The sequence below is a fragment of the Megascapheus bottae genome, chromosome 24 (assembly GCF_031878675.1).
Source record: "Megascapheus bottae isolate mThoBot1 chromosome 24, mThoBot2.hap1, whole genome shotgun sequence".
Taxonomy (NCBI): domain Eukaryota; kingdom Metazoa; phylum Chordata; class Mammalia; order Rodentia; family Geomyidae; genus Megascapheus; species Megascapheus bottae.
The window spans coordinates 27,597,229-27,741,407 of record NC_143532.1 but is presented as its reverse complement, the minus strand read 5'-3'; the positions used below and the strand labels follow the sequence as shown (position 1 = coordinate 27,741,407).

Below are 144,179 nucleotides of genomic sequence, written 5' to 3'. Positions count from 1 at the left end.
CATGACCCATTACCAGACCCTGTTACTCAACCCCGCGGGGATCAGCTTTTGAGCACCCACAGCCTTAAATCCGGCTACTCTGCTGCCGGATCCGGATTTGGAAGCGCCTCTGCATGACTGAGCAGATCCTGGCCCAGGCACACAGCCTCAGGCCAGACTTAATGGAGCTACCACATGTGGAGCACACCTGGTTCACATTCGAGATGCAAAGAGGTATGCGGGCTTGCGCGGCAGTCACCACTGACACTGAGATAGTGTGGGCGGGGCACTCCCCCCAGGGAACATCTGCACAAAGAGCGGAACTAGTGGCACTAACAAAAGCCTTACAGATGGGAAAGGGAAAGAGGCTGAATATCTATACAGACAGCCCGTATGCTTTTGCCACCGTGCATGTCCACAGTGCCATCTACCAAGAAAGGGGGCTGCTGACAGCAGAGGGAAAGGCCATTAAAAACAAGCAAGAGATTTTAAGTCTCATCCAGGCCCTATGGGAACCAGCAAAAATCGCCATCATGCATTGTCCCGGTCATCAAAATGGAGTTGATGCAGTGACTAAAGGGAACAATCTGGCCGATAAGGCTGCCAAGGAAGTGGCCCTCCAACCTAGAACAGAAGTATTGACTTTAATAGACCCAGGGCCACGAACACTGCCTTCTGTGCCTCAATATTCCCAAGAAGACTTGGAATGGATAGCAAAAGTTCCCATGGCCCACAAAACCCCTGGATAGGGATGGAAACAAAGACTGGTGGAAAACTTGTGAAGGGAAACTTATCCTGCCACAAGAACTGGGTAAGGGAATTCTTTTTTTTTTTTTTTTTGCCAGTCCTGGGCTTGAGCTCAGGGCCTGAGCACTGTCCTTGGACTTTCTCAAGGCTAGAGCTCTACCACTTGAGCCTCAGCACCACTTCTGGCTTTTTTCTAGGTATATGGTACCGAGGAATCGAACCCGGGTCTTCGTGCATGCTAGGCAAGCACTTTAACCACTAGGCCAAACTCCCGGCCCGGGTAAGGGAATTCTTAAGAGGCTTCATCAAGCTTCTCATATGGGAACCCGAAGAATGCAGGACTTGCTCCGACGCTCCAAAGTGAAAATTAGGCAAGGAAGTCAACTTATTGAGGACATTGTTAAAAATTGTAAGGCCTGTCAGCTCACCAATGCCCCCAATCAACCGGTTGCAAAAGGAGCTCGCTTCCGTGGTGATAGGCCAGGCATGTATTGGGAAGTAGTTTTACAGAAATCAAACCTGGAAAATTGGGATATAAATATTTGCTAGTTTTTGTAGATACCTTTTCAGGATGGGTTGAAGCCTATCCCACAAAGTATGAGACTGCAAATGTCGTGGCTAAGAAGATCCTGGAAGAAATCCTACCCAGGTATGGCTTCCCATCCACCATTGGGTCAGACAATGGACTGGCTTTTGTCTCAAAAGTAAGTCACTGCACTGGGGACGGAGTGGAAATTGCATTGTCGTCTTGAGACTTGGGCATAACACTACTTTGTCTTTTCTCCTACATAGCTGATAACACTGGTGACGGAAGAATTGAGTCCTGCCTTATTCTTCCGGGTCAAGGAAGATACCAGGTACACATGGAGGAGCTTGACCACATCCCTGTTTGAAGGCAGGCTGTTTCAATCTGGGCTGAAACCACCCTCAGTCGCAGGGGATAATAGCCCCTCCAAACAGGTGAGCAGGTGAAGCCTTCCACTGTGGGCCTGACTAAAAACATTGCCCTGGGCCTCCAAGAGGCCATAACCTACATTTCATTTTCATTTCCTTGTTAAGCCCTATATAAGCCTACCCACAAATCCAGTCCCTAGCACAATCACCAATTCTGCAGGAAAGTCTGTGCCCCTGGCTGCTCCTTGCTTGTTGACAATCGAGTCCCTGTCCCCTCCCTTATCTTTCCTGCCACTGAATGATTCCTCATTTTTCCTGTTAAGTCAATCTAACTCTGTGATTATATGCAGACACATTAATTTAGAGACACATTAAAAAATCTGATTCAAAAGTTGTTCTTTGATGTGAAGAGAAAGATACGTCATGACCCATTGTCCTGGCCCCTAATTTGGCCTTCAGAAGCCCTTCTAGCTGGAAACTGCCGTGAACAACTTGCAAAAGCTGACATACGGCGCTAGGTGGCAGCACACTCACCCATGTAGTGCTCACAGAAATCCATTAGTAATCCAGGCTGTTTGGCTTTGCTTACTCACTATTCACAGCCCAGCACAAACCAGCTCTCCTACCAACTCGCTACTCTCAAATTAGATCTCAATCTCCCTCCTTTGTCCTTCTCTCAGTATACATTAAACATCCATGAAGCCTCAAGGTTCTGTCCTCCCTAGCAATTTTGAACTTAGCAAACAGGATATTGATAAAAATCCTATGTTAATAAACATTATTTTAGTTGTAAGTAACTGAAGCCCTGTAAAGACTAGCTTAAGCCAAATATAAAGATAGGGAATAAAGCATTTAGGCACTATTTATATAGTGCATTTGTGGATACAACTGTGCCCACAAAATGTTTTGGGCAGGCCAGGCACAGTGGCTCATGCCTGTAATCCTAGCTACTCAGGAGGCTGAGATCCGAGGATCGTGGTTCAAAGCCAGTGGAGGCACTAAGACTGAGACTCTTATCTTCAATTAATCACTTGAAAATGGAAAGTGGGGCTATTTCTCCAGGGGTAGGGTGGTAGCCTTGAGCTGAAGAGCATAGGGATAGCATCCAGGCCCAAAGTTCAAGCTCCATGACCCACAAAAAATAAATAAATAAATAAATAAATAAATAAATAAATAAAGTTTATAATTCATCTCTGTTCTTTCTCTCAAGCACAATCTCCCAAGTACTGAAAGAAATAAAGATTTCTTTTTGGTGGGTCATGGGGCTTGAACTCGGCCTGGGCACTGTCCCTGAGCTCTTCAGCTCAAGGCTACCACCCTACCCCTGGACCTGGTGAATGTCCCTGAGCTCTTTAGCTCAAGGCTACTGCCCTACCCTTAAGCCAAGTCCCGCTTTCCATTGTTGATAGGTTAATTGGAGATAAGAATCTCTGGTTCTTTTGTGCCTGGGCTGGCTTTGAATCTTGATCCTCAGATCTCAGCCTCTTGAGTAGCTAGGATTATAGGCGTGAGCCTGAAGATCTTTCTTTACAGTTCTCCCAGAAGTCCTTAATTTACCTCCATCCCAAACTTATCACCAAACAAGTTCCATGAGGGAGGCCTGGGCTATAACACACTCAATAGACCATGTCTTATGAAATGGTCTCATGAAAATGGTGGTACTGGTTTAAAACAGATTAAGATACCTTAACCCAAAGAACCAGGGTAACTAGGCAGCTAGTTCTTTTTCTCCTTCTACTCACTAAGAATCTCTTGCCTAAAAGCATTTTCAGCTTTGTTTCTCTGTAAAACAAAAGTTCTGTTTATTCAATCTGAGTCATTCTATCACATACTCTTAACATTCTGTTCTTTTCCTTGAAACCTCTGATTACATAGTTCAAGATTGCATAGTAATATGTGTGATTATTAACCCAGTGTGTAACTTTCCATTAGATTATACTCTTCAAAGGATCAAGGCTTGGTGTCCCCAAAGCCTAGTAGAGTTAGTAGCACATAGTAGGGACACAATAAATACATTGAATTCAACCACTTGATAATCATCTCTATTAGTCTCCAAGGACAAAAAGTCTAATTGGGCATTGTTCTTTCCCAGTTTCTCAACTATTACAATCCATCTGCAACTCTTTCTCCAAGAATAGTGAAATCTAGGGAACAAAGGTATAGAAGGGTCAGGTTGTTGGTCCAACTTCAGAAAAATAAGAAGGCATTATTAAACCAGCTGCTGGTGGATTGTGCGTATTATCCTTGCTCCTCAGAAAGCAGAGATCTGGGGACTGTAGTTCAAAGTCAGCCCAGGCAGGAAAGTCTCTGAGACTCCTCTCCAATTGACCACCAATAAGCCAGAAGTGGAGCTGTGGCCCTCATGCTAGAGCACTAGTGTTGAGTAAAAGAAGCTCAAGACAGTGCACAGGCTCTAGGACCCATGCACATACGCTGAACAAAACAACAAAAGGCATTATTAGCAAGATGAAGGACAATACGTAGGTATGTCTTCTGAAGCACATTGCAAAATAAGGAAATATAACATACCTGATATATTCTGGAGAGATTTAATGGCCTCAGTACAGAACCTTTTCAGAGCAGGAAATCACTACACAGAAACTATATAGTAGACAGGAACTTGTGCTGTATAAGGGAAAAGCTCAAGGAGAGCATGAACTCTGAGTTCAAGTCTTAGTACTGGCATGCACAGTTGCGCATGTGTGTGCGCACACGCTAGCACACGCACAGCCTGTCTTTTAGCTAATCCAATGCCTTTTTGGAAACACAGAATACAAAAAGGATATATCAGCTGGACGCTGGAAAACCAGAAGTGGTGCTATGGCTCAAGGGGGTAGGTCAGTAGCCTTGAGCAGAAGCGCTCAGGGACAGCTCCCAGGTCCAAAGTTCAAGTCTCATGACCGACCAAAAAAGAAAAAACAAAAACAAAATTGTGGGGCAAAGAAATTAGCTGAAATGAGTATAAAGAAATTCTGATTTTTATCAATTGATATATATATATATATCATTGGTATATATTCTCTCTATATGTATATATGTGTGTGAATCTGGATAAAATCATGTGTTGCTATACATGGATGTAATCCCTTAAGAATCCAAGAAAATTTGTAAAAGCACACAAAAGGGCAAAATAAATTACTTTCAAACAGGATACTTTATATAACCATGTCTGTGTAGAATAAAAATGTGCTCAGCTTCACATGCCATTTGCTGCCAGGAGCTGAGTGTTACTAAGAAAGGGAAGAGAGGAGAATTAAGAGAAATAAGATGCCATGCCAAGACATAGGCACAGATAATTCAACATTTAGGTTTTGAAATTGTCACTGGAGAAGAGCTGGTGGCTTCCCTAAGCTTCCCAGCTTTCACACAATCCCACAGATTCTTGACATCCACATAGTAAAAAGAATTTTAGGATGTCTCACGAAAAAAAAAAAAAGAGTCTCACAAGGTAAAGGATTTATCAAAGATTTATTTTAGGCCAGGTAGTAGTGGTTCACACCTAGCTAGTTAGAAAACAGATCTGAGGATCAAGGTTCAAAGCTACACCAGGCACCAGTGGCTCATGCTTGTAATGCTAGTTACTAAAGAGGCTGAGGACCATGGTTTGAAGCCACACTGGACAAGAAAGTCTGCAACACTCTTGTCTCCACTTAGTCACCAAAAAACCAGAAGTGGTGCTGTGGCTCAAAGTGGTACCTTATTAGCCTTGAACAAAAAAGCTCAAGGACAGGCCTTGAGTTCAAGCCCCACGTCTGGTTAAAAAAAAAAAAAGCAAGCAGGGAGAGGGGGACTGGAGTTTAGCCTAGTACTAGAGTGCTTGCCTAGCATGCATGAAGACCTGGGTTCGATTCCTTGGTACCACATACATAGAAAAAAGCCAGAAGTGAAGTGGTGCTGAGGCTCAAATGGTAGAGCTGTCGCCTTGAGAAAGTCCAAGGACAGTGCTCAGGTCCTGAGCTCAAGCCCAGGACTGGAAAAAAAAAAAATCAAAGCTAGCCTTGGAAAGCCAGCCTGGCCTGTGAGCTTCTTAGTTCCAATTAAGCACCAAAAAGCCAGAAGTGAAGATGTGACTCAAATGGTAGAATGCTAATGGTAGAATGAGCCAATGTGCCTAACCCTGAAGCACAGATTTAGATATTCCCAAGAGCCCCAGTTCTGGAAGGGTGGTGGTGGTGGTGGAGGAGGAGGGCGAGGAAGAGAAGAACAACAAAACTGCCTGTATCCTAACTGCTCTGGAGAATGAGATTGTAGTTGGAAGCGCTTTAGCAATATATCACAGGACAGTGCCCAGGTCTTGAGTTCCAGCTCCGCAACTAACAACAACAACAAACAGGACAGAACAGAAAAGAGAGAAAAGGGAAGGGAAGTGAGGAGGGAAGAAGAGAGGAGAGAAGAAGAGACAAAAGGAAAAGGATGCTCAGAATACAGCCACTTTTGTTTACCAGGCTTTTCTTAATTACATTTCAGACCTAGGATTTATAAAGCAAAATACTATTCCAAAGGACAATTTACACTTCATTATAGAGAAGGTTCAATCGAGGCCTGCTGATTCCTCTCAGGTTTCATTTGTAGAGCAGCTGAGCTAAGAGGCTATATGAGATGTATGAATTAGTGCGTGTGCCACTCTTGAAGCACTTTGGCTGCTTAGGGTAGCAGCAAAATCATGAATCAGAGTGCAAAGTTCCAGAACAATGTTTGTGAATCAAATGTCATAGTAGACTGTATTTAATGGCATCGGTCATCTATGTCCTTAACCTCTGGCCAGACTTAAAACAAACCCCACCCCAGGGTGCAAGTGGGAGGAATGCAGAAGCTGCTGATTCCTGGAACAACTGATGACCTGGAGGAAAGGGTCATTGTCGATTGCTCTGGCTTCATTTAACCTTGTTGGCATTTATGTTTCCCTTATTCTTTACTAAGGATGATGAATCTCAGTAAAAGTAAAGATTTATCTAGATCTTGCATGCATGTCCATGTAGTAAGCATATAGAAAGAATTTTGTGTCTCAGCAAAGGCTATCATCTCCCATTTACAGATAATGCAAGGGAGACATGGAGAGGTTTTGTAATAATCCTAAGTCACATGTTTTGATACTAAGAATTGTATTATAGGTTGGGGGAGGTGGCTCATGCTGAAATCTTAGATACTCAGGAGGTTGATATCCGAGGATCATGGTTTGAAGCCAGTCTAGGCAGGAAAGCCTGTTAGCCTCCTATCTCCAATCAACAAAAAAAATAGAAAAGAAAGAAAGAAAGAAAGAAAGAAAGAAAGAAAGAAAGAAAGAAAGAAAGAAAGAGTGAGAGAGAGGGAGGGAGGGAGGGAGGGAGGGAGGAAGGAAGAAAGGAAGGAAGGAAGGAAGGAAGGAAGAAAGAAAGGAAGGAAGGAAGGAAGGAAGGAAGGAAGGAAGAAAGAAAGAAAGAAAGAAAGAAAGAAAGAAAGAAAGAAAGAAAGAAAGAAAAGAAAGAAAGAAAGAAGTGGAGCTGTGGCTCGAGTGGTAAAGCATCAAGAACAAAAGTTTAGAGACAGGGCCTAAGCCCTGAGTTCAAGCCCTAGTACTAGCACAAAAAAAACAAAAAACCAAGAAAGTTAGTATTAGAACCAAGGTGATTTGGCTTCATACTCTTGATCTCTACGATATGCTGCCCATTAAGACACAATTCGAGGGGATTCCTAAGAGATGCTTTTGTTACACCCTGTCAATTAACTAAAAGTCCCCCAATGTTGTAACTGTACTTTTTAAGCTATTTTTCCCCTAGACCTGGGGCTTGAACTTGGGGCCTGAACACTGTCCTTGGGCTTTCTCAAGTCTAGAGCTCTACCACTTGAGCCACAGCACCACTTCTAGCTTTTTCTATGTATATGGTACTGAGGAATTGAACCCGTCTTCAGCAATGCGGCAAGCACTCTACAATCAGTCGAAATTCCAGGGCCCCCTCCTCCATTTGAGCTATTCTCACTTTACAACCACTTTGGGCTCCAGGAAAGAGAAGATTCACCAATAGTATCTTGTGTGAAGGCCAAGTTTCTCTTGCAAGAGTCCATGTTCTCTTCTTATCATCTTAAAGGAAACAACTAAAACTCTGGACATAACAGCCAGGCAACTTGCGCTGCTGTCCCAAAGTTAAAGTGATAATTTCAGAACACCTTCAGAGACCCCTCCAGAGTCAACAAGGCACATCTTTCTTTTTTTTTTTCATTTTTCCAGTTCTGGAGCTTGAACTGAGGGTCTGAGCACTGTCCTTGGGCTTTCTCAAGGCTAGTGCTCTACATTTGAGCCACAGCACCACTTCTAGCTTTTTTCTATGTTTGTGGTACTGAGGAATCAAACTCAGGTCTTTGTGCATGCTAAGCAAGCACTCTACCGCTAGGCCAAACTCCTGGCTCCATGCATACCTCTCATTCCCTACCCCCACTTCTCCCTATTTAACCAATGTCTATACCTCAGAAGAAAGATGCAGTTGCACTGAATGTGCCTTCCCATAGCTGTCCTCTGGCCTTCACCATGTCTCTTGACTTTGGGGGTGAGTGGCTGGATCTAGCATGAGACATTAGGCCTAGGGTCTAAAAACTTGGTTTCAGTGTTAGATCATGCAGAGTCAACATCCCTTTGTTAACTATAACTACAAAAGCCAAAGCCAAGAAAGGTCACTAGAGGCCAGGAGTGTGGACTGATAGTAGTGTGCTTGCCTAGCATGCACAAAGCCCTAGGGCCAATTCCTCCATACCTCATCTATAGAAAAAGCTGGAAGTGGTGCTGTGGCTCAAGTGGTAGAGCACTAGCCTTGAGAAACCTCAAAAACAATGCCCAGGCTCTAAGTTCAAGCCCCATGACAGGCAAGAAAAGGAAAAGCCATTAGCAATGCTTTGGCAGAACAGTCAGCTTTCTGATCAGAGATGAGACTGGAATTCAAGTCCTTTATACACTCTCAATTTTAATGCTTTTATACAAACAGAATAGCAACTTCACGGATAATCCATGAAAATTGCTATTTTAATAGGTTTACTTTCATAATAATAGTTAACTCCTATTTAATTCTTCTTCCTCCTCTTCCTTCTATTCCTCCTTCTTCTTCTGCTTCCTTTTTGAGACAATGTCTCATTCTGTGACCTGGATTGTCCTTGAATTCATGATCCTTCTATCTGTCTCTAAGTGCTGGGATTGATTACAGGGATTTGTCACCAGTCTTAACTCTAACGTCAATGTTAATAAAATGGCTTAAAATGCTGTCTCAGCAGAACAGAAGTCAGGGTTCAGAGTTTATTGACCATGAAGCAAAGTTAGCTAGATTTACAAAGGGGAAAAAAAATAGCCAGGTACCAGGTGCTAGTGGCTTCTGCCTATAATTCTAGCTACTCAGGAGGCCAAGATCTGAGGATTACAATTCAAAGCCAGTCCAGGCAGACAAGTCTTTGAGACTCTTAACTGCAATTAACCAGCCAAAAAGCTGGAAGTGAAAGTCTGGGTCAGTAGTAAAATAGACTTAACTAAAAAAGCCAAGAGAAGGCACTGAATTCAAGCCTACATACTAGCACCCTCTCCCCCACCCTGACACACACATACTAAAAAAAATAGAGAAGCTAGGTGCTGGTGGCCCATGCCTATAATCTTAGCTACTCAAGAGGCTGAGTAGCTAGTCTCACAGGAAAGTCTATGAGACTCTTATTTCCATTAACAACCAAGAAAAGCAATAAGTAGAGCTGTGGTTCAAAGTGGTAGAGTGCTAGCCTTGTGCAAAAGAGCTCAGGGACAGTCCCCAGGCCCTGAATTCAAGACGCACTACAGGAAAAAAAAATATAGGAAGAGTTTCATTTTGTCTCTAAAAAAGAAAAGAGTTGGAGGCAATGGCTCACACCTACAGAGGCAGAGGTCACAAGGAATACCATTTCACAGGCCCCCAAAGAGCACTAGAACCCATTTCAACCAAACTGTGAACATAGTAGGGTATGCCAGTCTGTTATCCTACTTACACATAGGACAATAAATAGGAGGACTGAGACTCAAACAGAAAGCAAACAAGATCCTACCTAATAATAATAATAATAATAATAATAATAATAACCTAAATAATCTTAGCTACTCAGGAAGCCCAGATCTGAGGATCCCGGTTCAAAGCAAGCCTGGGCACTAAAGTCTGTGAGACTCTTATCTCCAATTAACCACCAGAAAACTGGAAGTGGCAATGTGGCTCAGGTGGTAGAGGGCTAGCCTTAAGCTGAATAGCTCAGGGACCATGCCCAGGCCAAAGTTCAAGCCCCAGAGTGGACAAAATGAAATAACCTAATTGGAAAAGTCTAGACTTATGGCTTAAGCAGTAGAGTACCTGGGGAACAACTGTAAAATCTGAGTTCAAAATTTAGTACTGGTACAATTTTTTTTTAAGTTACAGAACAAATCATATAACTAGACTATCTTAAGTGTTCTTATAATTTGGGTGAAAATCCTCACTGAAGCCCTGTAGTGAATATCTGTTGTTTGTAGTTCCTTAAGTCTTGAAGGCAAACTTAGATTGGCCAAGTCTCCTGGCTCTCTTTTCTTCCATAATTCTGGAAAGACAACAGTAGTACTTTATTTTTCCTGTCTGTTATGGGGCTTGAACTCAGGGCCTGTGTGCTGTCTCTGAGCTTTTTTGCTCAAGGCTAGTGCACTATCACTTTGAGTCATAGCTCCACTTCTGGTTTGGGGTGTTTAATTGGAGATAAGAGTCTCACAGCCTTTCCTGCCTGGGCTGGCTTCATAACTGCCACCCTCAGACCTCAGTCTCTTTAGTAGCTAGGACTACAGGCATGAGGCACCAGTGCCTGGCTGGTACTTTAAGCTCCTGAATCCTCCCCCACAATAAAGGAGGAGAAGGAGGAGGGAGAGGGGGGAGGAGGAGAGGGAAGGAAAGAAGGAGGGAGGAAAAGAAGGAAGAAGACATGATTGGAAGGAGGGAGTGAAGGGAAGGGGAAGGGGGGGAAAGAGAGAAGGGGGAGGGGGATAAGGAGGAGGGAAAGAAGGGGAGGGGGAGAAGGGGGAAGGGAGAAGGGGAGGGGAGAAGGGGGAGGAGGGAGGGGAAGGGAGGAAGGAGGGAAGGGAGGAGGGAGGGGAAGGGAAGGGGAGGAGGGAGGGGAAGGGAGGGGGGAAGGGAAGGGGGGAAGGGAAGAGGGGAAGGGAAGGAGGCAAGATGAGGCCAGGCCAGGCCAGGCCTACTAGATGATGAAATTCAAAGCCTGCAGATGATAGGGTGTCTACATGAACTGTAACAAATAAGAACATGGGAACACCCACCAACACCAAAGGATTTTCATGACATCCAAACTTACGGAAGAACACAGAGGGAAGAAATGGGGGGTAACATGCAGGTATTCACACAAAAAAACTGTGGGCCAAGTAGAAATTCTCTACCTTTCCAACCCTGGATGAGACTAGAAGGAACTGGAGCAGTCTACATGAATATGTATGTATGTATATATATATATATATATATATAGAGAGAGAGAGAGAGAGAGAGAGAGAGAGAGAGGGAGGGAGAGAAAGAGAAAGAGAGAGAGAGAGAGAGAGAGAGGGAGAGGGAGAGGGAGAGGGAGAGAGGCAGAGAGAGAGGGAGAGAGGGAGAGAGGGAGGGAGAGAGAGTGTGTGTGAGAGAGATTGAGATTTGTTGCACAAGAAGGGTTTCATGCTGGGTGCAGTGGCTCACTCCCTGATCCTAGCTACTCAGGAGGCTGAGATCTGAGGACCAAGGTTCAAAGCCAGCCCAGTACAAAATGACCTGAGACTATTATCTCTAAATAACTTCTAGAAAAAGGGAAGTGGGGCTTGGCTCAAGAGTAGGGTGGTAACTTTGAGCTGAAAAGCAGAGGGACAACGCCCAGCCTCTGGGGAAGGGTGGTAGCCTTGAGCTAAAGAGCTCAGAGACAGCACCCAGGCGAGTTCAAGCCCCATGACCAGCCCCCGCCCCCCCAAAAGGGGTTTCATTGTAAAATTCCCACGTGTCTGCCAGATGTATCCAGGTCAACTTCCTGCCACTTCTGTCACATTCTCCCTTTTTCTCCTCCTTTTGTTCATGTATGTGTGTGTGTGTGTGTGTGTGTGTGTGTGTGTGTGTGTGTGTGTGTGTATGTGTGTGTGTGTGTTGCCCTGAGGTCCAGTAGAGACTGGAGGACCCATCACCCATTAACATTAGTCAAGGTAGCAGGAGAAAGAGGTAAAAAAAAAAAACAATCATAGCAATTATAACATTCAGTCTAACTTTCTCTTCACGAGATGAATTCAAGGTAGCTGGTTGGATGCTTGGAGATCTCCCATGTTTCACCACGGTAGTCTTTGTCCAGGGCAAAGGGGTCAGCTGGTATGGTGTGGAAGTAATGGACCCAAGAATGTCAAAGTCTATTTCTCTGGGAGTCTGAAAGTCCAGGATCCTCACAAGCTATCTTCACCTAGGAGTGATGAACCCAGTAGCTCTTTCCTGCTACCTTTGCAGTGGTTGGAGTGCTGGGAATCACAGCATAAGTTCACTTGAGTGCCAGGGTACTGGGAACCAGATGATGAACATGTCCTCACATCAACTTGCAAGGCCTGTAAGGACTGGATTGAATCATGGTTAACAGTGCCAGCTGAGATAACACATGGCTTGGGGGGCCAACAATTGTTATCAGACTCGGGAAGACAGCATTCTTTGGTTTGGAGGGGCATATAGTGTGCCTTCCCAGTTCTGCACCCAAGAAAGCCCTCACAACTGGGAAGCAAGCTTAACAATCCCTCTGGTGGGCACAAAGAATAGTTCCACATCACTGTACCAATGCTGACCCAGCTTGCATCATGGCTAACTCAATTACATACCAATTCTACTTGTAATCCCCATTCTTAAGATATGCTCATACCATCTACTACATACAGGAGCTCTAGGATTTGTCTTTCTCCCTTTTTATAGAATAATCATTTAAGACAATTCTTTCCAGATCCTTTCTTTTCCATAAGAAACCATTTTTTTCAACTTCTCTCCTAAAACCTTTACTAACATTTCTTCATTTTTTTGTTGGACTATAGCCCTCATTTACATTTGCACCTCTCACCTCTAGGCTGTTCAGAACTGGATGGAAAATTCCCTTCATCCCTCCAGAGTCACCATAATGGCTGCAAAAACCTAGGAGACTGAACTTAGCACAGATAGAATGTCCCACCACCAAGGGTTTAGTTCCAGTCCTCTCAGGAAGCAGCTGCGGGTGGTGGTGGAGTCAGGCAGGACAGTCTATGTAGCAGCAGCCTCATTTCTCAGCAGCTCTAATGGAATGTCACACCTCCTGTGGGTCACCTGGGAATTTCTGAACAGACTGGTTAAAGAGGCTTAATCTAAGCCCTGACTTTGGTGAATTCTTCCAATGATTTCCTTGTTGCTTTACCTGAGCACACTCATTTTTGCAGGCTGGCACCCCATTGGTTTTTATGACAGTATAGGGTTGAGATCCCAAAGTAATACCAGGGTGACAACGTTTAGTAACAAGATTTCCTTTAAACAAGGCTAGGATTCTATAGACAGGTATAGAAGACTTGAACCTGTAAACATTTTCCGCAAGTGTAGTTTCCGCTCTTGCACATCTGTTAATACTCTTTCCCATGCCTCTAACTTACCCTGTCTTACTTTCCAAAAATGACTCTGATCCCTTCACCTCAAGGGGGTTGATGGGCGAAGATCCATCTTCTGTAACTTCTTCAAGCTGACTCGGGGATATTGTCTCTATACCTAGCCAGGGACCCTAAAAGCTTAGCCTATTTTACCAAGAGGTTGCGAAGATTACATATCAGGAGCAATATTTTACTCCAGATTGGAGATCATATAAAATTTTTAACAACTACACAAACCTTTTCTTTGGCTACAGTAGTGTAGCTTACTTAGCATCTATTTGCAAAGGCATTTTCCTGATTGTCTGAGGAACTTAATCTCTGTGACTCTAACTATGCTTTAGTTGCCAGTGTAGACCTAGACAGATCAATAGGGACACAGCCTCAGGTCCACAAACTTCTTTCCTGAATTTGTGGCTGGTGTCAATTCAAAATTCGCTCAGTTAGGTCTTTGAGCAAATATGAGGAGTCAGGATTGTAAACTACCCATTATTACAGATTATTGACAAGTTCCTGCCCAGTAGACATGGACATTAGTAAGGCAAGCTTACAAACTATTCTATGATCTCTTGGCTCTGATTAATTTTGAATGGCCAAGCATAAGTAACTGTAAGATCTGACACCATCTCTGCCATCCAAGCAGTGGCTTACTGCATCTGGATGCTTGAAGTGTCTCTTTACACAGGGATAAATGTCCTATTGGCATTTCACTCGGTTGGTTGCTGGACTTGAACTCAGGGCCTGAGCGCTGTCCCTCAGCTCTCCAGCTCAAGGCTAGCACTGTGCCACTTTGAGCTCCAAAGCAACTCTGCTTCACTAGCACTCTGCTGCTAGATTAGACACCACAATCTCACAGGGACCTTGCTTTGCCCAGGCTGGCTCAGAACTGCGGTTTTCAGATCAATGAGTCCTACAAAAGGCCATTTTACTCCAATTAGAAGCAACAAGGTGGTCACCTCAGAAATAGTCTCTAACCATGATCTTACCTGGAACTTGATAAGGGCCAAAGTTACATCTGAATAAGGATTGCTGTCCTTCTCCATGGGCCTGTGGGAAATTGCTATAAAGTAACTTACAAGAGCAAGCTGAAATAGCAATTAAGCAATCATTTTGGTAGTCCTAATTTTCCTTTTTTTTCTTTCTTGAAACAAGCATTTAGGACAACTTCACTTTCAAATTTTGCTCAGAAATCCATTTCTAATTTTCTTTAAAACTTTTACTGATATTTGCTTAAACACTTAACACTTTAGCCTCTATTTGCATTTGAAGAACCCTTATGGGCTCAAGATACTCCCTCTGCCTCCAGGCCTCCTTTTTAGAAGAGGCATTTTTTTTTTTCTCTGCAGTTTAGGTTACTGCCTAGAACTCCAACAACAGTTTAAACTCAAATAAGGTTTTTTTTTTTCCTTAATGCACCAAAAGTACAGACTTAGTTTGCTTCTTTTTCTAAAATACATCCAATTGTGAAGTAGCATGAAACCAAATTATAAGGAGGTAAACGTTTAAACATTCCTTTTAAAACCCCTTTCCCCAATTTAATACATTTTAGAGGGCAGTTTAAGAAATACTAATCACATCACCTACATTTTACCATCAGATTTCCAAGGAAAAAGGACGAAGATGGTCCACTCAGTCCATCTGACTAGGTTTAGATGAACAGCCTTTGTGCCAGCTTTTTTTTTTTTTTTTTTTTTACCATGCGTGGACCCTCCCTAGGGCCTGTGCCACCATGGGAACCCAGAGCTGCATCTTTGCCAGTTCACCTCTCACCCCCAAAGATGGTCATACAGGACTATCCTAAGCTTTTCTGGCCTTTTCTCTTGGCATTTGATTACCTAAACAGTTTTAAAAGACAGGCAAAGTTTCTGACACTGATAAACAAAATCACATTTAAAATTTGATACTTATCTCCAAACTTAACTCATGGAAATAAATTCCAAATTCCCTAGTGTTTCTGGGCTAAACAAGATAGAATGCTTACAATGTAAACAGCTCTGTGCATTACAATACCAGATTTTTTTTTAATGCAGGTTTCAGAATCTTTAGAAAAATCCAATTAACCAGTTCCTCTTTAAAATAATGCAATAATCCTTTGAGACATTGGAAAACATTCAAACCTAATAATTTTCTTGAAGTTTAGACTTAGATTTACCCAATTGCTTTTGCGTTTCAAGTATGAGCTCATCCATTGTTTTACAGAGCATGCTGACAATTTAAACTTGAACATGTTCACTCACACCCATTCACACACACTTTCATACTCAAAGATCTTAAAGTGTGCAAAATTAATATCGGGGGTACATTTTCCAAAAGTTTGTGTCAAGAGAGCTTTGCCAATTTTACTCTTGCATGTTAGAACCAGGTTCAAAATAAAACTTTTTACAAGGCAACTTAATTACATAGGAATTTGGTCAGGGTGTCCAGTATGTGGGCAAAAAATGATTTCCTGTACCCTCTGGATGGTGGCCAAGTTGAAAGTTCCACCGATGGGCCACTCGACATTGAATGTGGGCCACTCAGAGGAGCCAATGTGCAAGGGTCAGATCTAAGGGAGAAGAGGTGCTGCCTCCCATGTTAGAAGGATAAAATAAGAAAACAGGTAGACAAAGAATGAATAGACAACAAACAACAAGCAACAAATTCAGACAGACAACTGAAAGTTCCCGGGACTGATTATCAGACGGTGCTCCCTCCCTTGTTTGAGAGGGAAGCTGCCCAAACACACTCCACCTGATATGGGGAGGAATCAAGGAGATTCCTTCCTCCCCTTCTTGGAGAGTGTTATCAAACTAGACAGACACCTCCTCAGTGCCCTCCAATGGCTTAGGGTCCAAAAGACCTTTGCCCAGAGTGGGGATTGGGACGTCTCCTTTTCCCTCCAGGACCACTATCCAGACATGTCTGTCCCAGTGAAAGCCTGCCAGATACAGATACTATGATTGATCGCTGCAGAACAAAAGTAGAATGACAATGACACAGACAAAAAGCAGACAAGTGAGTGCTCTCACCGGTCAGAAGGCAACAAACCTTCTGGGTTCTCGAGGGTCCCAGTGGGGTTCCTGAGGGATCCCAGATGAGCCCCCAAATATAATGCCCAGGTCTTGAGACCACCACCAAAAAGACCACCAAGAGTCAGACACCCTGAAATGCAAAAGCAAGGCTTTATTCAGGTGGGCTACAACTCAGGCTTTGTCTTGCACAGTGACACAGCGAAGCTTAGGAGGAAGCCCTGAGTTGAAAAATTTACAGGGCTTTTAAAGGCAAAGACCACAGATTTACAGCAACACAGCAACCAGGTATTTGGATGAGATAAGGTGGGGGTCAGGGACATTTCAGGGCGATGGGAGCTAATGGGAGGTTCCCACGCCAGTTGAGTCCTATTCAGCTGTCCGAAGGTAGTTTTATAGCTTGGAAAACAAATGCTATCTTGGATTTTACGTGAATTCTAATTTTAACACAAACAGGTCAGTTCCTGGAACTTATGGATACCACAATCCTGTTTCTTTAATTTATGGGCGCTTTTGGGTATAAACAAGATGGTTGCTGCCTCAAAATGAGGGGCTGTGGGAGTAACCTGCTTGCTATCTGCCCTTAATCACATACATTCAGTGTATGTGACTGCAAGCAATCAGGAGGCAAAGGGCGCCTGGCCCCACCCACCTGGAGCAAGTGGGGCATGTTTCAGGACACCATTGGCTGACGATCCTCCCTATTTAATGATGTGGCTGCAACCGCTCAATCTGTATTTAGCGAGCACGTTTTGTGGAATACAGTTAGACCTGCACTGAGAGTCTTGGTCTCCAAAGTCTGTTTATTACTCGTGGGCTCCGCCACCATCTTACACCCGGCACATGGACGTCCGAGAAGGACGCCAACAGTGGGCAGCTTTTTTTTTTTCGTTTCTTCAGAACAAACATATAAAATGGGTAATATGCCTTTGAAATGTTACTTTTGTTCCTTATTTACTTTTTTTCGGATTAATACAGGTGACTTTGTTCTTGAATAGAGTTTTACTTTGTGTCTATAAAAATAAGTGTCAATATTTCTAAATTGTTTTTCAAATAAAGCCATTATTTACCTTCATATAGAAGTTACTGAATTATAAGCTTAAAATCAGTGGCACAAATTACATCCATAGAGGGTGATGTAACCACAACTCCATGTAGGTAGGTAAAGATTAGAATACAATATGGTAAAAGCCATATATAAGAGGTAGACATCTCAATCACAGTTCTATAGAAAAGATACAGTAGTTTTCATCTGTACCCTGCTTTTAACAGAAGGGGAAGGAGAGGGCTCTTGTAGGCAATGATTTTATTGCCTGAGTTCTAACTGCTGCAAGGACATTCCTAGTCATTTGAAACATTTTCTTAAGGTACCTGACAATATCTCATTTAAAAAAATCTGAATAGGGAAATATAAACTTCTATTTCCATACTAGCCTAATTTCTATTATTTATACTTGTCCCATTTGAGTGTAAACTGTTAGAAGTCAATATTTAGAGCATTATTGCTTATTAAGAACTGCAAAATACAATTTGTAGATGGATCTTTTTTTCTTTTGTTTGTTGATTGTAGGCTTGAACTCATGGTCTGGGTGCTGTCTCCGATTATTTTCACTCAAGGCTTATGCTCTACAACTTTTAGTCACAGCATCATTGCTTAGGTTTCTAATAATAAAGCCTTGTAGTACTAAAAATCTGTGTAGCTTAAGAATTCATCTGTGTAGCTTAAGAATTCTATTTCACTCATGATAAAGTTAGGTAACTCATATGTGAATAAGTCTACAGATTTGTGGTATAAAGTAGACTAGTGTGTGTTTTACTGTGCATATGGCTTATTTATATATCTTTTCAATCCTTCTGTATGAGTAAAGTCATTAGAGATTTTATGAGAGTTTGGTTAAAAACTAATAAATTTGTCTATCCAGTGCTAAATCTTAAAGTGGGGCTCTATCTCATAAGATATACCTGATATTTATGAAGGCAATTCAAAACAACTGACAAGTAGAAAACAGCCCAGTGAAAAGGAAATTTATCTCCAAAGATTTTAGGATTGGGATGTCATAACGAGCCTCTCAGATTATACATTTTTATATTTCTCTATATAGTAAAGTTTTATTTTGGATTAGATATTCTGAAGATTATTGCAGATCTTTGTTTCTGGTAATTCTGAAAACTCAAAAAAAGAGATGCTTGGCCGGGAGTTTGGCCTAGTGATAGAGTGCTTGCCTAGCATGCACCAAGACCTGAGTTTGATTCCTAGGTATAACATACATAGAAAAAAGCTGGAAGTGGTGCTGTGGCTCTAGTGGTAGAGCACTAGACTTGAGAAAGCCCAAGGACAGTGTTCAGGCCTTGAGTTCAAGCCCTAGAACTGGGGGGAAAAAAGGTGCCTGGCAGCATGATGGCTCATGCCTGTAATCCTACTCAGGAGGCTGAGATCTGAAGATGTCGATTCAAAGCCAGCCCAGGCACTAAAGACCATGAGACTCTTATTTCCAATTAATTTTCCCTGAGATTTTTATGCTCAGGACTCGTGCTCTGCCATCTGAGCCACAGGTAAACTTCTGGAATTTATTGGTTAATTGGAGATAAGTAAGCCAGACCCAAAGAGATAGGTTTCATGGTTTCCCTGATTTGTGGTAACTAGAATGTATCTATAAATCTACAAGTAAACACACTGGATGCCTATATACATATGTGCAAACATGTACACACACACACAGGAACATGATAAATCATGCAAGACTCTTAAGAATTCACAGTGAGACCCAAGGAGGATGTTTGTAGAGGAACATAAAGGGCACAATATCTATGTGCATCTGACCATATAAAATATTGTTGAAATAAACTAGGAAATGAAAACAAGGTTCTTTGCTATTTTTGTTAGCATGCACAAAGCCCTGGGTTCAATTCCTCAGTACTACATATACAGAAGCAACTGGAAATGGCACTGTGGTCAAGTGGCAGAGCACTAGCCTTGAGCAAAAGTGTCCCAGACAAGCTGGATGTGCGTGGTGGCTCTCAACTATAATCCTAGCTACCCATGAGGCTGAGATATGAGGATCAAGGTTCAAAACCAGCTGGGCACAAAAGGACCTGAGACTCTTATCTCCAATTAACCTCTAGAAAATGGGAAGTGGGGCTTGGCCCAAGGGTAGGGTGGTAGCCTTTAGCTGAAGAGCTCAGGGACAATGGCCAGGCCCAGGGTTAGGGAGGTAGCCTTGACCTGAAGAGCTCAGGGACAGTGCCCAGGCCCAGAGTTCAAGCCCCCTGACCCACAAAAAAACTTTTTTAAAAGATCTGAAACTACAGCCGGGTGTGTGCAGTGGCTCATGCCCGTAATCTTTGATGCTGGGGCTGGCTTTGAACCGTGATCCTATCTCATCCTCCAGATTAGCTAGGAATACAGGAATGAGTCTGCTCTGAACCCCACCCATAAGTTTTTTTTTTGCATTTTTTATTGTAATTAGTAAAAGGGTTACATGATATTTGCCAGATAGAAGGTGCATTAATTCACATACATTGATACCCTTTCACATGTCTTGGCCCACCCATAAGTTTTATAGTTCATTTTCAACATAGTTTCCAGTGACTACCATTGCCCTGATGTTTACTTCTGTACCCGTTCTGGGGCTTGACCTCAGGATTTGGATGATATTCCTGAATTTTTTTTTAACTCGACACCAGTGCTCTACCACTGAGCCCCAGATCCACTTCTGGCTCTTTTGGTGGTTAATTGGAAATAAGTCTCATGGACTTCCTCCCCTCCCTGGCTTTGAACCTCAATTCTCAGATCTCAGCCCCCTGAGTAGCTAGGATTACAGACATGAGCCACCATGACCTTTAAAGTAAAGGAACATGACTGGACTTTTTGTCAGATAGGCAAAATATTCATGGAACAAATTAAATAGCCAATGAAAGAAAATGTGAGCCATGATTTTCCATCCGAACTTAATATTAAGACCATAGAAACAACACATTTATCTTCAACATATAAAATTCAGGAAATCTTTCTCATAATTGTGGTTACTTTGAGGTAGCAGTGGTTCCTAATGAGAGAGAACATATAAATGGTTTCTGCAGTGACATCTCATGTCTCGAATGGTAGTTACAGAGCACTCAAAAAGCTGAAAGTAAAGCTGTGGCTCAGGTGGTGAGTACTAGGCTTGAAGAAAAAAGCTCAGGGTCAGTATTCAGGAGAAGTCAAGCCCCAGGATCAGCATTAAAAAATTGATTCCAGCTGGGAGTGGTAGCTCATGGCTATAATCCTAGCTTCTCAGGAGGCTGAGATTTTAGGATTAAGGTCTGTGGTCCCAGCTACAGGGAAAGCACATGGCTGGGCAGTTATCTGGAGTGACATGGGGAAGCTCAGACTGGCCTGGCATTTAGAGAGACTTTACCTTGGGGCTGGGAGTTTGGCCTAGTGGTAGAGTGCTTGCCTAGCATGTGTGAAGACCCAGATTCGATTCTTTGGTATCATATACATATCAAAAGCCTGAAACGTTGCTGTGGCTCAAGTGGTAAAGCTCTAGTCTTGAAAAAGCTCAAGGACAGTGTTCAGGCCCTAAGTTCAAGCCTCAGGATTGGCCAAAAAAAAGAAAAAAAAATGACTACCTTGAAAATAACCAGTGTGAGCCAGGTGCCAGTGGCTCACACCTGTAATCCTACTCAGGAGGCTGAGATCTGAGGACCACAGTTCAAAGTTAGCCTGGACACAAAAAGTCCATGAGGCTCATCTCCAAATAACCACCAGAAAACTGGAAGTGACACTGTGGCCCACTGGTAGGGTGGTATCCTTGAGCTCAGTGACAGCACCCAGGCCCAGAGTTCAAGCCCCATGACCAACCAAAAAAAAAAAAAAAAAAGAAGGCCTGTAGTTTGGCCTAGTGGTAAGAGTGCTTGCCTAGTATGCACGAAGACCCAGGTTCAATTCCTTGGTACCACATATATGGAAAAGGGCTGGAAATGGTGCTATGGCTCCAGTGGCAGAGCGCTAGCCTTGAGAAAGTCCAAAGACAGTGCTCAGGCCCTGAGTTCAAGGCCCAGGACTGGCAAGAAAAACAAAAAAATGAAAGAGAATCAATGCAAAAAGGAGCTAAAGGTATAGAGGTATAGAACATCTGCTGTGTAAGTGAAAGGCCCCGAGTTCAATCTTGAGTACTGCCAACAAAGGAGCAAAAGAAAAATTTTAAAGTGGGGACTGTGTGTGTGGCTCAGTGGTAAAAGCATTTGCTTGATACCTTTGGTTCAGTTCCCAACATCATAAACCAAAACAAAGTCGGGTCCAATGGCTCATACCTGTAATCCTAGCTACTCAGGAGGCTGAGGATGTGAGGATTGAGGTTCAAAGCCAGTCCAGGCACAAGAGTTTGTGAGACTCATCTACAATTAACCCCCAGAAAACCAGAAGTGGCACTGTGACTAGAGGACTTGCCTAGCACGTACAAAGACCAGGTTCAATTCCTCAGTACCACATACATAGAAAAGCCAGAAGTGGTGCTGTGACTCACGTGTAGAGCACTAACTTTGAGGAAAGCCCAAGGATGGTGCTCAGACCTAGAGTTCAGTCCCCAGGACTAGCAAAAACAAGCAAACAAAAACAACCTATATCAGTAGTCTTGAGCTGAAGAGCTCAGGGACAGCGCCCAGGCCAAGAGTCCAAGCCCCATGACTGACAAATAATAAAAACCAAAACAAAAAGCAAACATATTCTAAAGCTGAAACCTAAAATAACCGATGTCAATCTTGCTAGAAGAGTTTCATAGTAGATTGAAACATATAGAACAATCACCAGATTTGAAGATAGATCATTTGAAACAAACCTGAAGAGAAAGGGAAAAAAACAAAAAAGTAAAATGTATTCTAAAGAGGCCTAGACCTACCCTCCACCTTCAGACTGAGAGAGCAGTCCTGAGCTTCAGTGGGTCTGAGCTTTTAAAGGCAAACATCACACACAGGTGGTAGTTACCTTATGACATCACCTTACAATACCCATAGTCAATAATCACAAGGATAAAACCACACGCAGGTGGTCCGTAACCACTTACAGGCAGTCAAGCAGGTTAAGCATTGCTTACAAAAACAATTTGGCAACTAAGCCTACCAGGTTATTACACCAGAGAGCCTAGAGATGGTCCATGAGCACTGGCTCTGTTACTGAAATCAGAAAAACATTCAAGCATTAATTCCACCAGGGGTATAGATTGTCAGTTGGCCTATGTTGTCCTGTTGGTAAATGGAAACAGCTGTGCAGATAAGGAATCAACAAGTAGTCACATAGACAAGCTTCAGGTGGGACTCAGACCCACCCCAAATCAGCACTTACCTGTCCTAGTTCAGTGCTGGTTCAGTTCAGGTTCAATTCAGGTTCATGTTGTACACAGAACATAAAACACTCACCGATGTATTTCAGTTGGTGCCAACCTGATTCATTTGGTCCATATCAGATAGGGCAACACCTCACCACCACCTGAACCCGTCCAAGGCTGGCACACACCGTCCTGTTTCAGCCAGTACACAGAACACAAGATGCCCACCAGTCTGTTTCAACCGGTGCAAGGACACTAGATATTCAACAGTCTGCAATCAGTACACAAAACAAAAAACATTCATCTGTCAGTATACAAAAACATTCACCTCCAGAGTATTTTAGACTCTTAACTTTGACCACAGGAAGTATCCAGCCAGGAAAAAGGTACCATCCTTCTCCAGGGATGAGAGGAATGTCTCTCAGTGGCCACCTCCTTTTGAAAGGTTGAGGTCATCCAAAATCAAGACCTGAGGCCTTGATCGCACTGGGGCCTCCATATGTAATATCCCAGACATTATGAGAGGACACTGAACCCACCCCCCCCCACCCCAGCAATAGAGTCACCAGCACTCAATGAACTGAGCTAGGAGTAAGTTTAACAGCAGCATAGCGGATACTCTCCACCTTTGGGCTGATAGAGGACAGCCCCGACCTTTAGTGGGGCTGAGTTTTTAAAAATAAACACCAGAGCCAGGTGGTAAGTGGTAAAGTGCTTGCCTAGCACGCACGAAGACCCAGGTTTAATTCCTCTGTACCACATACATACAAAAGTCAGAAATGGTGCTGTGGCTCAAGTGGTAGAGCTCTAGCCTTGAGAAAGCCCAAGGACAGTGCTCAGACCTTGAGTTCAAGCCCCAGGTCTGGCAAAAAAAAAAAAAAAAGTAAAAAAAAAATACCACACACAGGTGGTAATGACTCTAGGATATCACCTTTCTAAGCCCATAGTCAATAACTACAAGGAAGAAACCACACACATGGTCCTTTACATAAAACTGTAACAGTGAATACAGAGCTTTCTTAAGTTCTATAAATCATTCTAGTAAATGAAACCTGAGGGGATCAGGTTATGGGAGCTTTGGAATATAACAGAGTATCTAGAGAATTAATAGAGTAAGAAAACTCGAAGAATTGAGAATTACAAAACAAAGATTTATGGTATTGCACAATTGATTTTTTTCTCCTAAGTTATTAAGTCCCCAAACTATTTTGTAAGCTTCCCAGGATGAAAAGTTCTATGGCTTTATGAAGAAAAAACTTTGGGGAACTCGATGAGTAAACCATTTGGAAATATCATTTAAAATCATTGCTTAATATTTTCATCTGTATTTTAGGGAACTCAGTAAAGTCACTGGGTTTAATGCTAAGAATTCTTTTTTTTTTTTTTTTTTGCCAGTCCTGGGCTTGAGCTCAGGGCCTGAGCACTGTCTTTGGACTTTCTCAAGGCTAGAGCTCTACCACTTGAGCCTCAGCACCACTTCCGGCTTTTTTCTATGTATGTGGTACCAAGGAATCGAACCCAGGTCTTCATGCATGCTAGGCAAGCACTTTAACCACTAGGCCAAACTCCCGGCCCTAATGCTAAGAATTCTTTTTCTGTTAGCCCCTGCTGTTGAAATAATTCCCAAGTAATCTCTATGGTAAAAGTAAAAGTTCAGGAGCCCATATAGTCCTGCAAGATGAGGAAGGTGGAACAAACCTACTTTGTATGAAGTTTTATTTGCTCATTAAGCTTATCCAGCTTCTCCTTCTCCTTTGCCCTGTTCTCTATCTTTTTCATTTTTCAGTATTGCCTAGATTTAGTTGAGTTGGTGGCTGCAGACCCAAATATGCCTGCTTGTTTAAAATATTACCAGTGCGATACTGAGTGGTAAATACCACTTCTGTGAACTATCTTTGTTCACTTCCAAATATTAAATTACATAAATATTGAATGTGGCTGTCTGTCATTGCAACTTTATCATCAACCCACTTTATGTCATGATACATATATCCTGACTATCAGCTCACCTCCGCAAATATTTGCTTGTTACAGGGGCAATGATTTGCTTTGAAGAGATTTAGAGACAGGGAGAGAGAAGGAGAGAGAGAGATAGAGAGCAACTAAGTATATACCTTTTTACACTCCTGTAAATGATTTAGTCTTCTCTGAAACTAGGCTATAAATATCCTAAAATTTATTCTTTTTGTCAGTCATGGGACTCGAACTCTAGGTCTGGGTGTTGTCCCTCAGTTCTTCAGCTCAAGGCTACTGCCCTACCCCTTGAGCCACAGCGCCACTTCCAGTTTTCTAATAGTTAATGGGAGATAAGAATCTCATCAATTTGGACTTTAGTGCCTGGGCTGGCTTTGAACCAAGATCCTCAGATCTCAGCCTCCTGAGTAGCTAGGATTGCAGCCGTGAGCCACGGGCACGTGGCAGGCTAAGCATTTTCACAAAAACAATTAGGCAGCGAGGCTTGCCAGGTTATTACAGAACTAAGAATCATGGCTTGGCAGATTTTGGGAAGGGATCTGCTCATGTGCAAGGTTGCCATCCTGTAGTTTTAAGTATATGTAGGTGCTGAACATTTATGCATGGAACTTTAAGTAGGAGTTTGTTGTGCAAAGGTTAGACTAAGAATGCATATGATTGTACCATATAGGTACTTCAGTCTGGTTGTTAGAACTAGCCTGTAATTTTTCTTCCCCTACGGAGGTCATGAAAAGGGGCTATGGGAAGTATGGGGCAGGGAATGGGTGAATGCTAGGCTAGGGTGAGGTTTCCACATTTGGTTTCCACATTTTTTTTTCCCTGTAGCTAACTGGCTTCAACTTTCCCTTAGAGACAAGATCCCTAAAATTTTGAGTTCAAGAGTACTCTTTCTTTGTAGATACTCCACCAAGATGGGGCTGTAGGCCTCACCTATTGAGGATCCAATCTCTCATCCTATGCCATCTCTGACAACCAGGAGTGCTCAGGAATCGGATGCCTGAACTATTGTCCTGAATAACTGATGTCATTTAGGAATACTTCAGCACTTCTGGCACAGACTGAAGTCCCTGTCGGAGGAAGAGTTGATCCTTGTGAGTATGACCTGGTATACTCCTTATTGATGAAATTGTTATGATGAAATCACTAAGAAATTGCAACAGATATGGGAAGTGGCCGCAGTCATTTTAGGAGCTGATCTATAAAAGAACCCACCATTCACACGCCATATACTGTTAACTTTGTCTCCTGGATCAGACCCTTTCTTGAGGTATTACTATAAAGGCAATATTCATCCTTCTGGTAGACACATATGCCTGTTAATCTAAGGCCCGTCTATTTTGTAAAGTCAAGCCTGCCAACAAACTTACTTGGGTGAGTGTATGGAGGCCCATTGTATAGTTCCTTGAGAGCCTTGTCAAGCTGTACTAATGTTTATGTGGCACCTCCCATGGTTACTCTGGCCAGCCCTATGTCCCAGTCACTGAGGGCACTGGCATAAGGCCTATCCTGTTTGGGAATTGTCTTTGTATAGATCTGGGCATCAGGTGTTTTGATTAACAAAGTCCACATCAAAGAGAAGTAGGCTAAGACACCTCATCCCTTCCTATTGCAGGGTAAGGTAGGCTGAGTAACCACAGAATAGCCCCAATGTGAGATCCAAAGAGATTAGATACCCAGAAGGAATTTCTTCTGGTTGCACTCTTTTCTAAACTTTCGACCTCCAGAATTCAAAAAGGCAAGCCATTAGAGCAGAAGAGCTTGCCAAACAGCATTTCATAAAGGCTGAGTTGAAGTTTGTGTCTGGGAGTATTTCTTATCCAGATGGTGGCAAGGAAGTTTTTTTTTTTCTTGGCACAATTTAGCTAAAGTTCTCTTTAAGGTTGAGTTGGCTCTTTCTACCTTTTCTGATACTTGAGGTATCTAGGCAGAAAGGCAGTGTACTATCCCAGCCATTTTGGGGGAACCCCACATCCCCGCAGCAATAGTCACCAGCACTCAGTGAACTGAGCTAGGAGTCAGTTTAATAGCAGCACAGTGACTATTCTCCATGTTCAGGCTGATAAAGAGCAGCCCGGAGCTTCAGTGGGGCTGAGCTTTTAAAGGTAAACACCACACACAGATGGAAGTCACCATATGATGTCACCTTATAATGCCCATAGTCAATAACCACAAGGATGAAACCACATGCTGGTGGTCAAGCAGGTTAAGCATTTTTACAAAAAAAAAAATTAGTAGCTAAGCCTGCCAGGTTATTACATTTTGTAAGATTTTCTGCTCAAGGCTGGCACTCTACCCCTTGAGCTATAGCACCACTTCTAGCTTTTTGCTGGTAATTGGAGATGTATGTCTTGAATTTGTCTACCTGGGCTGGCTTTGAACCAGAATCCTCAGATATCAGCCTTTTGGTTAATTAAAATTATAAGCATGAACCATTAACATGGAGCTCTAAAATTTAAAAAGAATGTTACTACTTTGATCACTTTCTCTGTAATAACCTGGCAAGCTTAGCTGCCAAATTCTCGTTTGTTATTGACTGTGGGCATCCTAAGGTGACGTCATACAATGACGACCACCTGTGTTTAGTTATGATCACCTGTGTGTGGTGTTTACCTTTAAAAGCTCAGCCACACGGAGGAGGTATTCACCTTTTTGGGAGCTGTAAACAGTGTCCTTGGCCTACTCAGTTCAAATCGGAAGGTGCTGTGGCTAGGGTATTGGCTGGCTGCCTTTCTCACTGGGAGCTGGAGCTGTCAGGTCTCCAATGCCATGCTTCCTCTTCTGATTTCAAGAGGAACAGGGACTGACAGGTGCTACCAAAAGGAGTCCTTTGTGAGAGGCCTTGGATTTTTTTTTTATCTTTGTGGTAGGGAGACTTTCCTGGCTTGCCACCCTTTTCCCTGGATGTCAGGTCTTCTAAGCACATCCCTAATCAAAACTGTCAGAACTCTGGTTTGTTTTTCTTCTTTATCCTGCCTTCTCTCCTCCTCCAGATCTCAATTGTTACACACCATAAAAGCAGCATTCAGGAATTTTAATAGTCCTCAGATCCAGTTGAATCTTTTTTTAAGCTTTTGCCTAATGTCTTGTGCTGGATTGAAGGATAAAATAGCAGGTCCCTAGCAAATACTTTATCTGCTTCTCTTCTTTCATTCAGCTGTGAGGATTCTTCATCTATAGAGATGAGGCAATTTGTAAGGATAAAATTTCCTGAATTTTTCCTCCAGGAAAAAGTAATCAAAGGTTACTGTGAGGTTTGGGATCCAGTTGCAAATCTGTCTCAGTCTTCTAAATTTACCTACATTATCGGACATGAGCCACTGAGTGGAGCCCCTGGCCTCACTACCTCTCAGTGCAGCAATATAGTTGCCAGAATGTGTGAGTAGGAGGCCCTAGTCTAATGGGAATGGGAATGTCTAAAAAGTATAGGAGGGGAGGTTGGAGGTTTCTGAAGTGGAAAGGTTGGAGTTCCTCCCGAGAGACCAGTGATCCTCCTATACGAGGATCATCAGTTCTTTTTCTGACCTAAAAGTCCCCTTATAGAGGGAGAGATCTTGGTGCAGTGTTCTAAAGGCCTGTACTTAATAGCTCCCAGGTACTCATTTTTTTCCTCCTCCCCACTCCCCCATACCTAGACTCGATCTCAAGCCTTCCCACCTTTGCTTAGCTTTGCCCCTGCAGACTAGCCCTCCTTGAGCCACGACACCACTTCCAGCTTTTTCTGTGATTTAATTGGGGATAATGGTTTTACAGGCTTTCCTGCCCAGTCTGGCTTTGAATTGTGATCCTCAGATCTCAGCCTCCTGAGTAGTTAGTGTAAGGGAAATGGAAGAGAATGGAAAAGGAATAGGCTGGACTTGATCCTCAACAGTGAGGACTGTTTATTGAGGATCAGTGAGGGGCACAGATCTTCCCAGGGGATTGGAGGTTGTGCTAGGTACTGGATTTTTTTTTTTTTTTTTTTTTTTGCCAGTCATGGATGTTAGGGTCCATGATCAAAGGAACAAGCTACTGGGTTCATCACTCCTAGGTGAAGACAGCGTGTGAGGATCCTGGACTTTCAGACTCCCAGAGAACTCACTGAGGTCCCTAGCTGAAGTTGTCCTCCAGAACAGAAGAGGACTAGATATATTGTTCCTAGAGGTTTGAGTGTCACCCTGGGAGGAGAATGTTCCTGTTGATTGGCCCATGTGTAATTATTGAAATGATGTCTTTAGTAAAAAAAAAAAAAAGGATCAGAGTTATAAACCTGATGATCCTACACATCTGTTATAACCCCATTTGTACTGAGGTAAATAGTCAAAGATTTGACTAGGCTAAAAGAAAAAAAAGGGGGGAATGAAGAGCGTAGAAAATATCTATATATTTTCTATAAACCTATGATTAGCCATTTGTATTTTTATGCTTGTACAAGGTCGGACTTGTGAGGGCCAGCGAACTAGGCACAAGCCTGTTAGCCTGTCCGCGCCTGGCCCCTTGTCGGGTTTTCTCCACTGATCACATATTGGGTTTGTCCCTTCACCCATTAGCCAATCAGTTCAAAGCATGACAGCTCAGTAAACCTACCAATGACTAGTCACGACCCTCCTCCCGTTTTGTATTGCGCCAATCATTTAATGAAATCGCAGTGTCAGTGTTTACTGGGACCTGCCCCCTACCAAAGAATGTATTAAAGGTGCTGTAATTTTGTGCTTGTGGCCTCTGATCTGCACTCGACTATCAGTGCGCAGAGACTGTGCTCGAGCTCGTCAATAAACGACTCATTGCAATTTGCATTGATCTTCAATCTCTGGTGATCCTTCCGGGGAGCTTCAAGTTTCTGGGCATTACAATGGAGATTGAACTTTGGGCTTGGGCACTGTCCTTGGTTATTTTTGCTCAAGGCTAGTGCTCTGCCACTTGAGGCACAACACCACTTCCAGCTTTTTCTGTGTATGTGGTACCAAGGAATTGAACCCAGGGCTTTGTGCATGCAAGGTGAACACTCTACCGCTAGGCTGCACTCCCAGCCCTGGACTTGGGGGTAGACATATAGGGCCTAACAGGAAGCAAAAATAAAAAGTGGGTTATGGTCTCCTGGGGGCCCAGGGCAATGTTCTTGGCCAGGCCCCCAATGGAATGCCCTCCTGGGGCTATTATCCCCTGGGGACCAAGGTTAGCATGACCTGCCTGAAGACAAGCATGTGAGCATGCACCTGGTGCTTTGCTTGACCTTAGGGAATAAGACAGGATTCAATCCTTCAGCTAGGATTACAGACACGAGCCGCCTCACCTGGCTCTGCTTTCAATTCTTGTTTACTGTTCAGAAATTTGCTGGATCATAGGTAATTATGTGCTTATTGTAATTTATTTTCATTAATCATTACTTTAAAAGTATTGTCCCGTGTGTGTGTGTGTGTATGTACGCTCACACGCGCACATGCATAAGCAAGCCAGCCTTGAGACTTGAACTGAGGGCCTGGGTGCTGTCCTTTAGTTTCTTTTGGGATGTGTGTGTGTGTGTGTGTGTGTGTGTGTGTGTGTGCCAGTCCTAGGGCATAAATTCAGGGCCTCAGCTTTTATCCTCAAAGCTAGTGCTCTATCTCGTGAGAGGAGCCTGAGTTTCACTTTTGGCTTTTTGGTAGTTAATTGGAGATAAGAGCCTCATGGACTTTCCTGCCTGAGCTGGCTTCAAACCATCTCAGCCTCTTGAGAAGCTAGTTTTACAGATATGAGCCACCAGTGCCCAGCTTCCCTTAGCTTCTTTTTGTTCAAGGTTGGAGTACAAGTGGAGCCACAACTCCACTTCTAGCTTTTTGGTAGAGATAAGAGTATCATGAGCTTTCCTGAATGGCTGGCTTCAAAGCCAGGATCCTCAGATCTCAGCTTCTGAGTAACTGTTTATAGCATGAGTCAGCAGCACCCAGCTTTCTCTTTTTTTTTTTCTTTTTGCGCATCACAGGGCTTGAATTCAAGGCCTAAGCACTGTCCTTGGGCTTTGTCAAGGCTAGAGTTCTACCACTTGAGCCACAGCACCACTTCTGGCTTTTTCTATGTATGTGGTACCAAGGAATTGAACCGGGATCTTCATGCATACTAGGCAACCACTAGTCCAAACTTCTAGCCCCAGTTTTAAGATTTTAATTACCTTGATTCATGAATGTGGTGTGTTCTTGTCCTGTGGCAGGATAGAAATGAAACCAGAATGATGAATCAGAAGCCTAAATTAAAAGATTCCTGGAATGTCAGAACCAAAAAGTCTGGGGCAATGCTGTAGAAGCTGTGTTTATGTAAATCACTCAGGTGATCCTTGAACAGCACCAGACTTATTAGCCTAGATTGTGAGCCGAGGCGTTTGGTCACTGAGAGCACTTAGTTGATATGAGTGCATGGTTCCCTGAGTGCTCTGGAAAACAGGGATTAAGAGCTACCTTTCAAAGAGATACCCAAGCACCCAGCTCAGGCATGATTTTCCATTCTAGTAGGATAACTGTCCTTGCAGCCACAGCACTCCTGGACTCTTCTTGAAGACCCTCTCCCTTCCTCTAATAATCATGTGATTACCTATGGCCCTTACTGTCTCCAAGACTGAAGGGTCTGCTCTTTTGGGGTCTGTCCTTGGCTTGTATTGCCCATTTCCTGCTTTCCTGCAAGCATCTTAAGACATGGACTTCTTCATTTATTCAACAAGGGCTGGAGATACTGGGACATTAGAAGAACCTGTCTACTTTATATCACATACACCGCTAGCCAAGGTTGAACCTTGACTCCATAGTTCACATAAAAGTTCCTGCATGTTCTTTTCCTCTGCATCATACCTTTCATACAGCAGAATTGAACATGTAAATCTTATCACTTCTCTACTTTAAGTCTTCCAGAGGCTTCTTATTATTCCCGGGATGAAAACCAAAATTTCTCCTTGATATTTCCTTAAACACTTATTTATTTGGGTTTAAACTTTCAAACTTTTCCCCTCCAGTTCTTTGTAAGATTTATTAAGATTTTGTTGTGTCCTATAGTAGCTATAAAGTGGTCTAGAACACAATTTATTACTTCTATTTACCTATATTTTGGTACCCAGCATCCAAATTCCTTCTATCTCTTCTTCTATATAAATACATGTATGTGTATTTATTTAGTCTGACATGGGGCTTGAACTTGGGACCTAGGCACTGTTCCTGAGCACTTTTGCTCAAGGCTAGTGCTCTACCACTTCTTGTTTTCTGGAGGTTAGTTGGAGATAGTCTCCTAGACTATCCTTCCTGGGATGGCCTTGAATCCAGATACTCAGAGCTCAGCCTCCTGAGTAGCTAGGATCACAGGTGTGAGCTACCAGCTTGTGTGTATGTGTGTATGTGTATGCATATGCATGCATTGTATGCTGGTCTTGGGACTTGAACTCAGTGTCTGGATTCTGTCCCTGATTTTATTTTGCTCAAAGCTAGAACTCTATCCCTTGACCCACAGCTCCACTTTGGCTTTTAGTGGTTAACTGGAGATAAGAGTGTCATATACTTTCCTGCCTGTGCTGGCTTTGAGCTACAATCTTCAGATCTCAGCCTCCTGAGTAGCTATTATAGACTTGAGCCATAGCTGTTGCTTATATTTTTGCTTTAAAGTAATTGCTTATTTTGATATCTTGATGTATCTTACCTATGGTTTTCTTCTAGTAGTTTCTGAGTTTCAGGGCTTATATTTAGGCAACATCAAAATTCTTACATTTACTACCTGACCTGCCTATCTTAGCTGTTCCTGTCTCTGAGCCCTTTCGCAGCCCTGTCCTCCCTCATTGCCTCACAGTCACCCTAGCCTTCTTGGACCTCCAGGGAATTTTCTTTATTGAGCTGGTCTCTAACCTGGGAAATTACACTGAACTGGAGTACTGGGTGCAAAATGGATATTTTGCAAGAGGAAGTGCAAGGAAGCTGATAAGCAGAGAAAGAAAAACCTGCGATTCAAGCCTGACAAAGCCTCTGAAAAAGAGAGGGTCAGCCAGATTCTCACACTACTGTATTGCTCAGTGATTGTGAGTGTCGCTAGTTGCATATGACTGTGGGCTCATATCCCCTTGTCTACCAATACGGCTGCCTTTTAACAGCCTTGGGAAGCTCACAAGCCAGTTTACCTGGGAAAGCTTAGCTAAATTCTCTGATCTTTTATCAAATGCCATCCTTTTTCTTCCTAGTAGTTACTATAGTTTGTGTTCACAATAATCTGGTTGATATCAGTTTTGCTAAGTAACTACCTGTTCTATTCGAGCAAGGTCGGTCTGTTTGACTTATTGACATCCAAGAATTTAGCCCAGTGTCCGGTAGGTGTCCGACCTTACTGGACAGAACTTTCCTAACTGTGTAGGTAGGAATATCCAAACTCATCTGATCATTTCAATCAGGTTTTGTCTTTAACATTTAGGATTCAGTTTCTAGCCCCCATCTGACCTACAGAGCAAAATAAAAGCAAAGTTCATGATGTTACCACCACCCATTGAAATGACCATCCAGAAACTTTAAAGCCTTAGTACATTGCAACAGGCAGTTCAAATTTCCACACTCAGGAAGTTACACAAGCCTGGTACTGGGGGAAGGGTGCTATGGTACTGGATTAGGAATCACAATTCCTATTCCATAATTTTACACTTAGGTGTGCTAACTGCTTACCTTCTCTGAGCCTATGTAAAGAAAAGATAATACTGCCTGCTCTTTTGAGCAAGAAAGGCTTTGCAAATTGTAGAGAGTGAATAACAGAAGCTACAAGAACACTTCTTTTCCTTGTTGTTTTGGTATGAGGATTAACTTGGGGCCTCAAGAATACTAGACAGTCTCTCTCCCACTGAAATCACACTCTTAGCCCCTGAATCTTCCCCCCTCCCCTGACTTTCTCTTTTCTTTTCTTTCCCTCCCCTTTCTTTTCCTTTATTGTGCTGGTACTGAAGCTTGAACTCTCCTTTGGTTTTTCCTGCTCAAGGCTGAAACTTGAGCTGTACATACTTCCACTTTTGGCTTTTGGATGGTTAATTGGAGGTTAAGAATATGTGCAGGCAGAGTGCTGGTGGTTCATGCCTATAACTCTAGTTATACATGAGGCTGAGACTGTAAAATCACAGTTTAAAGACAACCCAAGCAGGAAAGTTCATGAGACTCTTATCTTCAAGTAATCACCAAAAAGCTGAAAGTGAAGTTGTTATTCAAGTCACAGAGTGCTAGCCTTGATCAAAAGAAGTTCTGGGGAGCATCTAGGCCCTGAGTTCAAGCCCAGGGCCAGCACACACACCCCTTCAGGGTGGTTTTGAACTGGGATCTTCAGATCTTAGCCTCCAGAGTAGCTGGGGTTATAGGCATGAACCAACCACTAGCAGCTGGCCCCTAAAACCTTATTATGTAATCACTGAAACAAATTGTCAAAGGACATGTTAGGGACACTGTTTTTTACAATGATGATGTGGGAATCCACACAAGTAGTCTATGTGCTGCTTGCTGTTTTTCCTGTTTGTGTAAATGGAACTTGTATTCATTTTTTGAAGGTCCTTGGCAGCTTCTGTGTCCCTAATGAGCCAAGGCAGACAGTGCACTCTGAAGTTAAAAACAAAACAAAACAAGGGAATGCATTTAGATTATATATAGATCAGAGTGAGTTATGGAGGTAGACAATGTATTTGTATGTCTTCTCAAGTGACCAGAGTGGGTAATAACATGATACAGAAGGCATTTGGAACTTAGATTTGATAAACTCATTGTGGGAGACTCTTGAAGCTGGAGACTGAATGCCAGTTCACTGAGACAAAGGGTGAGAAGCAGACCCTGAAGTCACAGATGCTGCGGGTGGCTTCAAACTAATTCTCAGATCTCAGTCTCCTGAGTAACTGTGGTTATAGGTATGAGACATCAGCTTAGCTCTAAACTACTTTTGTAAGAGTACTAAAATGAGATCAGTCAGAGATGTCTCTGGTTTTTTGTCTTCTCTATCCTGTTTTCCCCTTTCTTAGTAATAAATTTATTTAATCAAAGTATAGAGAATTATTTTGACAAGGATGAACAAGAGTTGCTCATAACATTACCATACACTCCTTAACTTTTTTTTTTGGTCAGTTGTAGGGCTTGAACTTTAGGCCCGGGTGCTGTCTCTGAGCTTCTTTGTGCTCAAGCCTAGCACTCTACCACTTGAGCTGCCGCACCACTTCCATTTTTTTTTTCTTCCAGTGGTTAATTGGAGATAAGAGGGACTTTTATGTCAGGGATTTTTTTGACCAGGGTGGCTTTGAACCTTGATCTCACCCTCCTGAGCAGCTAGAATTACAGGTGTGAGCCACTGTAGTCCAGCACAATCCTTGAATTTTACAAAACTATCTCCTTAACTTTCTACACGGATGTGAGTAGGTGTTGTTATCCTTATTTTACATATAGGCAAAGTAGATGACAAGGGCTAAGTGACATGCTTACAATGAGATAAATAGTAAGCTTAAACTTAGGGCCCAGAAACTGCCTCTCAGCTATTTTATTCAGGGTTAGTACTCTACCTCTTGAACCACACATTTCTGGCTTTTTACTGGTTAATGGAGATAAGAATCTCATGGACTTTCCTGCCCAGGCTGGCTTCAAAACATGATTGTCAGATCTCTGCTTCCTGAGTTAGGATTACAGACATGAGTCACTGGTTCTTTTTTTTTTTTTTTTTTTGCTTGTTTTAGGGATTTTGTTTTGTCATTTGTGGGGCTTGAACTATGTATGGGTCTTGGCACTGTTCAGCTCAAAGTTACCACTCTACCACTTGAGCCACAGAACCATTTCCGGTTTTCTGGTGGTTAATTGGGAGATGAGTCTCTTGGACATTTGTGGCTGGGCTGCCTTTGAATGGTGATTTTCAGATCTTAGCTTCCTGAATAGCTAGGATTACAGGCATGAACCATTGGTTTCCCGATATGCTTTTTTTTTTTTTTTGCCAATCTGGGGCTTGAACTCAAGGTCCAGGCACTGTCCTTGGTCTTTCTCAAGGCTAGCGCTCTACCACTAGAGCCACAGCGCCACAGTACCACTTCTGGCTTTTTTTCTGTGTATGTCATACCTGTAGTAACCTCTCATGATTAGTTTTCTAATTCCATTTTTGTTTTTTTTGCAAAAAATGCTTAAACTGCATGTGGTATTTTCCTGGTGAACAGAACCACCTGTTTGTGGTACTGTCCTTTAAAAGCTCAGCCCCACAGAAGGTCGGGCAGCTCTCTGTCAGCCAAAGGTGGAGAGTAGCCGTTACACTGCTATTAAACTGACTCCTAGCTCCGTTCACTGAATCTTGATGACTCTATTGCTGGGGGGCTCCGGGATCCCCAAAAGGCTGGGATATTACAGTGCTGAAGAATTAAACCCAGGGCTTCGTGCATACTTGGCAAGTACCCAACCACTATGCCACACTCCTGGAAGGCTTCTTTTTTTCTTTTTTGGCCAGTTATAGGGCTTGAACTCAGGGCATGAACTCTGTCCTTGGGCTTTCTCAAGGCTAGAGCTTTGCCACTTGTGCCTCAGCACCACTTTCTTTCTTTTTTTTTTTTTTTTTTTTTTTTTGCCAGTTCTGGGCTTGAGCTCAGGGCCTGAGCACTGTCCTTGGACTTTCTCAAGGCTAGAGCTCTACCACTTGAGCCTCAGCACCACTTCCGGCTTTTTTCTATGTATGTGGTACCGAGGAATCGAACCCGGGTCTTCATGCATGCTAGGCAAGCACTTTAACCACTAGGCCAAACTCCCCGGCCTCAGCACCACTTTCTATGTATGTGGTACCGAGGAATCAAACCCAGGGCTTTGTGCATGCTAGGCAAGCTCCTGGCCAAACGCCAGGTCCCAGGCTTGTTTTTCATTTCTTTTTTTTTTTTTGTGGTGGTGCTGGAGTTGAACCTTTAGTCTGGCAAGCTTTCTACTACTTAGTTACACCCTAGACCTTGTCTGCAAACTATTAAAACTAAAATTCCCTGCCACCTTTTTCCTTACAATGCTGGGTTTATGAAATATCTTCTGCCCTTCACAAGCCTACTGTGAATGCATGCATTTGCTGGAGTCTGGAAGCTCTGTTTGTTTGTTTGTTTGTTTGTTTTTTGTGGAGGAGTCTTGGGGCTTGAACGCTGAGCCTCTGCGCTGTCCCTGAGCTCTGCAGCTCAAGGCTTCCACCCTACCCCCACAGACCCACTTCCCAATTTTCTAGAGCTTAATTGGAGATAAAGAATCTCATGTTCTTTAGTGGCCAAGCTGGCTTTGAACCTTGATCCTCATATCTCAGCCTCCTGAGTAGCGAGGAATACAGGGGTGAGCCACCACGCCTGGCTCTGTGTTCTCTTTGTACCTAAAAATTCTTAGAGTCAAATAATTTTCATGATAGAAAAGGACAGTAGAGGCCATTCAAGTTACCACTTTGTTTTACAGATGAAGAGTGTGAGGCAGAGAGAAGGGAAGTGACTCCACCCCATTTGTTTTGGTATCGTAATGAGATCCAGGTGCTCTCTGTCTGCTCTTTTGCTATCTCCATGGACCTGGCATCTTCTGTTCTACTGTAGCTGCACTACTTAGTTTTGCTCACACTTGTTTTGCATAAGCCAGGGAATTTACTGTCTGGAGATCCCTTCGCCAGTAACAACAGTCCTCAACCCTTCAACCAGTACTTACCAAGGGCCTACTATGTGCCAGGAATGCAATGTACAAGGAAAAAAAAAACACTGGCCTTGCTCTTCTGGAGCTGACAGAAGTGGGAGTGTTGATGGTAACAGGGCAGCCAACTAGAAGCCAGTGAACCATGTGTAAACAAGGAAGGAAATTAAATAGGAGTAATCAAGATGGGTGAGGGTTTCCGACAGTGGTCGGGAAAAGCCGTAGCCATTTGGTATGTGGTCATTCTTACAGCCCTTGAGGGTTTCTGCTGACAGGGATCTGACGCTGAGAAAGGGGTCGGGTGACACAATCAACCCCCAAACGCCTAACTTCCTACCAGATGCCAATGAGCAGCCAGTGGCACGCGTGTGGCCTGGATGATGAAACTCTGGGTGAGGACTGCACTATCTAGCAGCCTCTGTACTGCAGGTGTTGGAGGGTGAGAGCGGAGGGAGGCGGGAGGGAAGTCCAAGGAGAAGCTGCAAAGAGCTCTAAATTCACCAAAGCAGCAGACAGGACAGCTCCTACCAACTCCTGCATACCCTCCAAGGATTCTCCATCCTCTCCATGGGGACAAAGAGCCCCGAGCAGCGGGAAGACGACCGCTCCCGCCTCCTGCCCGGCCCCCGTCAGGGGCAGCGTCAGACGTTGTGGGATTTGTAGTTTGTTAGCTCTCCGCAGCGGCTGTGGGGGAGAGCCAAAAGGACTACAAGACCCAGAAGGTAGCGCGCCGGCAGGGGGTGGAGTCTCGAGAGGTGGGTGTGCGAGCACCGAGGGCCGGGCGGTGCAGGCTTGGCGCAGGGATGCGGTTGCGGGCGCCGCCGGATCCTGGGAGCAGTTCAGTCGCGCGACTTAGCCCGGCGCGGTGAGGGGCGGCCAGGCGGCGACAGGCACGTTGCATGCACACTCTGGATGCAGCCTTTGCAAGCCCCGCTGTGCAACCCTTCGGTGCTGCGGTGGTGCGGCGGAGGGTGCCAGTCACTGGGAGCTGGATAAGCAGCGGCTGAGCGACGCTGGCTTTGCTGAATGAAAAGAGCCCTTTGGCGAGGCTTGGGTCGGGGGAGGGGAGGGGCGTCCGTCCTGTGCTGTGCGGGACGTGTTTGGTCTTTCTGTTTGTGCCAAGGTTTCCTACGGCCGGCTCGCGATGCAGCGGACCGTGGCGCTGGTCCGGCGGGGCTACCGCCCCCGGATCCCTGGCCCTTGGGGCCGTAGGCAGAGCAGCGCGGCCGCCGAGGCCTCGGCGGTGCTCAAGGTGCGGTCGGAGCGCAGCCCCCGCGAGCGCATCCTCACGCTGGAGTCCATGAACCCGCAGGTAAAGGCAGTGGAGTACGCCGTGCGCGGACCCATCGTGCTCAAGGCCGGCGAGATCGAGCTGGAGCTGCAGCGGGTGAGCGCTGGCGTGGAGGCCCGGGAATGGATAGGGGGAGGTGATGGGGGAGGAGGGCGGATAGCAGCTTCTGTGTGGTCCCCCTGCCAGACTGTCCCCGATCTGTGGCCAGCTCCTTCATTCTGCCAAGCTTGACTCAAACCACAGGACGCTGTCCTTCCATTCCTCCACTCACTAGTGCCCATCACCTGGCACAAAGTCAGGCCTCTAAATGGTTCACTTGTTGAATTGTATTCAGTTATTGAGCGGCCTGTGCTGCCAGGAACTGCATGTTCCTTATGTGTATCACCCTTGTGGAACTAAGATCCCCTGGAGGAAGAAAAGCAAGAGGTATGGTTTAAGTGATAGAATGCCTTTCTACCCATATGGTAGAGTTCCAGTTAGTGAGTGCTTTAATAAAAAAATAACTTACTAAATAAAGAAACCTGGAGGATAGACTGGGAGAAGCCCTGCTGAGTAAGGGGGAAGGAGGGAGGCTGTGGAGTTTGTTCCTGAAGATTTGTCTGCCAGGAGGCCTGTTGGTTCTTTGCTTTTTATGATTCCCTGAAGAGTGGGGTGTAGAGGAGGGTGGGGCAGAATTCCTTTTATGTTCCTCCAGAGCCTGGACTAACCAGCTAATTATCTGAGAGAACAGCCACAAGATTGGGGAATCAATCAGTTGGAGAAGCCTTTTGGATCTTATTTAGTGATCCTGGATCTTTGTCTTGGTGGCTGGCTGGAATCTTGGTTTGGGCCAACACTGCCAGGAGTGATTTCTGCCTCCCTACTAGGGTGACAGGAATAGGTACAAGACATTCACTTGTGGGATATTGAGTTTATTGGGGCTTGAACTCAGAGCCTGGAGCTCTTGCTTGGCAAGAGTACTATGTTACCACTTGAGCCATGCCTCCGCTTGAACATTTTGCCTGTTCATTGGAGATGGAGTCTTTATTTTGAACTGAGATTCTCCAGGTCAGTCTCCTGAGAAGGTAGAATTAAAAGTATAAGCAACCAAGACCTGGCACTTCTGTTTGCTTTAGAGATTAAGTAGCTTAGATTGGCCCAGAGTGCCCTATGTGTGCCCAGACTAGTCTTGAATTTGCAATCCTCCCACTTCAGCCTCTGAACTCTGGGACCACAGGCTTACAGGCATGTACTACCAGGGCCTGCTAGGATACAGAGCTCTAACCAGGGTAGAATTCAGAAGGCAGAGTCAAAAAGGGTTATCTAAAAAAGGAAACACACCTAAGATCTATAAGAGCCAATGAAATAGTTACACAGATGCTAGCTTAAGATAGCTGACCCAGAATGTGAGTGGAGGGACAGGTTGCATGATTTTGCTACCAGAGAAACACCAGATCCCTATGTTTCCAGGGCAGAGTGGTCATATACATAGTGTCCCTGAGTACATTTAAGGAAGTCCCAAGGGGACAATGACACTTGTCCCCCATTCTCAGTGCTGTGAGACTAATGAGATTGTGGCTTGCTGTGTCCTCGTTGGGACACACAGTTCTGCTGACTCAAAAGGGTGGGAGCTGGACAAGTCAGAGTCCAGTGTCTGCAGCTGACTCCTAGAAGGGCTAAGTTTAAAGCTTGGCTAAGAGAAAGCCAGGAACTTTTCTGTTCCTGCTTGGCTCAGAGGTGGGCCAAGGAAAGAAAGCATGTCTTTCTCTTGCCTTCACTTGGGCCTGTATTGGAGCATGTACCTCATGCTCTTGCTAGGCTTCTTTGTCAAGCTTGGTGCTCTACCATTGGAGCCACATCCCCACTTTTGAATGTTTGGTAGTTGGAACTAAGAGGCTCATGTACTTTTCTACCTGTGCTGGTGTCCATCCTCAGATCTCAGCCCCCTGAGAAACTAGAATTACAGGCATGAGCCACCAGCACTGGCAGAAATCTTAAGTCTCTGTGGGCTTTGCTCCTGACCCTTCTCTTGAGACAACAGTCTCCTGGCTAAAACAAAGCTGGGATTAAAATTTTTGTTCCTGATTTATCATGTCATGGCTGATTTCTCTGGCTCCAGAGCTGGGAGGGGTTGCAGGAATTATATCTACCTTTTGCAAAGCAGCTACTTCCTTGTTGGCTCCATAAAGTGTGAAGATGATGAAGGCGCTGTCTTTGCTTTTAGGGAGTTGACTGCCCTATTGTTCCCTCAGTCTCCCCGAATCCCTTAGGATTGATGGGATTTTTCAGCAGGCATTGAAAAGGTGAGAACTTTCCAAGTGGAAGTAGTCCTGTGAACAAAGACAAGACCTTAGGAAGTTCTAGGGATTTGGAAAAGGGGATTAATGTTGGAAGTAGACTTAATGGGACAAAGAGATATGGAAAGTATATGAGATGGAAGAATAGGTAGACCAGATCAGGACTTCATGGTGTGCTTTGATTGGGTCATCAGGAAGGGTTTCCAGCAAGGATATGGCTTAGGGGCTGTCATGAGTTTCTCGGCCATCATTTCTTGTTTTGTTTCATGTAGGTAATGGGGGATGAACTCAGGGTCTTGGAATCTTGCTTGGCTTTTTTGCTCAAGGCAGTTGAGCTACATATCCACCTCTGGCTTTTTGTTAGTTATTGAAGATAAGTCTGTGAAGTGGACTTTTTATTTTTTGTCAGTCATGGGGCTTGAACTCAGGGCCTGGGTGTTGTTGTTATACAGGAATTCATTTGTGAGATACAGAGAGATTGAATTGGGAGTCTTTGTTAGAAAGCAGACAACTGCAGGTCTCAAAGACCTGAAGTTTTAAATGCAGTTAGGACAAAGCTTTTTTTTTTTTTTTTGCCAGTCCTGGGGCTTGACCTCAGGGCCTGGGAAAGGTCCCTGGGACTTGAACTCTGGGCCTGGGTGTTGTCCCTGAGCTGCTTTTGCTTAAGGCTAGCACTCTATCACTTGAGCCACAGTGTCACTTTTTTTCTTTTTATATGGTCCTGAGGAATTGAATTGAGGGCTCATGCATGTTAGGCAAGTACTCTGTCACTAAGCCATATTCCCAGCCCAGGACAAAACTATAAAGACAGAAACCATATAACCACAGTAAGAATTTAAACCTAACAAAAGTGATATGCATAGAGCAAACTAGATGAGGATACTTAATCATAACAAAAGTGTTATACAAGGATTGGAATGTAGCTTTGTGGTAGAATACTTGCCTAGCATGCGTGAAACCCTGGGTTCAGTTCCTCAGTACCACATAAACAGAAAATAAAAAAGCTGAAAGTGGCAGTGTTACTCAAGTGGTAGAGTGCTAGCCTTGAGTGAGATTGCCAAGGGATAGTGCCAAGGTCCTGAATTCAGGCCACATGACTGACCCCCCCACCCCCCCCACCCCCCCACACCAAAAAAAAAAAGTTATATGTAGCAAAGCAAGCTGTTCAGGGGAACTATCAGGGCCAATCAGGACCCAATTATCTAGAATAAGTTTTCCTAGAACTTAACATCTGCAATCCAAAGTATGTCCTCTGTCACATGTAGAGTTCTCAGAAAGTCCCCATCTTCTATTAACTTAAAGTGCCAAGATGGAATACAGTATTTGTATTTCACTGTCTCTGAGCTTTTTTGTTTGTTTTTTTGCTCAAAGCTATCACTCTACCACTTTGAGTCATAGCTTTACTTCCTACTTTTTTGGTGGTTAATTGGAGATAAAATGGGCTTTTTTCCCCAGGCAACTTTGAACTTTTACCCTTCAGATCAGTCTCCTGAGTAGCTAGGTATTAGGAAAATGAATAGGTTGGACGTGATGGTCAACTGGCTAGGACTCTTTATTGCCAGGGAAGGGCACAGAACTGGATTTTGGAGTGGGCTTATATAGGCTTAACAAGGAAGCAGAAAATAAAAAAGGGCTATGGTCTCTTGGAGGCCTAGGGCAGTGTCCTTGGCCTGGCTCACAATGGAATGCTGTGCCTGGGATGCTGTGGTCACCTGGGGGCCAAGGGCTACGCCCATGTAGATTAAAATAACCATGGGGACAGGCATATGGCCAAGCTTGTTCCTTTGTACCTGGTGTCTTGCTTGACCTGAAGGAATCAGGCAGCAATCAGTCCTTCAATAGGTGTGAGCCACTGGCACAGGGCTTGTGAGTGACTTTTTTCTTGGGCTGGCTTTGAATTGAATTGCTGTCCTCAGATCACAGCCTCCTTAGTAGGTAGAATCACAGGCGTGAGCCACCAGCACCTGGCCATCCTGATTTTTAAAATGTTGTTATTACTATAAAGGTGATGTACTGAGGGGTTACAGTTACATAAATTGGGTGAAAATTACTTTTTTTTTTTTTTCCAGTTTGAGGGACTGAACTCAGGGCTTAAGCACTGTCCTTGGTCTTTTTCCTCAAGTTTAGTGCTCTGCCACTTGAGCTACAGTACCACTCCTGGCTTTTCTATGTATGTGATACCAGGGAATCAAACCCTGTCTTCGTGCATACTAGGCACGCACTCTACCACTAAGCCAAACTCCGGGCCCAAGTACATTTCTTTTTGACAATGACACCCCTTCCCCCCTTAGTCTCTCTCCCAGTTGTTCCCTCCCATCCCTACCTACAAGTTGTATAGTTCATTTTCAAGATAGTCTAGTGAGTACCACGGCTATATCCTTTGACTTTTAAGACAAATGTACTATATCCCTTAGAACTTTTAACCCCCACCAAGCCAGGTGCAGTGGCTCATGCCTGTAATCATAGTTACTCAGGAGGCTGAGATCTGAGGATCAAGGTTCAAAGCCAGCCCCGGCACAAAATGACCTGAGACTTATCTCCCATTAACCTCTAGAAAACAGGCAAGTGGGGCTTGGCTCAAGGGTAGGAGCGTTAGCCTTAGGCTGAAGAGCTCAGGGACAATGCATACGGATAGGGTGGTAGCCTTGAGCTGAAGAGCTCAGGGACAGCGCCCAGGTCGAGTTTAAGCCCCATGACCCACAAAAAAAAAAAAAAAAAAAAAAGAACTTTTAACTCCCCATAGTACTCCCCTTGCCCCCGAGTTCTTTGTCTACCTACATTCTTTTGTGCCTGCATTCAAGCTTGTACCTCCCTGTTCACTTAATTGAGCCACTAGAAATATAGCCCTAACCTTGCCAGTAAAGACTCCCTTAATCTTGTCATTCTCAGAAGATTGCCCCTCTTTGCCAGCTCAAACAATGCCCCTTCTGAGAAAGCTATATTTTAAAGCAATTTCCTTTTATTATTATTATTTTTATCTCTTGCCTGGCTTTGCACAGCTTTGGTGTTTCTGTTTTGATGAGTAGTGATCTGAGTTGGGCGTTATAAGGGTATGATTTGGTAAAATTGGATGGACTAGAATTCATAAGTAGGGTGATGAGGTAAATTCCATATGTAGTTTGGCTGGCCCAGGATTCTCTGCCCTAAGCTTTACAGTTTTCTGAAAGTATTGTGGGACCCTTATGTTGCCATATGGAATTATTTCAGCAGGCGTTCCGCAAGCAGTTTAGCTGACATGTGGTTCTGGTGTTTGACAGGAAGGACAGAATCCTCATCCTTTTTGCTCCTGTGACAGATGAGCCTGAAGGAAGAGAGGAAGAGGAGGCTAAGGAGTGTGAGGGGGCACATTCTCCTCCAGCCCAAGCTGTTTGTCCTTAGGGAGTCCTGTTTCCTCTGACAGCAACTCAAGGGGGTGGGTGGGTGGGGGGAACCTGTCTTAATTGCCTAGTTCCTAGTGTTTATTGGCAGCAGCATAAAAATAAGCTGCAATTAAAGGAGTTTTGAAAAAATCTGACAATTCTTAACCCACTTCCTTTTCCCTTGCTTTATTGGGGGTGGCACCTGGGGTTTGGCAAAGGTGAAGACAGGAATGGTGTTGCCTGTTCTAGGGTTATATATAAGCCATGTGTGGTGGTGAGCACCTGGGTCCCAGCTACTTGAGAGACTGAGGTAGGAGGATCACTTGAACCCATGAGTTAGAAATTAGCCTGGGCAAAATAGCAAAAAAGGCCCCTCCACAAAACAAAAATAAAAGTACACTTTGGGAAAAACACTAAGCACAGCTTGTGCATTGCATGTCAAACAGCTAAAACAGTGTATCCCATGTCAGTGTCCTTAGCTAAAAACTGAAGTTGGTATCCTTGCATGTGCCAAGCCCTGGTGGGTCATTTTCATAGAGATTAAATATGACTTTAAAATAAAGAAAATGGGATAACAAACTAGGAAAACTTGTTAGGAGAATGGAAAGAGAATAGGCTGGACTTGATTGTCAACAAGCTAGGATTGTTTATTACCAGGAACGGGCACCAACCTTCCTGGGGGTTTGGAGGTTGTGTGAGGGACAGGATTTTAGGGTGGATTTATATAGGCCTTGACAAGGAAGCAGGAAATAAAAAATGGTCTATGGTTTCTTTCAGGCCAAGAGTGGTGTCCTCGGCCAGGCCACCCCACCTGGGGTTAGGGGCTAGGAGGCCAAGGTTAGGATAACCTGCCTATGGATAGCACAGGAGCGCACACCTTGTGCTTTGCTTGACCCTTCCTTCAACGCCCCTCCTCCAGCCAAACTGCGAGAAGCTGAAGGAACCCCACTTTGAACTTCACACCTTTACCATTGCTGGCTATGCATCCAGCATACTGTCCAATACAATGGTAAATGGTTAGAAGTTCTTTCTGGGGCCGGGAGTATAGCCTAATGATAGAGTGCTCACCTCACATGCACAAAGCTGTGGGTTCCATTCCTCGGTACCACATACACAGAAAAAGCTGGAAGTGGCACTCTGGCTCAAGTAGCAGAGCGCTAGCCTTGAGCAAAAAGTGGCTAAGGACAGTGCCCAGGCCCTGAGTTCAAGCCCAACTGGCAAAAATTTTAAAAAGTTCTATCTGTTCAGGCATTCCTTAAATCCTTTTTTGCCTGAACCACATGGTGGTCTCCTTTCAGCAAACCTTACAACTGTGATGTAGGTTTTCAACAGGAAACCTCCACACTGACCCACCTGGGCTCAGTCACCTGGGGCTAGCATTTTGGATTTTGCCTTTGTAGTAACCTGTCAGGATGAGCTAATTCTGTTTTGTTTTTTGCTTTTTTTTTAACTACTTAAACTGCTTGACCCCTGCGTGTGGTGTTTTCCTGGGGAACAGGACCACTGTGTGTGGTGCTCTCCTTTGAAAGCTCAGCCCCATGGAAGGTCAGGGCTGCTCTCTATCAGCCCGAAGGTGGAGAGTAGCCGCTGCGCTGCTATTAAACTGACTCCTAGCACCGTTCACCAAGTGCTGGTTGTAGGTAACTATTGCTGGAGGGTTCGGGGGTCCCCAAAATGCCTGTGATATTACTCTTTCTAGCACTCTGGGCCTCAGACTCATAGAAAACTTGGTCTCTGTCAAACTATGTTCGTTTCTTCAATAGCTGCCTTACAAAGAAATACTAATGCTTTGAATAACTAGGAGCCAATTACAATTATTACTGGTCTTTGTTCTCAGGCCTGTAGTCCCAGCTGTTTAGGAGGCTAAAGCAGGAGGATCAGCCCAGGAGTTCTAGACCTGCTTGAGCTGTGCTGGACCCCTGATTAGCCTGTTTTGAGGCTCCCTTCCCCCCACCACTCAGTACTAGGTCTTGAACTCAAAAGCTTGTACTTGCTAGGCAGATACTTTAGTACTGAGCCACACCCCCAGTTCTTTCCTCTTCCTCCTTTCTTATCCTCTCTGGACCGAGGACATGCTGCAGGGCTTGCTTTTTCCTGTGTGGGCCTCAGCCTTGCTTCACAAAAGATCTGATTTGTAGATCTTTACTTCTGCCTAACAAATTTTGGCCTTTACGGTTGTCACCCAGATCCCATTTTCAGGGGGCCTACACCCATCCATCCCTCACTACTTTAGGACTTAGGAAACTTGTCCCTTGAGCTCTCACCTAATCTGTTATAGGCATGTATACAGACACACAGATTTTTCATATTCTCTCAGAGCTAGATGATGTGCTTCACCTGTTTCCTTCTCTGGCAGGGATATGGGTTCAGACTGGATTTTGTTTCAGCCTCTTTGTGGAGCTGTCTGTAGGACTTCCTGTCTGCTCCAATCCCACTCATTGGCTATTTGGAATCAGGGGTTGGGCCTTTCACACAATATTTCTGGGGCCAATCAGACCTCCTTCCTACCCCCTGCTAACCACTTTCTTTTCTTATCAGGGCATGGGTCATCAGTAGATACTTGTTTTGGTTTCTTTTCCTTTTTTTTTTTCCCCTTATTTGGGAGTATTGTTGAAGGAATGGGAAGTTCTTTGGGGAGTAAACATCATACCCACGTGTCTTGTGAAATGACAAGAGCCATTCCTATACAAAGAAACTTTTGTTCTTATTTCTCCTAGGTTTACTGATACATAAAGATTGCACATATTTAATTTGGGTGCTGGGGGCTCATGCTTGTAAGCCTAGCTACTCAGGCTAAGCCACCTGAGATACGAGGATTGCAGTTTCAAGCCGACTTGGGCAGGAGAAAGACTTATCTACAACAAACTAACAAAAAAGCTAGCCCTGGAGCTTGAACTCAAAGTCTGGGCTAGCACTCTACCTCTTGAGTCACAGTACTACTTCTGGCTTTTTCTGCTTATGTGATACTAAGTAATCCAAACCAGGGCTTCATGCATGCTAAGGCAAGCACCCTACCACTAAGCTACATTCCCCAGCCCTTGATTATTTTTGAGACAGTCATGCTTCTCACTTAGATCCAAGCCATGGATCTTCTACTTTAGGCTTCCCATTGTTGCTTGAACCACAGGCTTATGCCTCCGTGTCCAGCTTCCTTCTACTGTGATGAAATCTTATAGACTTTTTTCTGTCCCATCTGATCTGCAGCTGTGACCTTACCAATCTCAGCCTCTCATATAGCTTTGGAAGATAGGTGCATACCACTGCACCTAGCTATGGGTTGAGAGGGGCAGCGTTTCTTGAACTTTTCTTCCTGGCCTGACTGTGATCAACTTAGTCTTAGCTTCCCAAGTAGCTAGGATTATAACCATGAGCCACTGGCATCTGGCTGGAGTCTCTTTTTCTGTCATAACCCATGGGGCTTCTCAGCTGACCCTCACTAAGCCAAAAATGGTGAAGAGGGAGCCTTCCCTGGGCTCCTTCAGAGCCATACTGGAAAACAGTTCAGGGTGGGATGTGTACAGATAGATGCATTGGGCAAGTAGATTCTAGCATGGTCTAAGAGCATGCTATAAGGATGCTATGTGCTTTTCAGACTTTCTGACCTGGCTTTAGGGGCCTGGGTTAGGCTGGGGGAAATTTCACCATTGGGTATACCTACCAGGCCTACAGGAATCACCAGGAGCAGGAGTCTTCCCAGGGCTACTTGGTATTTCCCATCTCATGTAGAATCTTGTTTGCTTGGATGTAGGTGTCTGTCCAGAACAGTCTCCTCCGAGTTGGTTGCTTTTGGCTGGGAAGGCTGATTGTCTTGCCCATTGAAGGGAGCCAATTTCCTGCCCCCAGCTCATCCATCACAGTAGTTGCCTAGGGCCTGTAGACTCTGAGACCCAAGAAAGGAGTCTGGGTTGACAGGCTCTGAATTTAACTTGCATAGCAGTGCCAAGGGGTGGGGAGACAGGAAAAGAACATCCAGGGCTTTGTTTCAGGTATTATTCTCTTCCTGTATTGGGTTGGCCTAGGACCTAAGCCCAAGAGTATACAACAGCTGTGTGTTGGTCCTGGCCCTCACAGATGTGACACATTTATTCCTTTTTGAAAAAGGGGTGCGGGGTGTGTGTGGGGGTCTCTACATAAATGACCTGTGTTCAGCTAGCAATGGGCCTATAGCTTGGGGTGATTTAGACTAATAAAGGGCCCTATAGCAGGGGCTCAGGCTAGTGCCACCAGCTGTGTTGTGACTTGAATAATCTCCCTGCCAGCCCTAGGTTCCCATACCTACAGTCTGAGTCTCTCCAGGGTGCCTCAGCCCCCTAGCCTAGCCTGGTGTGTAGTGTGTGGTATTGGCTGCTGTTGATTTCCTAGGACTCTTTCTCCACACTGGCCAGCCCATAAGAGCTCAATAGAAGGGGATTTCAGGGCTTTATCCTACTCACAAGATATATAACTTTCAAAGCCTTGGACCCTATGTATGAAGATCCAAGGCTATTTGTGGGCTGCTTTCCTTAGCCCACTGTGCCTCATTTAGGAGTGACAAACTAGAGTAAGAAAAACTTGTTTTGTAGTTGCTTTTGTCTCTCAGACCCACTGGTTTTTACTTAAAGTGTATGTTACTAATTTTTAAGCAGCAGTATTAAAAGTTACTTTTTATTCATGCATTGTGTAAAAGAAATAATGACAATATCAAGCTCCTGTGGCTCATCGATCATTCCAGCTGTGAGGGAGGATCATGAGGATTATGATTGCAGACCAGACCAACCGTCCCCCTATCCCCCAAAAAAGAGTTTGTGAGAACCTCAGCTCAACAGAAATAGCTGGTCTGGTGGTATAAGCCTGTCATCCTAACTACAGCAGGAAATGTAAATAGCTTATAGTATAGTCCAGGCCAGCCTATGCAAAAAGTGAGACTTTATCTCAAAAAACCTCAATAGCTTTCTGGCATTGAGGTCATGCCTGTTGTAATCCTAGCTACTTAGGAAACAGAAGTGTGGACCACAGAGCAAAGTCAGTCCAAGCAGCAAAGTCCATGAGACTCATTTTCAATCAGCCACCAAAAAAGGCTGTGGCTCAAGTGATAGAGCGCTAACTAGCCTTCAACAAAAATGTGAGGGGCAATACCCAGGCCCTGAGTTCAACCCCATGACCAGCATACACATAGAGTTGCAAGCAAGCAAGCAAGCAAGCAAATAAACCAGAGCAGAGCTGGATGCCCAGCTACTCCCCTGAGCCTGAGAATCATGGTTAAAAGCCAGCCTATGTAGAAAAGTCCAATAAACTCTGTCCCCCTCCCTCCCCCAAAATGAAGCTGAGCCAAGGTGTAGTTCAAGTGATAAAAAGTGCTAGCCATGAATGGAAAGCAAAAAGGACCCTGAGTTCAAGCCAATGTCCAGAGTTCAAACCCAGTACCACAAACACAAGTATCAAAATCATAGATTTGTGTCTTTAAATTTTGTACTTAGGGTATCCTAAGTGAAAAGTGGTCAGCTGAGTGTTAGTGGCTCAGCCCTATAATCCTAACTACTCAGGAGGCTGAGATCTAAGAATCATGGTTTAAAGCCAGCCAGAGCAGAAAAATCAGAGTCCATTTCTAATTAACCAGAAAAATGCAGGATTGGAGGCAGGACACCAGTCAGGAGCTGAACCTGAGCTCGAGACCCTGAGTTCAAGCCCTTGCACTGGCCAAACAAAAAGAAAAAAGGTCAGTTCTTTTCACCAGGGCTACCCCTTGGCACTGCCATCTCTGCCCTGTATAAGGCCCTTATTTCTCTTTTATATCTTTAGCTCAGATTATCCTTTCAGCCACCCTGGGAGGTCCTATAACCTGTTAGCTCAGTTTCTCTAGGAGCTAATTTTAGATTTATCATTTAGCTGTGTGGGTTTCCCATGCGTCCATGATTCTATAGCCCTCTGTCAGCCTCATTTTTGCCTCTTCAGCAGCTGGGGTGTCTTTCATTCATCTCCTGGGGGCATCCATGGATCTCTAAGCAAATCACTAGGAGTCTTTTCTGGGCAAAACACATTGCTCAGGCAGCAATTTTGTTCTTCATTCTCATCTCTGATGCTTTTTATAAAAATGGCCTCTGTTCTTCAAAGTCAAGATTGCAAGAGAATAACACTTGACAGTTCCTGGTAGATGCATATTACCTGGATTGTAGAGAAAACTCAATTCATCAAGTTATTTACTTAAGCTGCTGCAGTGGAGCTGTGTTGGGGCAGGGGGTAGGATAGGGAGTGTAAGGTCTTTGTTGACTCGGCTGCCTGCCCCGCCTTTTTTAAAATCACATTTAGCCCACAGTCTTTTTTTTTTTTTTTCCCCTAGTACTGGCAAAAAGTTTGAACTTAAGTCCTCCCATTTGCTAGGCATAGACCCTTTAAGCCACATCTCCATCCCTTTTGCTTTTAGTCTTGTTTTCCAGACAGGATTTCAATTGACCACCCCAACCCCATACTTCCTAAGCAACTGGGCATCAGTGGCTCATGCCTAGAAGCCTAGCTACTCAGGAAATGGAGAGGTGTGGATCACAGTGTAAAGCCAGTCCAAGCAGGGAAGTTCATGAGATTCTTTTTCAATTAGCCACCAAAAGGCTATGGCACCACTACGCCCTACCCTGCAGAGCCTTTTTTTTTTTTTTAAGCTGTTCTGTTAGAGGACAAGTGGTGGGCTTGCAGCTGTCTCAAGGCACATAAGCTATCCAGCTTTTCAGAAAAGTGGTAGGCCATGGAGCATAGTGGTTAAGATAATCTTGGGTTTAAATCATACTTGTATTTTATCAATTACATAATGTTTGCTTAGCCTTTTTCAGCCTCCATTTCCTTTTCTGTAGAATGTGATAAATACTACTTCATCCTGAGTATTTGTGATGGCTAAAGGGGACCACGCATATCCCAGACTTGACAGTTGGCAAGGCTTCAAATAGGCCTGCATATTAATATCTTGGAGGAACACGACTTAGCCTCAGGAATCTGGGCTGTGAGAACCTTTTTATAACCAACTGTTGCCTTCTTTCTGCTTAGGGTATAAAAAAACCATTCACTGAAGTCATCCGTGCTAATATTGGAGATGCCCACGCTATGGGCCAGCAGCCTATCACTTTTCTTCGACAGGTGAGCCAGCCCTTGGGAACAGAGGTTGCTGGGAAGGACTGGCATAGGATGCGGGCTCAGCCTCTGCCTCCTTGTTTACCCATGCTCTTGAGGATGTAGGGGGCACCAGAATCTCTCAGGGAGGTGTCATTGAAGGACCAGCCCCCCTCACTGGTCTTTGATGTCCTCTCCCTTAGACCCACCGAAAGACTCATTCCATAGTGCAAGATCCTGGCTTTGTTAGAGAGGATGTTGGTTAGGTAGTCAGGAGCTAGGCAGAAAACCGCATCCCAATGGGCTGAAAGGTGGTATGAAAGTGGAAACCCCCCTCCAGAGAAGACCCCCAGGTTTTCATGTTGGTTGTGTTGCTTACAAGAGGTGGTTTTAGGCAAGCCAAACTCCCCAGAGGACTGCTGTGGAGGACTGAGGCCACTCCAGCCGGCAGGAACGTTAGGCTGTGACCCCGCTGTCACATGCTGCTCCCCGGGCTGCCTCACTCCAGGCCAGCTCACTCCTAAGGGCCCTAAGAGGAAGAAGCTGGTTTCGGTGCTTCTGTTTGAACACCACAAGAATGCTGCATGGGCTGAAACTGTGGTTTGGTGAACTGCAGAGAAGGAAAGCAGGCGGAGAGACCACCACCACAGGCTCAAAGCTGCTGAAAGCTTAGAAAGCTTTTACTGGGCCTGTTTTACACAGAAATATAGTCCTGTGTATGGTTAAGGTTCACAAGCTAGGACAGCCAATGGAGTTCAGGGCAGAGCACTCCATTCCCCTACTACTTGTGTCTCCCACTGTAGAGGTAACCCAAAGATGGAATGCTCTTGTCTCTCCCTTGGGGTGGGGGCTGGGGGGAGGGAGACAGAAGGCCCAAAGGGGCTGGGAGACCACATTCCCACAGCCTATAAACCTGAGGGAGTTGACTCAGCACCCAAAGTTGATAGTGGTCTAAAGAATGTCCTATGTCCTCTACTGCTGACCTTCAAAGCATACCAGCTGCCATGGATAGCCGAGTCCCCACCATGGGAAATGGAACAGACCAAACAGAAGGGGAAAGAACAAACAGTGGCTGTGCCAGACAGAGGGAGGGGCTAATACAGCCTCTCAGAAGAACGTCTATGTGTGCATGCGCCTGGGGTTCTGGCACCAAAACAAAGCTTCGTCTCTGTCTGTCAAACCCTGCTTTAAATCCAGCTCTACCCAAGGTCCTAGTAAACGTTGACTTTCCTGTAGAGTGCTGCCACTTGCAGCCTCCAAGTGTCTCCTATCGTGGTCATAAGTGTTGCAGAGGGCAAACCACACTGTTGTTCGTTGTGCAGAGAGAGAAAGACTGGAAAGTCACCTGGCTGGTGTCAGAGCTGTGAGCCAAGAACCCCACCCTCTTTAGGTGCACCTGGCTCAGCTGCCAGCGGAGACTTGCCCGATGAGCTGGGCTTTGCTGGCACCTTTGTACACGTGTCCTTGCTTAATCCTAATTTATGAGCTTATCCCAGAGATAAGAAAGATTTCCCAGGATTTAAGTGTGAGTAAGAGAAGAAGGGAGAGGAGGCTAGGCTGGGAGGGCCTCAGCCATGTTCCTGTCAGCTGGGTTTTGCTGTCACTAGTCCTGGCATCCCATCAGAAAGGCCCCTGGTTCTCAAGGCCTTAGATGTCTGAACTTACAATCCTTTATGGACAAGTTGGGCCCAACAGCTTTGTGGCACCCTGAATCTCTTTGCTTCCTCATATGGCAACTTATGCTTGGTCCCCAGGACCAAGGTCATTCATAATGACCTCTGGCTCTTGGCATTGTAATAACCTGGCAAGCTTAGCTGCCATATTGTTTGGTTTTTGCTTAACCTGCTCGACCACCTATGTGTGGTTGCGACCACCTGTGTGTGGTTCCATCCTTGTTGACTGTGGACATCCTAAGGTGACATACGATGACCACCTGCATGTAGTTATGATCACCTATGTGTGGTGTTTACCTTTAAAAGCTCAGCCCCCACTGAAGCTCGGGGCTGCTCTCATCACCCCCAAAGATGGAGAGTAGTCATTGCGCTGCTATTAAATTGACTCTTAGCTCAGTTCACTGAGTGCTAGTGACTCTATTGCTGGGGGAGTTCGGGTCCCCCCAAATTGGCTGGGATATTACAGCATTGAAAGAGCTTTCCCCCAGAGCCTGATGTCCTGCTCACCCTACGCCCCATGGGCTCAGTCCTGGTGGAGAGATTTGCTGTAGCCCTGGTTTGGGAGTTTTCATTAATCCACCATCCCTAGTTTCCTTGGTGCCCTGCACCCCGCAGTGGGTTCAGCCTGCCTGTTCCCTTAGGTAATGGCACTCTGCACCTACCCAAACCTGCTGGACAGCCCTAACTTCCCAGAAGATGCTAAAAAACGAGCTCGACGGATTCTACAGGCTTGTGGTGGAAACAGTTTGGGTAAGGCCCCAACTCGCTGAGTCCCCCAGGGATAAGAAATGGACATGGGTATCCTGAGTGGGTCTGGCTCCATCTTTGAACAAAGGGCAATGCCTGGAGAGAGGGGAGGGGAGGGAGAGGGTCAAGGTCTCCGTGCCTATACGTAGAGGTGGCTGACTAATAGAGTATGGAAAGAAATCTTACTGTGCTCCTTGTTTTCTGAGTTTTGGCGGGGACTGGACACCTCATTTTACTGAGTTTGGGATTTCTAGCTAGCAAACGTACAAACAGTGATTACCTTAGCTGAGAGGACATGCAGTGTTTTAACTTTGCTCCAGTTTTCAGCCTTTCTGTGGCCCTCAACCAGGTGACTGCCCCTTTCTGGGGAAAGGAAGTGGCCAAGGTCCCTGTTACTTCCCCCTTTTTTTTGTCGTCGTCAGTCATGGGGCTTGAATTCTAGACTGGGGCACTGTCCCTGAGCTCTTCAGCTCAAGGCTAGCACTCTACCACTTAAGCCACAGTGCCACTTCCAGTTTTCTGGTGGTTAATTGGAGATGAATCTCACAGACTTTTGTGCCCAGTCTGGCTTTGAACAGCGATCCTCACTCATATCTCAGCCTCCTGAATAGCTAGGATTACAGGTGTGAGCCACTAGCACATAGCTGTGACTTTCCTCTTGTGGCTTCCTCCAATCTGATTTGCCCTTTCAGTGTCACCAGGCTCCTGTCACCCTTGCCATTGTGGAAACTAGCCCATACCACCCTCCTGGCAGAACACTAGGCCCCAGAAGCCTCTACAGGGGAGGTCCTGGAACTTGTCCCATAGATATGAAAATGATATTTTCTCTTCCTCCCCTGCCAGGATGGATTTCCAACCCCTGGGCCTCTAGTTCTTTGTTCTCATCTCATTTTCTTTCCTGTGTTTATTTTTGCCTCACTCCTTATCCCAACGCCTACACAGAAAATTTAACTTGCCTTGCCCTGAGGAAACCAGTTGTTCATAAAGCATTCTTAGGACATGTGCTCTAATGTTCTGAAACGTGAGCCCAAATGTGAGATGGGAAATTTTGTGCTTTACTCAGCCAGGGATTGTCTCTCCCTTCCACCACCCCAACCTCAGTCTCCTTGCCTCTCCCCTGAACCTTCTCTGCGCTCTACTGAGAGTCCTGTGTTTGGCTGTCTTGCTGTGATTGTACTGCCAGCCCTCTCTGGGGGCACTATCCTTATAGTATCTCTCACTGGCAGGCACCAGTGCCCCTTGCCTTTCTGTCTGACAGTCTGAACGGGCTGTGGGCCGGTACCTTTTTTATTATTTTTTTTCCAGTCTTGGGCCTTGAACTTGGGGCCTGAGCACTGTCCTTGGGCTTTCTCAAGGCTAGAGCTCTACCACTTGAGCCACATCACGTTTCTCGCTTTTTTCTATATATGTGGTACCAAGGAATTGAGCTTGAGTCTTCATGCATGCTAGGCAAGCACTCTTACCACTAGGCCAAACTTGGACCCTGGCCAGTGCGCTTTGTGCCTAGGCCTACACCACTGGCCAGATGAGAGCAGTCCAGAGTCCTGCTCACCATGCTCCTTTTCCAGTTTGACCCCTATATTCAACCCAGAGGACAAAGGTACTTTTCAAAGACCCTACAGATCTAAGACTCCTGGAAGCCCCAGGGAAGAGGCAGAGGAGGGATTTGGCCTTAGGTGTGTCTGATGTAATGGGAGGTAAAGCGATAAAAGAAACCAGGGTTTAAAGTAAAACTTAACTAATGCTAACCCTAATAGGTATTCAATAAATATTGAGTGAGTAGATGGATGAACAGAAGAATGTAGGATGGATATGTGGTTGATATGCTTGCTACAATTACAGGGCCTAGAGCAGTGAAGTTCAGCTCCACATTAGACAACACCCATCCATGTTCCTTCTCTCACCATGGAGCCAGACACCCTGCCTCTACTTGCTCTTTTGCTGTTTTTCAGGGTCTTACAGTGCTAGCCAGGGTGTCAATTGCATCCGCGAAGATGTGGCAGCCTATATCACCAGAAGAGATGGTGGCGTGCCTGCAGACCCAGATAACATTTACCTGACCACTGGAGCTAGCGATGGCATTTCTGTACGTGTGGGTATAATCCATTCTTATCTACTGCTCACTCATATGAAGCAGAGCCCTGTATGTGAAGGTCTAGATAATTAGCTGGCTATCAGGGAGATAATGGGCATGGAGAGGGAGTTACACTCTGGTCTTTCTGTCCTGATAGCTTATAGTACTGACCTTTTAGACTTCATAAACCAGATTGTTGCTGCAGCCTTGATTTCCCTCCAGAGTACATACCAGCAGGACCTCTGGAGAGGAGTCGAGGGACACTGGAGGGTAGCCTTTTGGCCTGTCACTCAGCGAGTACTGGAGTTCCTCCTCTGCCAGGCACTGTGCCAGGTGCTAGGGAGATCTTGAGCAACCAAACACGTCATTTAGGCTTCTGCCTCCACACTAGTGCTGGGCAGATAACTATTATGTGACGTCTATTTACATATCATCACTAGTTTTCAGTTTCTCTTCTACTCAGAAGAGGACAAAGTGTCATAGGAGGGAACAGAAGTATTCTGTTGGGTGGTATGGTGGGAGGGGTCAGGAAGGCTTTTCTAAGCAAGGCTCAGATACAGAGGGAAGTGGGGAGCCTGGAGAAGAGGGTGTGTTCTAAGATGATCAGTGTAACATTTAGAAATAGAGAGATAGGAGGAAAGTGACAGGACATGCAGTGAGAGACAGCAGAAACAGGACTGGGGAGGAAGGTGATGGCTGGGCCCTGCAGAGGCCTAGAGGCCATGGTCAGGATTTGTGTTATTGTCTTAAGAATTTTGGGGAATCTTTGAAGTATATATACCAAGAATGGCATCATGTACCAGTGGCTCACGCCTATAGTCCTAGCTATTCAGAAGGCTGAGATCTGAGGCTCACAGTTCAAAGCTAGCCTTGGTAGAAAAGTCCATGAAACTCATATCTTCAGTTAACTACCAAAAAAGCTGGAATTGGAGAAATGGTTTAAGTGTTAGAACATCAAGAGCCTTGAGCACCAAAGCTAAGGTTCAGCGATCAAGCCTTGGATTCATACCTGAGGACTGGCATACAGGAAAAAAAGGCAAAAAGACAATTGATTCAATATTAAGTTTAAACTTTGGCCTGTCCAGGGATGTGAGGGAACATTAAGGATTGAGAGATTAGATGGCTTTGGATTGGGGGTCAGCCGTGGATTGGGGATAAAGGAGTCTGAAATCGTGGGCTTGGGAAACCTTTGCTCTCATCCCCTTTCTCCTGTTCCCTTTCACCTCTCTATTGTCTTCTCTCTTCTCCTCTAACTGCTTCCCTCCCTCCTTCAATACTATAGATGGAAGCCAGGGTCTCGCCCTGATATGCAAGTGCTCTGCCACTGAGCTATGCTCATTTTTGCCTCCTTCTGTCAGACTCCTCCCTGGGGCTTAGTCCAGTACTAGGTGCTGTCGACCATTTATTCTCTCTATTCAGGGAGCTGAGTGCTATCTGGTCCTTTCCTTAGTAGTGCTATATTTATCTCCTGACCTCAGACTCCTGTTTTTGATGTTGAGTACTTGATTTCTTTCCCCAAAGCCATTCAAAAAAATGCGTTAAACTTACTTGCACTCATAAGGAAATAGGCCCAGAGATGTTAAGTGGCTGAGCAGCTTTGTGTCTATTCTTGTGATGTTTAGGATTCTGATGTTGGAATTCCAGCCCCCAACTATAGCATCTTCCATTTCTTATACCACTAAGCCCCATCTCCATTCTCTGAAAATCAGAATACTGGCCAGGTCCTGGAGGAAGAAAGGGAGGTATCTACAAGATTCAGTGAAAAGATTTTTTTTTTGCATTTTGCAATCTGGTGACCTTAAAACAATCTTTTGGGGCGGGAAGTTTAGCCTAGTGGTAGAGTGCTTGCATAGCATGCACGAAGACCGGGGTTCAATTCCTTGGTACCACATACATAGAAAAAAATCTGGAGGTGGTGCTATGGCTCAAGTGGTAGAGCTCTAGTCTTGACAGAAATCCAAACACAGTGCTCAGGCCCTGAGTTCAAGCCCCACAACTGGCAAAAAAAAAAAATACTAAATTTGTTTGATTTGCTTTATTATTATAAAGGTGATGTACAGAGGGATTACAACTACATGAGTTAGGGAGTGAGTACATTTCCTTTCATACAGTGCCTTCTATCCCCTTATTCTCTCCTAGTTCCTCACTCTGGTCTCTACCTACAAGTTGTATAGATCACTTGCATCAATGTCCAGTGAGCTCTGTTGCTTCAATTTTAAACCCCTTTTCCCTGGAATTGGTGACCTTCTTATAGTAAGCAACTGAGCAGTCTGAAAATAGGACCTCTGCCCGTGTGTAATAGGGAGCCTTCTCCCTACAGAAGGTTTTGGCTTATTAAGTCAAGGAATTCAACACCCCACTGGTTTCCCGCAGTTTGGCTTCTCGGGAATTCTACACAAACCCTGCTTACCTTTGAAAACAGGTGAAATCTCCATCTGGTGGCAGTAAACAGGTATTTCATTCTCATTTCAACTGTTCTTGGGTCTTTCCAATCACAGACAACGGATGCTTCTAGATAAGGCACTCTCTCAGGCTGAAGTTAGACTAAGGCTGAGAAAGGGCTGGTTTCAGGACTTCTGTTTAGGAAGCATTAAAAAAACTAACAAGTACTGAGTGTTCATCTGCATACCACACACTATGCTGGGAAAGTCATAGTGTTTTTTGCTTATTCTTAGAGTAGCCCTTATGTTACAGATGAGGAAACACACTCAGATGTGAAGCAATTTTCAGGTGAAAGGCTGAAATTCAGGCTGATCACATTTGTGTGGTCCTCAGCTTCCAAAGGTTGGGAGAAGGGGAGGGAGACTCTAGCAGTGACTTCTCCATTGCAGACAATCTTGAAGATCCTTGTCTCTGGTGGTGGCAAGTCGAGGACAGGGGTATTGATCCCGATCCCTCAGTATCCCCTCTACTCCGCTGTCATCTCTGAGCTTGATGCCATCCAAGTGAACTACTACCTAGATGAAGAGAACAACTGGGCACTCAATGTGAATGAGCTCCGGCGGGCAGTGCAGGAGGCCAAAGACCACTGTGACCCCAAGGTGCTCTGCATCATCAACCCTGGAAACCCCACAGGTCTGTTCTGAATGCCTTTGCCATTTTCTTAGTGGGTGAGGGTGGCTGAGGTACTGGGTATTTACGAAATCGTGTGAGATCCTCTCTGTTCCCGGTTTCCCAATCCAATCCTAGGATTTGCTAAAATAAACTATGATTTTCCGCAGGCGGCCCCAGAGAGTCAGTAAACACAGTTCAGCAGGGTTGTATTATTCGGACCAGTTCTCTTTCTTCTTCCTGTTCTCCCATTTGCCAAGACTAGCCTCCTTGAGATTATTCATGCACAAACCGTCATCACTGATCCTAGGCCTTCATTTACTTCCACTCCCACTTGTTTTTCTGAACCAGTTTTTAGAAGACTGGTGTGCACATTTTTCTCTTTGGGACAGCATTGCTATGTCATACCTTGAGGCCCGAGAAGGAAATGGCCATATTCAGAACAAAAGCAAGCCAAAAAAACCCAAAACAAAACTATTTCTGGAAGCTGAAAAAACATCTCTCCCTCCCCCAGTACTCAGTTCTGAGTGGCTGTTTTGATCTTTTTGGGCTGCTGGCTTCATATGCCTCCAGTACTATTTGTATGCAGAGAACAAGGGCTTCTCTTTTCTCCTTTGTTGAGATAAATTGGATCTGGGCCCAAATGCGTTGGAGTTCATTGTAGAATCTGCTTCTCCGGAACATTGGATGATGCTTCAATCAACTGAAAGCACCACTTGAATTCCTGAGTGCAGAAAGGGGGTGCAGCTGGTGAGGCACTGGTTTATTTTCCCATTGCCTTCAGGGAAAGGATGGAGACTCAATTCATGAGGCTGTGAGAAAGTGATTCTAGAGTCACACGCAACCTGGGCTGTAGGTCAGAATTACGAGGGAGTTGTGAAGACATCTCAAGACTAAGCCTTACCCCAGACTCTCTGGGGATAAGTTTCAAGCATCAGTGTCCCTTGCAGTGATTTTCAAACTTAGGCATTTTGAAATAGGTATGTTTGACCCAATTTCTGCAAATTTTGATGTCAGTGAACTGGGTATAGATTAATAATTTGAGTTTTTAGCCGGACACAGTGGCTTACGCTTGTAATCCTAGCTACTCAGAAGGCTGAGGTCTGAGGATCATGGTTCAAAGCCAGCCCAGGCACTAAAGTCCATGAGACTCTTATCTCCAATTAACCACCAGAAAACTGAAAGTGGTGCTGTGGCTCAAAGGGTAGAGTGGTAGCCTTGAGCTGAAGAGCTCAGGGACAATGCCCAGCCCCAGAGTTCAAGTCCCACAACTGACCACAAAAAAGAATTTGAAGTTTTAAGCAGTGCTTAGGTTGGTGGTTGGTGGACTATACTTCAAACAGCCAGTCCTGTAGCATCATCACATGTAGACTACAAACAGCCTACATTTGAAGTAGTACTTTTTTGGCCAGGTGTTTACACGAATTTTTTCACCTAGCTAGCTATGAGGAAATTATTTTCCTGTTTCAAGTAAAGGTCTTACGACTGTATACTCATTAAATAATTTGAATAAAGAGCAACTTTATAAGTGGGCAGAATCTGGTTTTACGAGGGAGAATGGAAAATAGAAGCCCTCCTGGGATGGTTGTGTCAGACCACACAGTTTACCTGTTTGGCTAAGCTAGTCCAAGTGGATTGAGATATTAAGCCATTACTCTTGTAGTTTCAAGCAGAAACCCAAGTCAAGTCTAAAGGGATTGGATGACAGAGCAGTGAAGTCCTGGGGTAAAGCATGCCACCTGGATCTCTAGCCTTGTCTGGAGAGTCTCAGTCCATCCCTCAGCTCTACTGTCCTCTGGGTTGTATTTCCTCTCAGGAAAAAATGTGTCCTTGGAGTGGCCTTCAGCTGTCCAGCAACTGAGCAGCTGAGAAGAGAGTAGTTCTCATGGTTTCCCCTGAACTCCTAGACTGATTGTGTACTTAGGCCACCTGCTCATGTCCCTAAACCAGTAAAATCAGCAGCCAGTTCTGGCTCGCATATACCCTCACAGAAGTGAGGCACAAGCAATAGTCAGTTCACAGGGGAATTCTTTGGGCCCAACCTCTGCTAAGGGTTCTTGGGGCAGCCCCTTTACAAGCCTAGATCAAAGTTGTATCTCATATCCCCTTCAGTTGAGCAGAGTTGTGCTAAGACCTCTCTAATTATACACATGACTTTCCTTTCATCGCTGTTCATGTGTTTGTCCCATTCGTGGCTTGGTGGGAATGCTCTGAGTGACAGCTTTGCTCATCCACTAGGGAGACATAAGCTGTGTATCTTTATCTGAAAGTTTGCATATGTTCATTTGTAGGAATGAGATTATTTGCCTCCATTTGATCTCACTTCCTCTACCAGGCTGAGGACTTTATCCTTTCTTTTGTTTCTTAAGACAGTCTGCCTTTGGCTCAGCCTACTGTGTGCTGAATCAACAGGAGGGATATATACCTGGCCTAGACTGAAGGCATTTGAGCCCTTCTGTCAGTGTCCCTTTATGGTTCTCCTGGTATTTTGTGAATGTATTTTTTATATGTTCTGAGGCTCAAATCCTTAACAGGATATGCTTAACAGTTGTGGAATCACCTACCTGGGGGTGGGGCAAGACCAGGAGGGTTTGTAAACAGTTTGTGCTCTGTCCTCTCTTCCCCATTATTTCTAAGAACAATGGCTGATTCCTCATAGAAACTAGGACCAGGATCCTCGCTACTCAGGAAGCTGAAATCTGTGGATCAGTGTTTGAAGCCAGCCTGGACAGAGAAGTCCAAGAGACTCTATACTATCTTAATTAACCAACAAAAAGCTGGCTGGAAGTAGAGCTATGGCTCAAGTGGTAAAGTGCTAGCTTTGAGTGAAAAAGCTAAGGGACAGCATCCATGCCCAATAAAGAAATTTGGTGGTTTATTCCTACAATCCTAATTACTCAGGAAGCTGAAATCCGAGAAACACAACTTGAAGCCAGCCTGTGCATGAAAGTCTATGAGAGTCTTTCTCCACTTAACCACCAGAAAGCCAGAAGTAGAGCTATAGCTTTAGTAGTAAAGCATTAGCCTTGAGCAAAAGAAGCTTAAGGATAGTGCTCAGGTCCTGAGTTCAAACCCCAGGACCAGTATACACACACACAAAATAATAGTTCAGGACAGAAACCCTAAACCGTATCATGTTCTTAAAGTTACATATGTATAATTTTCTTGTAGACAAGATTATAAGCATTTTAACAAAAAGTAACAGTTTATGTACTATACTACATTATGTTTATGCAATGACAAACATGAGACATACTACATATGTACTTTAAAAACAGCTGTGTGTATGCATGCACATGCACATCTGTGGGTGTGCCTGTGTATGCTAGTGCTGGAGCTTGACCTCAGAGCCCGAGCTATGTCCCTTAGCTTATCACTCAAAGCTGGTGGCACTACCACTTGACCCACAGCTCTACCTCAGGATTTTTGGTGGTTAATGAGAGATATGAGTCTCATGGAGTTTTCCTGCTTGGCCTGGCTTCTACCCATGATCCTCAGATTTCAGCCTCCTGAGTAGCTAAGATTCTAGGTATGAACCACCAGGACCTGGCTTTGAAACAGTCTTCTGAAAGAAATTGGCAAGCTTGGGCCAGGAGTTTGGCCTAGTGATAGAGTGCTTGCCTAGCATGCACAAAGACCAGGGTTCGATTCCTTGGTACCACATACATGGAAAAAAGGCTGGAAGTGGGTGCTGAGGCTTAAGTGGTAGAGCGCTGGCCTTGAGAAAAGTCCAAGGACAGTGCTCAGGCCTGAGCTCAAGCCCAAGACTGGCAAAAACAAAACAACAACAACAAAAAAAGAAATTGGCAAGTTTGGTGGTGGTAGCAGTGCTTTTCCAGAGGATAATGTGAGCATACCAGCCACTCTAGCAAAGTCGCAGAAAATATTGTAGAAAGATTCTATTTCCGGTTGCTTGCTACTTGTTTCTGTGGCCTGTCATGTGAGCCAGTGGGTTACTGGCTTCTTGCTTGCACTCATTCCTCTGAAATGGCTATCTTCCCTGTTAGTGTTGAGTCCAGTCCTGAAGGGGAGGAGTCTGACCCCAGGACAACCACAGCCTGCGCGTTATGGTCATTCACAATGCCCAGCTTTCCCTTCAGCTCCCAGAAGACACTAACACTGGTTTCTGGATTCACTTAGCATGTGTTCTGCAAATATGTATTGAACACCGTTAAATGTCATATCTGAGGGTAGATAATGAGGCAGGATCAACCCTGTCTCTGCCTTAAAGAGCTTTTCTGTGTCTGGGGAAAAAAGTATTTCCAGAAAATCACCTCAGTAATTTACCTACTTACCATATTAGTCACTGTAGTCTCTCTTTATGTCACTACTGGTGCATATTAGGGAGAGGAGGGGTGAGCTTTAGTTTTATTTTTCTGCTCTTTATGATATTTCAATGTCTTCCTATCACCCAGAACAGATAGATAAATGCTGTGCACACATATGCATGCACTGGACACATACTCAAAAGAACAGCAAGAGTCAGACACTGGTGGCTAAGACCTATAATCCTAGCTTCTCAGGAGGCTGAAATCTAAGGATCCCAATTTGAAGCCAGCTGGACAGACAAATCTGTGAGACTATCTCCAATTATTAGCAAGAAGCTCAGATAGTAGAGCATCAGCCTTGAGCAAAAAAAGCCAAGTGAGACCATGAGGCCCTGAGTTTAAGCCCTAGTACCAGTGCCAAAACAAACAAAGGAAACAAAAGAACAGCAAGACAGTGGATATGAAGCAGTACTCTGACCACCCACCTGGATTTAATGGGATCCCTGGAGATTGACCTTTCACCAACATGCACATATCTAGATGGGTGGTCAATTAAAGTCCCAAAGACCATCGGACACCTTAGTGATTCTGGGTGGGCTTCTGACCTGGGTACAATTTAAACATTACAACCTACATTTTGGTTTTCTTGGGGATTTTATAGGCCAGGTACAAAGCAGAAAGTGCATAGAAGATGTGATTCACTTTGCCTGGGAAGAGAAGCTCTTTCTCCTGGCTGATGAGGTAAGAGCAGTCCCAGCTCTCTCTCAGAGATGGGTGGGGGTGAGTGTTCCTTTCTACGGGAGGGATTCAGGTCTGATTGTTCTGAAGCCAGAGAGAACTTTCTAGCTATTGAGGAATGATTCTGGCCCCAAAGCAAAGATGTTCATTTTGTAACCTATAAGTATATAAATCTAATTTATCCCTAGATTGACTTAGACTGTAACTGTAAATTTCAGAAACTTAACACAGATTACTTAAACTTTGGGAAGAAAAACAATAAAGAGGAAAAGATGTTAGGCCAAAGGAGTACTGCTGGATACAGGAACTCAAAACATGCCTTCTTAGGATCTCTCCTTTCTGCTCTCTGTGTTGGCTTCAAACACAGATTTGTTATCTTTACAGCCTAGAAAGTGGGTTTTTCATCCAGGTCCTTTCAGCAAAAGTCTGTTGTGACATTGATTGAGCTTAGGTCACAGCCTGACTGCAGATTGGCTAGACTCAGAGCAAGGAATAGTATCTTCCTTGTCTGCCCCAAACCTCCAAATAGAAAGCAGGAGAGGGCTTTGGGGGGATGCTGTGGGGAGGGGGCGGAACCAGGAAACTCTTACTGAAAAAGAGAGAAAGGCTGCCCCATGAAAGAAATGATTGATGGGCCAGGAGTTTGGCCTAGTGGTAGAGTGCTTGCCTAGCATGCACAAAGACCTGGGTTTGATTCCTTGGTACCACATACATAGAAAAGCTGGAAGTGGTACTGTGGCTCAATTGGTAGAGTGCTAGCCTTGAGGAAAGCCCAAGGGTAGTTAGTACTCAGGACCTGAGTTCATGCCCCAGGACTGGCAAAAAAAAAATGTATATACCTCATAAGGTACAGTTGTGTCTCCTGCTAGTTCCATGGCTTCCTTTTCATTTAATTTTCTAACAGTTTATAAGGAGGAGAAGATCTTTAATTCCATATTGCTGCTTCTTGAGCCCCAGTTCTCAAGTGAGACCTGCCTATTCTTTTCCTGCTTCGCAATATAGAAATGAGCTATCCAATTCCATTCTCATTTCATCTTCATTTTTTTCCTGTAGTTTCGCATACTACCTTCATTTCTTTGCACCTTAGGATCCCAATTCTACCTCAATGTACAAACAACTTACCAAATGCCACCATCATTATAGATGGCTCTAAAATCTTTGTTTCTACAGGAGGAAAGGGGCAACACATTTTAAAGACTCATGGTTTTCCTCCTGACCTGGTATATTAACCTATGCACTGGTCTGGGAAGAGGAAGCAGGAAGAACAATGCCTGGCTTGTTGATTGAGCCCACAGAACCTCCTACTGACCTTCAGAGCCCAGGAAGTCATTGTTTTGCCTGATCTCAAAAATGAGTGTGGATGGGGCCGGGAGTTTGGCCTAGTGGTTAAAGTGCTTGCCTAGCATGCATGAAGACCCGGGTTCGATTCCTCGGTACCACATACATAGAAAGCCAGAAATGGTGCTGAGGCTCAAGTGGTAGAGCCTTGAGAAAAATCCAAAGACAGTGCTCAGGCTCTGAGCTCAAGCCCAGGACTGGCAAAAAAAAGAGTGTGGAAAGTTAATTTCCAGGGGCAGAGTGGGGTGCTAGCAGGCTATGGAGTGCTAGATTGGGGATAGGGAAGAAGAAATTGGGTGTTCTGGCAATGAGAAGTAGAGAGAAAAAACAAATGATTCCAATTAGGTAAGTGAGGAAGGCCAATAAGGTCAGCTCCTTAAGTGGGAAGTTCAAAGAATAAGCACTGCCAACATTTCATATCATTGAAGAAAGTAAGCTTTGTCCTTTAGAAAGGAAATGTGCTTGGGAAGATGGGAGTCTTCGATGTCATGGGTGGAGTGATGAGTTAGAAGACCATTTGGAAATGGTATGAGGATGAATGCGGGAGAAAGTCAAGTGAGCTTTGTTGAATTCAGCATCTAGTTTGAGGCCTTTCTTCCTTACCTGTTCTGGAAGGTTCCATCAGGCATAATATCCCTGGAAGTAAAGTTTATCCCAAGCTGGGCTGGCTAGGATGTTCAGGGCTAGGCCTTGTGATCCACACAGTAACCATGGGTTAACTGAGCATCCACACCTGCCCTTCCTTGGCTTCTGTGCCCTGAACCATGCTCAGGAACAGCCTTCACAGGCTCAGGCTCTCGGAAGGAACTGCGGCAATGTCCTTGTGGTGTCCTTTCCGCAGGTATACCAGGACAACGTGTACTCACCGGACTGCAGATTCCACTCCTTTAAGAAGGTGCTTTGCGAGATGGGGCCTGAGTACTCCAACAACGTGGAGCTTGCCTCCTTCCACTCCACCTCCAAGGGCTACATGGGCGAGTATGTTGGTCGAGCCCCCCCTTGGCCCCTGGGCCTTCCTGGACCTGCTACTGCCCCTTATCTACAGGCTTTTTTTCTCTGCCCTTTGAAGAAAGCAGACCTCCATTGTTTTGGGGATCTATGAAGACCATTGGTATTAGAACTCCATGCAGGGATCCAACTGAAATCAGAGCATGCCTGAAAGAGACCAGGCTGTGGGTAAAGGATGGAAATGAAGCTGGATGCTGGTGGTTCATGCCTGTAACACTAGCTACTCCGGAGGCTGAGATCTGAGGATCAAAGTTCAAAGCCAGCCTGGGTACTCAAGTCCATGAGACTCTTATCTTCAGTTAACCACTAGAAAACTGGAAGTGGTGCTGGAGCTCTAGGGGTAGGGCGGTACTCTTGAGCTGAAGAGTTCAGGGACAGTGCCTAGGCCCAGGGTTCAAGCCCCACAACAGACAAAAAAAAAAAATCTAGAGCACCAGCCTTGCATGAAAAAGCTAAGGGACAGTGTCCAGACCTTGAGTTTGAGCCTCAGAACTAGCACAAAAGAAAAATGATGGAAATGAAAGCGGGCTTTGACAGGAGTTTCCAAGACTGAAAATGTTCTGCCATACTATTCTTATCTCTCTGACATTGATTAGGGGGCCGAGAATGGCAGGTTAAGTGAACAAATACCATTTAATCCAGTGGCTGCCTGAGTGCCAGCTGACTTCAGTGCTGCATTTGTTCATGGGCAAATATTTACTGAGTACCTATCCTGAGTTTAGTACTGTTTTCAGCATGGTAGAAACAACATTGAACATAACTACCTTCTCAGAGCTGTTGTGCTAGGGAGGGAGAGAAGCAAGAGAGAAAGTGAAGTCATATGATAGATGGAGAACAAGGCTCAGAGAAGATATAGGAAGGCCAGGAAATGGAGAAAGAATGCCAGGAATGAGCCTTAAGTAGTACAGTCTCACTACAGAGCTGTCACTTAAGACCCAAAGAAGATACCTGGCTAAGAAAAGGCATGTGGGGGCCAGGAGCATGGTCTAGTGGTAGATGGCTCACCTAGCATACATGAAGCCCTGGGTTCGATTCTTCCACATACACAGAAAAAGCCAGAAGTGGTGCTGTAGCTCAAGGATAGAGCACTAGCTTTGAGAAAGCCAAAAGGACAGTGCCCAGGCTTTGAGTTCAAGCCCCAGGACAGGAAAAAAAAGAAAACAGCATGTGTAAAGACTCAGGAAGAAGCATGCACGACTTGTTGGAGGGCTGGAAAGGCTGAATTGGGAAAGTAGTAGAAGTTGAGACCAAGGTCATAGGAAGCCAGATTGCTTGAGCCACATGATATGTTACTTTTTGCTTTTACTAAGAGTCAGATGGGAACCACTGAAGGATTTTAGCAGACATATGACTTCACCCAGCCAGTGTTTTACTAAACTCTCCTTCTGGTTGCTCTGTAGTAGGGGGAATGGGGCAAGGGCAAAGGACCCAAATCAAGATGGTATTTTCATCCCCAAGCAAGATATGGACCAGAGGTGGTGGGGAGGAGAGCCATAATATACTTGAGCCAGGCATCCATGTCTCATGCCTGTAATTCTAACTACTTAGGAGGCTGAGAGTGGAGGATTGTGGTTTGAAGTTAGCCCAGGCAAGAAAGTCAATTTAACCAGCAAAAACAAGTAGAGTTGTGATTCAAGTGATAGAGCACCAGGCCCTGAGTTCAAGCCCCAGAACTGTCACAAAAATAATTAGCATCAGGGGTGAGAGGTGTGGCGCAGTTGGTAGAACACTAGCCAGAAGCAAAGATAGTAGGTACCGGGTATAATTCTCACATGGAATACATACAGTGAAGAAGCCTCGGATTAGGCCTGGTCTCCCCCTGCTCAGAGGCTAGGAGAAAAGGTGCTTTCAAGAGGAGACAGAAAAAAAGGATAACCAGTTTGTTTACTATTAAGAACATCCTTATCACCATCGTTCTTCCTTTTTTTTGTTGTTCTGGGGCTTGAACTCGGGGCCTGGGCACTGTCCTTGAGCTTTCTCAAGGCTAGCACTCTACCACTTGAACCACAGCACCACCTCTGGCTTTTTTGTGTGTATGTGGTAGCCAAGGAATTGAACCCAGGGCTTCTTGCATGCTTTGCAAGCATTCTACTGCTGGGCCAAACTCCTGGCCCTATCACCATCTTTATTACATCTTTATCACTGCTGGGGTTCTTCTGGGTGCCAGGTGTTAGCATGGAGAAGGTACTCATTTGGTAGGCTGGAAGCCAGCATAACTAAGGCTTGAAGAAATATTTTCACTTGGCTTTGACAAGGGAGCTGTAGTAGTTGTTTGGCTGTTCTCTCTGGTCCATCCAGGTAACAGTGCTACTTCGTGGTATATTTCTGTGTGCTCTGTAGCTTCCTTCCTAAACAAACCCGTTCCATATTCATCATGCTTGTAATCCTAGCTACTCAGGAGGCTGGGATCAGAGGATGGAGATTTGAAGACAGCCCCAGCAGAAAAGTATGGTTCTGTCCCAATTAACTACCAAAAAGCCAGAAGCGGAGCTATGGTTCAAGTGATAGAGAGCCAGCATGGTGGCTCACGCCTGTAATCCTAGCTACTCAGGAGGCTGGGAGCTGAGGATCGAGTTTCAAAGCCAGCTTGGGCACAAGAGGACCTGAGAAGTGGGGCTTGGCTCAAGGGCAGGGCAGTAGCCTTGAGCTGAAGAGCTCAGGGACAGCACCCAGGCCGAGTTCAAGCCCCATGTCCCACAAAAAGGGGGGGGGGACAGTGCGAAGGCCCTGAGTTTAAACCCCATTCTTAGCACAAAAGGAAAACAGATCTTGCCATGGGTAGTCACTGGGTACCCTCTCTTCAACCCTCCAGGTGTGGCTACAGAGGAGGCTACATGGAGGTGATTAATCTACACCCTGAGATCAAGGGTCAGCTGGTAAAGCTGCTCTCTGTACGTCTGTGCCCGCCAGTGTCTGGACAGGCTGCCATGGACATCCTTGTGAATCCCCCAGTAGCAGGGGAGGAGTCCTTTGAGCAGTTTATCAAGGTAAGTTTTCTGTTTTATTGCTACTTTGAAGATCTCTGAATAGCTACCAAGACTGGTCTGATGCTTTGCCTGTCTCTGGATGGCCAGATACCTACTGGTATGTGTTAGTGTGTTTCTCTCTGTCCCCATCCACCCTCCATGGTGCTTCTTGGGACCTGATCTTAGGAGTTGGTTGAGTCTAAATTTTGAAGTGGGAAGACTATACATATGGGTAGATGGACCCATCTTCTTTCCTGCCTGTCATCATAGGCACCTATCGGGAAGGACCTTGCATCCTCATAACACACTGGGGGATTCTGTCAATCACCAGAGAAAGGGGAAGTGTGGACACAATATTGTTTTAAGTCACGGACTTGCCTCTGTCCTAACCAGGCATCCTGACAGCTTGACACCTTCCCATCATGCACAACAAGAATTCAACTCTAACTTTAACAGCAACAACAAAAAGAAGAAAAACTGGTGGTATATGGTATAGCCCAGGCTTCTTAGTAGGACCTCTGTAGCCTAGGAGTTTAGGACTAGCTTAGACTAGCTGAGACTCTGTGTCAAAAAACCAAGCCAAGCCCAAACACAAAAACAAACATGGGTCATGTAACCTAGAGCAGATAGAAATCCTTTTTTTTTCAGTATGTGGAAAAAGGATGTAATACATACACATATACATATTTATATACATGTGTATTTTTTAATTATTTTGTTGGTTGTGGGGCTTGAACTCTGGGCCTGGGTATTATTCCTGAGCTCTTCAGCTCAAGGCTAGTGCCACTTCTGGTTTTCTGGTGGTTAATTGGAGATAAGAGTCTCATAGACTGGGATAGCTTTGAACCTTGATCCTCAGATCTCAGCCTCCTGAGTAGCTAGGATTACAGGCATGAACCACTGGTGCCAGGCTATATATATTTTTAAATGTAATGGTTTAAAAATTTGTGTATATCTGTACCACACTATCTACTTATTGGCAGGCTCATACCTCTTCATGTCCCATTCCCAACATATTTGTAAAGTCCTTGACAACTCTGCCCTTGGCTGGACACATGTGTGAACTCTGGACCAGCCACTGACTGATTTTCTTTGTCTGAGTCTGTGTGTGCATGGATTGAGATTAGGAAAGTGTCTCTTCAAATGACATGGTGAGGTCTATCTTTAGAAGAGTCATGGCTTCTAGAAATATTTTGTTTGTTCCACACAGAGTTGGTCACCTTCCTTTGTGTCCTCCATACCCAGCCACAGAGCACCTGACACAATGAGTTTGCTCAATAAAACAGTCTTGGGATCATGTACATGGAGTGAACTGGCAAGGACAGACCCCTGTCAGATCCCAGGACCAGACTTCCTAAGCAGGAAGATAGACTAGATTTTCCAACACAAACTTGTAAGAATGAATGTTTAATTCTTTGCTGATAAGCAAAAAAAAAAATCAAACTGTGCAAACTAGTCTAATCCTGGGTAATGAGGATCTGAGAATAACAGGGCTTATCAACATTCAGAAGACTGTCAAAAAATCAGGGGCTAGGAGTGTGGCCTAATGGTACAGTGCTTGCCTAGCATACACTAAGCCCTGGGTTTGATTCCTTCGTACCACATACACAGAAAAAGCTGGAAGTGGTACTGTGGCTCAAGGGGTAGAGCGCTAGCCTTGAGAAAGCCCAATGATTGTGCCCAAGCCCTGAGTTCAAGCCCCAGTACTAGCAATTAAAAAAAAAATCCGTATCAGAAATAGATAGGTATATGATAAATAGGTTCATTTAGACAGAAGGGTGGGAACTGGCTTTTCTCAATTTCAATGCAAGAAAAGAATCCAGAACACGGGCCATCCAGGTCCTACCCTGGCCTGACACCCGCCATATATTCCTGTGTCTTTGGGCTAAGAGTGCTGTGACAGGTGTCCTGCAGAGCGTATTCTATTCCTTTCCTGATATCAGCACTTAGGCACCCACAAGCTCATCTTTTTTCAATCTACAATTCCTAGACACCAAAGCAAACATCTTCTATGTTGAGAGCCACTGATCCCTGTCCTCTCTCTCTTTCCGCAGGAGAAGGAGTCTGTCCTGGGCAATCTAGCCAAAAAGGCAAAGCTGACAGAAGATCTGTTTAACCAAGTCCCAGGAATTCATTGCAACCCCTTGCAGGGAGCCATGTATGCCTTTCCTCGGATCTTCATTCCCACCAAGGCTGTGGAGACAGCTCAGGTCTGGGGTGCAGCTGGGCTGGTCTCTCCCTAGGTTCACTTTCTCTGCTCCGGTCATGGGTGGCTTCTTTCCTTGGGGAGTAAAGGTACTTGGCTGTAAGAGTTCTGAACTTTGGCAACCGCTTGGCCAGATTCTGTTTACTATGTAAAGATAAATTCCCAAAGGTCTAGCCATAGTGATGAGTTGTAGTAATGGGGCAAATGTGAGGTTGTCCCCAGGTGAGGGTGTGTCTGGAGTCTGTTAACAACGCTGCTCTGAAGGGAAGTACCCAAGTGTAGTACAGTGTTGGGGAAGCAAGGAGAGCCTCTCCTCCTCATCTTTTCCAGTGTCTTGAAGCGGCATTTCTTTGTATGTAGTTTTTTGTTGTTGTTTTGTTTTGCTTTTTCCAGTTCTGGACTTGAGCTCAGGGCCTGAGCACTGTCCTTGAACTTTCTCAAGGCTAGAGCTCTATCACTTGAGCCTCAGCACCACTCCTGGCTTTTTTTTCCTATGTATGTGAACCTGGGTCTTCGTGCATGCTAGGCAAGCACTCTACCCTAGGCCAAACTCCTGGCTGAAATGGCATTTCTTAAAGTCTGGTTACCTGGTATTTTTGCCACTTCCAGTTTACTAAGTCTGTGAGGGGCTGAGATTTGCCTTACCCAACCCCAGAATCTACTGAGTGCCTTTTTTTTTTTTAGAGCACTATTTTTGGGTCTTGAGCTCAAGACCTAGGTGCTGTCCATTAGCATTTTTACTTAAGGCTAGTGCTGTAACATTTGAGCCATAACTCAACTTTTAGCTTGTGTGTGTGTGTGTGTGTGTGTGTGTGTGTGTGTGTGTGTGTGTGTGTGTGTGTGTGTATGCACATGCACGAGTGTGCGTGTGCAAGTCCTGGGGCTTAAACTCAGGACCTGGGTTATGTCCCTGAGCTTTTTTACTCAAGGCTAGCACCAAGCACTGTCTCAGAGCTTTTGCTCAAGACTAGGGCTCTACCACTTGAGCCACAGCTCCAATTCCACTTTCTGATGGTTAAAGAGATAAGAATCGCTTGCTGCCAGGGGCTGGTGGCTCACACCTGTAATCCTAGCTGCTCAGAAGGCTGAGATTTGAGGATCATAGTTATTTAATAAATTACCCCAAAATGCTGTAAGTGGAGCTCTGGCTTCAGGGATAGAGCTCTTTCCTTGAGCAAAAGAAACTCTTGGGACAGTGCCCAGTCCCTGAGGTCAAGCGCGACCAAAACCATAAAAAGGATGGCTTTGAACCTAGGTCCTCCATCCTGAATTAGCTGAGATTACTGACATGAGTTCAGAGCACCTGGCTTCTGAGTACCTTTTTAAGCACCCAGAGTTTAGGTTCAAGATGAACATCCCTGGTAGTGGAGCTAGAGGCTCTGTATTTTATAAGCTTCCTGTATGATTGCTGTGCAAACTAACTTCTGAGCAGCACTTTCACCACTGATTCCAGAGAAGCTATTCCCCTGAAAGCACCTTCTGGCTGCAGCCCTCAGGGCCTTGTTTTCAAATCATTATGTAGCTTGGTATAAAGGCAATAGCTGTCCCTGGCCGTTGAACAGTCAGTCTCTGGAGATAAGGTTTTGAAGAGAACGGGCTGGCCTTCCTCAGTGAAGGACAGAGATGCCATAGTCACTTGCTGTCTTGCAATAGCCTCAGGTATCTGATTCCTGGCATCAGCTACCAGCTGTAACCCAGCCTCCTGTCTTGATCTGCGGGCAGGGGAAAGACAAGGGCCTGCATAGGAATAATTATGTGCTACTTAGAGTGTATTGTGAAGGCAAGAAGGAATCTGAAGTTCTCTCCTGTTCCCATAGGCCCATAAAATGGCTCCAGACATGTTCTACTGCATGAAACTCCTGGAGGAGACTGGTATCTGTGTGGTGCCTGGCAGCGGTTTTGGGCAAAGGGAAGGCACTTACCACTTCAGGTATCATACCTCTGTCCTTTTTCCTGGGAACCTTGGGCTTCATAACAGGGAGCATAGAGTAGTAGCTCCTCTGAGACTGTGGAGTGATGAGGCAGCCTTGAGTAAATCTCACCCATTTCAACACCCCCTTCTACTTGGCTGCCAGGGAGTAAGCAAAGAGAGCTTCCTTGATTATTTGGTGTCCCCCTCTATTTCTTCCACCTATTACATCACTATTGGAAATTGGAATTCAAGGCTATGGGTACTTTTACTCAGGTTTTGGGTTCCTGTCTGGTACTCTACCACTTGAGCCACTCCTTATCTAGCATTATTTGCCCGCCCTGGATTTGAACTCAGTGCTGGTGCATTGGCCCTGAGCTTCTTTTGCTCAAGACTAGCACTCTACCATGTGAGCCCACAGCACCCCCTCTGTGTATATGGTACTGAATAGATGAACCCAGGGCTCCATGCATGCTATGCAAAAACACTCTACCACCAACGCACATTCCCAGCCCATAGTCCAGCATTTTTTATGGTTATTTGGAAGACCAAAGCTCATGGGCTTTGAACCTTGATCCTTAACTCTTAGCCTCCTGAGTAGCTAGGGTTACAGGCATGAGCCACCAGTGAATATCTTTATCTCCTTGCCCTTTTTAAAGTTCATGATGGTGACAAACAGATACCAAGACAGTGTCTGCACATGGTGGGATGTCATAGCTTGTTGGCTGCACAGTAGGTTCCAGCACTACTTTAAGTCCCAAATCCAGCTGGTGCTGCACTGAAAGGAATTAGCTCCCTTACTGTGAGGTCTTTCCCAGCTGACCTTGGCTTAGCCTCCTCTCCCATGCAGCTGAGAATGCTAAGCTCCGGAGCTGAGCTGCTCCTCATGTGCTCCCCACAATTCTCTGTGGTTTTGTTTCTCTCAGATGTCACCTGTGGCAGATGTAAAAAAAAAAGAGAGAGAAATAATGTGACTTGCTGACTAAAGGTGAAGTCTTATTTAGTCAAGATTATGGATAGTAATAACCAGTCCTGTAATCCCAAGTACATGGGATATGGAGATTTGAGGTTTGTGGTTCAAGACCAGCCCATAGAAATTTATAGACTCCATCTCAACCAATGATTGGGCATCATGGCACAGATGTATCACCCTAGCTATAGAGGAAGTACAATGGATGGGTGATATGGGTGGAAAGCACAATGAGGTATACCCCTGTCGTTCCCAGTGTCACAAGGAAGCACAAGTAGAAGGAACAAAGCCCACACTGATCTAGGCATAAAAATAAGATCCCCTACCTCCAAAATAACCAGTGCAAAAAGGGACTGCAGGTTTGACTCAAGTGGTAAAGTGCCTACCTGGTAAGCATAAGGCCCTGGGTTCAAATCCCCACTACTGAGAAAAAGATTTTAGGTGGTTTCCCAGAAGGACAAACCATTTCTAATAAGCCTTTTCTCCTTTCTCTAAGTCACGCTCCTTTTTGTAATTCATGGCCCATTCAGAAAGTTGTATTGGGGTTGGGGTAGTCCAGTAACAGAACATGTACCAACTATCTCTGTGTTCTGTCCCTAGCAACCCCTTCAAAAAAGTGTAACCCAAGGCCGGGAGTTTGGCTTAGTGGTAGAGTGCTTGCCTAGCATGCACAAAGACCCGGGTTCAATTCCTCAGTACCACATACATAGAAAAAAGCCAGAAATGGTGCTGAGGCTCAAGTGGTAGAGCTCTAACCTTGAGAAAGTCTAAGGACAGTGCTCAGGCCCTGAGCTCAAGCCCATAACTGGCAAAAAAAAAAAGTGTAACCCAGAGGGCTGCTTCTAGGGTTGAGAGGCCTATTGTCAGGTCTGGAAGGAAATGTTTAGTTAACTGTGGCAACTTGGGAATGCCTTTGGAGTAAACTCACTAGAAGTTGTCTCTGTTAGAGACTGAGTGGTGGAAATCAAGAAATGTGCATGCAGCACAAGTAAAGTATTGTTCTTTGTAAAAAAGACTGAGAGTCATGCCCTAGAAAGTTCTGTACACCAATCAAAGTATAGTACAGGATTTTTATGGTTATAGGTAAATGTATCTTATTAAATGCTACACTAGATTATTGCTTTCATTTTAAAATAAATAGCTATAGGGCCAGGAGTTTGGCCTAGTGGTTAAAGTGCTTGCCTAGCATGCATGAAGACCCGGGTTCAATTCCTCAGTACCACATACATAGAAAAAAGCCGGAAGTGGTGCTGAGGCTCAAGTGGTAGAGCTCTGGCCTTGAGAAAGTCCAAGGACAGTGCTCAGGCCCTGAGCTCAAGCTCACGACTGGCAAAAAAAAGAATAAAATAAATAGCTATAACTGGGCATGGCAGTTCATGTTCGGGAAACTGAGACAGGAGTACCACTCTCTCAGTGGTTCATGGCTAGCCTGATTAACATAGCAAGACCCTATTAGGAGAGCAAGAGGGGTTTTAATAAGTCCTGGGCAAACAAGACAGCAGCTTTTAGGGCTTATGTTGCTAATTCCAGCTACTGAGGCTGATATCTGAGGATCGCAATTCAAAGCCAGCCCAGGTAGGAAAGCTTGTGAGACTTCTTATCTCCAATTAACTGCCAAAAAGTCCAAAGTGGAGGTGTGGCTTGAGCGGTAGAGTGCTTAACTTGAGTGAAAAACCTCAGGGATAGTGCCTAGGCCTTGAATTCAAGGCTCAGTACCCCCCCCCACACACAAACATACACATATGTACATTTACATACATACATACATACATACAGCCACCCTATCCTTCCTTACATGGCTTACCCTCACCTTCTTGCAATGCAAAACCAGCTGCTGAGTTGGTTCCTCTTCCTTTTTCAGAGCAGACAGACTTGATGGCTTTTCTCTTTCTTAATAGAATGACCATTCTCCCTCCAGTGGAGAAGCTGAAGACAGTGCTCCAGAAGGTGAAAGACTTCCATATAAAGTTCCTGGACAAGTATGCCTAAGGATGCCTCAGGCCCTAGGGGAGGCTTCCTCTCTCCTCCCTGGGTCTCCTGAGGCCTCCCAGGCTTCTCCCCTGACTGCCTCAGACCTCATGGAGGTTGCTGGTTGTGTTCAAGGTTATTTTGCCCAGGAGACTTACTTCTTTGTGCCTTGATGTTGGGAGCACTTTTCTTCTGAGCAAATGTACATGCACGATGTCTCACAGGCCCTGAATTTTTAAAAATGCAACTGAAGTCAAGAGTCTGCCTAGCAGATGTGGCCAATGTGCTCTGTTGCTTTGGCCAAGTTTCTTTGGATGTGTTGGGTGAGGTGTCTCAGCTCTCAATCAGCAGGTGCTGGAAAATCTATGGTGCCATCATGGTAAAGAATGGAAATCCAGAAATCAATGTGATCTCTGAAATAAAGCCCTTAGTAGTGTAAAAAAAAAATCTGGTCCTTCAAAGCCTGAAGTCCAGTGCGGGCCTGCATCCTTCTGTCAGTAGTCTATCTTGGACAAGAATGGTAGTGGCAGGAGTGCAGGGGAGAACCGATGCCAGGCTAGGTTGTGGTAGATGCTGAGGGATATAGCCAAGGTCAGAAGTCCTTTGGGGAGTGGATATGGCTACAGGTAGAGCCAAGTCTCCTCTTTTGAGCAGTATAGCAGATAGATAGTGGGTGTCACAGGACTTTGGAGTGAATTATACTCTTGAACATACTTAGGCCGAATCCCTGGTCTGAGTGGTCTCAATGGGTTTCTGGGACTCAAGGTACAGCCCACAAGTATCCCATCTATGTGGAGTTCTTCCTGGTAGCATGCTGATCTATCCCAGTAGAAAAATAGACAGTTTTTCTCAAGGGCGTCCCTAAGCCTTTTCACATATTGCCCCCTGCTGGTGGCAGCAGAGTTGAAGCAAGACTGGAAATGGGCCTGAGCCAAGTGTAGAATCCTTAGGGACTTGAACTACAACCAGGCAAGCCCCTTTCATTTCTTAGTTGTTTCAATCTGAATTTTGGCCACTTTGGAGCTCTTAATTGGTTAAAAAAAATTCTTGGTAGACTGGTTGCAGCGAAGAAGTGAATGTGATCTGATTGGACTTTGATGGAAGTGTTTTAACTGAGTGCAGAGTGTTTTGCCTTTATCTGAGCTCCTGCCACCTCTCTTAGCACTAGAGATATCCCCTAAAGCACCTGCCATCAATCCACGCTGCACAGTTTGCATATACTAAGCATGCAGCTCCCTTGGTGTCAGCAGTCTGGGGTGGAGCCAATCTCATGTCAAGGAAGCAGGTAGAACTGGCTAAGTACTCTCATCCTCCTCCTTAAGCCTTTGTGATGAGCAGTTCAGGAGCCTGAGTACCCAGGACGTCCCACTGTGGAATGGAGAAATCCAAAGAAAAATGAGAAAGGTTGCAGAATGAGTTTGAAATCTATCCCCATGCTATAAATTTTCCCTCTGCAGGGGAATGTAATAGGAAATTTCAAACTGTTATTGCTCGCTAGCATTGCAATTGCTGTGAAGCATCCATAAATCTCAAATAACAAAAGGGAATGTTCTGGAGCTTTTCCTTTCTTAAATGTTAGAAAGGTTGTACTTGTGCTTGCTGTATGGCATATAAGCCAGATATATCCCAGAGTCTTGTGATTTCTGGTAGAAAGGTTAAACAGTAGAGGCAAGTATATTTTTTATATTTTTGTAACTATTGGTTTTTTTCATTGGGAGGGGTGGAAGGGTTAGTATTTATAATCTTAACAAGTCCGCTAATTTTTTATGTCCACTAGATTATAAATAAACTAAAAAATTTTGAATGTTTACATGACTTTTTAAAAAAAATACTGTATACATTTGGGTTGCTTTTAAAACAAAAGAATAATATGATGAGGTAGATTAGTTTCAGGTAAAAATTATAACCTCAAGAGATTGGATTTTCTGTTTTTCCTGTTCTGGCACTACCTAAGAAAGCTGTTTGTCACTTGGGGTCGCACTTTGAGTGGACACCTGTGCAGTTTCTGTTGTTCACCCAGACTTGCATGTGGGTGGACGCCCCTAGGCCGCTCCAGCGCCTCCTGCCTCAAGGCCAGGCTGGCTGTTTCTCTTCGATGGGTGGCATTTTTGGGAAGAGCAGTCACAATCTGCCCTTGTCTCTTTTTCCAGTCTCGGTTCTCATAGGCATCTGACAAAGGTATGCTGCTGGAAATTTCTTAACAATAAAATCTATGTCCAGAATAGTGGTGTGTGTTTAACTTTGTTATTGAAATCTAAAAATGGAATGGATATAACTAATTTTATATCTTCATTTGGTTTTGTTTGCTTGTATTGGTGCTAGGGCTTAAACTCAAAGCCTAGAAATTGGGCTGGGAGTTTGGCCTAGTGGTTAAAGTGCTTGCCTAGCATGCATGAATACCTGGGTTTGATTCCTCGGTACCACATACATAGAAAAAAGCTGGAAGTGGTGCTGTAGCTCAAGTGGTAGAGCTCTAGCCTTGAGAAAGTCCAAGGACAGGGCTCAGGCCCTGAGCTCAAGCCCAGAACTGGCAAAAAAGAAAAAAAAAGAAAAAAGCCTAGAAATTGTCCCTTCAGAGTCTCATGGAAATTCCTGATAAAGCTGGCTTTGAACCTCAGATTCAGCCTCCTGAATAGCAAGGATTTCAGATGTGAGCCACCAGTGCCTGGATTGTCTTCATTCTTTGTAATATATGTTCCTAGCATAATAGTAAACAACTTTGAGTGTCATTTGACATGGACAGAACTTATGGATTCCTTGGGATAAAATAAATATTCTATGAATATAGTCTAGCTTCTGGTAGAAGTGAAATAAGAACAGTGTCTTCATGGGGTAGAGGAGAGTCAGCAGAAGCTAACAGGTTCTGGGAGAGTTGTCTACACAACAAGGGATTACGTTAGTTGCCTCCAGGTTTCTTAAACCCTCATTGGTTGTGATATGCAACTTTTACATCAAACCTCTGCAAAATAAACTTCCTAATTCTTTATTGAAGAAAATTTGGGATATAAACAAAGGAAAACATTAAGACTCTTGGAATCATTAGGAGAACTATTAACACAGTTTAAATGGGCTGGAGAAGTTCATTGCCTTGTGCAAGTGGGAAAAACTAGCTTTGTTTCTAAAAGTCTATACACAGATCACCATCCCCACTGAAACTATAATATTGAAGGGGAAGGAAAAGCTCTGACCGTAGAAAAGGGAATTGGAGCTGGAGATTCCTGCCTTTAATCCTAGCTTTTAAAGCTGTTGAGATCTGACGATCATGGTTCCAAGGCAGGAAAATCTGAGACTCTTCCTTTCAGTTAACCCATCAAAAAGCTAAAAGTGGAGCTGTGGCCTAAATGACTGAGCAAAATGCTAAAGATAAGGGACAGGCCAAGCCCTGAATTCAAGCCCTAGTCCAGCCACTAAATGGGGTGAGGGTTTTGGAGGTGTTGCTGCACCATCAACCACAGGGCTGCAGAAAGATTAAGAAGAGAGGATTGTGTTAAAGGTAAGCTAAGGTTCCTTGCTACTTCATAACCAAATAGATTGGGGCTGCCCTCTGTATCTTGTTATTGTACACACCCACATGAGGACATATAGATCTTGTCTGAAGAATAAAAGGTATAATTTATTTTCCAGTAACATCTGTCAAATAGTTTAGCAAAGTAGTTGTTACTTAGGGTTGTTTTCAGCATGGAGTTTGCCATTACCAGCCACAGAGGTCTTCAATACTTGTTCTATAAGAACCAAGGACTTCTAGGAGTACAGAGTCAAAAACTAAGACATGGTCACTGTGAGGTGCTGGTGGGACATGCCTGTAATCCTAGCTACTCAGGAGACTGAGATCTGAGGATCACAGTTCACAGCTCACCTGGGCAGACAAATCTAAGAGATGCTTATCTCCAGTTAATGAGCAAAAAAGCAAGTGGTAGAGCACCAGCCTTGAGCTATGTGAGAGTACAAGCCTTGGTTCAAGTCCTTGTCATGCACGCACAGAGGTAGAGGTGAAGCTACTGACTTAAGGTTGGGGGTTACCTACTCATCTCTGTCTCTGAAGTCTTCCGGACACTGCTTTTGATTATCACCCCATGTTCTGTGACCTATAAAAAGGGAAGATCAAAATTAATTGCCAGCTATTTCCTAACTCTTTTAGTGTCATAGGTCAGAAGACATTTCCTAGTGAGATTTCATTTGCCAATTGAAAAGATTCACATTGTTTTTTTGTTGTTGTTTCCTGAATTTCATTTGCCTTTTCTCTTAATGCATCATCGCTTTTGAAGTCCTCTTAAAGAGGTTAATTTTTTTTTGCCAGTCCTGGAACTTGAACTCAAGGCCTGAGCACTGTCCCTGGGCTTTCTCAAGGCTAGAGCTCTACCACTTGAGCCACAGCACCATTTCTGGCTTTTTTCTATGTGTGTGGTGCTGAGGAATTGAACCCAGGTCCTCGTGCATGCTAGGCAAGCACTCTACCACTAGACCAAACTCTTGGACCCCACCTACCTCTTTTACAAAAGGGAAATCTTAGTGATGCTTTGAATGAAGTGAAGCATAAAGGGCATATGTACACATCTTAAATTTCCTTAAAAAGAAATGTTAGGGGCTGGGAGTGTTCCTAACATGCACGAAGCCCTGGGTCCAATTCCTCAGTATCACATACACAGCCGGGAGTGGTGCTGCAGCTCAAGTGGTAGAGCACTAGCCTTGAGCTGCAGAGCTCAGGGACAGTGCCCAGGACTGGAGTTAAGCCTCACAACGGACCCCCCCCCCAAAAAAAAATTATCGAATTATCAAAGTAAATCTGCTCTTGTGGAAAAGCTACAGGGGCCGGGAGTTTGGCCTAGTGGTAGAGTGCTTGCCTAGCATGCACTAAGACCTGGGTTTGATTCCTTGGTACCGTATACATAGAAAAGTTGAAAGTGGTGCTGTGGCTCAAGTGGTAGAGCACTAGCCTTCAGAAAGGCCAAAGACAGTGCTCAGGCCCCATGTTCAAGCCCCAGGAGTGGCAAAATAAGAGTTTTGCCAGGTGCCAGTGGCTCTTACCTATAATCCTAGCTACTGAGGAGACTGAGGTCTGAGGATCACTCTTCAAAGCCAGCCAGGGCACAAAAGTCTGTAAGACTCTTATCTCCAATTAACCACCAGAAAACCAGAAGTGGCACTGTGGTTCAAGTGGTAAAGCTCTAGCCTTGAGCTGAAGAGCTCAGGGACAGCACCCAGGTCAAATTCAAGCCCCATGACCCACAACAACAACAACAACAACAGATAAAAGGTACATTACTTCACAAACAGCGATACCCTTTCTTATGTTTTGGTCCTCATTCCCTTCCCCCCACCCCACTTCTGGCTTTTTATTGACTAATTGGAGATGGTCTCTAATTTGTGTGCCCAGGCTGTCTGTGAACCATGATGATTCTCAGTAATCCTTAGTTGCTAAGATTATAGGCATGAACCACTATAACTCCTGGCTCATCTCCTGAGTTTTCTCTCCAAAAAGTTAACTGCTTTACTCTGAGATGTGTTATATCTCTGGTCTTTTGATGAGTCAGTAATCCATTCTCAGTATTATCTAACTAAAAACACAAAATTTAATTCCCCAGACACAAATACAAATCTTAAGAAGAGAAAATAGTCGTCAGTAGGGTACCCAAACTGACATTCTGAGAATCACATGACAGACCATGACAGACACACGTGTTTACACTGAAATTTTTTGGACACTTAAAAATTCTTCAGCAAGCCAGGCACCAGTGACTCAGGCTTATAATCCTAGCTACTCAGGAGATTGCCATGTGAGGAGCACAGGTTGAAGCCAGCCCAGGCAGAAAAGTCCATGAGATTTTTGTCTCCAGTAAACTATCCAAAAACCAACTGTGTAGCTGTGGCTCATGTGGTAAAGCACTGTCCTTGAGCAAAAGAAGCTCAGGGACAACAACTCCCCAGCCACAAAATTTCAGTTATAATTCTACTGCCCTTTTTATGGCTTGACCATCTGACTTCTTGGATTTGTGTGTATCTGTGTCTGTGTCCTGGGACTTGAACTCAGGACCTAGGCAGTGTCCCTGAGGTGGCTTTGTTGTTGTTTTGTTTTTGTTTTTTTTCTCTCTCAAGGCTAGCACTGAGCCACATGAGCTATAGCTTCATTTCCAGCTTTTTTGGTGATTTGGTGATTAATTGAAGAAGAGAGTATCATAGACTTCTAGGCCCACACTGGCTTTGAAAGATTCTCAGATCTTAGCCTCCTGAGTAGCTAGGATTACAGATGTCATCCAGTGACTTTTTGGATATTAAGAGCAACTAAATTCTCCCTTTTTATCCATGCTAAAGTTAAATTTCTGTTGTCTGAGTCTAAACCACCTATCACAATGGCATAGTTGTGGGATGGGGAACCCAATAGTTCTTTGGCTGGTGGATGCTCTAATAAGCCTTTCTGCTTAATTTTCAGCAAAGAAGACTGGGAGGAGAAAAATGTATGGCTATAAGCAATCCCCAGCCATGATCACTTTTGCAAGATTAGTAAATGAGGTGGGGTTGTTTAAAGGTAGACAGGAAGGATTTTGAGCAGGTAACAAAGGCCTAACATAATCTTCATTTAACATTGTATTAAGATACCATTGGCTATGGAAATTTGTGTCTTTCTGTATTTATCAATATAAGGCCCCTTCCTTCAACCCCATCCCTTACTTCCATTTTTGTTCTCCTGGGAGGAACTAGGTCTCATAAGCACGCACTATTTCTGAGCTAGCTTCCATTCATTAAGCTCTTTGTATGTAGACACTCTGGCCCTGCCAATACCAAGTCATGTCATTTAGGCGACTAGATCCTAACTCAAAGGTCCCATATGGGCAAAGGTACCATATATATACCCTGACCTCAGTGATTGATTCAAAATGGTCTATAGCCTACTCTGGACCAATGAGAGCCCCACTAAGGATTTTTACTGGAAGTGTGGAGAAAAATGTGCCTCTCTCTCTCTCTCTCTCTCTCTCTCTCTCTCTCTCTCTCTCTCTCTCTCTCTCTCTCTCTCTCTCTCTCTCCCTCTCCCTCTCCCTCTCCCTCTCCCTCTCCCTCTCCCTCTCCCTCTCCCCCCTCTCCCCCCTCTCCCTCTCTCCCTCCCTCCCTCTCTTTCTCTTTTTTGCCAGTCCTGGGGTTTGAACTCAGGGCCTGAGCACTGTCCTTGGGCTTTTTCTTCAAGGTTAGCACTCTGCCACTTGAGCCACAGCACCATTTCTGGCTTTTTCTATGTATGTGGTACTGAGGAATCAAACCCGGGTCTTGGTGCATGCTAGGCAAGCACTCTACCACTGGGCCACTGGGCTGAACTCCTGGTCTTTTTTTTTTTTTAACCAGTCCTGAGGCTTGAACTCAGGGCCTGAGCACTCTCCTTGGGTTTTCTCAAAGCTAGTGCTCTACCACTTGAGCCACAGCACCATTTCCAGCCTTTTCTATGTATGTGGTTCAAACCTGGGCCTTTGTGCCTGCTAGGCAAGCACTCTACCACTAGGCCAAACTCCTGGCCTGAAAGATGTGATTTTACAGGGGTTATCAACTTGGTTATGATTGAAGAGCCAGGACTTTGGATACTGGATTCAAATTGGAATCCCCTCATTGCTAATTGTGTGACTTTGCAGAAATTCCTTCATATTCTCTGCAATTTGATTTCCTGTTTGTAAGCTGCTTTATCGGCTGTTGTGGGTTTCATGAAATAATGCATATAAGACACCAGGCGCTCAGCTTGGTGTATATAAATCATTCCATGATGCCACTTGCCTATGGTTCACATCCTGGAATGTGAGAATAGCAAACTGCCATCTTGCTGAGCTTGTTAGTCCATAGCATGGCTATGCACTCACCAAATATTTCTATTATATAATATGTTAATCTACAGTTATAGAAATATACATTGTGCAATATATATTTATTCTTTATGTCTCATCTATTATACACTTACATTTATCATGTGTGTGTGTGTGTGTGTGTGTGTGTGTGTTTCCTTTTTACTGCCAGTGAATGTATACATAAGGCATCCTTAGCCAGGTTCTAGTGGCTCATGCTACTAATCTAGCAACTAAGGAGGCTGGGATCTGAGGATCAAGATTCAAAGCCAGACTGAAGAAGAAAGTCAGTTATCCTCAGTTAACTATCAAAAAAGCCTAAAGTGGGGTTTGGGTTCAAGTGGTAGCATGCTAGCCTTGAGTAAACAAGCTCAAGGACAACACGTAGGTCATGAATTTAATCCCCAGTACTAGCGCACACACATACCTCACACATTTGTATAAGTGCCTGAGGCTTTGTCGTTTGATCTTAAACATCCCCCAAGGGTCAGGTGTAGAAAGCTTGGTCATCAGCAAGTGGAACCATTAGGAGGGATGAGACCTTTATGAGATGGAGCCTAATGGAAAGACTTTAGGACACTGGGAGAGTGTTCTAGTGGGAATATTGTCACTTGGCTCCTCCTTCTCTCTAGTTCCCTACCAACGTTTGTTCTGTGATGTCCTGTCTGTCTTTACTACAGGCCCAAAATGACAAGGGCAAGAGACCATGGATGGGAACCTCTGAAACTATGAACCATAATAAGCCATCACTCATTTCTTTCATCAGTTGATTTCTTTGTTAGCTCACTAAGACAATGGAAAACTAATACATATGGTCTCATTGCAACAACTCAATGCTGTTCTTGTACTATGAGAGTAGCATAAAATACCTGAAGCATGCTTGAAGGAGTAGCTCCTTTGCATGGTATGAGAACAAAGTTCACATTTACACCCTACTCAAAACAAAGCAAAGCAAAAAGTGGAAGTAAAAGAATGAGTGTGAAGCTGGGCATGGTGGCTCATGCCTGTAATCCTAGCTACTCAGAAGGCTGAGATCTGAAGATCAAGGTTCAAAGCTAGCCTGGGCACAAAAGGACCTGAGACTCTTATCTTCAATTAACCCCTAGAAAACAAAAAGTGGGGCTTGGCTCAAGGGTAGGTCCATGAGGCTGTTATCACCAATTAATCACAGAAAAACAGGGAAATGGCACAGTTCCTCAAATGGTAGAGTCAGAACCTTGAGCAAAAGAAGCCCAAGGACAGTGCCCAGGCCCAGAGTTCAAGCCTTAGGACTGGCAAAAAAAACCCCGAAAAACAAAAAACAAAGGCTGGGTGTGGTGGCTCACGCCTGTAATATCAAGTACTCTGGAAGTGGAGGCACGAGAATCCTGAGTTTGAAGCCAGTCAGGACATAGTGGTGAGACCCTATGTCAAAAACAAACAGCTGGCACCAGTGGCGCATTCCTGTAGTTCCAGTAGGAAAACTGAGATTTGAGGGTCACAGTTTGAAGCCAGCCACAATAGGGAAGTTTGTGAGACTCATCTTCCAAGTAACTACCAAAAAGCTGAACGTGGAGCTGTGGCTTATGTGGTAGAATGCTAGCCTTGAGCATAAAAGCTCAGAGACATCACCCAAGCCCTGAGTTCAAGCCCTACTACTGGCCCAAAAAGAGGGAGGAGGAAGGCTGAAGACTTGGCTCAAGTGGTAGAATGTGAACTTTTACCATGTTTGAAGCTCTAGGTTCAAACCCCAGTAAATGAAAAACAAAACCTTTATTTACAAAACTAGTTTGGGTTTAGCAGAATGCCTACGTTTTGTAAACTTTAGGCTTTAGAGAAAAACTAGAATATACTCAAAGAAGTATTTGGGGCGAGGAAGCATTCATATAAACCTTAAATTATCTTGGCACAATCTGCCTTTCCGTCCTTTTAAAGCAAGGGGAAATGAGGTGACTACCTTTTGACAAGGATCAGATCTGTGGCATTAAACTTAGTTTACCAGTGGTTCAAACCAAAAAAAGCTAAAGAGCTGATGTGCTAAAATTTTCTTTTTTAATTTTGGCGCTAGTCCTGCCATTTGAATTCAGGGCCTATGTATTGACCCTTAGCTTCTTTTTCTCAAGGGTAGCCTACCACTTGAGCCATAGCTCCACTTCTGGCTTTTTGAGGGGTTAGGAAGGGGGATGGTTAATTGGAAAGGAGTTTCATGGACTTTCTCACTGAGGTTGGCTTTGAACTGATTTCTCAGATCTCAGCCACCTGAGCAGCTAGGATTACAAGTATGAACCACTGGCACCCAGCTAGGCCTTTTTTTTTTTTTTTTTTTGTGCCAGTAATTAATGGGGCTTGAACTCTGGGCCTCAAGTAGTGTTCTACTACTTGAGCCATCATTCTATGTTTGTGTGTGTGTGTGTGTGTGTGTGATTAAGAATGAATCCCATGAGTTTTTCCTGTTCTGGCTGGCTTTTGAAGCACAACCCTCAGATTTCAGCCTCCTTCGTAGCTAGGATTATAGGCATGAACTGCCAACACGTGGCTAAAACGTTTCTTTCTTTCCTTGGAGGACTAGAATTGCATTTGCCAGACATGTGCTCTTTCACTGGGCTAAACTCCCAGTCCCTAAAATTTTACGTTTTGAAAGGCTGGTTTCACTGGGTACTGGTGGTTCACATCTGTAATTCTAGGTACTTAGGAGGGCTGAGACCTGAGAATTGCAGTTTGAAACCAACTCAGGTGGAAAAGTCTCTGTGAACCTAACCACTCAAAAACCAGAAGTGGAGCCACAGCTCAAAGTAGTAGAGCACAAACCATGAGCAAAAGAGCTCAGAGCCCAGGTCCTGAGCTCAAGCTCCACAGCTGACTATTTTTTAGGGTGGGGGGTGTTGGTATTTAGGGTTCCCTGGGAGCCCAGGCTATCTTATAGCCTAAGTGCTGGTATTACAGGCATGTATCACCACACCCAGCTTTAATTTCTTAGGCAGGATTTTGGACCTTCAAGTGTGCTATACTGTCATTGTAACTGGTTTTGTAGGCACTGGACTCATGTCATATATATATATATATATATATATATATATATATATATATATATATATATGCACTGATCAATGCCAGGAGAATGTTAATCTCCCCGTGATAAACGCATGCTTTAGAATGCTTTGATCACTGAAGGCATTTAAATAATTTCCTCCTAACCAAATAGTTTTTTGAACCCATTTTGTGTTGGGCAAATGTCCATTTAAAAGTTTTTATTATTATAAAGGTGGTGTACAGAGGGGTTACAGTTACATGTCAGGCAGAGTACATTTCTTTTTGGACAATGTCACCCTTCCCTTTTTCTCTTCCCAGTTTTTCCCTTTTTTGAGCTGGTACTGGGCTTGAACTCAGGGTCTAGGTGCTGCCCATTAGGTTTTTGTGCAAGGCTGGCCCTCCACCACTTGAATGGCAGCTCCACTTTGGACTTTATATGGGTAATTGGAAGTGGAGTCTTCCGAACTTGTCTTCTCAGGCAACCTTTGAATCCTGAGTCCTCAGATCTCAGCCTCCTGAATAGCTAGGATTAGAGGCTATGAGCCACTGGTGCCTGGCCTTAGTTTGAGAAGGCTGGAGATCCTTGGTGATCTATCCTCCAGAGGCCACCGTCGACCCCCTCATATGCTGTGGTCTCAAAAACTGGATATGCTAGAACATATCCTTGGGAAACTAATTCAGCTGCGATCAATTGTCCATAGGGAAGATCTAACTCCCAGGGACATCAGATTTTAGTATGTAAGGCTGGCACCAGGCTGTTTCACCAAAGGAGTCTATGCCAGCATTTTCAGTGAGTTTTGTGTTCTCTTGTATTTTATACTTGCAGAAGTCTAAAAGACTCCACATGTCAAAACATCTAGCAAAAAGATAGGCTGGATATGGCTCAAATGGTAGAGTACTAGCTGAGGAAGTCAGCCAAGCAAGCATAAAACCATGAAACCACAGCCCCGTACTGACAAAATGTAAGAATGCCTTAATGTTATGTTGTTTGGCAAACCGAATATTTAACATTATCCAATAGTATTGGACTACATTTATCTAAAATACATTTTGGAGCTGAGCCTGGCTGTTCATGTGTTTAGTCCCAGAATGTATGTCCCCTCACTCCGGCCCCACCTGGCCCGGGGAAGTTGTGATCAATTGAGATCAGTGTATGAAACATTAAGATCTCAAAAAATACATCTATTTAAAAAATTAACACAGGTTCCCTAATCCTCATGCACTAACAGAGGTATATTATTTTCCTAGAATTACTTTTCAGAGATTTAGACTATCAGACTTGGTTCCAAAAACCATTAGATACTTGGTTCAACAACTGTTCATCTATAAAGTTTTATGTTTGTTAGACCTCAATAGTTTATATACACTTAGTTTTTAGACCCGTGCACTACAACAGATCGAGTCTAAGACTGGGTAAGAAGGTCTTCCCTTCTTCAGAACATTTTGCTTTGTTGAGTCTGGCCTAGTGGTATGAGTGTTTGCCTAGCATACACCGAAAAAGCCAGAAGTGATACTGTGGCTCAAGTGGTAGAGCCCTAGCCTTGAGAAGGCCCAAGGACAGAGCCCATGCCCTGAGTTCAGTCCCCAGGACTGGTTAAAACAAAGCAAAACTTGGGTAAAAAGAAAAAACACAAAACCTGAGAACTGAAAGAAAGACTTCACTGAACAACCGTTTCATAAACCTTTATTGGAAAGGCTACAAAGTTTATATTGCCACTGCATTGCTCACTGCTTAAAGTGCTGTGGGGAGGTACCCGTGGATACAAAAGTATTATGCTGTTCACTCTTGCCCAGGCTTGTTGCAGAAGTTTTTGTACAATGGAGGTAGAGTGGATAAGGGCAATAATTTAAACCTCATAGGTCTTGATTAATGTCAGCACATCTTCTGTTACTTAGGTTCTAACAGACCTAGAAATTAACAGTAATGTATTGAGGCTCAGAGATGGCATCAATTTTAAAACTAGTTTTCAGTTTTCCACATTTGTACCTTTACACATGTAAAGGGTACATCTTATGCCCTTTTTCCCTCAAGTAACATGCTCTAAAATGATCTACTTCAGGAATAAAAAGGTAGTAAGATGGAAGGATGAGGAACAACCTTTCATAGTTTTACCTGATTTATTCCTCATACCAGCCTGAGCCTATTCTATAAAACATTATTTAAAAAAATCAAAATAGTTAATGTTCCCCCCAACTTTAAATATTCAACTTAATGGAGACAGCTTTTGAAACTTAACGTTTAATGAAAACAGCATGTTGACAGGTTCTATGCAAACATGGTTCTACTACTGATTTGCTCTACTTTTAAAAAGTGGCATATGAGGAGATGCAGACCTGGGCGGGCTAACCCCGAAGTTCTGAATCATAACTTAGGATGATATCCTTGACCCTCCCTATTAAGGGAGGGTCAATAATGCCTGTTTCTAGCATCTTTTAAAAACTACAAAATGGGAAGGTGCCTGAACATAAGCTTCAGGTCAATGGGTTTCTTAAGGGCCGTTAAAAAAAAAAAAAACTGAACTAAAAGGTACATTCTTCAGTTTAAAGATACATTCTAACACTTCAAAATATTCTTCCTTCTAGAAATGTGACACAGAATAATTTACACCAACTGCTTTTTATTTTTTTTGGAAACCTTTCACAAGATGGTTAAAAAAAATTTACAACCACCGCTAATGTAATTTTTCCCATTGTTCCCAGTCAGCTCCAAACCCATTGTGTGCAAAGCCCATTTTTCCATGCATCTAAAATGATAGACACAGGCTATGAAATTCTTTATTCTATTTGTAGCAGCTTATGCAGGTGCAGCCAAACACAAAGCTTCAGGACGAATTGTACAAACTTTACAATGTGGGATTTGAATTTAAAGTATGAAACATAAAATCTACACAAAACTGATAAAAATCAAGCATAGATACCAGGACTGAAACTTATAACCAATGTGTGAAAGGGAGTCTTATTTCCTTTCAAGTGCTTTATTCTGCTACAGAACAGTCGAAATGAAGATGTAAAGCTTTGTGGTTAGTTTAAATTATACACTCTGTAGATACTATACCAATTTAAAAGTTACACATAGACCAACAGGTGTCCACCAGTTCCTCTGGATTGATCAGACACTCCAATAGCTGGATTACTGAGAACAAATCAGGCAAATGTGGAAAGAAAATCCACCTGTGCAATTGTTTGCAGAGTTTACTGATGGGCACACTGCACGCCAGGTCCGTGATGGCTGCTGCTTTCTTCGTCAGAGCTATCATTATAGGCTTCCCGCCGCTGACCACTTCCCGAGCCTCGAGTGCTATCAAATTCCTGAAGCTCCACCTCCTCTGTTTCTCCAATTACATTAGGAACTTCTGGCCTAGATGGCAGAAGATCTTCTAACTCCTTTTTTCAAACAAGACAAAAACAATGGTTAGCATTATCATCACCTTCTCTTTTGACTGGCCCTTGCAATTCAAGTCAGAAATCACAAAATGATAACCAACAGGGCAAATTTGCACATCTTTTCTGTATTAAGATAGAAAGAAGAAAAACTAGATGAGTGCTACTTAGGAGGCTGAGATCTGAGGATCGAGGTTCAAAGCCAGCCCAGGAACAAAAGGACCTGAGACTTTTTATCTCCAATTAAGTTCTAGAAAATGGGAAGTGGGGCTTGGCTCACGGGTAGGGTGTAGCCTTGAGCTCAAGAGCTCAGGGACAGTGCCCAGGCCAAGTTCAAAAAAATAGGGAAAAGACGACGGGGGGGGGGGGGGGGGGGGACGCGTGGCGGTGGGAGGGAGGGTAAAGGGTATCAAGACATGTAAAAGGGTATCAAATGTATGTGAATTAATGCACCCTCTATATGGCAAATATAATGTAACCCTTTTATTTATTACAATAAAAAAAAGCAAAAAAAAAAAGGAGGAGGAGGAGAAAGGAGAAAGGAGAAGGAGGAAGATGAGGACAACAACAACGAAACAGCAATAGCAGCAACAACTTAGTTGCTAACATTTAAACACTGAGAATTTTCACTGCAGGAATGTATTCTTCAATCTGTAATGTATTAAGAGTATTAGGCCTTCAAGTAAGTTTTTGCCTTCAAGTAAGGAACTTGCTCTCAAGGATTCTCAAGAATCTCAACCATTATTTAACAATTTCCTCCACAAACATTTACATTAGCAATTTGCATTTTCATAATAACCAGGCAAATCCATCAGTTAACACAAATGTTTAAAAAGTACTTGAGTGCCTGTGGCTTACACATGTTATTCTAGCTATTCACGATGCTGAGATCAGATTAGCATCCAAACTAGTCTGGGCAGAAAAGCTGTAAGACTCTTTCTAATTAATCAGCAAAATACAAACCTGAAGCATGGTTCAAGAAGCAGAGTGCCAGCTGTGATATTCTGAATAAGCACCACAGTAGACTCTTGAGTTCAAAAACTAATACTAGCAAATACACAAAAAGGTAATTTAGCTCCTAGGTGCCCACACATATAATCTCAGAATTTAGGAGGTCAAGCAGGAGGATTTTCAATTTAAGACTATCCTAGACTACAACAGCGAGTCTGTCTCAAGGAAGTAAAAATTCAATTTTTGGGAACTAATCTTAGCACTTAAGGACTAAATCGAACATACTGAAGAAATGTACTTCAAATCTAAATCCAACACCAGCCTGGGCTAAATAGGAAGATACTGTATCAAGCACAAAACAAAAATATTCTAGTTGTTTAAATTGAAGAACAAAAAAACCACTTACAGAAAGCTTGTCTGGGTTGATCCAGTTGTTTTCAGGAAACTGCACATCAAATTTTATGTAAAGATCACCTTTTTCAAAGGGATTACGATACTGAGGCATTCCTTCACCTCGAACTACACGAACACATCCTATTATTTAAGAAGAAATATGGTAAAAATCTTACCCAAGAAATGAATTCAATAATATTCCTTTGAGAGAAATATTAACTTACCTGGTTCAATTACTTTGCCAGGGGGGTATCTCACCACAATCTGACGTGCATCAAGGTGCTTGAATGTGAACTGAAAGCCACATAAAGCTTCAACAAGTCCTATCTTATATGTCATGTGCAAGTCATTTCCATCTCTCTGGAACACCTAAGACAAAATACACAAATTTATTTTCAAGACATTATCCTGCTATACATCTTCTAGTCAATTTCAAAACTTTAATTCCACCATTCAATGTCAAGGAGAAGTGCCACTATCCCAAATTTTCTAAATTTGTATTAGGAAGCAGAATGCTACAAGCTTTAATTAAGAAAGCTCTGGGATTTATACACCAGGAAGAGAACAGAGCTGAGGCATCAAAAATTAGCAACAGGTTTACTTTGTAACAATGACTCATTTTCTAATTGTGTTCCTGAGCTCACATGCCTATGGCCTATATAGAAAACCAAACAGGCCGATATGGAGCACGGCCAGACCCCATCTGAACAGAGGTTGTTCAATACTTTAAAAAGTTCAGCCAAGCTGAGAAGTGGTGGCTCAAGCCTGTGAAACCTAGCCTCTCAAGAGCTTGAGATGTGAGGACATGGAAAAGTCCAATGACACTTATCCTCAATTAACCACCAATATCCAGAAATAGAACTATGAGCAGAAAGAGCTAAGGAATAGTGCCCAAGGCCCCAGTTCAAGCCCTACTACTAACACACACACACACGCGCGCGCGCGCACGCTCACAGCTACAGCCAGGAGCCTATGCACTTGCAGAGGATTATCTAATTCTAGCTATTCAAAGAGACTGAAATTTGAGACTCTTAGTTCAAAAGCTAATGTCCAACTAATTAGCAAAGGCTGGAAATAGAGCTGTGGTTCAAGTGGTAAAGTGCCCTGAGTTCAGGCCCAATGACTCATAGCACCCCCATCCCCTTCAAAAACCAAACCAAACCAAACCAAACCCAAAACTGCAGTGGAAGGTCATATAGTCTGGTGTGTATGAACTGACTAGTGCTTAAACTCAGGGTCAGGGAGCTCTCCCTTAGCTTTTTCACTCAAGGTGGAGTGTAGTTTCATGGACTTTTCAGATAGGCTTTGAATTGAAACCCTCAGATCTTAGCCTAAGAGCCACTAGTGACCAGAAAGGTCACCTAGCTTTTCAACACCAAGTATCTGCTACTTAGTATACTTTCTGTCTTAAGTGACCCAGCAGAATTTTTATTCCATTCTTTTATGTCACCAGTTCTGATACCTGAACTCAGGAGCTGGGCACTGTCTGTGGCCACTTTATTTATTTTACTGGAGCCATACCTCTACTTCTAGGTTTTTGGTAGATAACTGGAGGTAACAGTCTCATGGACATTCCTCTCCAGGATGGCTTTGAACTGAGACCCTCAGATATCAGCCTGAGTAGCCAGCCATTACAGATGACACCAGTGCCCCAGTTTCACCATTTATTTATTTCCCCCCAAGTTCTGGGGCATGAACTCAGGGACTGGGCACTCTCCCTGGGCTTTCTTAAGGCTAGCACTCTACCACTTTCGGCTTCTTTTCTGTGTATGTGGTACTGAGGAATTGAACCTGGGTCTTCATGCACGCTAGGCAAGCACTCTACCACTAGGCCAAACTCCCGGCCCTCATCTTTTATTTTTTTTGTCAGTCATGGGGCTTGAACTCTGCGCATGGGCACTGTCCCTGAGCTCTTCAGCTCAAGGCTACCACCCTACCCTCACCTTGAGCCACAGTACCACTTCCAGTTTTCTAGTGGTTAATGGGAGATAAGCTTTTCAAGGTCTTTAGTGCCCTAGCTGGCTTTGAACCGTGATCCTCAGATCTCAGACTCCTGAGTAGCTAGGATTATAGATGTGAGCCACTGCACTTGGCTCATCTTTTATTTTTGGTGGTGTGGGGTGGGAGGTGCTGATACTGTGTTTGAATTAGGGCCTGGGAGCTGTCCCTGACGTTTTCCACCCCCCCCCCACCTTTAACACTGGTGCTCTATCTCTTGAACCATAGCTCCTCTTCCAGCTTTTTTGACAATTGCTGTGCTGCAACTAGAATCACAGAATTGAAGAGGAGACACCAGAATTATTGGAAAAATCACTACCCATACATATTCCTCCTCTTTATTAACCTATTTTTATTTCTTTATATGCATAATCTTCCAAGACCCACAGGTTGAGAACACTGCAATTCAGGTTACTGATTTCAATTCCTATATAGGAAAATAACCTGGGGGGAGTAGGCGGTAGGCGGTGGGTGGTGCACACACAGAGAAAACTAGTTAACATTGATTCTAAAGAACAATTTAGGCTGGCCGGGCAAAGAGGGCAAGACACTACTTAAAAAGTAACTAAAGCAAAAAGAATGAGACAAGGCACAAGTGGTACAGCACTTGTCAAGAAGACACAAGATGGCCCTCAGATCATGCCTATAATCCTAGCTACTGATGAGGCCAAGATCCAAGGATCATGATTCAAAGTCAGCCTGGGTAGTAAAGTTCCTAAAATACTATCTCTAACCCCCAGACAACCAGATATGGAATTATAGCTCAAAGTGGCAGAGCGCTAGCCTTAATCAAAAAGCTCAGGGACAGCAACCAAGTCCTGAGTCCAAGCCCCATGGCTCACCCCCACCCCCAAAAAAGAGGAGGGGGGGCGGAAGAGTCCTCAGTTTCATACTCCATAACTACTAAAAACAAAGAAACAATCCAAAAACAACAAAACTACAAACAAAAGGCCATCTTGGCTTGTTAGAGAGACCATAAAAGATATGTTTCCCCCTAAATTAACCTATGATATAAAGTACAATCATAAGCAGTGATTCTCGAGTGTAGTTTGGGCCAATAGTTTGAATAGCACTGTCAGTACACTTCTTGCCCCTATATTCCACATGTTCTGCCAGAAACAATGGAGGTGGAACTAGCAAACTATAGTTTTAAAAAGACATCTAGGGGATTGTAATATAATACAAAGGCTTGAGAATAAATGTTCTCTATGTGCATTCCTCACAATGAAATCGGTAAGTCTTAAGGAAAACTTTTCATTGCTGTTATATAGTAATATATTAAAATGTTGATATACAGCAAAATATTAGCAAATGTTCTAAGAATCATCTGTTACCAGTCTGGTTAAAACTATAGTAGAAACAGGGGCAGGAGGAATACCATACAGGACAGTTCAATCTGAAGTGATTCCAATTAAAATATCTGGGTGGGAATGTGGCTTAGTGGGAGAGGGTTTGTCTAGCATACATGAAGTCCTTTGTTTGATTCCTCAGTACCACATAACCAGAAAAATACAAAAGTGGGGCTGTGGCTCAATTGGAAGAGTGCTAGTCTTAAACAAAAGAAGCTCAAGTGCCCAGGCCCTGAGTTCAAGGACTGGCAAAAAAAAAAAAAAAGAAGAAGCATGGCAAGGGGCTTATACTTATTATCCTAGCAACTTGGGAGGTGAAGACTGAGAGACTCAGGATGGCGGTCCAGGAAAAAAATTACTGAAATCCTGTATGTCAATAAACAGCTGAGTATAGTGGTATATACCTGTCATCTCAGTTACATGGGAAGTATAAATAGAAGGATCTCAGCCCAAGATGGTACAGGCAAAAATTTTAGACTTTATTTTAAAACTAAATCAAAAGAGCAGGTGTTGTAGACTGCTCATCCAGTAATTGCAAGGACAAGGTTAATGCCCAGTACCACTCTCCTTCCCCTTGCCACCCCTTCCCCAAAAAAGGGACAACAAATCTCTCAATCTACAAGATCCTGAGGCAGAATTCTAGTGAAGACATACCCAGCCCTCTACCACTTGAGTCACTGCTTACTTCCAGCTTTTTTGCTAGTTAACTGGAAATAAGTGACTAACAGACCTTCTTGCCCAGGATAGCTTTGAACTGAGATGCCCATATCTCAGCCTCTAGACTAGCTGGGATCATAGGCATGAGACACAAGTAACTAGCTTTTTTGATCTTTGAAATCAAATGACCATCAAATCATCAAACTGGGAGAAATTTTTTTTTTTTTTTTAGAAGTTAAACAGAATTTTATTCCACTCCTAGCATTAAGAATCATACTAACCAGTCAGGGCCATCTCTAAGATGTGAGTGAGAGAGCAGCCCCGCCTAATCTTTACAAGCTACTTTTATAGGCCACCAGCCATGTGGTTGGGCTTGGCCATACACAGGTGGCCAAGGGAATCTCAACAAGGCTGGGGCAACCACTGACACCTTTGCTGTTTGAACTGACCTATCTCTAATGACAAAGGAAAGGGTGGGAGCTTCCTGGCAGGGGGGTAGGGTGGGGGAGGAACTCTGGTATCTCCACCTGGTTAAGCTGTTCTTGTAATCTGAGCTCTGTTATCAGGGAATTTACAGCTCCCAGTTGAGTCAAGTATTCCTTTGTCATGAAGACGGAAATGCCTACAGGGGAAATTGGGAGAAAAATTTAAAAGGCTAAGCATCTTTTAAATTTATTTTCAAAAATGTAAATGTAGGCCAGGTCAAGTGTGTAATCCCTGCTACTTGTGAAACAGAACAAGGAGGACTGCCTTGATTGAGCACAAAGCTCAGGGAGAGTACCCAGGCCCAGAGCTCAAGCCCCAGGACATGCACAAAATAAAGGAAATTAAAAGTACTGGATGTATGGCTTTTGCACCAAGTAAAATACAAATGTTCAGAGAGACTCCCTTTTGTTGTCTTTGATACAGGGTTTTAAACAGGGTACTGTGCTTACTTAAGCAAGCACTCTGTTATTTATGGTACTTCTCTAGCCACCCCTTATTGGTCTTATACAAGTCAATTCTTGTGTAAGCTACGCTGAGTAAACTGAACTTAAGATCTTCAAACAGATCTATTTCTTAAAACCAAGACCAAATTTTGGCTAAAAGAAAATGCAACTGGGGATGTGGCACAAATGGTAGAGTGCCTGCCCACCAAGCACAAAGCCCAGAGTTCAAACCCCAATACCACCAGGGGAGAAAAAAAAAAAGTCTGCCAGGTGCAGGTGGCTTATACCTGTAATCCTAGCTACTCAGGCAGCTGAAATCTGAGGCTTGCAGTTCAAGGCTGGCTGGGCAGGAAAGTCCAGGAGACTATCTCCAAATTAAACCACCAGAAAACCAAAAGTGAAGTTGTGGCTCAAAGTGGTAGAGGGCCAGCCTTGAACAAAAGAGCTTAGGAACAGCACCCAAGTCCTGAGTTCAATCCCCACAATCAATTAAAACCAAAAACAGACATACACACAGATACAGACACTCACACAGGGCCTAGTAGTACGAGTGCTTGCCTAGCAGGCAAGAAGCCCTGGCAAGCCCTCGGTATACACAGAAAAAGCCAGAGGAGGTGCTCTGGCTCAAGTGGTAGAGAGTTAGCCTTGAGAGAAAGCCCAGGGACAGTGCCCAGGCCCTGAGTTCAAGCCCCAGGACTGGCAAAAAAATAAAATAAAAATTTAAAAGAGAGGGGCCGGGAGTTTGGCCTAGCGGTTAAAGTGCTTGCCTAGCATGTATGAAGACCCAGGTTCGATTCCTCGGTACTGCATACATAGAAAAAAGCTGGAAGTGGTGCTGAGGCTCAAGTGGTAGAGCTCTAGCCTTGAGAAAGTCCAAGGACAGCGCTCAGGCCCTGAGCTCAAGCCCAGGACTGGCAAAAAAAAAAAAAAAAAAAAAAAAAAATTAAAAGAGAAGTACTAAAAGAAAGGAAGTTACCTCATGTTCTTTCTCCTGTAGCAAAAGAACAATATCTCCTGGTTCCACTCCTGGAGCCTGATCTGCTTCCCCAGTGAAGGTAATCCTCTGTCCATGTTTCATGCCTTTGTCTACATGGACCTCAAGAATCTTGACTTCTTTAATCACTTTCTTCCCTTCACATTTTTTACAGCGATCCTTTTCATTAATTACCTCCCCTGCAAAAAGATAGGGCATTTTACATAAACTTCCAATGAAAATACTATGTGTTGTACTTGTAAGCTGGATAACAAGTCTTGATAATGCCCTATCTCATTAAATGTATTTCCTAAAGGATCCCACTACACACTATTTCAGAATGCTATGCTTTGCAACACTTTCATTCCTCGACTCTTATTCTGAAAGTTAAAAACAAAGCCTAACGTGATAAAACATTTGTAAAGTCAAATGCTGGAGCTTACAAATTGTTTTTTTCAGGAACGGTTTACTTTCAGTTCTCATTTCAAGTAAATGTAACAACGTACAGAAATAATCCAAGTAAAATTTAAAATATTCTTTATGGCTTATTAGTAAATTGTAGTAGCGAAGTTTATTTCAGACTAAAGACAAGAGGATAAAACGGATAAAACCTAGGGTTTTATCTACTCCACTACTACACCTGACCCCTAACTCTGGATCTTACTTTCTTGGTGCCAAGTCCTGAGGCTTAAACTCAGGGCCTGGGTACTGTCGGTGAGCTTTTTTTGTCCAAGGTTAGCATTCTACTATATGAGCCACAGCTCTACTTCTGGCTGCTTTGGTGCTTAACTGGAAAGAAGAATCTCACAAACTTTCCTGTCCAGGCTGGCTTTGAACTGCTATCCTCAAATCTTAGCTTACAAGTGTGAGCTACCAGTGCCTGGCTCTAGCGATTCCTTTCTTTTTTTTTGGGGGGGGGGTTGTTGTGGGGCTTGAACTCTGGGCCTTGGCACTGTCTCTGAGCTCTTCAACTCAAGATCAGCCCTCTACCACTGAGCCACAGCGCAGTTAATTGGAGATAACAGTCTCATGGACTTTCCGTGGCTGGGCTGGCTTTGAATTGTGATCCTCAGATGTCAGCCTCCTAAGTAGCTAGGATTATAGGCATAAGCCACCAGTGGCTGGCTGGATCTTCCTGTTATTTACTGACACTGGCACTAAGAATTTCTTAGAGTTATCTGAGTTTTAGCCAGCACTGGTATCTCTATTTCACGACAACATAGCCTTTTCTCTATATTCTTCTGAAACATCATAGTATGAAGCAAAACTGAAACTGTATATAGTATAATGTGAGAAAAATAACATGGCTAATTTAATAGAAATCTTAAAGACTAAAACTTAGTCACAGTTGGGCTTTCAACTCTTAAATTTTAGGTGGGGGGGCTTGAACTCAGGAGGGCCTGAGTATTTGGGCTTTCTCAAGGCTAGAGCTCTACCACCTGAGCAACAGCACCACTTCTGGCTTTTTTCTATGTATAAGGTACCAAGGAATCTATCATGCATGCTAGGCAAGTACTCTACCACTAGGACAAACTCCAGCCTCCAACTCTTAAAACTCTTGACTCAGTCTCCTAAACAGCTAGCTTCAGAAAATGAGGGGATGGAAATGTTGCTCTGCAATGTGAGAGATAATGAAAAATTTAAAAATGAATTCCTCAAACTCGGCTATAATGCTGAGGATCAATAGGGAGGTTCTTCACTATTGTATTAAAATGTTCTATCACTAAAATAACTCCAACTCCTACCAAGCCACATTTCAAGTTCTCAAAATGAGGACTGACCAATGCACAGGGCACTGGAGAGAAAACATTTCTATGATCACAGAAACAATTCTACCAGGTTTGAGGCATATAGTCTGAGGTACAGTGCTGTTCAGCATGTAACAGTCCTTACATTAGATTACTTCCTAACACTGTCAAATAAATAAGAAACTACACAAAACATATAAGAAAAACTTGCTGGATAGTACTGCTCCAGAAATACTCCACAGGCCAAATTGGGAAATATATTTGTTTTGATAAATCCATATTTTGAAACACAGCCATACCCATTTGTTTACATACTGGAGGGCACAGGTAAATAGATGGAACAAAAACTACTGGGCCCAGTCAGTCTAAAATATTTACTTCCATGAGAACAGCTTAATTCCAATATCTAATCCCAAAAGCTAACATTGCTTACAGTAAAATCCTCCACTAATTAGAATTTTGTGGTCTCACTAGCTATCAAATACAGTTTTTTAAAAGACTCATGGGCTGGGTGCTAGTGGCTCATGCCTGTAATCCTAGCTATGCAGGATGTTGAAATAGGAGGATCAAAGCTAAAGGGGAGATAGGGGAGGGAAAGAAAGGTTATGAGAATATTATTAACAACCAGAAAACCAGAAGTGTAGGTGTGGCTCTTGCCTTGAGCAAAAAAGCTCAGGGACAGCACACAGGTGGGCTCAAGCCTCACAACTGCCAAAAATAAAACAACAACAAAAAACTTAAATAAAAGACAAAGGGCCAGGCTCTGGCAGCTGACACACAATCCTAGCTACTCAAGAGGCTGAGATGTGAGGATTATAGTTTGAGGTCAGCCTGGGCTTAAGCCCCTAAGTCTCTTCAATTAACCATCAATAAAGCTGGAAGTAAAGTTGTGTCTCATGGCAAAGAGCCTTGAGAGAAAAAGGGACAGGGCCCAGGTCCTGAGTTCTAGCCCCAGAACAAGCATAAATAAATGACAAAGGGATTCGTCTCCTAGAAATTAATCCCACTAAAAAAAAAAAAAAGAAAGAAATGAATTCCACTAAAAACTAACCCAGGAATAGGATTCAGATAAGAGAAAAAGTATACGCTAAACATGAGCCAGACACTGAGTTCAACCCCACCACATTAAATGATGTCATCAGCCCAAGGTGCGCACAATAACAAGTCAAACAAAAAAGAGAAGATATTGCTGAGTGCCGGTGGCTCATGTCTATAATCCAAGCTGCTCAGGATGCAGAGATCTGAGAATCTTGGTCCAAAGCCAGCCTGGACAAGACAAAATTGAGTTTCTTATTTTCAAATGATCAGCAAAAAAGCTAGAACTGAAGGTGGAATTCAAATGGCAGAGTGCCAGGGCCTAACAGAGTTGTGTGAAAGCTGGAGTGAGCCCTGAGTTCAAGCCCACTACCAGCACAAAGGAAGGAAGAAGGAAAAGGTAAGAAGAGAGACGGGAGCAGACTGGACTATACTATATATTTGACAAGAAATACCACAATGAAATCTCCTACTATAAACAAAAAGACACAACTTTTCACTGTATAAGAGAAACTTACTGTTGAACTATGTCCACTAGACCTATATATAACAGAAAATTTAACACCTTTAGAATCCCACTGTTTAAGAAGATGATATAAATACAATTAGCAAAAGGAAGATTGTAGTCTTTCCAGATTTTGCAATGCTAACCCATTCCAATATAAAACCACAGACATACCTTCTCCATTACAATCAGAGCACACAGACTGCATCTGTTGTACCATTCCTGGAGCCAACTGTCGGATCATGATGCGCACACCTCGACCCCGACAAGCACTACACTTCTGAACAGCTCCAGACTTCCCACCTTGACTAAAGCAAGCAAACACAGAAATCACATTTTTTCCCCACAAACAATTCCAACCAGTCATAAGAAAATGGTGTCTTTCAAGGCAGGGGCTGGGGGAGAGAAATGGGGACCAAGACATGAGAAAGGGTATCATGGTTTGTGAAGTAATGTACCTTCTATCTGGTGAATATAATGTAACCCTTCTATTAATTACAACAAAAAATACATGGAAAAAAAAAAGAAAATGGTGTATTTCACTTTCATCTTCAATTTTCAATAGTTTAATTTTTAAATTAACAGTGGTATCTAAAAGTGTTATGTAGTGAGTTTTAAATCATGAACATTTTTATCCAACAGAAGATGTCCCACATACTATTCGAAGAATAAGCCAAAAAGCACACTTACCCACTGCATGCACTACAGAGTACATTCTTGCTAAGTTGTAATTTGGTTGTCTTGCCATTATATAGATCTTCTAAAGACACTCTGAGGAGAAAAGAAACAGATCAACATAATTTTGCCCACCAATTTCTTAACATATATTATAAAATTAGCTGATATATCAAATTCCACTGTAACTTTTTTTTTTTGCCAGTCCTGGGGACTCAAATCAGAGCCTGAGCACTATCCTTGGACTTCCCTCAAGATTAATGCTCTACCACTTGAGCCACAGCACCAGTTCTGGCTTTTCTGTATATGTGGTACCATGGAATCTTTGTGCATGTTAGGCAAGCACTCTACCACTAGGCCAAACTCCCGGCCTCCACTGTAACTTTTAAAAAGAAGTAATTCAAGAAGACCCACATTAAACCAATTCAACTGACCGAGGTTTTGTATCTGTAATTCACAATTACAAACAATTCTATAAGGACAACAGGTAGTGTGATCGAAAACAATGTACAACACAAGGCTAATAATTTGTTGCGAATTTCTGAAAGAGCTGATAACTACACAGCATTGCTGACTTTTTCTAACCTCAGACAAGAATCTAACTAACGTCTAACATAATCTTATTATAATCACGATTATCCCCACTTCATACAATTAAACCAAGGCACTAAAATATTAACTTGCCCAAGATCCTATAAGCATGACTTCAAAGTCAGCTCTACTGCAAGACAATTAGAAAGGCTTAAAGTTGTTTTACAATTTAAGATTATGGGGCAAAGAAAAAAAGTTGTCCTATTACATTTTGACAGAAAATAGATTTCCCAAATTTTAGAGTTTCTGTAGAACTCAAACTGTAACTAACACTATGTTTGAACAACTTTTTTAGCATGTTTTCAAAGGGGCCTATGATCCTAAAGGTTGAGATGTGAAGATAGTGGTTCAGAGAAAACATGCATTAAAAGAATTTCATTATTCAAGCTTAACAAGTTATATACATTTGATGTACATTTTCGTTTTAAGTGGTCAGAAAACAAAGCTTATTAAAAATACATAACTAGTAAACATCAAACTTATTTTTATTCATGCTAACATGTCATTATAGGGACAACTTCCAAAATAATTTTTAAAAATAAAATAAAATTTAAAAACCTTCCAGGTGTTGGCTGGTGGCTCATGCCTGTAATCCTAGCTGAGAAGCTGAGGATAAGTGTTTAAAAGCCAGCCTGAGCAGTCAAGGCCATGAGACATTTCTCTCCATAAGAAAACTAGAAGTGGTTCTGAGAATCAAAGTGGTAGAGTACTAGCCTTAAGCAAAAGATCTCAGAGACAGTGCCCAGGCAAGAAGAAGAAGAAAGAGAAGCAGCAGCAGCGGCTTTTTGAGGCTTACTCTTAGCAAGTTTGAGGTCCTAAGCTGAAAACCTCTGTATAGCCAAAGCAAATCAAAAAGGGTGTGTGTGGGGGTATTTGTGGCTCAAATGGGAAAGTACTTACTTGCACACTGTGTGCTAGGCTCTGGATTCAATTCCAAGTACTATAAAAATAGTAATACTTGGGGCTGGGAATGTGGGGTAGTGGCAGAGTGCTCATCTAGCATGCATGAAGCCCTGGACTTGATTACCTGGTACCATGTACAGAGAAAAAACTGGAAGTAGCACTATGGCTCAAGTGGCACAGCACCAGCCTTGAACAAAAAGGGCCCAAGGACAGTGCCCTGAGTTCACACCCCAGTACTGTAAAATGATAATAACACTTAAAAAAATAACAAAGCAGTACACCAGTGGCTTACCCTATAATCTTAGCTACTCAAAAGGTTGAGATCTGAAGATAGTGGTTCAGAGCCAACATGCAGAGGAAATTCTGAGAGTTCAATCACCAGTATTGGCACATACACACACAGACAAAAACCTAGTAACCTTTCATTGCAGTTAATTTTGTTTGAACTGGCATTCTTCAGTACACAATCGCTTTACAGGGCAATTTATCTTAATCAGCCCCTAAGCACTGAGGTCTGCCTGGAAATCTCTGCCACAGATACAAAACTGTAAAGATACCAAGTGCCAGTGGATCACCTGTAACCCTAGCTACTTAGAAGTTGAGACAAGAGAAACATGGTTTGAAGCTGCCTGGGCAGGAACATCACATAACTTTTTTTTGGGGGGGGGGGGGTGAGGGGAAGCGGGGTGGTGGTTGTGGGGCTTGAACTCTGGGCCTAGGCTCTGTCCTTGAGTTCTTCAGCTCAAGGCTAGTGCTCTACCACTTGAGCCACCTCACCATTTCCGATTTTTGGGGTGGTTAACTGGAGATAAGAGTCTCATGGACTTTGGTGCATGGGCTGGCTTTGAACCATGAACTGCAGACCACTGGTGGCACCTGGCAGGAAAATGCATATGACTCTTATCTCCAATTAACCAACAAAATGCTAGAAGTGGAGCTGTAGTTCAAGTGTTAGAGTAGTAGCTTGAAGTTCAGGGTCAGCACTCAATCAATGAGTTCAAGCCCCCAAACCAGCATGCTCTCTCGCTCTCCCCCCCCACCTCCCTCACCTATACACACAACAATACTGCCTTCCTCAAAGTCAACAAGGATTAGTATCAATTAATATACTGTACTTATAAACTGATTAGTTGACTAGTTATCCCTTTATACAACTAAATAATTTTTAAAAATTAAAAAAACACAGCAACACTTCATGAAATGAAGTCATATGAAGCCACCCTAAGAGATTGTTCATAATAGCAGGACAATTTTAAATCATGCAATCATCTTACTGTAAAGTATATCTTTTAAAATAGAATACAGATTACTCTTGAAATGGCATCCAAATAGTACTTTTTTTTTTTTTTTTTTTGGCCAGTCCTGGGCTTGAGCTCAGGGCCTGAGCACTATCCTTGGACTTTCTCAAGGCTAGAGCTCTGCCACTTGAGCCTCAGCACCACTTCCGGCTTTTTTCTATGTATGTGGGACCAAGTAATCGAACCCGGACTTTCATGCATGCTAGGCAAGCACTCTACCACTAGGCCAAATTCCTAGCTCCCCCAAATAGTACTTTTGAGGATAAATTCTTTTAAAATATACAAAAATTTAGGAATGAGACTAAACAAGATTACAATTTAAATTACAGATTTTTTTTTTTTTTAATGCCAGTCCTGGGCCTTGAACTCATGAGCCAGGCACCAGTGGCTCATGAGATCTGAGGATCACAGTTTAAAGCCAGGCCAGACAGAAAAAGGAAAGTCTACGGACTCTTATTTCCAATTAACATCCAAACAACCAGACCTGGAGTTGTGCCTAAATGTGGTAGAATACTAGCCTTGAGCAAAAAGGTCGAAGCCTTGAGTTCAAGCCCTATTACCACCACAACAGTTTTATGGCCTTTCCTGCTCAGGCTGGCTTTGAACCTAAGTAGCTAGGATTATACGTGCACACCACCAGCACCCAGTACAGAATTTTTAAAAATTCATTATTTTTGTGCTAGTCCTAGGGCTTGAATTCACGGTCTAGGCTTTCCTGTTAAAGGCTAGCACTCTCCCACTAAGCCACAGTTCCACTTTCAGCCTTTTTTTTTTTTTTTTGGTAGTTTTTTGGAGCTACAAGTCTCACAGATTTTGTCTGTTCTGGCTTCAAACGGCTATATTCAAATCTCAACTCCTGAGTAGTTAGTATTACAAGTGTGAGCTACTGGCACTCCCACAAGAATTTTTTCTTTTAAAGAAATAAAATGTTTCAGGACTTGAGCTGCATTCAATTTCTCGTATTTGCTAATAAAACCATTATTAATCTATGAAAAACTACCAGTTTAAAAAGATTTCTCATATTTTGCAAAGTGAGATCCACTATTTTCAGATAAAAGTGAGCAATGGATTGATTCCCAGTCTAAGATCAAGGTCAACACCATTCTTATACTGGCAGGTTATTGCCAGGCTGAAAGCCAGAAAGCTCCATGGAAACCATTTTAAAAGAGTGCCCCAACGATCAAGCAGTAAATGACTTTAACATGTACTCATACTAGGCAATCCCTCACTTGATAAGTTCTTAAATAAAAAGTAACTTGGGAAGGGGGTAAGAGAGAAGAATGATAGAGCAGGTGAACTTGATTGGGGAGGATTGTACGCATGTTTAGAAATGTCACAATGAAAGCCCTTTTGTACAACTAATGTAGGTGCATATAAAATAAATAAAAGCAGTCTCAGTAGCCTAAGAGATCATTTTCCTAGTCATTAAATATCCACTTGTTAAGATTTGAAGCAAAATATAAAAACATGCAACTATAAAATTTATAATTGTGCAATAATGAAAACAGGAAGATTCACCCACACCTCTGCACAAAGAACATTCTGTGACAATTTTTCTGAGTATCACCACTTGAAAAAATACTGAATATTTTTTTTAAAAACACATTAAGAAGGTATTTACTTCAGTGGATGCATCATGTCCTCTCCTCTTCTTCTGCCATTTCGACTTCTACTCTGATTGCCCATGAAGCCAAACAATCCTCCACCAAAAATGTGAGAGAAAATATCATCCATGCCACCACCTCCGCCACTACCTTCCCGAAGGCCTTGTTCTCCATATCTGTCATACAACTCTCGCTTCTCCGGATTAGACAATACTTCATAAGCAAAGCTTATTTCTTTAAACTATAAAGAAAAAGCAAAAAATTAAAACAATTGGAATTTCAAGTAGAAGACTACTTAATTTTAATAAAAGCTTTATGTTACCTTTAGTTTGATTCTGGCTCTAGTTACTGTGAGTGCTCAAAATGTTAATATTTTTATTACAAAACTAAAATGTTCTTTGGTACTACTAGGGCTTAACTCACGGCTTTGTACTTGCTAGGCTAAAGCTCTACCACTTAAGTCAGACTTCCAGCCAAAACGAAAATATTCATGTATATGTGTGTGTCCTGGGGCTTGATGCTTGAATTCAGGGCCTGGATGCTGTCCCTGAGCTTTTTGTGCTCAAGGGTAGAGCTGTACCACTTGAACCACCAACACCACATTTGACTTTTATGATAGTTACTTTTAGGTAAGAGTCTCATGAACTTTCCTGCCCAGGCTGGCTTTGAACCCCAATCCTTAGATCTTAAATCTTCTGATTAGCTAGGATTACAGGCACTAGCACCTGACTTAAAAATATTCTTAACATAAAAATTTGGCTCTGTGGGCCTACATCACTTTTTTTTCCAAAGGAAATTTAGATTAAAGCTGAAATTCCAGAAATAAAAAGTTTAAATAACTTACTTTGTCCCCAGCATTTGGATTCTTATCAGGATGGTATTCCTTGGCTAACTTTCTGTATGCCTTTAAAGAAAGATTTTAAAAAAAGAGTTAAACATAATTTTCACTAGTGTCAAATGTCTTTTATTGCCAGTAAGTAACCAGACCAAGAAGCCCAAAACCCAGCAAACTTGAGTGATACATTAAGCCTTATAGACACCAAAGCATCAATATGAGCTAAGCTACAGAAAGAATCACACTACTCATGATGGCTCCTGTCTTCCCTCATAACTGTAAAGTCAGAGGTAAGCTGAATCTAGGTAGTAACTTTGGAATTAACGGGGGCGTAGAATGATTTCGGCGGCTGTGCAGTCCACCAGTTGGTATAAACACAAAGCATTTTAGTGTTCACACACACACAGACTCAGAAATTATATAATCCAGACGAGCATTTCCGGTAGGGTAACAGGAAGTCCATTTTACTTTTGACTGGGTGCCCGAGGAGCATTCTCATTTTTTTCCCAGCTACCACAGGATGGAGGAGATGGCTGAGGGGCTTGCTTAAACGTCTCAAGGGCTGTACCAACCCAGAGGATGACAATTGGGCCGTTTATTGTGAGCCTACACTCAGGGGTTGGCTGGGACCCACGACGTATTCCTGGAGCCGGCACCCAACAATTTAGATCACCTGCCCACAGAACAATGCACCCCAACACACAGACCCACGCTTCCTCCGGCTCCCGGGCGAGGGCGGAGGAGGGAGGAGCTTCGAAGACCGGTCGCCGCGGCTCCCGGGAAACAAACCCCATCAGCCCGGAGGCGCCCTGAGGAGCGGCCCCCGGCCTTCTCGCCGCGCCGCCCCGGGGCGCCCGTGAGCCGGCGCTGAAGTCCGCGGCGTGAGGCTTCTCCAGGGCCGAGATGCGCCAGGCACCTCGGTCCAACCTGTTTTTCCGGGGTAGTGACCTCGGCACGGGGAGGGAGGGCCGAGAGGGTGGCCGCGGCTCGGGGGCGCCCGGCTGCGGGGCGGCGGAGGAGGAATGGTCTCCGTCGTGGTAGAGCAGAGCGGGTTGGAGCTGAGGCATCGGCGGGCGGGCGGGTGGGGCCGGCGGCCCAAGGTCAGCCCAGGCCGGGGTGCGCGGCCGGGGCGCTGCCGGCCCCGCCACGGCCGCCGCCCCGCTTCCTGTGCTCGCCGCGGCCGGCGCCGGCTCGCGGCCGCCTCAAAGCGCGGCCTGGAGGTCCCGGCCGCACAGGCCCCGCGCCCCGCACACCCTGCCGGGTCGACCCCCCTCTCCCAATACCTTCTTCAGCTCGTTCTCGCTGGCGCCAGGAGGGACTCCCAGGATGTCGTACAGTTTCGTGTCAGCCACGTTAGCCATGGCGACCAGCCGGGCAGCGCTCGGGAAGGAAAGCGGCGGAGCGGAGCCGGGCCCACACAAGCTGCGTCGGCGGCAGCGCAGGCCGAGGGAGACAGCGAGGGGGAAGAGGAGGTGGGGCCGAACTTTGACCCGACGCACGACGCGCCGTGACGTCGCCGCGCTCGCTCCCGGCGCTCGGGCGCAGCGGTTGGGTTTGAGGCCGGGAAGGGCGGCCCGGGTTGCGCGCTTCCCCGGGGGGCGTCAGGCCCTGGGAGGCGGGACCGAGGATGTCGGGGAGGAACGCGGCCCGGCGCTCTTCCGGAACCCGGCAGGCCCCGTGTACGTACGGTCGCCGCGGGCACTAAGGAAGTGCGGCGGCCAGCGGCGAGCCCGGCGGCTCCCTGCGCGGAGCCTCGGCTAGTCCGCGCCGGGACTCCCGCCGGCCGAGCTCAGGGCCGGGTTCCGGCGGAAAGCGGCACGCGGGGGGGGGGGGGGGGGGGGGGGGCGGGCGTGTGCCGTGGAGAACCTGCAGACACCCCAAAGCTGTGCATCGCACCCCTGGACATAATGACCCACATCATGCCTGTTTATTTCACTGTTTATTACTCATCACCTCCCCAGGTGTGCACATGTGACAGGGGATTTAATAAGACATTTACTAGAATTAACTGGGGGGAGGCTTGAGCCGGCGAGCTTGGCTTGGTCTCTTTGCTTTTCTTGCTCAAGGCTGGCACTCTACCACTTGAACCACACCCCTGCATACGGCTTTTTGCTGGCTAATTGGAGTTGCAAGGACGTTTCTGCCCTCTCCAGCTTCGAACTTGGATCATCAGCTCTCACCCTCCTTAGTAGGATTGTAGGAGTGAACGACAGCTTCCGAGCTCCAGCCATTACACTAGCTCCCGGCCCATACTTAGTTGGTTTATGGCATTCAGATTCAAACCAAGGTCAGCCTATTTTACCTGGATCAAGTATCGACATTGCTTTTAAGATTAGCCATTAGAGGTCTAGATGGCACGAGCCAACGGGTGGTGGAGACCCTCAATTTACATTTGGTGTCATTTAGCCCAGGAAAGACTTACTGTGTGTCTAGGATGTACCCTTCCCTACAAAAGGATAACCTTTTCTGATCTATTGGGACCTGAGACAAGCATAAGCTGCTCACTCAGGATACTCTTTCTTCCTTGACATTCCCTCTGACCGAGTTGTGGAGTGCTTCAGTGCCAAGTCAAGGAGTTAGAAATTCAGCCTGAAAACCTGGGGGCAGGGGTGCAGGGGAGTGATGGTCTCTGATAAGAGGTGATGATGCTATTTGTGCCATGGGAAATAGTACTCCCTCCGTGAAGTTATCCTGGTTCTCACAGCTTGGTGAACATTGCTGACTCGTTTATGTTAGTATGTTGCCTTGCTTGTTCAAAAGACTGCATAGCATACTTAGGAGTCAAAAGCAACTCCCAGCTTGGCAACCACTCCGTGTCAGTCTGCACTGATCCCTGGCCTGTCAGCTTGCTATCCACTTCCCCAATAAATTTATATTTTTGTATGAAAAAAAGCAACTAAGTACTGTATTAGACACCTATTGTTTTGATTCATCAATTTCTAGTTTCCTGGTGTGTGTGTGTGTGTGTGTGTGTGTGTCTATCCATCATCTATCTTTCCATCCTGGGGCTTAAACTCAGGGCCTGGGCACTGTCTTTAGGCTTTTTCAAGGCTAGTTCTCAGCACTTCCGCTTTTATTCTGTTTATGTGGTAATGAGGAACTGAACCCAGGGCTTCATGTATGCTAGGCAAGTACTCTATCACTAAGCCACGTTCCAGTCCCCCCCCCCTCCCCCTCTTTCTGGCTTTTTGATGGTTAATTGGTGATAAGACTCTCATAGAGGGGGGTGGAGGGGAGGGTAATGGGGACCAAGACATGTGAAAGGGTATCAATGTATGTGAATTAATGCACCTTCTATCTGGCAAATATCATGTAACCCTTTTATTAATTACAATAAAAAATATTAAAAAAAAGACTCATAGACTTTCCTGCCAGGCTGCCTTTGAACCACCATCTTCAGATCTTACTCTCCTGAGGAGCTAGGACTACAGATGTGAGTGTTGGGTATCTGTTTCTATTGTCTTAATTCGCTTAAATTCCTGGCTTACTTGCTGGAGTTCCCCAAATATCTCCATTCTCTATATGGAATGCCCCTCAGTCTCTTCTTAGATCTCCATGCTTGCCAGCTAATACCATTTTCTCATTTCTTCTACAGTTTTCACTGGAGAAAAGATGAACTAAAGGCTCTTTGTTACAACTTTCTTTTGTTATATTCTGTTGATAAACCATTGAAAGAGCTAAGTTTTTCTGTGTTTCATTTTTATTTTCCCCCCAGAAGGGAAAACCCTCAACTGATGTAATTTTAGCCTTTCATAGTCTGCTGAACAGTATCTAGATAAATTTACTCCTTAGCTCTAAAAGTCATTTTTTTTTATCTTAATTCTAAAACAGTAACTGATTTCTATTTCAAAATTCTTCCTTTGGGCTGAGAATATGGCTTAGTGGTAGAGTGCCTGCCTAGCATGTATGAACCCCTGGGTTCCATTCCTCAGTATCACATAAACAGAAAAAGCCAGAAGTGGTGCTGTGACTCAAATGGTAGAGCGCTAGCCTTGAGCACAGAGAGGCTTAGGGACAGAGCCCAGGTCCTAAGATCAAGCCGCAGGACAGGCCAGAAAAGAAATATTTATTTCCAATACTTTATACATTTCTGAATGTTAACTGCAGTTATTTGCTAATTTTGGAACTTAGGCTGTGACATAGGGTCTCTCCTCTTTGACTTCACAGATTTCAATTAAACCTGTATCCCTGTGAGCATTGTAACATTTCAGCTACTGTGTTTTGGGGATCACTCAGTACTTTTTACTTTATTTTTGCCAGTCCTGGGGCTTGAACTCTGGGCCTGGGCACTCTCCTTGAGCTTTCTCAAGGCTATCACTCTACTACTTGAGTTACAGCATCACTTCTGGCATTTTCTGTGTATGTGACACCAAGGAATCAAACCCAGGACTTTGTGAATGCTAAAGAAGCACTATAGGCCAAACTCCAGGCTCTCATTTAGCATTTTTTTTTTTTGCCAGTCCTGGGCTTGAGCTCAGGGCCTGACCACTGTCCTTGGATTTTTCTCAAGGCTAGAGCTCTACCACTTGAGCCTCAGCACCACTTCTGGCTTTTTTCTATATGTGGTACTGAGGAATCGAACCCGGGTCTTCATGCATGCTAGGCAAGCACTTTAACCACTAGGCCAAACTCCTGGCCCTCATTTAGCATTTTTTAAACTTAAAATAAAAATTCATTATTTAGCTTGAGCCATGAAGGAGAAAAGACATTTCATTTCATGTCACGGACACCATAAAATGCTGAGTCACAGGGCATCTGAAGGCCACCCTCACTAGGTGATGGTGATTTCAGAGGTCTCCAGTTTTGCATGTTCATTTCCTATATTTTCACAATTTCAAAAGCTATGTGAGATTGGGATGGGAAGAAGGGAGGTAAGGACTGTATAAAATAAGTGTCTTATTTTTGAAGGCCATTCCTACTGTACACAAGTAATTGAATACAGAAACATGTAATTCATTATATAGCCAATGTAGATCACTCAAGCAGCTTAGTTTTGTTTTCTACATTTAACTTTTTAATTTATTCTTTTTTTCAAGCTGGTCCTGAGGGTTGATTGAACTCAGGGCCTGGTCATCATCCTTGAGCTTTTTGTGCTCACGGTTAGAGCTCTGTTACTTGGACCACAGCTCCACTTCTAACTTTTTGGTGGTTAATTTGAGATGAGATTCTCAAGGCTTTTACTGCCCAGGTTAGCTTCAAAAAATGATTTTCAAATTTTAGCTCCCTGATGTAGCTAGGATTACAAGGCTGAGCCACCAGCATCCAGCTCTGTCTTTAGTTTTGAACATACATAGTAAGTGAAGCAAGTTAATAAATTGTTTAGAGATTCATAGAAGATGCTAATGGTTTTTGTTATGAGGTGTCAGGAACACAAAAGTTGATGACTGCTGGTACTTTGGGAAGGAAATATTGTGGAATTTGGATAAATCTAAATTCCTAGCAGTAAACTAGTACTAAGCTAGCAGTAGTAAACTGTTACCACTGAGGGGGCAGGAAGTTGTTTATTACTATTAATACTTTCTGAAGGTTCGTGAAGAGTTCCTCTAAAAGTAGGGATTCTTTACTTAGGGTCCTTGACTTTCTTTTCTTTTTTTTTTGACAGTCCTGGCTTGAGCTCAGGGCCTGAGCACTGTCCTTGGGCTTTCTCAAGGCTAGAGCTCTACCACTTGAGCCTCAGCACCACTTCTGGCCTTTTTTATGTATGTGGTACCAATGAATCGAACCCTGGTCTTCATGCATGCTAGGCAAGCCCTCTACCATTAGGCCATACTCCTGGCCAGGGTGTTTGACTTTGATCGTAGTAAGAATTTCTGTGGCCAGGGATTGGGAATATTAGTAGTAGAGTGTTTGCCTAGCATGCATAAAGCCCTGGGTTTGATTCCTCAGTACCACATAAACAGAAAAAGCCAGAAGTGGAGCTGGGGCTTAAGTGGTAGAGTACTAGCCTTGAGCAAAAGAAGCTCAGGGCTAGTGCCCAGGTCCTGAGTTCAAACCCCAGGACTGCAAAAAAAAAAAAAAAGAATTTCTAGACAAGTCACAATGGTAAGAAAACTTGGAGGAGCTTTATTGACTAAGCACATAAGCAAACAGGCAGACCAAAAAGCAGTCTGAGAAGCAGGAAGGAGAAGGCACACTCTAATAGAGTGTGGATGTTCTCAAAGGAAGTGGGACACCCAGCTCTTTGACTGTTGGGATATTATATGGTAGAGGCTGGGGGTCTGCCTTAAAGATAGAAAAAGATAGAAGTGTTTCTTTGCTCTAGTAACTATTGATGTTGCACTTTCTGAGCTCCTGGATGTTTGGGGCTTTTTTTTTTTTTTTTTGCCAGTCCTGGGCTTGAGCTCAGGGCCTGAGCACTGTCCTGGGTTTTCCCAAGGCTAGAGCTCTACCACTTGAGCCTCAGCACCATTTCTGGCTTTTTTTCTATGTATGTGGTACCGAGGAATTGAACCCGGGTCTTCACGCATGCTAGGCAAGCACCCTACCACTAAGCCAAAGTCCCGGCCCAATGTATTTTTATTTTTTGCCAGTCCTAGGCTTGAGCTCAGGGCCTGAGTACTGTCCTTGGGTTTTCCCAAGGCTAGAGCTCTACCACTTGAGCCTCAGCACCACTTCTGGGTTTTTTTTCTATGTATGTAGTACTGAGGAATCAAACCTGGGTCTTCGTGCATGCTAGGCAAGCACTTTACCACTAGGCCAAACTCCTGGCCCCTGTTTGGGGCATTTCTCACAGGTAAGAATGCATCCTGCTGTAAAACAAATGCTTATCCCTGAGATAAAGAAGGCATCCTGTTATCTACATTTTGGGTAGGAGGTTTCTTACATTTTGGGAGAGCATTTCTCTCAGGAAGGCTTGCATCCTGCCAATCAAATGTTAATTCTTGGTGTGAGAAATTCATCTCTCAGGAAGGAATGCATCTTGTTATCTCTCTTTGAAGATAGTACTTCTGTATTTTAAAATACCTTGTTTCTGAATTACCTTCACCGGCCTTATTTTCCCCCAAAATGGCTTCATAACTTTTAAGGGAAATAGATGAATGCATATCTCCTGTATTTTCTGTAACTTTAGATTTTTGAATTCCTGGCACCCATTTACCATGCCTCATTTTCCCTAGTCTATCCTGCCTCACTGTGATCTAAAGGAAATGAGATAATTAGCTATGTGGACATAAGAGAAAAAGAATTTCCCAGGCAGTGGGGCCCACAGAGGCCCTAAAGCAGAATATGCCTGGTTTATTGGAGACAACTAGCACAGGACCAGTCGAGCCAGGGAAACAGGGAGATTACAGCAAGAGCTCATGTCAGAAGTTGAGGGAGACTTTTAGTCTAAGAGGGGAAGCCATTAAAGAATTGGTGTATGTGTGTGTGTGTGTGTGTGTGTGTGTGTGTGTGTGTGTGTGTGTGTCTGTGCTGGTGCTGGGGCTTGATGGGTTTTATTTTGGCCAGTCATGGGCTTGAGCTCAGGGCCTGAGCACTATCCTTGGACTTTCTCAAGGTTAGAGAGCTCTACCACTTGAGCCTCAGCACCATTTCTGGCTTTTTTCTATGTATGTGGTACCGAGGAATCAAACCTGGGTCTTCGTGCATGCTAGGCAAGCACTCTACCACTAGGCCAAACTCCCGGCCCCCTTGATGGTTTTTTGCTTAAAGATAGCATTCTATTCCTGGAGCCACAGTTCTCCTTAGACTTTTTGGTGATTAATTGGACTTTTCTGTCCAGGTTGGCTTTAAACTACTGTTCTCAAATCTTAGCCTTCTGAATATCTAGTGTTACAGGCATGAGCTATGAGTGCCTGGTCAAACAAGGTATTGACCTTGTTTGAAAATAGCAAAAACAAAGAAATAGGTTAAATAAAGCCCAGTTTAGAGTTGTGTTTGTCTTTGTGTCTAGTTTGTGTTATTACTGGTGTGTGGTGTTTGCAGACGTGAAGATTCCAGAATTTTGGCATCTCTGACAAAGAAAGTAAAGTGGCAAAGCAAGGAGATTTAAAAAAATGTATATTATTATTAAGGTGTTGTGCAGAGAGGTTACCATTTCACAAGTCAGGTAATGAGTATGTTTCTTTTTTTCTGGACAATGTCACCCCTTCCTGCACTCTCCCCTTCTCCCCCTTTCATTCCTGCCTATAAGTTATATAGTTTACTTTCCATGCAGTGAATTCTGAACAGCATGACTGCATTTGCTCACCCTTCTTTCTTCCTTTTCTGTGGCCCTTCTTGGGGGAAAAAAAAGCCCCTGAACCAGTCCCTTTTCCAGTCCCCCCCCCCCGCCCATCCCATCTATATCCTTGAAATACTCTATGCTATGTTAAAAAAATTTAATAGCTTCTTAAAAAAACAAGATATTTAATAGAAAGAGTTGTTCCTCATGCAGTATGGGAGTTAAAAACTCATGATGGCAGCTGGTATCCTTGTCTTTATTCTGTCAGAGCTGGGGAAATATATATCATTACCATTCATCTGACAACCGCCAACTCTTGGCCAAAAGTTCTGTGTAGCCAGAAAAGGAGTTACTTATTATTAAAAAAAAATATGGAAGGCTGAGAGTTTGGCCTAGTGGTAGAGTGCTTGCCTAGCATGCACGAAGGACTGGGTTTGATTCCTCAGTACCACATACATAGAAAAATGCCAGAAGTGGTGCTGAGGCTCAAGTGGTAGAGCTCTAGCCTTGAGAAAGTCCAAGGACAGTGCTCAGGCCCTGAGCTCAAGCCCAGGACTGGCAAAAAAAAATATGGAGCTGTTTCTGCTTGTTCAAACATAGGGCAATAGGTGATCCTTAGGGCTTCCTTTTGTTGTACAAGTATCTCTTATAATTGTCTACCCTTTACAGAGAGTTGTTGAGAAATGTTCACCATTTCAAAGGCAAGGATAGTTTTAGATACCTAGCTGTTTTTGTGCCTCTTGAGTTTGGAACTTAGCATTGAAATGGAGGGAAGCTTAACTGCTTTGTTAGTTGCGTATTATAACTTCTGAACATGGCCTCATACCTCATATATATATATATATATATATATATGTACACACACACACACACACACACACACACACACACACACACACATATATACTTTTTTTGTCAGTCGTGGGGCTTGAACTCTGGGCCTGGGCACTGTCCCTGAGCTCTTCAGCTCAAAGCTAGTGCTCTACCATGTTGAGCCACAATGCCACTTCTGTTTTTTTGGGTGGTTAGTTGGAGATAAGAGTCTCACTGGCTTTAGTGCCTGAGCTGGTTTTGAACTGTGATCCTTAGATCTCAGACTCGATAAGTAGCTTGGATTGCAGGCATGAGCCACTGGTGCCCGGCTTATATTTATTAATAATATAATTTCTCTATCTTCTCACCTTTCTCTCTGATCACATTCCACCACCCCAAGGCTTGGTCAGTTTCAATCTTAAAAGGGATGCAGGGGAGGAAGAAGAATTCCTGAGTATCTGGTAGAGTACAACTAGGAAAAAGGGTTGATTTCAGCTTTCTTTCGTCATAGCTAACCAGCCTCAATGTCACCTAGTATACTATGTCCTCCAGTTTCATGTATGGAATAAAAAATGAGAGCAATTCTTTTTTAAAAAGGATTAAGCTAGGAATCAATAGTGCACCCTGTTATCCTAGCTATTCAGGAGGCTGAGATCTGAGGTTGGTGATTCAAAAGCCAGTCTAGGCAAGAGTCTATGAGACTCTTGTTTCCAATTAACCACCAAAAAATCTGAAGTAGAGTTGTGGCTCAAGTGGTAGAGTGCTAGACTTGAACACAAATAGCTCAGGAACAGCCTTCATGCCCTGAGTTCAGGTCTCAGGACCATTATGCACAAAGGATTAAAGAGTAGTGTATGTGTGTGTACATACCACATTTTATCTATTGGTGGAGGTGGAGGTTGATTCCATAGCTCGGCTATTGTCAGTAATGCTGCAATGAACATGGGAGAGCAGTTACCTTTGTTTTATGCTGGTCCTAGTGCCTGAACTCAGGGTCTTCCTGCTGTCCCTGAGGTTTTTCTTTTCTTTTTTCTGCCAGTCCTGAGGGCATAAACTCAGGGCCTGGGCTGTGTCCTTGGACCATTTTTGCTCAAGGCTAGCACTCTGCCTTTTGGGCATAGCACCTCTTTGGGCTTTTTCTGTGTATGTGGGACCAAGGAATTGAATCTAGGGCTTTGTGCATGATAGACGAGTACACTACCAGTAAGCCATGCTCCTGGCCCTGAGCTTTTCCTTTTTGCTCAGGCTAGTGTTCTATTACTTGAGCCACAGCTCCATTATTGGCATTTTTGGTAGTTAATTGGAGATTAGTCATACATTTTCCTTATCAGGCTAGCTTAGAAGCTCAATCCTCCCGTGCACTGGGAGTTGTACTGGATAGAATCACTGGCTTCCTGAAGAGGAAAACAGCCATGAATTCCCATTTGAACAAGTCAGAAGAGCTGTTCAGAGAACTTGAGAGTAATCAAGATTTGATGGGCAGAGAACAGAGCACAGAGAACTTCAGACTTAAGATAATTCTTACTTCTGCTCCTATCAGCCTGTGTTGCTTTGTGTGTGTGTGTGTGTGTGTGTGTGTGTGTGTGTGTGTGTGTGTGTGATGTGTATGCACATGCGTTTGTGTACTCCAGTATTTGGCCTTGAACTCAGGGCTTGGGTGTTGTCCTTTAGCTTTCTCACTCAAGGTTGGTGCTTTGCCACTTGAATCACACCTCTACTTCCAGCTTTTTAGTGGGTAATTGAAAATGAGTCTCACAGACTTTCCAGGCTATGTTAGCTTCAACCTGCTATCTTTAGATCTCATCTTTCTGGGTAGGTAGAATTAGAGGAGTGAGCTAGCAATGCTGCTTTTATAAAAAGGTGGGTCAAAAACCTGAACATCAGACTGGAAACTTTGAACTTACTTCAAGAGGAGTAGGCGAAGCACTAGAATTTAGGCATACCAAAGGTACAGCAGATAGAAAGGAGAGAGCCTTGACAAATGGGATTTCATAAAAATGAAAGAACATAGTTTCTAAACTAGAAAGACAGCAAACGGACTGGGAAAAGATCTATACCAGCAGTACACTGGCAAAAGCCCAATATCCAAAATATACAAGGTGCTTAAGAAATTAACCTCTGAAAGTTAATAAATCAATCAGTAAATGGGCAAAAAAGCTAAGGAGAGATTTCCCAGAAAAGATAAGAATGGCAAAACAAACAAACAAACAAACACATGAGGAAATGCTTACCCTCTCTGGCCATTAGGAAAAAGCAAATCAGAACAACCCTGTGATTCCATCTCATCCCAGTTAGATGGGCCAGTATGAATTTGAACAACAGATGGTGGTGGGAATGTGGGGAGAAAAGGAACTCTATTGCACTGTTGGTGGGAATGAAAATTAGTACAACCACTCTGGACACTAGTCTGGAGATTCCTCAAAAAACTAAGCATAGATTTTCCCTATGACCCAGTCATACCACTCCTGGGCATCTACCCAGAACATCACAAGCCAGGATATCAGAAAGAAACCTCCATGTTCATTGCTGTGCCATTCACAATAGCCAAGAAACAACCCAGATGCCTTATAATAGATGAGTGGATCCACAAGCTGGAATTTTATATAGCCATTAGAAAGAATAATATGTCACTTGCAGGGAAATAGATCCAGAACGAATCATATTAAGTGAGGTAAGCGAACAGTACATGTTTTCTCCCATGTGCAGATGCTAGATCTAAAATATGCTGGGGCATGATAAATAATACAGGACTCTAGGCATTCACATGCAGTGAAACCAAAGGAAGATATTCTTAGGGGAGGAACACAAAGGCACAATGCCTCGGTGTCTCTGATCATATAAAGCAATATTTATCAAAAGGAACTCTAGGAAATGGAAATAATAGTGTTTTTCATTTTTTTGGTCTATTTATCTGTCTTTGGCAGCGTAAGGGGTCACAGAAATGAGGGGCAAAGGATGACAAATGCAGCAGCAGTACTAACTAGACACTTCGTTGAAAATGAGCTATACAATTTGTGGGCAGGAGCAGGAGAGAAAAACTATGAGAGAGTGAAGCTGAGGGGGTGACATTGTTAGAAAAGAAATGTACTTATGACCTGGGTTATGAAATGTAACTCTTCTGTACATCACCATTATAATAATAGACTATTTAATAATTAAAATATTTTATTTATTTTTGTGCTGGTCCTGGAGCTTGAACTCAGGACCTAGGCACTGAGGGTCTAGCATTCAGGCACTGTCCCTGGGCTTTTCTTGCTTAAATCTAGTACTAAACCATTTGAGCCACAGCCTCACTTCTGGCTTTTTGTGATTGATTGGTAACAAGAGTCTCATAGACTTTCCCAGGCTAGCTTGGAACTGCAGTCCTCAGATCTCAGCCTCCTGAAGTAGCTAGGATTATAGTGTGAGCTATTGGCACTTGCCTCAGTGTTGGTTTAAAACAGTTTTGAATGTAATTTAGTTTCTAGTGTAGTATATTTTGTTGCACGAATACTAAACATAATTTAATACAGAACTTGAACTTTCTTTCTTTTCTTTTCTTTTTGCCAGTCCTGGATCTTGAAATCAGGGCCTGGGCACTGTTCTTGAGCTTGTTTTGCTTAAGGCTAGCACTCTACCACTAGAGCCACAGCATCACTTCTGGTCTTTTCTGTGTATGTGGTACTGAGGAATTCAACCCAGCACTTCATGCATGCTAGACAAGCACTCTAGCACTAAGCCATCTTCCTTGCCCTTGATCAACTTTTTAAATGAAAAGAAAACAACCTTTTTGTTTAATCTACCTTAGACATACTCACCAAATTACTTTCCAGATCAACTTTTTTTTTTTTTGCCAGTCCTGGGCTTGAGCTCAGGGTCTGAGCACTGTCCTTGGACTTTCTCAAGGCTAGAGCTCTACCACTTGAGCCTCAGCACCACTTCCGGCTTTTTTCTATATATGTGGTACCAAGGAATTGAACCCAGGTCTTCATGCATGCTAGGCAAGCACTTTAACCACTAGGCCAAACTCCCAGCCCCTCCAGATCAACTTTTATGTATGTGTTTATATGCTGATCCTAGAGCTTGAACTCAGGACCTGGGTACTGTCCCTGAGGGTTTTTGCTCAAGGTTAGCACTCTACCACTTGAGCCACATCTCCGCTGTTGGCTTTTTGGGTGTTTAATCGGAGATCAGAGTCTCATGGACATTCCTGCCTTGTCTAGCTTTAAGCCATGATCCTCAGATTTCAGTCACTTGCGTAGCTAGGACTATAAGCATGGGCCATTGGCACCCAACTCAATTTTATTTTAATAGTTTCATTTTCCTTGACTTGAATTTTTTTAAACCTATGTCTGCAAGTTAGATATCTTACTTATAAAGAAAACCAAAAGTAGAAAGCATTGTATGATTCTAGTCTAAACTATATAAAGATTATTCAAAAAAATCTTATTCCCACTTCAGTGGGTGGAAAACCACCCATTTTGCTTTATTGTTTCTTTTTTACAAGTTTGAGCAATTATAATTTCTATTCTTTTTTTGTTAGTTGTTGGGCTTGAATTCAGGGCCTGAGCACTGTCCTTGTGCTTTCTTAAGGCTAGAGCTCTACCACTTGAGCCACAGCACCACTTCCAGTTTTTTTCTATGTATATGGTACTGAGGAATCAACCCAGGTCTTTGCTCATGCTAGGCAAGCACTCTACCACTAGGCCAAACTCTTGGCCCTATAATTTCTATTCTTATTCTCAAAAAGTAGCATATTGGACACACTGGTTTGTTTACTCAGTATTCATATCAGTACATAGAGATTTTCCTCATTCTTCTTTTAACAATATACATTATAAAGATGTACAGTGAGTTATTTAATTAGCCCCTAATTGATGTTTACTTGACTTGTTATCTAGTAATTATAATCAGTATCCATGCTAAATATGAAAATGCCTTTTAACCTCTTTGTGTGTGCATGCATGTGTGCATGCATGCATGTGTGTGTATGCAGTGTGTTCACCTTGGGGCTTGAACTCAGTGCCTCGGTGCTGTGTATGAACTTTTATGTTCAAGGCTAGCACTCTGCCACTACTTGCTAGCATAAGTGTAAGTCATCAGTACCCAGATGAATTTATTTTTTTATCTCCTATCTTTCAGAGAGTCAGGAGATATTTCACAAAGCTGAATCAAGTTTCCAGTTTAATATATATTTATATTTTTTTTGCCAGTCGTGGGCTTGAGCTCAGGACCTGAGCACTGTCCTTGTCTTTCTCAAGGCTAGAGCTCTACCACTTGAGCCTCAGCACCACTTCCAGCTTTTTGTTTTCTATGTATGTGGTACCAAGGAATTGAACCTGGGTCTTTGTGCATGCTAGGCAAGCACTCTGCCACTAGGCCAAACTCCTGGCCCCTCCAATTTAATTTTTAAGGGAAGTTGCTAAATCAAAGAAAATTTCAAACTGAGTGCTGGCAGTTCATTCCTGTACTCTAACTACTCAGGAGACTGAGATCTAAGGATCATGACTCAAATCCAGCCTGGGCAGGAAAGTCCTTGAGACTAATCTCCAAATAATCAACAATAAGCCAGAAGTGGAGCTGTGGCTCAAGTGGTAGAGTACTAATCTTGAAAGAAAGAAAAAAAAAGCTAAGGACAGCACCCAGACCCTGAGTTCAAGCCTCAGGAGCAGTACCAGAAAAAAGAAAGAAAGAAAAAAAGAAAGATTTAAATTTTATTTAGAACAGAAGGAATTTCACAATGTCCTGAAATTGGAGAGCTCCCAGGGGGCTCTGAAGCCAACAGCCAGCAACATCAGTACTGAAGTCATTACTTTTCTTCTATGATCCAGGAAAAGATACTAGAAATTGTGAAGAAGAATAGCTTTGGATTACAGTTTCTAGGTCAAAGTAATCGAGATATTACTTTAGCTCCGGTTTAGCTGTGAACTTAGTTGGCACATTTTTCTCTACTAAGAAACAAGTTACTCAGGTCTGACTGGAAAAATACACAGAATCCTCTTTGTGTCTAACAGAAAATACAGTAAAATACACTGTGGCCAGATCACCATGAGGGATGAAATGACTGTAGTTTGTTTCACCTATGAAAGCAGATCCCACTTTGAAATTTTCTTTCAGCAAATCAAAAATTATTTAATATTCTTTTTTTGAAAGGGCAAGGAATGAATAACATTTCTTGTGTAGAAAGCCATCATTTCACACTAGCCTCAAGGGAAATGCCCTACCTTAAAAGCTCCTCAAAATTCCTTCAGGGGTTTGTTGTTTGTTGTAATTTTGGGGCTTTTGTTTTGTTTTGTGATATTGGGGATGAACCAAGGGCCTTATGCACACACACTAAGCAGGTAGGTCCTCTAACACTGACTACAACCCCTGCCCAAGAGCTCCTTTATCTATCTTCTCAGCAGGATAAATAAAGTTATTTTGTCCCCCTTATCCTGGGGCTTGAATTCAGGGCCTGTTTCCATCCCTGAGACTCTGTGCTCAAGGCTAGCACTCTACTACTTGAGTGGCAGAGCCACTTCTGGCCTTTTCTGTTTACGTGGTACTGAGAAATCAAACCCAGTGCATGCTAGGCAAGCACTCTACCACGAAACCACATTCCCAGCCCATCATGTAATTATTCTTTCCAGTCCTGGGACTTGAACTCAGGGCCTGAGTGCTGTCTCTGGGCCTCTATGTGCTCAAGGCTAGCATTCTACCACTTGAGCCACAGTGCCACTTTCCAATAAATAAAGTTCTAAATGTTAGTTGTGACCATTTCTCTAAAATCCACGTGCTGTAGCTGTTCTGTGGTAAGGTCAACAGACAAGTAACATGTAGTGAATATTCCTGTGTAGGCACTGTGGAAGAGGCATCACCTTTTCCTTCAAAGACCCAGCTACAGGAGGACTACTTGCTCCTCACTACCTAGGTTTCCCAACCATTGGACTCCAGAATTGGACAGCTGCACACTGAGAAATGAATGTGGCTTACCACTAATATGAAGGACTTCTTTGCTTAGAGATGGGGGATAAAAACAATGAAACAACTGTTACGATCTACTAGGGTAAATATCATCTGTACAACATACCAAGAACCGTGGCTATAATGTTCTGTTGTGTAGTAAGTCAGTCAAGTTAGTCCTTCCCACTTTATTTTCCTTCCTTCCTTCCTTCCTTCCTTCCTTCCTTCCTTCCTTCCTTCCTTCCTTCCTTCCTTTCTTTTTAATTGCATTTTATTGTTGAGATAATGTATAGAGAGATTACAGGTAATTATTTCTCGAAACTTGATACCCCTTCTCATGTCCCTTTCTTTTGGGGTCTCATACTGATCTGCACTTGAGTTTCAGTCCCAAGCCTATTTATTTATTTATTTATTTATTCATTGGTGCCAGTCCTGGAGCTGGAAATAAGGGCCTGGGTGCTGCACCTGAGCTGTGTGTGTGTGTGTGTGTGTGTGTGTGTGTGTGTGTGTGTGTGTGATAGCATTGTGTCCTGCGTGGCCTGAAATCTTTGATTTCTTCTGTCTCTGCATCTTGAGTAGCTAGGTATGGGCAAGCAACTCTATACACAGCTTGTGCAATAACTTTTCTGAGTGTAAAAATTCTTTTAAGAGGGCCAGGAGTGTGGCCTAGTGGTAGAGTGCTTGCTTAGCATGCACAAGTCCTGGGTTCAATTCCTGGGTACTACATATACAGACAAAGCTGGAAGTGGTGCTGTGGCTCAAGTGGTAAAGTGCTAGCCTTGATAAAACTCAAAGGCAGTACCCAGGTCCAGAGTTCAGGACTGGCAAAAACAAATTCTTTAAAGAAAACTGGGAGTGGTGGTGTATGACTATGATTCCAACTAGGAAAGCGGAGGTAAGAGGACCAAGAGTTTGAAGCCAGCCTGGGCAAAGCTAGATCAACCATAAAAATACTAGTAAGACTAAAGAAAAAGGGCTGATGAAGGAGAGTAATAAGGTGCTTGCCTAGCAAGCATAAATATCTGGGTTCAAGCTCCAAAATTGCCTTAAAGTTGTTCAAAGACTAATTCTTGCCCTTATGTAAGTTTCACAGGAGCTGCAATTATTCTCATTTTCTTTCTTCTCCTTTAGAAAATGCATTTTATTTAGTAAGTTGTAAGTACATGTCTATGGATTAAATAATGAATTTCTTACATGAAATGTTTGTGTTCATCTATTTCCACAAATATTAACTAAGTAAAATACTTATTTAAACATTGTTGGAGGTACTTGGGTGGAATCAGTGAGTGACACTGAGATTTAATCTTTGTCCTTCCAAAGCTAATTGGTAAATAATAAGGTAAACTGTAATAAATAAGATGATAAATGCTAAGGGAAAAACAGTAGGACAGGATAGGACATTGTGGGAGAGGATACAGTGTTGGAATTTTAGATATGATGGGCAGAGGATTGACCATACTTTGATTTAAGTGAAGCCCTGAAGGAAGTATCAGATATCTGGAGGAAAAGCTTTCCAGTCATCCAAAGCTATAGCTCCTGAGATGGGTGTGCTTTTTGTTGTTGTTGTTGTTGTTGTTGTTGTTGTTGTTGTTGTTACTGGTCCTGAGAATCAAACTCAGGAACTGAATCCAGAAATTGAACTGTCCCTGAGATTTTTGTTTGTTTGTTTTGCTCAAGGGTAGCAATCTACCACTTGAGCAACAGCTCCACTTGTAACTTTTGGGAAGTTCATTCTAGATAAAAGTATCATGGATTTTCCTGCTAAGGCTGGCTTTGAACCATGATTCTCAGATCTCTTTCTTCTGAGTAGCTAGGATTACAGGCATGAATCACTAATGCTTAGCCTATGAGGAGATTTTTTTTTTAAGTTTATTTTTGGCCTGTTACTAATGGCTCATGCCTGTAATCCTAGTTCTTCAGGAGGCTACAATCTGAGGATCACAATTTGAATCTAGCCAGGGCAAGAAAGTTTGTGACATTCTTATCTCCAATTAACCACCCAAAAAGCCAGAATTGGAGCAGTGGCTCAAGTGGTAGGATGCTAGCCAATAGCACAAAAGCTTACGGACAGTGACTAGGCCCTGGACTGACACTTTAAAACAACTATTTTTGGCAGTACGGGGGTCTGAACTCAAGACCTTGAACTTTGGAGTAAAGTGCTCTACTCTTCAGCCATATCCCCAGCCTAGGGTTGATGATGGAGGAAAATATTCTTGTCTCATTGCCTTTTCCCCATGGTTCTTTTTTTCCCAGTCCTGGGCCTTGAACTCAGGGCCTGGGCACTGTTCTTGGGCTTTCTCAAGGTTAGAGCTCTACCACTTGAGCCACAGCTCCATTTCTGGCTTTTTTTCTATGTATGTGGTACCGAGGAATTGAACCTGGGTCTTTGTGTATGCTAGGCAAGCCTTCTACCACTAGGCTAAACTCCTGGCCTTCCCCATGGTTCTTGAATGTATCACAGAAAAGAATTTCAAGATGATTCACAAAGTAGATTTTATTAGGCAAAGAGAAGCAAGAAAGGAGAGAAATACACGAAGCAGAACACAGCATAGGGTACACAGGGCATTTACTAGGGATGTTTATACTAGTTACCATAGATTAAGTACTTTAGCTTAACTTGTCCCCAAATCAGTGGTTTCTTTGTGTTTTAGCTATCTGGTAACTTTCAATCACTCTGTTGTTGCAATACAGACATTACGACCCAAGCTTGAAGACATTGAGGCAGGGGTGATTTTGTCAAAGGATCTTGTTGGCTAGCCATAGTGATATATATATATACCTGCTATTCGAGAGAAAGAGACAGGGGGGTCATAGTTTGAAGAAATAAGTTAGTGAGACTGTCTGAAAAAGAAATTGGGTATGGTGGCAGATTCCTGTGGCTTCAATTTCTTGGGAGGCAAAATTAGGAGGATCACAGTTTGATGCCATTAGCTTGAAAAACAAACAAAAATGTAGCTAGAGTACTGAGGGAATGGGTCAAATGGTAGAATGCTTTCTTGGTAAGTGGCAAGGTTTGGAGTTCAACTCTGCAAGAACTGAGGAAAAAAAGAGGCTTATAACATGGATGAGATATATATTTCTTTTTATTGGTATTCTGATCAAGCATTCTTCTGATAAAAACATAAAGCAAAATTATCAGCTGTTATACTTATTTCAGATTATAGCAATAAGCACAACTTTCTATCCCTTTCTATACTCATGCCCCTTTGCAATGTTACTTTGCAGTGTGCTCAGACCTTCATTAAAATATGAAACCAAAGCCAGGCACCAGTGCCTCACATCCTCCACCCAAGCTACTCAGGAGGTTGAGGTCTGAGGATAGTGGGTCAAAGTCAGCCTGGGCAGCAAAGTCCATGAGACTGTTAACTCCAATAAATTATGCAGAAAATGCCAGAAGTGGCACTGTGGCTCAGGCTCAACTGTTAGAGCACTAACCTTGAGCACAAACCTCAAGGACAGAACCTAGGCCCAGAGTTCAAACCTCAGGACGGTGGGAAAAATAAATATATGTATGTATAATATGTATATATGTGTGTACATATATATACATGTTTATATATATACACAGAGTCTATTTTTTTTTCATCTCATGAGTCTGGTATGGGCTTGTGTGCTGCTTATGGCAGAACAATGTTCCAATGCTGAGTGTGGCCCTGTAGAAGATTTGGCAGCCTACTGCCTTCTCACTGGAACCTGTTGAACTGCCATGTAAACAACCCAGGCTAGCCTACTAAATTATCAGAGACACGTGGTCTGTCTTCCCTGTCAACTCCAAGGTTGAATCAACTGCCAGGCATGTCAGTGAGCCTTACCCTCAGATTACCTGCCAGCATACTTCTGCAGACTTATGGGTGAGCCATGGCAATCAAGAATAACTGCCCATTAACTATACAATCCAAATTGCCAGCTCATAGAATCATATACTGAATATGTAGCTGTTGTTCTGGGGTGATGTTTTTGTTTTTTTTTAGTACAGCAACAGATAACCATCATATTACCACATAGCTCAAACTTGTCATGAGTAAATATATATCTTTATGTATTTATTTATTTACTTATGTGCTGGTCCTGTAGCTTGACCTTGGGGCTCAGGCATTGTCCCTAAGCTTTTTTGTTTATTTGTTCAGCTCCACTTTCAGCTTTTTGGTGGTTAATTATAGATAAAAGCCTCATAAACTCTCCAGACAGGTTGTCTTCAGCCCATCATCCTCTGATCTCAACTTTCTGAGTAGCTAGAATTACAGGCATGAGCCACCAGCATCCAGCAATTTTGTTGTTGTTTTAACCATCAAGAGCCAGATATAGGCTTTGAATTCAAGTCCCAATACCAGCACACACACACACGCACACACACACACACACACACACACACAAGCGCGTGCGTGCGTGCGCATGCGCACCAATTTTCTCTTTGAAGGGCAAAGATTTATCACCACTGAAGATACTTATGAAAAAAGAAACAAATGAAGCTATAGGCTCTCAGAGCAACCTACTAGTGGGATGTGCAAATTGTTTTGTTCACCAACTATTGTTAGAATTACACATCCTAAAATTACTATTGTCGTTATATTTAGCAAGGGGAATAACTCATAATGTTGATATTGCTGTTTGTTAAAATGCTGCCTTGCCTTGTAGTATACAATTGTCATCTTCTGCAGGAAGGAATGTAAGTTCTAGGGACTTCTCTGCTGGCAGATTTCACTTACTTCTCAGCTGGTGCCCCTTGCTGTCCTCCATCACCCTCTCCCTGCTTCCTTTACTGAGAGCTCAACCTCCAGGCACATTTCCCTGATGGTGGCACCTCCTGATAGAAAGAGAAGTATGTGCCACAACATTATGACACTGCACAGTGCAAAAAGAGCAGGTACCTATTCCTTACAGCTCGAAGGATGGGAATTCCATACCAACCAAGGTATTACTGGGTGGTGATGGCCTTTTTTTTTTTTTTGGTATTCTTCTATGTTCAAAGAGACAGAAAAGTACACTGTGTCGTTCCATTCAGAATGCAAAAGAATCTTCACCTTCAAGCCTTCTTCCTCTCTTTCTGTAGTTTCTCTCTCTCTTTCTCTCTCTCTCTCTTTCTCTCTCCCTCCCTCTCTCCCGCCTCTCTCTTGCCAGGCCTGGGGCTTAAACTCAGGGGCTGGGCACTGTCCTTGGGCTTTCTCAAGGCTAGAGCTCTACCCATTGAACCACAGCCTTTTCTGTGTATGTGGTACCTAGGAATCAAACCCAGGGCTTTGTGCTTGCTAGGCAAGCACTCTACTACTAGGTTATGTTTCTGGCCTTAAGCCCTATTTCTTAATCTCATCTATTGTTTTGAGTAGGCAAAGTCTTCATGGCTGAAACATGCTCAGAATTTCCCATTAAGCTGCAGCTCATTAATTTCAGGGAGTACATTTGGTCTATGGCAGTTGGTCAAGTTTTGGAACTCCTTGTAGATTCTTCTCCTCAGTTTCCTCTTTTTTACTTGGTTAGCAAAGTTGTTAGCCTTTCTTAATGAAAATTAGCTTTGTAGAAGTCCGATGCAAAAGTCCATTTAGGGCCGGGAGTTTGGCCTAGTGGTTAAAGTGCTTGCCTAGCATGCACGAAGACCCGGGTTCGATTCCTCGGCACCACATACATAGAAAAAAAAGCCAGAAGTGGTGCTGAGGCTCAAGTGGTAGAGCTCTAGCCTTGAGAAAGTCCAAGGACAGTGCTCAGGCCCTGAGCTCAAGCCCAGGACTGGCAAAAAAAAAAAAAAGTCCATTTAATATAATCATATATATTATATACATTTCTAAATTATTGTGGGTTTTTTTTGGCCAGTCCTGGGGCTTGAACTCAGGGCTTGAACACTGTGCTTGGGCTTTCCTCAAGGCCAGGGCCCTACCACTTGAGCCCATAGCACCATTTCCAGCTTTTCTATGTGTATGATACCGAGGAATTGAACCCGGATCTTGATGCATACTAGGCAAGCACTCTACCATTAGGTCACACTCCTGGCCCCTAAATTATTGTTATATGAACAAAATTTGAAAAATTCAAATAGACCTTCAAAAACAAAAAATAAACTACAATATTGCATTTATATTTTTAAATTTTTACTTAGTTATAGCAAATATTTTTCTCTATTCATAAATATGCTTCTATTATTTTGAATACACCATGAATGTACATATCAGAACTTAAAATATTTGCAAGAATGCATAACAAATGTCATTCTCTCACCCTTAGCCCATTCCACAGTTCCAAAACACTTTTGAGTTTCCTTATACATGTGTATGCATGTGTGCATATATACATATTATATATATATATATATATTTTTTTTTTTTTTTGGCAGTCCTGGGGTTTGGAACACTTGGCCTGGGCTCATTTTGCTCAAGGCTAGTACTCTACCACTTGAGCTACAGTATGACTTCTGGCTTTTTCTGTGACTAGCTGGAGGTCAAAGTCTTATGGCCTTTTCTGTCTGGGCTGGCAGATCTCAGCCTTCTAAGTATAGTATGAGCCAGTGGTGCCAGGCTTATAATGTATGTATTGTATATATACATAGTATATATATATTAATATTGTGATTTGTTTCTTTTGTGATATGAAAGAGAAATGTCAGAAGTCTTGTTCTTTTTTGGAGTTTAACAATTTCAGAGCTCTTACTGGGGCATAGAGTGCTTTGTCTTTCTTTTCATATTTTTTCTTTATTTTTTTTTCAGATTTGAAAACAGAAGCCAGGACCTCATGAATGCTAGGCAAACACTCCATCACTAAGCAACACTCTGACCCCTCATTTTTATATTTTATACTTGGATTGTATTTCATTGGATGGATAACTCACAATTTAGCAAATCCCTTATTGTTGTTGTTTTTTTTTTGGACAACCCTGGGGCTTGAGCTCATGCCCTGGGCACTGTCCTTGAGCTTTCTCAAGGCTAGTGTTCTATCACTGGAGCCACAGCACCACTTCTGGCCTTTTCTGTGTATATGGTACTGAGGAATTGAACCTAGGCTTCATGCATGCTAGCTCTAAGCACTTTACAACTAGACTACACTCTCAACTCATCCTTTATTGCTTTTGTATCTGTTTGGGTATTATAATTAGTATAATTAGTGCTACCATCTCAAATATTTTATTTTATTTATTTATTTTGCTGGTTGTGGGACTTGAACTCTGGGCCGGGCATTGTCCCTGAGCTCTTCAGCTCAAGGATAGCACCCTACCCCTTGAACCATAGCCCAAATTCTGTTTTTTTTGGTGGTTAATTGGAGATAAGGATCTCTGAGACTTCAGTGCCCATGATGGACCAAAAAAAAATCAATATACAAATGTGAAAATAGAATCAGGTAATTTAGGGAGAAGGACCTTGGGAGAGATAAAGTAGAACAAGATGCATTATATTCATAAATTGTCATGTTGAATTGAACCCCTCTGCACAAGTACTTAAAGATAATTTAAAAATGAAAAAAGAGAAACTGTACTTTTAATTTTGATCATATTCTAGTTAGAACTGTTCAGTGAGATCCTATCTTTAGTGGTAACACACAGTGTCATGAAGCCACAGAACCCAGTCAGCCACTCATGTACATTGTAACAACCAGTGCCACACAGTACACCCTGTTGACAGTGGGTTTTGAATTTTCACATCCCACCTTCTGTGTCTTCTCTACTCATAGACTCATTCTCTCTTTCACTTCCTGTTTATTGCATGAGATATTCAACACCTTATTATAAAATATATTTGGGAATTCATATGCACTAAAAAAAGACAAAATGAATGGTAATAAGCTAAAATAAGGGAAGCAGTCCCTCTAGAGAGGGAGAAAGACTATGGATGAATATAGTTTAAATATAAAATGGAACAATAAAACCTATTAAAATTGTTTTAAGGGGCTGGAAATGTGGCTTGTGGTAGAGTGCTTGCCTAGCATGCTTGAAGCCCTGGGTTTGATTCCTCAGTATCACAAAAACAGAAAAAGTCAGAAATTGTGCTATGGCTCAAGTGATAGAGTGCTAGCCTTGAGCAAAACTGCTCGGGGACAGCACCGAGGACGGTCAAAAGCCCCAGGACTGGCAAAAGAGAACTGTTTTAAGAAGAGGAAGTAGGATGGGGATCCTGACAGAAGAGCAGAGCTGATGAGAATACATTTTTTAATATGTGTGGAAATATTGCAATGAAAACCTCTTGTATAACTAATGTATGCTAATAAAATGAAATAGACTACAATAGATGATTTTGCTCAGCTGTCAGCTAATACAAATGTTTTTTGTTTGTTTACTCGTTCTGTTCTTTTTTTGTGTGTGTTCTGGTCTAGCATTTGAATTCTGGGTACTGTCTGAGCTTTCTAAGCTGTTGTTGGTTGTAGGGCTTGAACTCTGGGTCTGGGCATTGTCCCTGAGCTCTTCAGCTCAAAGCTACTGTTCTGTCACTTGAGCCACAGTGCCACTTCTGGTTTTCTGGTGGTTAATTGGAGATAAGAGTTTTACGGACTTTAGTGCCCAGGCTGGCTTTGAACCATGATCCTCAGATGTCAGCCTTCTGTGTAGCTCAGGTTACAGGTGTGAGTCACTGGTGCCTGGCTTCCCTGAGCATTTTTTGTTCAAGGCTAGTCGTCTACCACTTGAGACACAGCTCTACTTCCAGCTTTTTGGTGGATAACAAGAGGTAAGATTCTCGAAAACCTTCCTGTCTGGGGTGGCTTTGAACTGTGATCCTCAGATCTCAGCTTCTTTAGTAGCTAGGATTAGAAATGTGAGCCACTAAGTGTTCTTTAAATGTTTAAAGTAGGCTAAACTAAGCCATGCTCACTAGATTAAGGGTAGTAAATACATTTCCTTCCTTCCTGTCCCTGTTTCCCTTCCTTCTTTCCTCCCCTTTTTTTCTTCCTTCCCTTTTGTTCTACCTCCCTCCTCCCCCTCTCCATCCTCCCTTTCTCCTTTCTTTCTTTCCTTCCTTTTCCTCCCTTTCTTTCTTTCTTTCTTTCTTTCTTTCTTTCTTTCTTTCTTTCTTTCTTTCTTTCTTTCTCTCTTCCCTCCTCTTTCTTTCTTTCTTTCTTTCTTTCTTTCTTTCTTTCTTTCTTTCTTTCTTTCTCTCTTCCCTCCTCTTTCTTTCTTTCTTTCTTTCTTTCTTTCTTTCTTTCTTTCTTTCTTTCTTTCTTCCCTTTCTTTCTTTTCTTTCTTTCTTTCTTCCCTTTCTTTCTTTTCTTTCTTTCTTTCTTCCCTTTCTTTCTTCCTTCCTTCCTTCCTTCCTTCCTTTCTTTCTTTCTTTCTTTCTTTCTTTCTTTCTTTCTTTCTTTCTTTCTTTCTTTCTTTCTTTCCTCCTTTCTCTTTCCTTCAAAAATACTTTGATCCTTCCACATTAACTTCCTGAATGCTAAAATTAAAGCGCTGTACTACTACACTTTAAAGGTTTAAAAGTTACAAGAAGTACCCAAGTGTTTTACACACCTGTAATGCCATTATTCAGAAGCCTGAGGTAGAAAAATAATGAGTTTGAGAACAGCTTGAGCTATATAGGGAGACTATGTCTTCCTAAAACCCTCCAAATAAAAAGCCTTATGAATAAAAAGCGTAGAATGATGTAGCATGACTCTGAGAAAATCTGGAGAAATGCTGATTACAAGAGCTATCAATAATTGTGTGGACTGAACAACAGTGGCTCAGAAGGCTGAGATCTGAGGATCATAGTTCAAAGCCAGCCTGTGTATGAAAGTCTATGAGACTCTTATCTCCAATTAACCACCAGAAAACAGGAAGTGGCACTGCGGCGCAAGTGGCAGAGCAGTAACCTTGAGCTGAAGAGCTCAGGAACAGCGTCGAGACCCAGAGTTCAAGCCCCACGACCGACAAAAGTGTGTGAAAGCACATACAACACAGAAAGAATGGAAGGAAAGGAGGACTAGAAGAGTAAAAAATGTTCTGTTCTAAAACTAACCTGACAGAAAAACTGGTAATCTACTCACTACTGTTGACTTGGAAACAAAGTATAAATACTGGAAAGTGCATAAATACGTTTTTGTTCAAAAACATTTTAAATTTTTTACTCCATTGTCATTTTAGAGGTCACATTTACATATGTCATGTGATGAGTACATTTCCTTTTCATGTAGTGTCATCTGTTCCCTCATTCCTTCCCATTCCTTCCCGCACATCTCTACCCATGAGTTGCATAGTTACGTTCATCAATGCTGCACTGGTTTACCCTTTTACCTCAGATTCTACAAGCTCCCCTAACCTTCCCATAGATAGGCATGTGAATATACTGTAGGTAGGTAAAGAATACAAAGTCATCAGAAAAAGAACAAACAAATTAAGAAAAAAGTCCTGTGTTTCCATATCTTGGGAGTTTGTTTCAGTGAGTATCTTATCTACATATGAAGAGGCCCTTGTGTGTTGCACGTTTGTGATTCACTCAGAAGACTATCCTCTTCTGGCCTCATTATCCGTGAGTATCTAGAATCCTGTGTAATTTGTCATAGTTCAGTGTGTTTTAGATCTAACTTTTGCATGTCAGGGAGACTATGTGCCACTTGTCTCTGATCTTGACTTATCACACTTAACATGATTTGTTCTAGTTCCATCAATTTCCATGAAAATATCATTACTTTTTTGTTTGTTTGTTTGTGAGTCATGGGACTTGAACTCTGGACTTGGGCACTGTTCCTGAGCTCTTCAGCTCAAGGCTACCGCCCTACCCCTGAGCCCCAGAGTTTCACATTCTTTAGTGCCTGGGCTGGCTTTGGACCATGATCCTCAGATTGCAGCCTCCTGAGTAGCTAGGATCACAGGTGTGAGCCACCGTCCCTGGCTACTTTTTTCTTCCTAATGACTTTCTAATATGTGTGCCTCTGGAACTATATTCAGGAAGTTTTTGCCTATACCTAAAAGTTATACTGTTTCCCCTACTTTCTCTTGCAGTAGTTTCAGAGTTTCAGGTCTGATATTGAGATCTTTGATTCACTTTTAATTGATAATAGTGCATAATGACAAACAGAAATCCATTTTTAGTTTACTGCATATGGCTACTCACTTTTCCCAGTACCAACTGTTGAGGAGGCTATGTTTTTTCCTTTGTCAAATATCAGACGACTCTAAGTATGTGGTTTATTTCTGAGTCTTCTAATTGTTCCATCGATCTTTGGGTCTATTTTTGTGCCAATACCAAGTTGTTTTGTTATAATAGCTTGGTATTAGAATTTGAAATCTGGTATTGTGATACCACCCACATTACTTTTTTTTTTTGCCTAGAATTGCTTTGGCTTTCTAGGTCTTTTGTTGTTCCATATAACTTTTGGATTTGTTCTATCTCAGTAAAGAACATCATTGGGATTTTGATCGTGATTGCACTGAATTTGTATATTATTTTTGGCTGTATGCCTATTTTCACAATATTGATTCTACCTATCCATGATCATGGAAAGTTTTTCCATTTCCTAGAGTCCTCTTTGATTTTTTTTTTTTTTTGGCCAGTCCTGGACTTGAGCTCAGGGCCTGAACACTATCCTTGGACTTTCTCAAGGCTAGAGCTCTACCACTTGAGCCTCAGCACCATTTCCGGCTTTTTTCTATGTATGTGGTACCGAGGAATCGAACCTGGGTCTTTGTGCACGCTAGGCGAGCACTCTACCACTAGGCCAAACTCCTGGCCCCTCTTTGATTTCTTTCTTTCGATTTTTATAGTTTTTACTATAAAATATTTTACATCTTGAAAAGAGGATTTTTGTTCATGATTTTGCTTTCTTCTTGTACATTTTTGGCATACAGAAAGGCTACTGATTTTTGTGGATTAATGTTGTATCCTGCGGCTTTGTATCAGGTCTACGAGTTTGGGGGTAGAGATTTTTTTGGGGGGGGGTCCTTTAGGTATAAGATCAAAACATCTGCAAATAGGTTAGTTAAATTTCTTCTTTTCCTGTGTGAGTCCCTTTTATGTCCTTATCTTACTTTATTTCTCTGGCTAAGAATTGCAGAATTACATTAAAGGGGATTGGAGAGAGATGGCATCCTTGCTTGTCCCTGATTTAAATGGGGGGGGGGCTTTAGTTTTCCCCCCATTTAGTTGGCTGTTGGTCTGTCATATATAGCTTTTATTGTTTTAAGGATTGTCCCTTGCATTCTCAGTTTCTCCAAAGCTTTTTAATATAAATGGATGCATTTTGCCAAAGGCCTCTACTGCATCTACTTAGATGATCATGTGGTTCTTGTTCTTGGTTCTGTGAATGTGGTGAATTAATTTCTGTATGTTAAATCAATCAGCCTTGCATCTGTGGGATGTAGTCTACTTGGTCACAATGTATGATTTCCTTTGTTTCTGAATTCAATTGGATAATATTTTATCATAGAGCTTTGTATCTGTGTTCTTCAGATAAATTGGTCTCTAGTTTTTTTGTTGTTGTTGTTGGATCCTTACCTGGTTTGGGTATAAGTGTGATATTGGCTTCACAAAATGAGTTTGGAATTGCTCCCTCTGTTTCTACTTCACAGAAAGGCTTGAGGAATATTAGTGTTAGTTCATCTTTAAAAGTCCTATAGAATTCCGTGGCGAATCCATCCTGGCCTAGGTTTTCCAATTGTTGGAAGATTTCTGCATGGCTTGTTTAGCTGGTTTATATTTTCTTGGTTCATTTAGGCAGTTTGTATGTTTCTAAAAATTCATCCATTTCTGCTAGGTTTTTCTTCTTATGTGAGTATAGGTTTTGGAAGTAGTACTTTATAGTCATTTGTGTTTCCTGTAGCATTTTGGATCTTGTTGATTTGAATTTCCTCTTTAATCTCACAAGTGGTCTTTCAATTTTATTAATTTTGTTTTATTGATTTTATGTATAGTTTTATTGATATGTATAGTATTGATATGTATATTGTATATGTATATTGTATATGATATGTATATTGATATGTATATGGTATTGATATGTATAATTTTATTGATTTTATGTATAGTCAGTCATGGGGATTAAACCCTGGGCCTGGGCATTGTCACTGAGCTCTTCAGCTGAAGGCTACTTCCCTGTCTCTTGAGCCACAGTGCTACTTCTGGTTTTTTAGTGGTTAATTTATACCTAGATGCAGATTGGTTTGCTAATTTATCTTCTTTGGCTGAAAAAAGTGGAATCACAGTTTCTACTTTTTTTGAAATCTTGAGTATCCTTTAGTCTTCATTTTTCCAAATATACCTGGGAAGGTATATTTAAAGCATTTTAAATTTAGATCATAAAACAAATCACTCAGAACAATAAGCAGAACAATATCATGTGTTATTCATTTCAGCCACATTGGCAAGGGCTATGTGTAGCCAGGAATGTTTTATGACTTCAGATTCATAGTGCTGTTGTCCTTGGCCAAAACCATTTCAATTTATATTTTGTCATGAGTATACAAATGAGAGGTGCAAAGAATAGAAGTCTGTCTGTTGTTCTATAACTCAAATTCTTTCCCCAGTACCCATTTGATCAAGGTATGGAAACATGGGGTTTATTATTCAGTTCTCCTTTAGGCTCTTGAGACTTCTGTAACCCTGGGTGTTGAGATCTGTCCTCTGCTCTGCTTACCAGGTGTCTCGGAGCCATCTGTCTCTCATCCTTATGGTGGACTGGTCCATGCTGTCCTGAATGGGTAAGAGCCATTCTGTTGCAGTGCTCAGGATTGGGAAAAAAGTGTCACTTTGCAAAGAGAAGAGAGTGACATCTACCTAGATTCTATGTTTAGGGCAGGGATTCTATTCTCCATTCCATCCAAATCCAATCTGAGGACTGTAGTATAGATACAAGCTTGAGAAAGTCTATGAGATTCTCTTCTCTCCAATTAATCAGCAAAAGCCAAGATAAAAATGCAAAAACAAAAGCAAAAAAATAAAAAACACCAACAAAAATCCAGAAGTGGCTTAAGTGATTGAATGCTAACCTTGAGCAAAAAAGACAAAAACAAAAACTAAACTAAACTAAAAAAAAAAACAACAACAAAACAAAGCTCAGGGACAACACTTAGCACTCAAGCTCAAAGTTCAAGCCCCCAAACAGGCACAAACAAAATCAAACAAAACATCAGTCAATCCTAGCTCTGTGAGAATAGAACAATTTAACTCTTCACCAGTGCCTCCTTATTATTATCTATTCTGAATGTGACTTTCCCCTTCCATCCACTCAGATTCTTATGCTAACCTTATTCTTATGCTATTCTGCAAATAACACACAAACATACCCCAAATAATGCATTCCCAGGTTTCCAGAAATGTCTTAATCCACTCATGCTGGCACCTAAAATTTAAATAAAAAACCCAAACAAACATATAATTCTCATGTCATTCAAGGCCATTAGCCCTATTATTTATTACTTAAAATCACATTGTCTTCTTTTTTTTTTTTTGCCAGTCATGGGCTTGAGCTCAGGGCCTGAGCACTGTCCTTGGACTTTCTCAAGGTTAGAGCTCTACCACTTGAGCCTCAGCACCACTTCCGGCTTTTTTCTATGTATGTGGTACCAAGGAATCGAACCCGGGCCTTCATGCATGCTAGGCAAGCACTTTAACCACTAGGCCAAACTCCCGGCCTAAAATCACATTGTCTTCTTGACTCTAGCACATGATTGATTTACCTTGTAGGAAGCAGAATATGGAAATGAGAATATCTTATTGATCATTCTTTGAAGAAAAATAGAAATGATTGTGATGTGCCCGCAAGTTTATGATATTTTAGAAAGACTGCTAATAAGTTGAACACCCATGGTTCACATATAATCCTAGCTACTCAGGAGGTTTTAAAATTTAGAAAAACATCTTCCATGAAATTTAATTACTGGATCTGCATAGACCCTCATGGCAACTGGAAGGTAAGTGGTGACTGAGGAGTGTCTGTTTTTTGCCATGAGTGGCATCTTACCAAGAGTTGCAGATTCTGATTGGCAGCTCAGAGGATACTGTTTTAAAAAGCAGTGCACTCCAAATAAAGTGTTAATTTATTATTGCTTTATTCTAAGCATGCAAAGTCATGAATGAAATTACTTTTTGCAAGGTTCTCTTTGCTTCATATCTCTTTCTTTTTTTGGATTTTGAAGAAAATGATTAGACCAAGAAAGTATTTAATATTCCTGCTGAGCTGAAGAGGCATGAATGGGGCAAGCCAGGTACATATAATTTTGGTTGTCAAAAGGTTTGTGGCATTCTGGAAGACTCACATGTCAACTCTGTGGGGAAGTCCCCTTCCAAGTTCCATTCATTGTAATCATATGAAAATGTGAACCCTGTGGATTCAGAATTTTTGTTGCTTCAAGAGAATATGGAACCAGGTACAGGTGGCTCATGACTGTTATCCTAGGCTGAGGTCTGAGGATCAAGGTTCAAAGCCAGCCCAGGCAGGACATTTGAGACACTTTTATATACAATTAACCATCAAAAAGCTGGAAGCAGGGTTGTAATTTGACTTAGCGATAGAGTTCTAGCCTAGCATGCATAAGGCCCTGGGTTCGATTCCTCAGTACCATATAAATAGAAAAATGAGAAGTGGTGTTGTGGTTCAAGTGACAGAGTGCTAGCTTTGAGCAAAAAGGAGCTCAGAAAAAGTGCCCAGGCCCTGAGTTCAAGCCCTAGGACTGGCAAAAAAACAAAAAACAAAACTAAAAGTGAGGAATGACTCAAGAGGTAGAACATCAGCTTTGAGCTAATGAACTAAGGGAAAATGCCTAGGCCTCTAATTAAAGCCCTAGTATCAATAAAGAGAGAGAGAGAGAGAAAGAGAGAGAGAAACAGTCAGACACAAACAGACAGACACAGACACAGACATAGACATAAAGAGACACAGATGCAGAGACACAGAAAAACAGAGACTATAGAGCCAAGCGTGTAGGGTGGAACTGTCCCATAATCATAATCCCAGAAAGTGAAGAGGCTGAAGTAGATTGAAAACTCCAGACAGGCTGGACAGCATAATAAGACAAAGAGAATGAGAGAGAACAGAAAGAATAAAATATGACTATGGGAACTGGGTGCTGGTAGCCCACCACCTGTAATCCTAGCTACTCAGGAGGCTGAGATCTAAGGATTATGATTCAAAGCCAGGCAGGACACAATAGACCATGAGACACCTATCTCCAGTTAAGCACCAGAAAACCAGAAGTGGCAGTGTGGCTCAAAGTGGTAGAGTGCTAGCCTTGAGCTGAAGAGCTCAGGGATAGCGATCAGGCCCAGAGTTTAAGCCTCATGACCACTCCCTGCCTCTCACCCCACCCCCAAATACAACTATGGGAAACCTAGGTTTTCATGTAAACTCTGCTTTTTTTGTGATTTATATGGGACCTGCTAAATGCACTTGCAGGTTGCCAAGTTGCCGCTTCCATTATGAACTTTCCGCTTTGTCCATCTCCCTCACCCCTTTATTTTATTTTATTTATTTATTTTTGTGGGACTTGTTTTTTCCTGGGGATTGAACCCCAGTACTAGAGAAAATGACTGGGGATAGCTTTTATTTGCTAGGAAGGTCTTCTATCAATCGAGTCACACTTCCAATCCCCCATTCTGAATTTTCTTACTTATAGGATAAAAATGAAATCATATGACTCTATAGGCAAGTTTTATAAACATATGTCAAATAGGTGCATTTAATAGTAGAGGAATTATTATTGTTATTGAACCCAGAACTTTGTAAACTCATAAGCCAAACATTCTATCACCAAACTACATTCCACTTGAAGAAATTATTATTTTTTTTTGCCTGGGGCTTGAACTCAGGGCCTGAGCACTGTCCTTGGACTTTCTCAAGGCTAGAGCTCTACCACTTGAGCCACAGCACCACTTCCAGCCTTTTCTGTGCATATGGTACCAAGGAATCACACCCAGGGCTTTGTGCATGCTAGGCAAGCACTCTACCACTAGGCCAAACTCCCAGCCCAAGAAATTATTTTTAATCTATGAAACAAAGTGGAAAATGAAACCTCCTTCCAAATGGTGGCAGCACAGACATCTTTCTGCAGAGATGATGGCTAGAGCAAACATTTGCACTAAAGGAATGTTCATGGGAGGATGTCTTAACCGAAGGTGTTAGGAAAGCTGCTAAAGGAGCTCTTGGAAAATCTGAAAGCATCAGCTACTGGGGGTATGCGAAATTTGTATGTTTTTCCTTTATATTTTCCATTTAATTTTGAAAATCTACTCTAAATCTTGCTAAGTTAGAATATGTATTGATATTTGTTTTTTTAGAGCCAGTCCTGGGGCTTGACTTCAGAACCTTACACTCTTTTTTTTCATATATTTCTTATTGTAATTAATAGAAGGGTAACATTATATTCATGAGATAGAAGGTGCATTACTTCACAAACATTGATACCCTTTCTTATGTTTTGGTCCCCATTTCCTTCCCCACACCCCATTCCTCATCTTCTTTTCCCCCTTCCCTATCCAATTTCAAATAACCAAATAAGCATATATACAATATATTAGATAACAAGGTAAGATACTGTAACAATATGAGATAACCAAGGGACAGCAAGAGATGAGAGATAACATAGTACATTAAAGACAACAATCATTCATTATATGGCTTTTATTTCTATATCCTGGAGCTCCTTTCATTTAGTGTAATCCTATATGGCCTTATGTATCTAGATTTTGTTCTATTGTGAATCTCTGCTAGTAGAGCCCAAGGTTTCTACTGATTATGACAAATGAGGGAAACCATTGAGCCTCTGTTCCTTTGAGTCTGGCTTACTTCACTTAATATGATTTTTTTCTAAGTCTTTCCATTTCCTTACAAATGGGGCGATGTTGTTCTTTCTACCAGCAGCATAGAATTCCATTGTGTATAAATACCAGATCTTGTTGATCCACTCATCAACTGAGGGGCATCTGGGTGCTGCAATCAACATTGTTGTGCTGGTGGATTTAGTATGCCCTTGTTTCTGGACAATTGGGTAAATGCCAAGTAATGGGATTGCTGGGTCATAGGGGAGCTCTATGTTTAGTCTTTTGAGGAACTGCCATACTGCTTTCCATAGTGGTTGAATGAGTTTGCACTCCCACCAACAGTGTAGTAGTGATCCCTCCTGGCCACATCCTCACCAGCATCTGTTGTTATTAGTTTTCTTGATCCTGGCCATTCTAACTGGAGTGAGGTGGAATCTTAGAGTTGTTTTGATTTGTATTTTTTTTTTTATGACCAGAGATGTGGAGCATTTCTTCATGTGTCTATAGGCCATTCTTATTTCTTCTTCAGAGAAGACTCTCTTTAAGTCTTTGGTCCATCTTTTAATGGGATGGTTGTTTCTTTAGAGATTAGTTTTTGGAGTGATTCAATTTTTTGAGTTGTTGATATATTTTAGATATGAGGCCTTTGTCTGTTGTATGGTTGGTGAAGATCTTCTCCTACTCAGTAGGCTTTCTAGTTAGTTTGCTATCTATGTCTTTTGCCATACAGAAGCTCTGCAGTTTAATGCAGTCCCACTTATCCAGCCTTTCTCTGATTTGTTGTGTTTCTGGGTCCTTATTAAGAAAGTTTCTACCTGTGCCAAGAAGACCTAGTGTATCTCCTATTCCTTCTTGTAAAGTTTTCAGTGTACCTGCTTTTACTTCCATGTCTTTGATCCATTTGGAGTTAATCCTGTTGCAGGGTGACAAAGAAGGACCCAGAAGGACAAAGAAGCTGTCTGCAGGTGCTTAACCAGTTCTGCCAGCACCACTTGTTGAAGAGGCTGTTTTTCTTCCATTCTATTTTTTTTTTTGGCTCCCTTACCAAAGATTAGGTGGCCATAGGTCTGTGGGTTCTAATCCACTGGTCTTCAGGCCTGTTCTTGCGCCACAGAACCTTACATTCTTCCTTAGCCTTTTCCTCTCTCTCTCTCTCTCCTCTCTCTCTCTCCTTTCCTTTCTTTCTGTTTTATCACACAAAGCAGTTTCTTTTCCTTCTGAAGTTTTTGTTGTTGTTGTTGGATCATGGGGCTTGAACTCTGGGCCTGGGAACTGTTCTGAGCTACCACCCTATCCTTGAGCCACAGCCCAACTTCCTATTTTCTAGTGATTAACTGGAGATAAGAGTCTCATGGATTTGCAGTTCCTGGCCTGGCTTTGAACCGTCATTCTCAGCTTCCTGAGTAGCTAGTATTACAGGCATGAGTTTTTTTTTTTTTAATGCATTGTTATCATTAATCAGCTTTTTACCATAAAAACTAAATAGCTAATTGAGACAAGAAGTTCTCAGGCCATTCTTCCACTAGTGAGTAAAACTAATGAGGTAGATGTGAGGAATAATACTCATTTGGTCTTCTGAACTTTTGGAGCAGACTTGGTGATCTTGACAGTTCTGGTAGTCTTCTTACCCACTGCTTTATGAAAGCCAGAGAAACTATTTGTCTCATACCACAACAGCAAAACAACCCAGAGAAGGGTGGTCAAGGATGCTCTCACAAACATGGACTTGCCTGGAACCATAGTAACAAGGGATTTCAACTAGATTTCAAGCATTCAAGGTCCTCTTATAACTTCTTAGTAGGAGTTGTTTAGCTTTTGTTTTTGTTTTTTGACAGTCCTGGGCTTGAGCTCAGGGCCTGAGCTCTGTCCTTGGACTTTCTCAAGGCTAGAACTCTACCACTTGAGCCACAGCACCGCTTCTGGCTTTTTCTATGTATATGGTATCAAGGAATTGAACCCAGGTCTTCATGCTTGCTAGGCAAGTACTCTACCACTAGGCTAAACTTCCAGCCCTTGTTTAGCTTTTTTGCTCGAGTCTGGCATTCTACCACTTGAGCTACGTTTAGCCTTTTGCTGGTTAATTAAATATTCTTTCTGATTTGTCTGTCTGGGTTGGCTTTAAATTGAGAGCCTTAACTTTTTTTAAAAAAGAATTTATTAATGTTAATTTTTACATCATATTTTAAATGACAAGTTTAACAAACAAGTGTTCAGGGAGGGAATCTCTATTTACAATCACTGGGACTTAGTATTTAGAACTTAATCAAAATTAGGCTAAGGGTTTGTATGTCATAGAAACATATTAATTTATGAAATAAAACATTATGTCTATAGAGTCATAGGTTTTTATATCTATATAGTTATGTTTATATTTTCATTACCATGTCCATATCTTTGGGTATGTAGTTCTTGAGTCCTCGCTCTTGTAGTCTTTGGATTCAATAGCCTCATATTAAGGATACCATATGCCTTTTGTTCCTTAGGTCTTGACTTGTCTCACTCAACATGAATCGCTCTAGATTCATCCATTTCCCTGTGAATGCCATTATTTTATCTTTTCTGTTGGCTATGTAGAATTCCATTGTGTATATATACCACATTTTCTGTATCCATTCATCTGCAGTAGGGCATCTGGATTGTTTCCATTGCCTGGCTATTGTGAATAGTGCAGAGATGAACATAGCTGAGCAGGTATCCTTATAATATCTTGGGTCATGATGTTCAGGATAGATGCCCAGAAGTGGTATGGCAGGATCGTAGGGAAGGTCTATTTTCAATTCTTTAAGAAACCTCCACACTGCTTTCCAGAGTGGCTGAACTAGTCTACATACCCACCAGCAGTGTAATAGGGTTCCTTTTTCTCCACAACTCCAGCAACTGTCATTGTCTGAATTCAAAATCTTGTTGGGGTAAGGTGGTATCTTAGGGTTGTTTTTATTTGCATTTCCTTTATGACCATAGATGATGAACATTTTCTCATATGCTTTTCTGCCATTTTAACCTCTTCTTCTGATAAGTGTCTCTTTGGTTCCCTTGCCCATTTAGTGAATGGTTTATTGGGTTTGGGGGGGGATTAGTTTCTTGAGTTCCCTGTAGATACTGGATATTAAGCATTTGTCAGATGTATTGTTGGTGAATATCTTTTCCCAGTTGCTTGGCTGTCTCTCTACTTTTGCGACTATGTTTTTATCTGTACAGAAGCTTTTATTTTTAGGTAGTCCCATTTATCGAGTCTCTCTCCAATCTGTTGTGACCCTGGGATTCTGTTCAGGAATCTTTTGCCTGTGCCTATGAGTTCCAGTGTCTCTCCTACTCTATCATGTAGCAGTTTCAGTTTCCAGTCTGACACTGAGGTCTTTGATCCACCTTGAGTTAATGCTTGTGCATGGCGAAAGGCTAGGGTCAATTTTCAGGTTTCTGCATGTGGCTGCCCAGTTTTGCCAGCACCAATAATTGAATAGGCTGTGTTTGTTCCACTGTATATCTTTGGCTCCTTTGTCAAATACAAGTTGACTATAGATATGTGGTTCTATTTCTGGCTCTTCTATTCTGTTCCACTGATCTTCTGGTCTGTTTTTGTGCCAATACCAAGCAGTTTTTGTTATTATGGGAGAGCCTTAACTTTTAAACCTCCTGAGTAGGTAGGATATGTGTGAGTCACAGGTGTTCAGTTTATTGTTAGTCTTTCTAAAATACTATAAACTTGTGTTTGCCTCAACAATCATTTCTGTTTTTCTTCAAAGACAGATGAATAAGGTAATTCTAATTTCCATATTCTGCTTTTCAAAAAAATAAAATAATAAATTATGTGCGAGAGTCAAGAACACACATTAGATCTCAGTCTCCTAAGTAGCTAGGATTACAGATGTGACCACCATGCCCAGCTCCAGCTTTTTTCTACGTATGTGGTATCTAGGAATTGAACCTGGGTCTTTGTGCATGCTAAGCAAGAACTCTACCACTAGGTGAA

At 43.1% G+C, this 144,179-nt stretch overlaps 2 protein-coding genes and 1 pseudogene across 2 annotated transcripts; 2 read left to right on the top strand and 1 right to left on the bottom strand.

The window, feature by feature from the left end:
- The window catches only part of LOC150047180 (uncharacterized), a 12,859-nt pseudogene extending 12,131 nt beyond the window's left edge, over positions 1-728 (top strand).
- Positions 729-37,897: 37,169 nt separating this feature from the next.
- Gpt2 (glutamic--pyruvic transaminase 2) lies at positions 37,898-76,468 on the top strand. Its single transcript, XM_090357687.1, has 12 exons — positions 37,898-37,995; positions 38,229-38,492; positions 51,043-51,132; positions 53,420-53,528; positions 55,478-55,611; positions 58,431-58,674; positions 63,580-63,659; positions 65,836-65,972; positions 68,815-68,989; positions 71,023-71,178; positions 72,992-73,104; positions 75,952-76,468. Exons 2-12 carry the CDS (start codon positions 38,250-38,252, stop codon positions 76,040-76,042), a joined length of 1,572 nt encoding a protein of 523 aa, XP_090213813.1. The 5' UTR covers positions 37,898-37,995; positions 38,229-38,249; the 3' UTR covers positions 76,043-76,468.
- A 12,047-nt stretch (positions 76,469-88,515) lies between these two features.
- On the bottom strand, positions 88,516-108,145 carry Dnaja2 (DnaJ heat shock protein family (Hsp40) member A2). Its single transcript, XM_090357686.1, has 9 exons — positions 107,956-108,145; positions 106,682-106,741; positions 105,855-106,078; positions 101,457-101,537; positions 100,941-101,074; positions 97,482-97,678; positions 91,797-91,941; positions 91,586-91,713; positions 88,516-90,231 (listed from the first exon to the last, which is right to left on the bottom strand). The coding sequence occupies exons 1-9, from the start codon at positions 108,031-108,033 to the stop codon at positions 90,040-90,042; spliced, it is 1,239 nt and encodes a 412-aa protein (XP_090213812.1). The 5' UTR covers positions 108,034-108,145; the 3' UTR covers positions 88,516-90,039.
- Positions 108,146-144,179: the final 36,034 nt, after the last annotated feature.

Bases quoted from the DNA above. Each gene is read 5' to 3' on its own strand.
- Gpt2 (XM_090357687.1), top strand. From the start codon at position 38,250: ATGCAGCGGACCGTGGCGCTGGTCCGGCGGGGCTACCGCCCCCGGATC. The intron at 65,973-68,814 runs GTATGTTGGTCG...TCAACCCTCCAG, and splicing joins TCCAAGGGCTACATGGGCGA to GTGTGGCTACAGAGGAGGCT. The intron at 71,179-72,991 runs GTCTGGGGTGCA...CTGTTCCCATAG, and splicing joins AGGCTGTGGAGACAGCTCAG to GCCCATAAAATGGCTCCAGA.
- Dnaja2 (XM_090357686.1), bottom strand. From the start codon at position 108,033: ATGGCTAACGTGGCTGACACGAAACTGTACGACATCCTGGGAGTCCCT. The intron at 101,538-105,854 runs GTAAATACCTTC...TTTTCTCCTCAG, and splicing joins GACATGATGCATCCACTGAA to AGTGTCTTTAGAAGATCTAT. The intron at 91,942-97,481 runs GTAACTTCCTTT...ATTTTGTCTTAG, and splicing joins TACAGGAGAAAGAACATGAG to GTGTTCCAGAGAGATGGAAA.